Here is a 143,363-nt window from a genome sequence, read left to right on the forward strand (position 1 = left end):
AATATCTACTGTTGTATCCTAATATATGTTTAGATTTATTTACGATTGAAATACTTTTTGAGACTTTAGTTTGTATGTGTCTGATGTGTGGCTTCCAACTTAGTTTGTCATCGATAAAAACCCCTAAGAATTTGATTTCTGTAACATTTTCGATTAAGACATTATTTATTTCAATTGAGAGCTCTTTATTTGTGTTGTAGTTTCCAAAAAACATCACTTTGGTTTTATCTAGGTTCAAAGATCATCTGTTGTAATCCATCCATAATTTTATTTTGTTCAACTCTGTGTTCACCACCTTGATAAGTTCCCTATGATTATCATCAGCAAATAATATGAGTTTCATAAGCTTTGAAACATTGAATATGTCATTTATGTAAATATTGAATAGCAGCGGGCCCAGGATTGATCCCTGTGGGACACCACAACTTATCTCTTTGGTTTCTGATGTATATTCACAAATCTTGACAAATTATTTTCTTCCCGTTAAATAGCTTTTGACCCAAGTTAACGCTAGTCCTCTTATCCCAGACACTTCCAGTTTGTCAAGTAGGATGTCATGATTGAGAGTCAAATGCTTTTTTTGAGTCAATGTAAATTCCAGCTGCATATTTCTTTCTGTCCAGAGCGTTTGTGATTTCCTCCACAGCATCAATGATAGCCAATGAGGTGGATCTATTTTCTCTAAAACCAGATTGGTTTTCATTTATGTTTATCAATACGTGTAGCCACTTTATCATTGAATATTGTTGAGAACTGAGGGAGGAGAGAAACAGGTCCATAGTTTGTAAGTTGGTGTTTGTCTCCGCTCTTATAGATAGGAATCACTTTCATTATTTTCATTTGGTTTGGGACTCTCCCTGTTTGTAATGATAAGTTACATATGTATGTTAGAGGCTTAGAGATAATATTAATGACCTTTTTCACCACCGTCACATCTATATCCTCACAATCTTTTGAGTTTTTACTCTTGACTTTATTTACAATTGATCTCAGCTCATTTTCGTTCCCATGTGAAGGAGCGAGTTTGGGATTCTTGTGAGAAAAGGAGAAGCAGCCGGCAGAAATGACAACAATTTTAGAACAATTTGTGTTCTTTGACTGTTGGAGGCCTAAAGCCCCAACAAACTGAATTCATCATTTCTCAGGTTTTTAGGTGTAATTGGTTTGCAGATGCCAACGGAAGAGAACCGGTCGCCCTAATGAGGACGGGCTGGTGTGTTTCTGGCTGTGAGTCTATTTCGTTCCAGATGGAGGAGCTGTGTGAACACCACACAGGGCTGTGCTGCACTAGTCAGGCAGGAGGATGACTGAACCAGAAATGCTTTGATTACTTTATTCAGTCAGAAATGCCAAATTCTCGTGTGTTCAGTTCTGCATCACGTAGCCGACAACATAACTGATGAGACCAGAAGAAGCTTTGGAGCTGGAGGAGCAGATGAGCAGCAGCAGCCGCAGCCGCAGCCGCAGCAGCTGCAGCTGCCGCAGCAGCAGCAGCAGCAGCAGCTGCAGCCGCAGCAGCAGAAACAGCAGCAGCAGAAACAGCAGCAGCAGCAGCAGCAGCAGCTGCAGCAGAAACAGCAGCAGCAGCAGCAGGGATGGATGGGTTGTGTTAGCATGACTCTGAGGAAGAAGAGGGAAAATGCAGTGCTGTCTGCTGAGAGCGGGGATGACAAAGAAGGAGGGAGTGTTGGTCTGGAGAGCTGGAGGGAGGGTCAGCCTGAGGGGGCGCCACTCTGTGAACACAGCTGCAGTGATATCTTCATTCATTGATTTTCAAGAACACCACCAAGTGGCACAGAGTAGAGATAACAAGCCTGAAAGTTTCTGAGGGGGAAAGGCTGTCAAGGTGGAACAAATGTTCAAACTCTGCTTTTGGAAACAGTGGCATTGAAACGGGATCATTCTCTACGTTGTAAATTCATTGTTTCTTTTGAATTCTCTTTAAATTGAATTAAAATCCCAAAAAGCTGCAGCTCCGTGAGAAATAAAAAGAAAGAGGCAAATCTCAGAACTCACAAGAGAAAGGAGAAAAGCTGTAAGTGAGATATTTTACTGCACATTTATCTAAGAACTGTCCAACATCATGCATCAGTTCTTAGTTTAATATGCAGGTTTGAAAGGTTAACAATTCCTTTTTAGTCGGAACATTTTTACTATTGAAATGTAGACAGAATCTTAGATGTTTAAAACACAGCAGACATTCTGTGCAGTATAAGAAATAAAACTTCAGTTTACTTTACAGACGCGTGGATGTTAAAAATATTTTATCTACAAATGAACAGAAGACTGTAAAGATCTAAAGACATACAGTAAACGTTAAATTGGAGCTCTGACCAAAGCTAACGAGCTGTCAAAAGATCTACGGGAAAAGGTAACTGACCTACAACACAGGAAACGGAGAGAAGAAGAGCTCCAAGGAACGGAGAATGGCAGACAGCGGGGTTCAGACTTTGATCAAGAAGTGAGAAGGTCTCATGGCTTATGTTGAAACCAAACCACGGTCACAAACATTCCTGCCAGAAAAATCATCAGGGATGCAAAGAAAAACCACCAAGACCTTCAGCTGTGATCCGGGACTCTGAAAAACGGAGGTTTCCAGATGTTCAATAAGGCACAGGGAGAAACATGGCCTGCATGGTCGCGTCGCCAGAAGAAAGACTTTTTAGTGCAAATGCCACAAAATAGCTGGCTTACAATATGCAAAAACAGCACAGAGACACGCCCCCAAACTTCTGGACCAAAGTCCTTTGGACTCATGAGACCGTTTTTATAAACGCTCCATTTGGAGAGGAGTCAAGCAGGCCTCTGATGAAAAGAACACTGTTCCTACTGTGAAGCACGGAGGCGGAGGGCTGATGGTTTGGGGATGTTGGAGCTCCAAAGGAAACGTGGTCAGAATTGATGGTGAGATGAATGCAGCACGGAAAACTGCCTCTCTTCAGAACAGGGTCCTTTGGGGAAAAAAGCTTTTGTGTTTTCATTCGTATCCTCTCAAAATGACCAACAGGAGCTACGAAAACGTCTAAGACTAACCTGCTCTCTGAGCAGACGAAGAGGTTCTGATGATCCATCCATGCGTCCATCTTCAAAACCAACTGAATCCCATTCAGGGTCACAGGGTTGCTGGAGCCAACCCAGCTAGCTGAAGGAACGTCCTGACCAGGTGGGACACCAGTCTGTTGCAGGGTCACACACACACACACACACACACACACACACACACACACACACTCTGTCTCATCTTGGGGCAATCAGGAATCACCAATCAACCTTTGAAGCTTGAGGGAGGAAACAGAGTTCCAATGGAAAACCCAGACGTGCAAACTCCACATAGAAAGGTCCCAGCTGGGATTTGAACCACTGTGAGGTGAGAGCGCTAACCACTGTGCCACCGATGCAGCCCTGTTAGGAAGATCCGATATCAATAAGGACAACAGACAGACACATGAGCATCTTTTGATGTTGATGTCCTTCAGAAATTAAGGGAACACCTTAAACACTTCCAAAGCTGATGGATGTGGAAACTGGTCCCTGGTGGAGTGGATCTTCAGCCAATCACTTTCTGGAGTTCGGTTTATTGGTTTAAGATTTACGTAAAGCTTGTAGCTACAAAACAATTACCTTGAGGTGTTATTTGAAAGTGACGACACCTCCGAGTCTAATTATCTGACATTGGAATCAGTCACACCAGAGGAAACTCTCTCTGTTAGCTGCACTACTCTGTCCTCCCTGCAGGTGGAGCTGCCATGATTTAACCCTTTAACACCCGAGCGCTTGCTGGCGACAGCTAAACACGTTCTTTGACTCATTGGAACTCCGATCAACGATTCAGCTGATTCTGACGTGAAAAAAAACGGCTTTTCTCATTGAATCTGCACAAAGCCACTTTTCTGCTGATTCACACTGACTGCATAAACAGTGACTGCTAAAAAGTAAAGCTACTTCCCACCGCCTCAGAACACGCTGGAATAACGTCAGTTAAAGAATCCCTTAGTGGAAAGAAGGGAGCTAAAGATCTGGTGTCAAAGGGTTAAAAAAACAACAGTTTCACACTGAGATGGTCTGAAAATCCTCTGGATTGTTTGTTGACATGAGATTCAGCTCCAGAGGTGGGATTTGACCTAAAGGACTCCTGTCTTGTAGGACGCCCTGCTGCCCCAACACAGGTTCTGCTTTGGGCTCAACGTCCCTCATCATGAGAACATGATGTAGCAGCTTCAATCTACCTTTAGTCTTGAAAAGTATGGGCTTAATAAAGTAAAGCTGCTTCAGATTCACACAAACGTCGTTACCTCTGCTCATTTGAGTTTTTGAATCAGCCTCAAGAGGATGAGAAAATGTCCCCCCCCCCCAAAAAAAGGATCACTGATGAAGGTGAAGACATGAAGACAACAGGTAACGTGGTAACGTGTCCCGTGAAAGTCATGACTGCAAGGAAGCTGCCAATCAGACACGACCGTTTGGATGAAAGATTGACTTTTATTTAGGTTATAAATTTAAACAAATACTTTCTTGAACAGTTTAACCCGGTGATATACAATTTATTAAGCACAAAAATACAAGAATAACAACCAAATATGCAAAGAATGGACAAGAACTCTTTCTTTTGGTACACATTGTGCTCATAAAGCTAACTCATGGACTCTCCAGTTGTGGGGAAATCACAGGTTGGGACTCGGATCGTTTTCACAAAGCTGGAACCATGAATCATGGGTAAAGTCTGCATAACAACATGACACAGACTGTAGCAAACTGTCATGTCAGACGTCGGCGTGCGGTGAGGAGCACTCTGAAGACAAACGGCGGCTTTTTCCCTCCATCATGTGACGCGAGCTGCTTCAGAAAGGTGAGCGGGTCTGGAAGGCGGCTCACCAAACGGCCGTTAGTGTAGGAATTGGTCCAGGATGGAAGCAGAAAGACATTCAGCCCCTTTACATGAATCACAATGGCTGGCTTTGTGTTGGGTTTAAGGCAATAGAAGTGGATCCATGTCATTAGATTTAAGTCACTACTGTACCAAAGAGAAAGAACAGTCAACAGATGACTCTATGGCACTAGAACCTTCTTCAACACTTTCATCGTAAAGTCGCTTATTTTATAAATATCTTTCATTTTCTTGTAAAAATAAAGTTGATCTGGACTCCGAGGAGCAGGCCGGACTCAGTTCCTCCACAAGGTTCAGACTGAAGTCATCCATCAGTCTCCTGCTGGGAGTCACGTGATCTTTGGGGCAGAAAAAACACTTCCTGCTGAACCAAGTTTTCAACTGTCACCATTGTCCACTGGAAAAAGTTCGGAAGGTTTCTGAGTTGTTTTAGGGAACAGAACCATCACCGAACAGAGGAGTTGGGTCACATAAGTTCACATCTGAAACGGTTTCTGTCGAGAGTGAACCGGTTTACCGTGTTTGGAGTCTGTGCAAATTAATAATCTGAGCAGAGATTAGAAAACAATCAAATCCTAGAAAACGAACTTTTTTTCTGTCTTTAGCGGAACCGGGTCCAGAACTGAGCCGGTCTCTCTCAGAACCGGTTCCTCTCAGAAAGCCACTATCGCGCGCGTCCATGCTCCCAGGCTGGCCAGTGCCTGTTTGCTACAGATCTGCTCCAGGTCCGCCTGTCTGCTCAGCAGACCCGAAAACCCCGAACCAAAGATGGAGATCAGGTTGGAGATGTTGGCGGTGTCCGTGAATTCCGGGCTGGAGAAGCAGCAGTCCTCGCGTTTGGCGCGTTTGTGACAAAAGTCCGACACTTCCTCCACGTCGGATGTGGATGAACCGAACTCCACCTTGCGCTTCTTGGCCGGGGACTCTGCGCCCTGGCCCCCCTGGCCGCCCTGCAGCGCGTCGCAGCAGCAGTCCTGGTGGAGGAAGCCGTTCTCCACCGTGGTCACCACATGCGTGTCCAGGTCCAGCACCGTGGTTTTGCTGCAGTGGGCGCTGCTGCTGGCGGACACCGGCTCAAAGCAGGGCGACGCGGGGGGAGCCTCCATGCAGCAGCTCCGGTAGAAGCCCGGCTGCGGCTCCAGAGCGCACGGCGTCCGGCAGCGCGCCGCGGGCTGCGCGGACGCCGCGGGCTGCGCGCTCGCCTCCTCCTCCACGCAGCACGCGGCGCGCGGCTGCTCCTCTTCCTCCGCCTCCAGCGGGTTGAGCTGCTGGATCTCGCTGCACACCGTCAGGACCTCGTCGTACTGCTGCATCCGGTAGATCTCTGCGTACTTCTCCTTGATGAAGACCTGCCGCGCGTTCCGCAGCACGTAGGAGACCAGCAGGTTTTTGTGCAGCTTGATGCCCCCCCTCTGCGTCCTGGAGTTGTGGATCTTCATTAGAGAGATGGAGATCAGGCTTTGCGCGTCCACGGCGCACTCCATGGGGTTGATCATCGCTGCGTCTCCCCTCTGGGACACCGACTCCCTCCGTTGTGACGGTGTGGTTCCGGGAGAGCTCCGGTAGGACACATCGGCCGCGGCTCCGGGACTCTGGGAGCCAGCGATCGTTCCAGACGCCGTGAAACCCAACTTTTATATTCGGGCGCAGGGAGAACCCGCCCACCTCAGCCTCGACCAGTCAGCTGCCTCTGGGTGACTGAGTGACAGACACGCGCCCAACAAATATGCTCCTCCGGACCAATCAGCTTCAGGCGGTTCCTTTGAACTATTCAAATTCCACCCAGGCTGGAGAACAGGAGCGCCCTCAGTCCGACCGGCTTCCTGTAGTCGGAACCTCACAGCCTTCAGCGCCAGAGAGCGTTTCCATCTGAATCCTTCATGCTGGAGTTCAGAACCGCTGTGGACAAACGTTTGGTCAAATGTTCAAATCCCAAAGAAATGTTTTCATGGAGTAAAGATGGAGCGGCTCTGTAAACTTCTGGAAAAGTGGGCCTTGGTGGTCCATATGTGCTTTCTCCTCATGCCCACCAATGGGGGGGCAGATATTTTCCATCCACCAAACTGACCAGAGGACCCCAAAACGTCAGGTGTGTGCTGAAGGGCCCCCCCACATGAACTGCCCCTCAGGAAGGAGTTGGGCTGTGGGTTGGTCTGCTTCGCCACCTCCCTGTGACATCAGAACCAGATCCAGAAGGATCCAGCTTTTGTTCTGACACACTTTCTACAAAAACTGCCTCTTCTGCCCCAAGGAAAAAGTCTCTTAAAGTCTTAAAGGGTCACTGTTTAGAACACCCAGTAAACTGAACAAAAGCCCCCCCACACTGAAGAAGGAGGGGGCTGCAGATCCACCAAACGGCCACCGGTGGTGGCTGCACAGGCCTTCTGTCAGTCTGCTTCCTGGGGGGGGGCGGGGCCCACCCTTATGTGCTGAAGGTTTGGTAGATGGAGAAAAAGTCCGTTTTGATGGCGTTGGATTCAAACAGAGAGTCATGAAGCCAGAGCAACACCGTAAAGGTGGACATGACCTGCATCCTTTATGCTAAATGAGAACAGTAATCATAAATAACAGTTTAAAAAGCAGTTTTGCCCATAAATACCATGTTGGGACATGCTGTGTGGGAACAAACTGCACGGTTTCTCCTCAGTCACAGGACTGCAGCTGCTCTGCTTCTTCATGTCTGCGCAGACGCCTCCTTTGTGAATGCAGTAGCTCTGCTTGAACCTGTAGAGGCCAGTGCAGCACCAGCTTTTTGCCCCGAGTGTTCGGCGCTTCCCCATCCTCTCTTTGAGGTTGGATAGGCCTTCACAGCCTGCAGAGTGAAGCACAATCGTCATGCAGGATCGAGTCCCCGTAGAGCTGAAGCCTTCCAGGTTAGATGGAGGCCAGATGTGTGGCAGACATCTGCCTGAAATAATGCGGGTGGAAGAGCAGAACAGGAGGCTCAGAGGAGGAAGCTGTTGGTGAAAAGACTTCATCCAACGTTGTCTGCATTCCTGTGATAGCTCCAGACACATTAGCTTCTGCTAAATATGGGTTGGAGAACATGGCTGACGTTCAACAGAAAAGGACAAACTATCATTTTTAATACAAATTACCAGCAGATAAGGACGAAGCCTGAGTGCTGTGCAGCTGTGCAGCGTCCAGCCCGCTGTGCGTCACGATAACTCACTGAAAAGTCTAATAACAGAGCAACAAATGACCACCTATGGATTTCATTCCCACTTCATGTTGTTTGAGTTTAAATCAAAGTTTAAGAAATAAAAATCTACAAGGATCCAAATGGAGCCCATTCTTACCAACATTATTATTGTTACATTTTTAATTCATAACACTAACATTATGCCTTAAACGAGGAAATAGATGTAACATTTAAAGGGTCTAATCATGCAGAATCAACCTTTGGAGCTTTTAGGTGTTTTCTGATGTTCCTTCCTCACTAAAAACATCCTCAAAGTGATATTCTGATCTGTTTCTGAGTATTCCTCTAAAAACCTGCTCTCTGAGCATCAGCCCCTCCCAAAACCAACGGTTCCTCACATTGTGATGTCATAAAGTGAGGGACCACCCCTTCCAGGAAGAGTCTGCACTGCCAGCCCCGCCCCCAGGCTAACAGACACGCCCACTTTCTCAGTGGAGCTAGCGGTGATCGGCTAAACGCTTTCCTTCTTTTGTTCCCTTTCGGGGTCACAGGGCTGCTGGAGCCTATCCCGGCCACTTGCGGGCAAAGGCGGGGGGCATCCTGGACAGGTTACCAGTCTGTCACAGGACCACAATCATACCCACATACACACTCACACCCACACACACTCACACCCACACACACTCACACCCACACACACTCACACCCACACACACACCCACACACACTCACACATCCACAATCACACACCCACACCCACACTCACACACACTCACACAATCACACACCCACACTCACACACACTCACACATCCACAATCACACACCCACACCCACAATCACACACCCACATCCACAATCACACACCCACACCCACACACACACACACATCCACAATCACACACCCACACACACACACCCACACACACTCACACACATACACACACCCACACACACTCACACATCCACAGTCACACACCCACACACACTCACAATCACACATCCACACACACACACCCACACTCACCCACACACACACACCCACACACACACACCCTCACTCACACACCCTCACACACACACGCACACACACACACACACACACACACACACACTCACACACCATCACCCACACTCACACACACTCACACACCCACACTCACACACACACACACACACCATCACACATCCACACACACACACACTAACACACACATCCACACACTCACACATCCACAATCACACACCCACACTCACACACACTCACACATCCACAATCACACACCCACACTCACACACACACACAATCACACATCCACACACTAACACACACACACTCACACGCACACACACACAGACACACACACACACACACCCCCACACACCATCACGCACTCACTCCCACACACACTGTCCACATCAGTGCATTCCTAACATTTACACCACACCTCCTGTTAACATTGACGACCTTTTGTCCCTCATCCGTGTTCAATCCACCTGTCACTGCATGGCCAGGTATTCAGTCACTCTGATGGCCGCGGCCCGGCGCCGTGCACAGTTGGCACAGGTCATGGCGTTATTTAGCATTCATAAGCGGATCACAACAACCACAGAGGAAGAGGCTGAAGTCTTCCTCTCAGTCACACCTCTTCTTCACCAAAATGACCTTCATGCCTCACTGTCTCTGAGCAATTAGTGACTCAAATGTCAAAGTCCAACCCCCCCCTGCAGGTTAATGTGGAGTCTGTTCAGGTGACCTGTTAGTTTGTCGTATATGAGCTGAATGATCTCAGGGTGTTGGTGCCAACGGCTTTTCCCTCCATTTTAGCCACACTTCTGCCACTGTTTGAGCAGAAAGGAGGCCACACCCCCTGATTCTCATCTCGGTTTGCAGTGGTTCTTTAAAATAGTTTCTGGGTGGGGCTGTTCTTTCAGGAACCGTCGACCCTTCTTCCCCACCAGGCCCCCTGATCCTTGCTGTGAACGTGGCCTTTTTGCAGAGATGCTCTGTGTTTGGTACCACCGTTCCAGGCAGCACGGCGGTGGAAGGACAGACTTCCTACAGCTGAATTCACGGATGAAGAAAGTTTTTTTATTGAAGCTTTTCAAACTAAAGTGTCTGAATGAGGAGAGCTCATTTAGACGTTGGTGTAACATCTCCTTCTTCTGTTCCGTCTGTGCCTGATATTTCTCTCAGAAGCCACTGATTCCCCGCCATCACTGTGCACGCCTTCCCTCCCCACATTCTTGCATTAGACTGCGGTGTCTTTCTATTTTCAGTCTGTCCTCGTTGGATCTGCTCTCCCGGCAGTCCTCCCACCCTCGCCCATCTCCTCGCTCACGCTCTCCCCTCGTCTTTTCAGCCTCACAGCTCCATGCTTTCTGCCTCTCTTCAGTGTTTTCCCCTCATGATTTTCTTCTCTGTGCTCAGAGTGAGTGCAGCTCTGCACCACAGTGTCGGTCATCTTCTGGGCTCCTTTACATCGCGGTTCTTCACTGCAGACCAGACTTTCTCCTCATCTTGTTTCACTGCAGCAAACTAGCAAATCATTGCTGTGCTTCTTAGTACTACAGGTCTAATCGGTCTTTTGGTTTGTTTCCATCAAGCATCTTTGGGGGCTTAAATTCATTCAGTATGAGGCATCCATCCCTTCAGCAAACATAACGAACATGAAAATGAGAAGTGAAGTGGTTTATCTATGAAGCTTTGGATCGTTTTCTTCAAAACTGAGGATTTTGTCTTTCATCACCAGTGTTTTGTGAATCTTTCACACAGATCAGATTCAGTGAGGTTTTGTGTCCAAAACACAAGTGAGACCACATTACAGAGGTTTTATGTTCAGATGGAAGCATCGTATGAGTTTCTGTCACTGAGCTGCAAAAAAAAAATCAAAGAAAATCCAGTTTAGTTTAAGGGGGGGGGGGGTCAAACATCTGACCAAAAGAAATGATCAATATATTTCTTTGTTTCAATTCTTTCAGATAAGAAAACAGATGATTAAAAATGAGTAGAAAAGTAGAGATGCTGCAGCAAAGCTGTTCAGTGGGTCGTCATAGCAACCAAACTGACCATGTTGGGCTGATATCACTGGCAGGAGAGCTTCTCCCTTATGCTACACATCAACTTATCAAATCCACCAACCTTTTTTAGCTGATCTTCAGAAGGAACAACAAACCAAGTTTGTTTTTTTTCAATGAAGCGCCTAAAGGTACAGGTTAGTTACAGTTACAGTTACAGTTACAGTTACAGTTAGGTTTTATGGTGCTCGCATAACCACAATCAAGGCGTTTCAAGCTGTCAGTCACCTTCATTTCCAAAAGGATTTTGTTAGTGTTGTTGTTCGTTCCCTGGATGAGCCGGATTTCCAGACGCTGCAGGGACTGGAGTGTTTCTAAAACTGACAAGGACCTGAAGTCGTCCTGTGGGCGACGCTGTGCAGAGATCTGCTGCGTTCAATGCCAGCATTCAGAGATTTCAGAGCGTCGTCTGTCAGGCTGTGCTTACAACTAAGAAAAGACTATTCAAGCTCTTAGCTTCATTTCTCACTGGATGTGTGTGTGTGTAATTAATCATTTGTAAATCTCCAACAATACATTTTGTGTGTGCATAACTTTGTGTACTTGCAATTGTATATTCACATGTTCACTTGAAAATCAAAAACGTAAAATACAATTTACACATTTACACATGCACAACTTGAAATGACAGAAGCTTGATACTAACTACACATTCTGAATGACTCCTACACACAAGTCTTTAAATAGTGCACACAAATTGCCTGAGACACACACAGAACCACATTCACACACATATCAGAGTTACCAGTGCACGAGAGGCTTTGAGACTCTCAAAGGTCTCCAGATTTGTGCAGATGATGCGTTTAAATGCTTCTAGAGTGCTGGGTCATCAGAGTTTTCTGATTAGCCGCTTTGAACTAAGATTTTGAATAATATATAACTAAAAACTTCATATTTTTTCACTTTCTTAAACGGATATGCCCCGTGTAAAAGAGTGTAGAAAAACTGCAGAAAGACTGTTGGAAGACTGAAGAGACTGCAGAAAAACTATTAGAAAAACAGTAGAAAGGCTCTAAAAGACTATAGAAGGGCTGTAAAGGACTGCAGAAAGACTTTAAGATGTCTGTAGAAAGATTGTAGATCATCTGTACAAAGACTGCAGACTCCTAATCTCTCTCTGTGACGTCATTTCCAGGTGACCGTAATCCAGTGCCTGATCGTTGTTTGACTGTCTGCTCCTGTTTACTATTGGCCTGATTGCTGTTACCTAACTTAAGTGTTATCTGGTTTGATATTCACATTTAGGATCTTTAGTTAACTATTGAATACACTACTGTGTTAACTCCTTGTTGTCCATTTTATTCTTAGTTTGCAAAGTAAACCGCTTCTCCTTAGCCTAACACCGCTAGCCTTAGCCCAGCATTTAGCATGGCTTCTACCTCCTCCGCCTTCACCCCTCTTTCCTGCCCCATATGTTTAGTGAGGATCCTGCCTCCTTTAGTGAAGATAGCGGTAGGTGTGTTAAGTGTATGTGACAGACAGAGCTGTGGGTGGTGGTTTGTCCCTCATGGTGTTCCATAGTTTAACATTCATGGCCAGCACCTGTCTGTTGAGCTGTGATTGGCTCACAAGGCTGATAAATAACAGCAGTGGGAGTTCCATCTAGATGCTGGTTTCCTGGTTTGGCCTTGGTGGGTGAGCTTGACATGTGGACCGTTTTTACTAAAGCTTTTAAGCATTTGAGTTTGCAACATTTTAAATTCTATTTATATTAACAGGTGGTGGCATGAGTTCTGACCCTGGGGCATGAGAGGTAATATAAGGGTTTGTAAAACATGTGTTTGTCCCAGGGGAGAACTAACTTATTTTTCTTTTTCCAGCAGAGTTGCCACTGCTGTTTTGCTTAGTGTTTTTAGTCATTGTTTTTAATGTTTTAATCAAGCTTGACACCCTTGCTTTTATCCATTTTTAAACTGTTTTTGTGCTCATTTTTAGTATCTTGGTGTCTGGACCTGGCTGAAGGTGGCTGCCTCCTCCTTTTATCCTTATGGTAGCTGGTGGGTGCCATATTTAGTATTGTGTAAGGGGGACCCTGCTGTTTTCAGCCCATAAATTAGTGGTGACCTGCTCAGGTGCACCTCTTCTGTTTTGTATTTTCTTTTAATCACTGTTTGGGTTGTGGTGTGTTTTGTTTTTGTGTGCATTTGGGCCCTGAGCAGGTACTCCTGGTGAGAGTTGGATCAGAGATCTCCCTTGGTGGTGTTTGTGGCTACCCGCCAGTGCAGTGGGGCTGAGGCGATCCAGGAGGCAGCCGCCCTCATGCAGTGTTGGAGTGCGGTCCAACTGTCCGAGTCTATTTTAACTTTCTCTTTTATGGAATTTGTGTCAAGTTTTTAATAAATTGTATATTCTTAACCTTTATGAAATCCAGTCTCCATTTGGGGTGCACATGTAAGAGGGCGTTCGGTCACATGTAGTCTTGTGTTAGACTTGGAGGCCAGGCTGGAGCAGTTAGAAGCGCGGCTCCGCACAGTGGAAGCTAAGCTGGCTCGCCAGGTCGTTACTCGTAGCGCGGGCCGCGCTGCCAGGGCTAACTTAGCTAGCACCCCAGCGCCCTCCCAACAGCCGGGAAACACTCAGGGGTTTGCACCGGTTGGGAGGAAACATAGTGCTAAACGCAAAAACTTAGAGCACCCGAGACTCCACGTTAGTAATAGGTTCTCCCCCCTCGGCGACACACCCGCTGAACACTCAACTCTGGTTATCGGCTCTTCTGAAGTTAGAAACGTGGAGCTCCCAGCGGCTACTGTCAGGTGTTATCCGGGGGCCAGAGTTGGTGACATCGAGGGGAACCTTAGGATGTTAGCTCAGAGTAAGTCCAGGTTCCGTCGAGTCGTGATTCACGCAGGCGGTAATGATGCCCGACGGAGACAGTCAGAGGTGGTTAAGTTAAACGTAGCTTCGGTGTGTAAACTGGCTAAGACGATGTCCGACACTGTAATTTTCTCTGGTCCCCTGCCGAACTTAGTCAATGATGAAATGTACAGCCGCTTTTCATCATTTAACCGCTGGCTTTCTAGATGGTGCCCAGAAAACGGCGTTGATTTTGTGGATAACTGGAGCGCGTTTTGGGGGAAGCCCGGTCTCATGCGGAGAGACGGCGTCCATCCCACCCGGGACGGTGCCGCTCTTCTTTCTAGAAACATTTCTGCTAGCCTTAGTCTGTAAACCTGACAATCCAGAGACGAGACCCGGGCGCAGAGCAGCAGTGTAAAACGCTCCTCTGAGCCTCCCTTAGGGTTAGTGCCGGTGCAAAACCCATGCAGGGAAAGTCAAGCAGGTCCTAGCTTTAGCTTATGTGCTGAAAGACAAATGAAAGGAGCGCGTCATAGAAACCTTACAGTGACAGACAGCAGTTCTCACAAGCAGAATTATGATGTAATTAAATGCGGTTTATTAAACATTCGATCCATTTCCTCCAAGTCCCTCTTAGTCAATGAGTTGATCATTGATAACAACCTTAGTCTTTTAGCTTTAACAGAAACTTGGCTCCATCAGGATGACTATGTTAGATTGAATGAAGCAACCCCCCCCACTTGTGCTAACTATCAGAAATCCAGGATTTCAGGGAAAGGAGGTGGTTTGGCAGTAATATCACAGTCTAGCTTACTTCTCAGCCCTAAAGTTAAAAATGCTTATAATTCATTTGAAAGCATCATATTGTCTTTAAGTCACCCAAACAGGAAAACTCCAAAACCTGTTTTACTCATAATTATTTATCGCCCCCCCGGCCCATATTCAGAATTTTTTACTGAGTTTTCCGACTTCCTATCGACTATTGTCTTAGATTCTGATCAGACTATAATATTAGGGGATTTTAATATTCATGTTGATGACCCCAGTGGCTGCCTAGGAAAGGCTTTTGCAGCTTTATTAGATGATGTTGGTTTCACCCAAAGTGTGAATGAACCCACTCACTGTCATAAGCACACCCTGGATCTTGTTCTAACCCATGAGATAGAGATCAGCCAGCTGAGTGTCCTTCCTCTTAACCCCATCATTTCTGATCACTTTATGATTACCTTCCAGCTTACATTAGAACATCCTTCTGCACCAGTGAATAAGAAACAACTTAGAAGAACCTTAACTGACCGTTCTGTGTCTGAGTTTAAACACACAGTTCAGCCAGTACTTAGTGATATTCTGAGAAAATACTCTGAGTCCAGCTCCCATAGTATCAGTCCTAGTATAAATGACCACTTTGTTAATGATGCCTTACAAGCCCTCAGGAGTACACTCCATGTTGTTGCCCCCTTGAAACCTAAGTTTGTTAGACAAAACCGAGTAGCACCGTGGTTTAACGCTGAAACTCGTTCTCTTAAACAAGAAACTCGTAAGTTGGAAAGAGAATGGCGCCGCTCCGGTTCAGAGCAGTCTCTGAATACCTGGAAACATAGCCTTTTAAATTATAAAAAAGCCCTGCGTAGAGCTAGAAGCCAGGACTATTCAACCATAATATCAGAGAATGGAAACAATCCAAGATTTCTTTTTAGCACTATAGCTAAATTAACTCGCAGTCAGAGCTCAGTAGAACCACATGTTCCTGTTTCATGTTCCTGTTTCTCTCTTTCTAAAGAAACTTATCCCCTAATTAGTGATTTCATATTAACAATGATAAATACCTCTCTGGAAACGGGTTACGTGCCACAGTCTTTTAAATATGCAGTTGTTAAACCTCTTCTGAAAAAGCCCAGTTTGGATCCTAGCATCTTGGCCAACTATAGACCGATATCAAACCTGCCCTTTATTTCTAAAATCCTAGAAAGAGTTGTAGTTAAGCAGCTTTACTGCCACCTACAGGACAACAGCCACTTTGAAGACTTTCAGTCGGGGTTTAGACCTCACCACAGTACGGAAACTGCACTAGTTAGAGTCTCTAATGACTTGTTATTGGCCTCAGAAAAGGGACTACTTTCTATTCTGGTCCTGTTGGACCTCAGTGCTGCCTTTGACACTATCGACCACGGTATTTTACTCCATAGATTAGAGCAGGACATAGGGATCAGAGGATCTGCCCTCCAGTGGTTTAAATCCTATCTGTCCCATAGGTATCAGTTCATTAATGTAAATGGCCATTCCTCTCAGTGCACTCGAGTCAACTATGGAGTCCCACAGGGCTCAGTCTTAGGACCCATCCTGTTTATGCTTTATATGCTACCCCTAGGAAACATAATCAGGAAACACAGCATTAATTTCCATTGCTATGCCGACGATACGCAGTTGTATTTATCCATGAAGCCTGACCAGAATGACCAGATAGAGAAACTGAACGCCAGCATCAGAGACATCAAGACCTGGATGACAATTAATGACCTCCTCTTGAACCCAGAAAAAACTGAGGTCATTATACTAGGTCCTAAAAACCTCAGAGATGCTCTGTCTGCTCAGATAGTCTCCCTGGATGGTCTAAGTATAGCCCCCAATTCCACAGTTAGAAACCTTGGGGTTTTATTTGACCAGGATTTATCATTTAAGGCTCACATATCTCAGGCGTGCAGAACTGCCTTTTTTCAAATGTGGAATATTGCTAAGATCAGAAATATACTTTCTAAGAGTGATGCTGAAAAACTCATCCATGCATTTGTTACGTCGAGGCTGGTTGGAGGTAGAGCGTTTAGCCACCAAGCCCCTGTTTTATGGAATAAACTCCCAGCTCATGGAAGAGAGGCCGACTCAGTTTCTACATTCAAAGTTAGACTGAAAACATTCCTCTTTGGACAGGATTATTGTCAGACTAGCTTCCGTATTTTCGCGACCATGGGCACACTAGGTTATAGGGCGGAGTTTCAGTTATGGGTGATTTTTCTGTATTCAACACATACAAAAGGGGTTCATACCGGGTTTCAAGGCCTGGGCACGTTAAAACATACACACTAGCATGCATGTTTTACCGGTGTTTTAAAAAAGGCAGCAGGAGCAAAACTGAGTTGGCTGTGATTCATTTTTTTTATTTTTTCAGTCAATCAGCATCCAAAAAGCCATCAAAGTCCTCATTACTACATGTATTTGTAGAGTTAGATAAGCCTCTCACATACATTTTGACATCAGCATAATTGGACGCAACCAGTCACCCGGTGGTTAGCCTCAATGTCCACATATTCCTTCAAGCTGCAGTACCGTGATGGCCGTCATAATGCAGAACCTGATGCCGTCTCAAGATACTTTTACAGGGAAGAGCCAGAAGAGGCCTACCCCTGTAAGGAGCTGGAGCTGATACACCATCTGACAAAGCAGTTGAGCAAGTCTAAACTGCTGAAGAGATCTCCTCTGATCTGGTGGATGCCATCTGCTGCCGCTGCCTAGTGGGAACCAGTCTCTAGTCAGACCTTCCACACTCCAACATCACCCTGGTTGAGTCCATATCAGTTACTGCTCATGATATTCCAAACCATTTTGGCAAGAGGTCTATGTTGTTGTCAAGCATGCAGGGACTCTCCTTGTCTACCCAGTAAAACTTGAGACCAGGGTTGGACCAATCCACACTCTCCATAGGGACCTGTTCCTTCCCTGTGGTTTCCTTCCAGCAAGTCCAGTAAAACTGGACACTGCAGACGTTCCACTAGTAAAACACAAACATACTCTGATTCCATTACTCTCCTGGAGACCGAAGATGAGGAATCAGTCTTCTTAGGAAGTCCAATCCGGCTTCCAGCAAAGTTCAGAGTGGAAAGAATTGTCAGACCTCAGCAATAGCTCAGTGATGCTACTGGTCACGTCATTCCACCAAGTACACTGCAAATTTTGTCAATCTACCTAAGATTATTAAACTTAAAACTAGCTGTAAAATCTTATTGATCTTGATTTTAGATAAAAACAGCAGCACGTGTAAGATTATTAAACTTGTTTTAAGAAAAATATGCATTACCTGTCTTAATAAGTTTGTAAATCTAGAAACTAGTCATTTTACATGCAAAACAAGAAAAAAACACTGCACGCCTGATTTAAGGACAGGAAAACGTCCTAATTTAAGTTTATTAAACTTGTTTTAAGAAAAAAATATGCATTACCTTTCTTGATCAGTTTGTAAATTTAGAAATTAATCATTTTTCATGCAAAACAAGAAAAAATACTGCAGGCCTGATTTAAGCACAGGTTAAGGTCTTAATTTAAGTTCATTTTAGATGATACAACATTATCTGATATCCAAAAATGTATTTGAATACTGATGTTTAATAGCTCATCCAATATTAAAAGGATAAACAATGGATACATATTTTTTGTTTTTTACTGCAATATCATCATCAATATTATATTTAATCAAACTACTGATTTTGAAACGATGATAACCAAGCATGTTTTCAGCATTTATAAACGTAAGCAAGATTAGGTATAGCTATTTCATAAGCAAGAAGGTCTCTGTTAAAACAGTGTTTAATAAACCTGGCTTCAATACAATGTATTCTGTATTGTCAGCAATACATTGTTTACCACAAAATCTTTTGTGTAAATCCAAAAGTAAGTATTTTTTTATTTGCAAAAATGATAATTAGAGACCTTTCACATACATATTTGTTAATATTGAGAACAAGCCACTTCACTCTAACAGCATGGTTACCTGAATTAAATTTAAATTATAAACAGTACTTTGCAATCCACAGATGACGCAATCATAATTCCACTGCCCTTGGTTTGGGCAATACCATATCAAGATTTTGTGCAAAGATCTATTTTGAATCTAAAATTGTACAAATCAGACAATGATTATCTTCCTTAATCAAATAAATTCTTTTTCATATCAAACAAAGTTTAAGTAGAATAGTTGATCTTTTAAAATATGTATTTGTCATGTATTGTCGTAATTTTTCAGTGGAACATTCCGGCGGGCACAAGCGAGAATGGAAAAGTCCATTGTGACCAGAGGAAGGGGGATTAATATCTTCAGAAGACTTGCTTAAGCTAAACTGATAGAGCAAACACGTTATATGCTGTTTTATAACTTATGTATTTTCATAATGATGTGTAACACAAAAAATTAATTCTATTTATTGCATTTTTGGGATACCCTTTGAGAATTTTCAGATTGTGACCGACCCAGCGCCATCTTGTCACATTTGCGTCGTACATCTGATGAACCAGAACATGACGAGGACGAACAGGAAAAACTAGGAATATAATATTCGGTGGAAAAGATAAAAGGAGGTAAGCTATATTAAATTATATGACATAGAATAAATCACCATTACGCCCCATGCAGCTGGTAAAGATTATAAAGTGGGTTTAAACATCTTGAGAAGCAGGCTAACGGAGCAACTAGCTAGCTTGCGCTTGCATTATGTAAGCTACTTCGTCACTTTTTTGTAAGTATGCAGTGTATTTCATAAATATACTTTAAAATACAATTAATGATATTTTGGTTCTGTTTAAACGTGTCAAATTTAATTTTTATTTAGTTAAAATGTATTTCAGTGTTTAAGAAGTAAGTAGTAGTAAGCTAACTTGAGTTATTGCTAGCCCAATACTGCTCAACTGTAACTCACTTTTATGCTAGGCTTGCCAGATTGGGCAGTTTCCCACCCAAATCGGCCAGTTTGAAAGACTGTTTGTCATGTATGCTTGATGATCTTAATGTTTGAATGAAAACTTGCTGTTATTAAAAATTGTGATTTTAACATTTTTTAAGTTTGTGAGTTACTATTGTTGGCAGAAATTAAAATATAATTTGTGATCACTTCTAGTGAATAAGGATAGTATGCAAGTACAAACCAGGCATTATAAAACTGCAGGAAATGTACAAGAAGTAGAAGCCCAATGTAGCTGATGTATACCAGTTTTTTTATCTGGAGTTTCAGGTCATAAGAGAAGATACCAGAGCTTCATCCATCGTGGATGTTTATCCAGAGAATTGCATTGTAAGTATTATGTAAAAAGTATAAAGTAAAATTTTAAATGTCTATATATTTTTCACTACTTGGTTTGTCATTGCAGGTGCTTGGAGAAATGCATAGTCCTTGCTCCCCACAATGATGAATTCTTCGAGGAAGTCAAAATGAGATGGGAGGATTGCTGCGCCAGGGTCATTTTACGGAGTATGAAAGAAGGCAATAAAGCCACCAATCAACAGGGATAAAAGTAAGTTTGCCTTTTTGATACATGTAGTTAGATGCGTGAATGCTTCTTCTCAAAAAACACTTTGTTCTATGTGTTTCTTCTTCAGGAAGAACAATTCAATTTATTGTGTTTCAGTGGAAGCCAACTTTGCTCTGGTGAAGGCCCTTCCCATTCTCTTTCCCTCGGTGGCACCTCCATCAAAGAAACTGGGATGTGCTAGTGAAGCTTTACTGCATGTTCAGGAGGTAAATTTTTATTTTTGCCCTAAGCAGATACATAAAGAAATTACTACATTGGAGATACTAAAGTAAAAACGTTTTTTTCTGCTTTATAGTCAACAGAAGATCCAAACGTCTTCATCCAGAAGAGAGGCCTGTCAAGTCCAGTCTTGGTGTTCGATGGCTGTAGATGAATCGTTGATATTGGTTTGATGCCGGTGACGTTTGAAAAAGAAAAGCTTCACGAGGGTCTGATTTTCTAAATGCCATATTATTACACACTACATCTGACCTACACAAAATGCGTGGCCACCCTTCTGTCATTCAGACAGATCCTTCAGGATACAATTCACAAGCGGGACAGCACCACCACATGAAAGAGCATTAAAGTAAAGAATTTGTTGGAAGATGAACTGCTTTTGCAGTTCAATGTTTATGTCTGCTCTTTAGATGAGTATTCTAATTGTGTTGTTAAAGAAACTGTTGTATTCCTAGAAAATTTGGGTACATTTGTAACACAAATCTCAGTTTGTAAGTTAAATAAAAGAATCGAAAAGTGAATTTGTTTTCATTCTTTTTAGTATTGAAACAAGCAAAAATATCTTTTGCAACTGCTTGTTTCAAGATTTATTTTCTGAATTTTAGTGGGCAATACATTTTAATCAAGCTCCTATATCCTAGTTTCTAGTTTTTTGTCTTAAATTACTGCTTAAAATAAGTGTTTTTGCCTAATTTCAAGATTTAACCAATTTACTATGGCTTAGATATTTTTACTTAAATCAAGACATCTTGTTAAGTAAAATTTACTAGCTGCACTGGCAGATAATTTGACTTATTTCTAGTCAATTTCTACTAAAAACAAGTACTTTTTTCTAGAATTAAGATGGTGGTTTTTTGCAGTGTAACACTAAGTCTGATCCTCAGTTACCAACCACAGCTACTTCATCAGTGAATACACCAGGAAAGCACTTACCCGCTGTTGAACGACCTGTAATTTTATTTGAGGGAGAGTACAACTTTGGGCACACCGCGTTTTCAGTGGCAGCGTGTAGAAAACACATCAAATATAGTGAATCGATCCATAGTTCTCAGGGCAGCGGGGTTTCCAGAGCCCATCCTGGCTTCTGTTGGGCGAAGGCGGGCACACCCTAGACCAGGGGTCGGCAACCTTTTTTACTCAAAGAGCCATTTGGGACCACCCCTAATAAAAAAGAAAGCTCCCGGAGCCACAACCCGTTTTGACATCATTATATATATATATATTGTGCATGTATATATTATATCAAGTGTGCTCATTACGTCGATCGCGATCTAACGGTCGATCTTCAATGACATGAGTGTAGATCGCGGGCCAGAAAAGATTAAAAAAAAAAAAGTACTTCTTTAAAATCCACCAAAGTCCTCTCTGAAAAGTACAGGACTTGATTGACATGTAGATTGGCCAATCGGACATCGTCTGAAGCATACGTCGCTGCAAATGCACATTATGTTCTTTAAAGGATGATACCGCGGCCGCGTGTGGGAGGAGCTACTGGTTTTGGTCTGATCGCTGCTTGGAGCGATGTGTGCATCAATGCATGGAAGACACTGAGAATGTGGAGAGATCAGGTTTATTATTTTGAAGAGTTCTCCTTGGTAATCATGTTTCCATGTTTGAGTTCATAAAATCATCCCAGAGAAAGTCTCTGCTTCAACTCCTGCAGGGAAAGCTGCGTCTGAATCTGACGCCCGTGTTTGCATCTCTGACAGAGTTTGAAGCCAAAGCCCCTCCCCCACCTCTCCACCTGCTTTTCCTCTCTACCTGTTCACCTGTTCACATCCTCTGCAGCTGAGAGTTGGTTTCCCCCGCGCTCCTCAGTGTGTCCTACACAGAGAGCACAAAATACGATAGTCGGGGCGCTCCAGCGCCGCACAAGGATGAAAGAACCGGACGCAGGTTTTAGCGGGGATAGAGCGGGTTAAGCAAATGAATGGAAGAAGGCGGCCCGCTGAAGAAATATTTAATACTATACTCATTTTATTATTAGTCTGAACTATCTTTTATTTAGAAAAATCTTTTATTTTATCAGTCCAGTACGGAAAAAAACATAAAAAAAAGCTGTGTTGGGCGGTCTTTGGCTGGGTTTGGCGGTTTTCAGATGACTTTTGGGCTGGAAACCTGTGACTCTATCTGGCAACGCTGGCGCGAACTCTCAGTCTGTCATCAGCGAGTTGGTCTCTGCCCCGCGGCACGTCAAGTTCCCGGCAGAAGATCGGAGTGTTTATTGAAGCCGCCCCGTGCCTCTCCCTGCTGTCAGCTCTGCAGGTCTCGCCCGATAAATACGAGCTCATTACAAAGCTGTTTTTACGTGGCTCGCGCTTCGTACGGAGCTAGCGGCGCCTTTGAAATGCCATGAAAAATGAACAAACTAAAATAAAATTTCATTATTATAAAATACTCATTATTTTCCAAAGTCACAGGGAGCCACAACAGATGGATGAAAGAGCCACATGTGGCTCCGGAGCCATGGGTTGCCGACCCCTGGTCTAGACTGTCGCAGGGCCCCCGTGGCTGTAGCGATTTAGCTTGATATGCCGGCTACTGGGAGGCGAGCAGATATGAACTTTATGATATGTTTCTTATTTTCATTGAGGCAATATTTAAAAAAAGTCCCTTGATTTTATTCCTGTTTTAATTTTTACCCTCTCTGGTTCAATTCAAATCAATTCAATTCAGTTTTATTTGTAGCCCAAATTCACAACAACAGTCGTCTCGATGGGCTTCGTATCGGTAATTGAAAAAGTGAAACATAAAATCAAAAGGATCATGAATACATAGAATTCAATAGGAAAATACTAAAATGAACTAACAAATATATACTGCTATACTGGCATCACTGCCCTTAGACCCCCCTTAACGATAAGGAAAAACTCCTAAAAAAAACGGATTTCGGAAACAGCAAGCCTTCAACCTTGGTCAAAGAAAGAGATGGAAAGACCGCGAAAGTGGGCGTCCAGACGCAACTCTCGCTGTGGGAATGAAGCTCACCAAACCGGGAGAGTCTCTGAATGATCTCATGAACTTAGACATGGAGATTTGATTACAGATGATTTTGTGGAACTCTTAGTAATAAAGAAACCTGATCTCTCAGCATCATCCGTGTCCTCCATGCTCCTTCACAGACACTGCTCCATGTAGTGATCAGGCTAAAATATTAGCTGGTAGCTCCTCCCACATGCAGCCACGGCGTCAAGCTTATGAAAACATTTTTGGAAGGGGCAAACAGAATTCACCACACCGACGGAGAAACGGCCGACGTGAATTTGTTGCACAGATGGTGACAATGAGCTCCCATTCAGACAATCCTCCTTTAACAAAATGATCGGTCCTGCAGGGCTCCCCTTTATGGAACAGTACACCTAATAAAATAAGAGAAAGTACAAGTTTTGTCTTCTTTAAAAAAAACAATTGAGACAATGACGTTTGAATGTATGATCACACGTGACCAGGGTCATTTTATTACTTAACAGACACTCATTTGAAAGTTTTGGTTGTAGTTTCTTACATTTTGTATATTGTCTTTTACCTCTGTTTAATGTTTTTATCCTGTTTTATATTCTTCTTAATATTCTGTCGTTTCTTCTTCTTAAAATCGGTTTTGTTTCTTGAATAACGTCAACCTACCAGGAAACTGCAGGTGGAAATTAGCCCCTATATTTACAATTGATTTTAAATGTTCATTAAAATCCAGTGTCCCATTCTGAAACAAATAAAGAAAGTTACTTACATTTTTACAAAAGAGGTTGATAAAAACTTGTTATCTCATCAAAGTTCAGAAAAAGTCATTAGAAACTCACTGTTTAGCCTGGTTTTAAGAGGATTGCTATTTACTTTTACTTTAGTACTCTTTTACTTTAGTACTAGTATTCCTTGTACTTGAGTGATTTTTGTAAAGCAGTACTTTAGGTAGGTTTAACTTTATATACTGAATTTCACCTTGGAGATCAAACAAGACCTTCATCACAAATCCATCGTGTCTTTAGGTCTGAAAGACCACCCCCCCCCCCAAAAAAAAAAATGAGTGAGAAGTTCCGTTTGCTCAATTGTCTTCCCAATATCTGAAGTACTTTAGAACGGCAGTTTGAGTTTGCTGCTCTGTTTCATGAAGGTTTCATAACTTCTGATGTTTCCATTTCTCTTCAATGGACCATCAGTTGTTTGGAGGTTTTTACCAAGAATCATCTGCACAGAAGAGTAAAGAGGATCCATAGGTCATTTAAAGTTTGTGTGAAAAAAGACCATTTATCCTCTTTTTAGGTCTTCTGATCAATAATTCTCCACCAATCTGTAAGGCTGGACAGCATGTTGTGTTCGGTTTGGTGTGACATCGATGGTTTGTGTCAAAGAAAAAAAACCTTGAAGTTGAGCTTCAAATTAGGAAGGTCTCTACTAAAATGAAATGAATTGCTGGTAAAATTCTCCTTACATTTTAGGTTACCAGTAGAACGCATCCACTCTGGTTAGTTTGTGACTAATCTGTAGCGCCACCTACTGACCTATTTATGCACAACTCCACAAATAATGCAGCTCTTTACTGCATATCGTAAAGACCAGCACAACCACATTCCTCAAACCAGTTTTTTGTTACTTTCTACGTTTCTCTCTCTGATCACAGTCTCATCATTTTTTCTTAGATCCCAGTGTTTAGAAAATCTTCTGTTGCCAGCGCGAGCTCTGTTTAAAAAAATGAATTTTCCGCTGTCAGTAGAAAAAAAAATCTGTTTTTTTAACGTCTCGGTCTTTGCTGCTTTTCCTCCTCCTTCCTCAGCATTTGCTAGTCCTGCCTTCATTCCTTTCTACTCCCACCCTCCAATCGTCTCCCCCCTGGAGAATAGGGGTCATTGCACAAATGATTACTCAGACCCCAGTCGTCATGGCAATGCCTGCTGTGTAACTGCGGCAGGCATGCATCAGGCACAGCAAAGACGCCCGATTAGCAAGCTTAGTGAGCAAGCACTGCCTTTGTGTGGCTCTGTTTCGCCTACATTTGTCCCAAGTAGCATGTTTTTCTGGGTGTCTCCAGCTAACTGGGGATAAGGGGATGGGGGGGGGGGGGGTGCTATAAAAGAAAGACTGCACACATTCTGCTCACAGCCCTACAGCTTTGTCTCCTTCTCTTGCCTGCCTTTCAGTCCGGAATGAAGGCTGCTGTTCGTCTATTTCCTCCACAGGAATAGGCGATTTGGTGATTTTCTCTCCAAAAATGTTTGAAATTGCTTGTCTCCTCAAGAAGAACATAAATATAATGTAAATAATACATTTTTCTAAACATTTATAAACTGCTGTAAGTCCTCCTATGTTCTGGAAGATTGCTATTTTCTCTCTTTATTAGGAATTGTTGGTTATTCAAAGCCTCTTCCACTTCTCCCAGATCTCACCGTGTAAATGGATGCCTTTATTTAATTGTAAAGAATAAATGTAAATTTGTTGTTCTGCTATAAATCTGTGACAGTTTTCCTTGGATTATAGTCCATAACTTCCCAAAGTCTGTTTGTTCTCCAATGTTTACAGAAATAACTAGTCTTTAGGATTTTGGCTTATTGGAGTCAGCAGGTACTTCCTGTTTGGACCATGGGTAGGGGGGTGTATCATTCAGTCCACTTCTCAAACAACTGAGTTTTTCTGTTCTGTTCATAAGGTCTTGGAACTTCGTCTGTTTTTATTGAAATAAATGTGTCCCAAAGACTCACCACCTTCTTTTTTGTTATACTTTTCTTAAAGACTCACTCTATTGTCGAGGCATTTTTAACCCTTGTGCTGTCCTAGGCACTTTAACGTTGGGAGTTGGGTCATGTAGACCCACTAGACCAGGGGTGCTCACACTTTTTTGGCGTTTGAGCTACTTTTGAATCGACAGTGTCTTGAAGATTTACCAATATATATACATATATATCGCATGGTTAACTTGGCAATGTTTTTACGCCGGATGCCCTTCCTGATGCAACCCTCTCAATCCAACCGGGCTTGGGACCGGCACAGCAGCGGAGAAGGGAATAGGGAGCAGCCCGGATTTGAACCCTGGTTTCACGGACGGAAGGCGCCACAAACCGGCACGAGCTAAACCGGCTAAACCGGCCCCACGAGCTAAACCGGCTAAACCGGCCCCATATATATATATATATATATATATACTATATATACTATATATATATACTATATATATATATATTATATATACTATATATATATACTATATATATATATATATAGTATACCGGCTGGGTAGCTCGGTTGGTAAGGTGCAGGACTGTCATGCAGGAAACCCGGGTTCGATTCCCAGGGCAGAACGAACAACTAATGGTAATGTGGCAATTACCATAACAATGGAAATGGGGCAATTACCATAACAAAGACGGGCAATTACATCACCCAGTGAGGGTCCTTGGGCAAGACCCTTGACGTTAATGCCTACCTCACAACATGAGAGACAATAAACCACATGTCATGCCGGCTCAGACGTCGCCCGGCCAAACAAGGTCTGCGTCAGGTGTTGAGGAACCAGAGCACCCTGATGGAAAGTGGGCTACTGGAACAAGACGGAAATGGACTAGATGTGAGAACAAGATTCTGTTAGAATGCTACTACTCAAGTAATCCCACCCAGAGGGGTTACATGCAGAGAATGTGGAATGAATGGATGCTTCGAAACCCACAATCAAGGCTAACTGCCAAACAACTGGTAGCTCAGTGCTCTAACATCCACAAACGGCAACTCCTATCACAACTTGAGATTGAAGCGATACAATACAATGCCACGGGAGAGCCAGAACAACAGGTCAGAGAGGAGGTTATGCCACACTTCCACCCTGAGATTGGGTACACAGCCCCAACAACCACAATTACACTGAGCGAGGCAGCAACTGACCTGAAAGACAAGATCATGTCTACAATGAACACTAGGCTACCCCGACACCAACTACGACGGTTAAGTGACGTACCTGAAAGTCTACTGGAAACTGTGAATGAAGCATTGAGGGCAATTCCTACCACAAACATTACAGAAACCAATGAACTGGTTTACACTTCAGCAGCAGTGATCCTTGAGATGCTTGGCTACAAGAGCAACCATGGAAGAAAACAGTACCCACCATGGAAGCAACGGTTAGAGGCCAAAATCAAGGCAACTCGGAAGGATGTGAGTAAGCTGACAGAGGTTCAAAGAGGTACAATGAGAAAGCAAGTACCTAAGAGATACAGCCAGATGCCCATACCTGAAGCACTAGAAACTGCCAAACAAAGGCTCCTAGCCTTGAGCATCCGCCTAAAGAGGTACACAAGAGACAATGAAGCCAGACGAATAAACAGGCTCTTCGCAACTCAACCTGCAAAAGTGTACGCTCAGTGGCAGGGTCAAAACAGCCGAGCAGACCCACCAAGGCTAGAAACTGAACAGTACTGAAAAAGTATCTGGGAGAAAGAGACAGCATATAACAGCAATGTCCAGTGGCTGGTCTCTCTGAGAAAAGAACATAGAAACCTCCCTGAACAGAATCCAGTAACCATCACAGTGGCAGACATCCAAGAAAGAGTCTCAGGTATGAAGAACTGGACAGCACCGGGCCCTGACATGATACATGCCTACTGGCTGAAGAAACTCACTGCACTCCACGAGCGCCTGGCAGCACAAATGAACCAGCTGCTAAGAGATGGGACTCACCCCGAATGGCTAACGGAAGGGCGAACGATCCTGATCCAGAAGGATCCCTCAAAGGGTGCAGTCCCATCCAACTACCGGCCAATAACCTGTCTGTCCACAACATGGAAGCTCATGTCAGGCATCATTGCAACCAAGATAAATAGGCACATGGATCAATTCATGAGTAACACACAGAATGGCAACTCCTATCACAACTTGAGATTGAAGCGATACAATACAATGCCACGGGAGAGCCAGAACAACAGGTCAGAGAGGAGGTTATGCCACACTTCCACCCTGAGATTGGGTACACAGCCCCAACAACCACAATTACACTGAGCGAGGCAGCAACTGACCTGAAAGACAAGATCATGTCTACAATGAACACTAGGCTACCCCGACACCAACTACGACGGTTAAGTGACGTACCTGAAAGTCTACTGGAAACTGTGAATGAAGCATTGAGGGCAATTCCTACCACAAACATTACAGAAACCAATGAACTGGTTTACACTTCAGCAGCAGTGATCCTTGAGATGCTTGGCTACAAGAGCAACCATGGAAGAAAACAGTACCCACCATGGAAGCAACGGTTAGAGGCCAAAATCAAGGCAACTCGGAAGGATGTGAGTAAGCTGACAGAGGTTCAAAGAGGTACAATGAGAAAGCAAGTACCTAAGAGATACAGCCAGATGCCCATACCTGAAGCACTAGAAACTGCCAAACAAAGGCTCCTAGCCTTGAGCATCCGCCTAAAGAGGTACACAAGAGACAATGAAGCCAGACGAATAAACAGGCTCTTCGCAACTCAACCTGCAAAAGTGTACGCTCAGTGGCAGGGTCAAAACAGCCGAGCAGACCCACCAAGGCTAGAAACTGAACAGTACTGAAAAAGTATCTGGGAGAAAGAGACAGCATATAACAGCAATGTCCAGTGGCTGGTCTCTCTGAGAAAAGAACATAGAAACCTCCCTGAACAGAATCCAGTAACCATCACAGTGGCAGACATCCAAGAAAGAGTCTCAGGTATGAAGAACTGGACAGCACCGGGCCCTGACATGATACATGCCTACTGGCTGAAGAAACTCACTGCACTCCACGAGCGCCTGGCAGCACAAATGAACCAGCTGCTAAGAGATGGGACTCACCCCGAATGGCTAACGGAAGGGCGAACGATCCTGATCCAGAAGGATCCCTCAAAGGGTGCAGTCCCATCCAACTACCGGCCAATAACCTGTCTGTCCACAACATGGAAGCTCATGTCAGGCATCATTGCAACCAAGATAAATAGGCACATGGATCAATTCATGAGTAACACACAGAATGGCAACTCCTATCACAACTTGAGATTGAAGCGATACAATACAATGCCACGGGAGAGCCAGAACAACAGGTCAGAGAGGAGGTTATGCCACACTTCCACCCTGAGATTGGGTACACAGCCCCAACAACCACAATTACACTGAGCGAGGCAGCAACTGACCTGAAAGACAAGATCATGTCTACAATGAACACTAGGCTACCCCGACACCAACTACGACGGTTAAGTGACGTACCTGAAAGTCTACTGGAAACTGTGAATGAAGCATTGAGGGCAATTCCTACCACAAACATTACAGAAACCAATGAACTGGTTTACACTTCAGCAGCAGTGATCCTTGAGATGCTTGGCTACAAGAGCAACCATGGAAGAAAACAGTACCCACCATGGAAGCAACGGTTAGAGGCCAAAATCAAGGCAACTCGGAAGGATGTGAGTAAGCTGACAGAGGTTCAAAGAGGTACAATGAGAAAGCAAGTACCTAAGAGATACAGCCAGATGCCCATACCTGAAGCACTAGAAACTGCCAAACAAAGGCTCCTAGCCTTGAGCATCCGCCTAAAGAGGTACACAAGAGACAATGAAGCCAGACGAATAAACAGGCTCTTCGCAACTCAACCTGCAAAAGTGTACGCTCAGTGGCAGGGTCAAAACAGCCGAGCAGACCCACCAAGGCTAGAAACTGAACAGTACTGAAAAAGTATCTGGGAGAAAGAGACAGCATATAACAGCAATGTCCAGTGGCTGGTCTCTCTGAGAAAAGAACATAGAAACCTCCCTGAACAGAATCCAGTAACCATCACAGTGGCAGACATCCAAGAAAGAGTCTCAGGTATGAAGAACTGGACAGCACCGGGCCCTGACATGATACATGCCTACTGGCTGAAGAAACTCACTGCACTCCACGAGCGCCTGGCAGCACAAATGAACCAGCTGCTAAGAGATGGGACTCACCCCGAATGGCTAACGGAAGGGCGAACGATCCTGATCCAGAAGGATCCCTCAAAGGGTGCAGTCCCATCCAACTACCGGCCAATAACCTGTCTGTCCACAACATGGAAGCTCATGTCAGGCATCATTGCAACCAAGATAAATAGGCACATGGATCAATTCATGAGTAACACACAGAAGGGCATTGGTAGAGACTCCAGAGGAGCCAAACACCAACTCCTGGTCGACAGAACAGTCGCTCAAGACTGCAAGTCACGACACACCAACCTGTGCACAGCCTGGATTGATTACAAGAAGGCCTATGACTCAATGCCACACACATTGATCACTGAATGCTTGGAGCTGTACAACATCAACAGGACTCTAAGAGCCTTCATAGGAAACTCAATGAAGCTGTGGAAAACCACCCTTGAAGCCAATGGGAAGCCACTTGCACAAGTGTCCATCAAATGTGGGATATACCAAGGTGATGCTCTGTCCCCACTGCTGTTCTGCATAGGTCTCAACCTCCTCAGTCAAATAATCACCAAGACTGGCTATGGATACCGACTCAGAAATGGGGCCAACATCAGTCACCTCCTCTACATGGATGACATCAAGCTATATGCTAAGAGTGAGCGTGACATTGACTCCCTGATCCACACCACCAGGATCTACAGTACTGACATTGGGATGTCATTCGGGCTCGAGAAATGCAGCCGGATGGTGACAAAGAGAGGCAAGGTAGTCCACACAGGGGGGGTCTCACTCCCAGAAGGAACAATAGCAGACATCGAGGACAGTTACAAGTACCTTGGAATTCCACAGGCAAATGGCAACCTGGAGCAGGCAACAAGGAAAGCTGCAACAGCTAAATACCTCCAACGAGTAAGGCAAGTCCTGAGAAGCCAGCTCAATGGCAAAAATAAGACCCGGGCAATAAACAGCTACGCACTGCCAGTTATCAGATACCCTGCAGGAATAATAAGATGGCCAAAGGAAGAGATACAGACCACGGATGTTAAAACACGAAAGCTCCTCACCATGCATGGAGGGTTCCATCCCAAATCCAGCACCCTGAGACTGTATGCTAGCCGCAAGGAAGGAGGCCGAGGACTAGTGAGCGTAGAAGCCACTATCCAGGATGAAACATCCAAGATCCATGAATACATCAAGCTCAAGGCCCCAACTGACAGTGTGCTCAGTGAATGTCTCAGGCAATGGAGAGCAGAGGATACAGTGCTGGAGGACAGATCCTCATGGGAGGACAAACCCCTGCATGGGATGTACCACCGGACCATAACTGAAGTGGCTGATATCAAGAAGTCCTACCAATGGCTAGAAAGGGCTGGCCTACAGGACAGCACCGAAGCGCTCATCCTGGCAGCCCAGGAACAAGCCCTGAGCACCAGAGCAATAGAGGCTCAGATCTACCACACCAGACAAGACCCAAGGTGTAGGCTGTGCAAAGAAGCGCCTGAAACAATCCAGCACATAACTGCAGGGTGTAAGATGCTGGCAGGGAAAGCATACATGGAGCGCCACAATCAAGTGGCTGGAATAATATACAGGAACATGTGTGCAGAATATGAACTGGAAACCCCAAGGTCAAAATGGGAAACACCTCCGAAGGTGGTAGAGAATAAGAAGGCAAAGATCCTGTGGGACTTCCAGATCCAGACTGATAGGATGGTAATGGCGAACCAACCAGACATTGTAGTGGTGGATAAAGAACAGAGGAAAGCCGTTGTGGTGGATGTGGCAGTGCCAAGCGATGGGAACATCAGGAAGAAGGAACATGAGAAGCTGGAGAAATACCAGGGACTCAGAGAAGAACTGGAGAAAGCCTGGAAAGTGAAGGTGACAGTGGTGCCTGTGGTAATTGGAGCACTGGGGGCATTAACCCCCAAGCTGGAGGAGTGGCTACAACAGATACCTGGAAAGACCTCAGACCTCTCAGTCCAGAAAAGCGCAGTGCTAGGAACAGCTAAGATACTGCGCAGGACCCTCAAGCTCCCAGGCCTCTGGTAGAGGACCCGAGCTTGGAGGAGAAACCTCCCGCGGAGGGTGAGAGGGGCGTTTTATATATATATATATATATATATATATATATATATATATATATATATATATATATATATATATATATATATATATATATATCTCAGTAAATGTTTGTTAATTATGTTTATTAGTTACATGTTTATTTGAACATTGTTGTTTATGTACCAATGATTAAAAACTACACAATAAGATTACACTAAGATACTTCTGTATTACAGATGAGGCGTTTTATTACAAAGACAGAAAGCAGTAGTGCTAAAAAATCCCGGAAGAGGACATGAGTCCCGTTGTAAACAAACAGCTGCCACATACATTTATGCAGCAGCTCGGTAATATACGAGACGATCTTCCAAACGTGCTTTTATTAATGTTATCAATATTATGAAGTGCCTGTTCGCTCATCGTTTTATTTTTCAGTGCTTTTTTGTGGAAGAACGGAGCTTGAAGAAGCCAGGGCTAGGAGAGGCTAACGCGCGCTAACAACATTTAGCCTATATATGAACATAAAATTTACTCCATGCGGTAAATGCTACAATCTGCATCTTGGCTGCACGTAAATATGTGGGAATAACCTCAGCCTCTATTTTTTTGGGACACAACTGGAAACACAAATCCATGTGATTGTTTGAACAGTTTCTCAGCACTAAGAGGCATTTCTGCTCTAAGCTCACACACCGCCCCAATGCCATTGTGTGAGCCGGCTCTCCTGAAGCCGGCAGCCGCTAACCCAGAGCGGCGGGACGGATCACAGTCCATCCAAGTCTCCAACACATAACAAAACAACAAAACGCACACGTAACAAAGCATCCTCCCCTCCCCTCAAACACACATTAATAAATCCGGCTGCGCTGCTCAGACTCTGAGACACAGTTCACTCGGTCCACCAGCACCTGAACACGGACACAGAGCTCGGGTGCTGGGTCACGGGGCATGAAGCGCTCCTCTCTCTGGCATCCCCCTCATGAGGGGTGAAAGAGAGGCGAAGAGCCAGCGGGGAGAGAGCGGAGCCGCGCTTTGCACGGGGCGTCCGCAGAGCAGCTGGTCGGTCCCGTATGAGCTCCAAAGCTTTCTCTGGAGTGAAACACCGTCTATGCATGACGTAAACCAGAGCAGTAGTGACACACGATCGGAATGAACTGTTTACATGAACAACCATCGGATAAACAATCAGCATAACCACCTATCTGTGTATCTGTGTTTACATGCCGCATTTTCCTTCTGATTACTTTTGTCCGTGTAAACGCAGCTACTGAAAGAGGACATTTTTTGGAAAACTAAAATTAGAGCTGTGTTTCTATATATTTCTATGTATAGAACATACGCTGGGCGGGGCCACAAGCTCCCTCCTCCACTCCATTCCATCCACTTGCAGACAGATCCATGCACAGTGGGGCCAAAAAGTCTTCAGTCAGCCATCAATTGTGCAAGTTCTCCCACTTCTAAAGATGAGAGGCCCGTAATTTTCACCTTAATTTTCAACCTCAACTATAAAAGAAACAAAATGACAAAATCATTTTTAATTCTTAACCTGTCGTTTCAATGTTTTTATTTTTATTTTATTAGCGCTTGTTTTTGACTGTTTTTACTCCCGTGATATAAAGCGTCTATGTGTGTCATATAAAGCGCTATACAAATAAAATGTATTATTATTATTGAAAATTATGTGTATATGATGGTGGAAAATAAGTATTTGGTTATCAACAAACAAGCAGGACTTCTGTCTCTCACAGACCTGTAACTTCTTCTGTAGAGGATCCTCTGTCCTCCACTGGTTACCTGTATTAATGTCACATGATGGAATGGTTATCTATATAAAGACACTTGTCCACAAGCTCAAACAGTCACACTCCAAACTCCACTATGACCAAAGAGCTGTCTAAGGACACCAGAAACCAAATTGTTGACCTTCACCAGGCTGGAAGACTGAATCTGCAACAAGTAAGCAGCTTGGTGTGAAGAAATCACCTGTGAGACATAAAGACATTAAAGACCACTGATGATCTCCCTCCATCTGGGTCTCCCCCCAAGATCTTACCCTGTGGGGTCACAATGATCCCAAGAACGTGAGCAAACATCCCAGAACCCCACGGGGGACCTAGAGAATGACCTGCGGAGAAGTAACAAAGGCTACCATCAGTAACACACTACACCACCAGGGACTCAAACCCTGCAGGGCCAGACGTGTCCCCCTGCTAAAGCCAGTACATGTGCAGGCCCGTCTACAGTCTGCTAGAGAGCATTTGGAGGATCCAGAAGAGGATTGGGAGAATGCCCTATGGTCAGATGAAACCAAAATAGAACTTTTGGTAAGAACTCTACTGTTTGGAGGAGAAAGAATGCTGAGCTGCATCCAAAGAACACCAGACATACTGTGAAGCATGGGGGTGGAAGCATCATGCTGTGGGGGTATTTTCAGCAAACGGACCAGAACGACTGATCCGTGTAAAGGAAAGAATGAATGGGGCTGTGTATGGTCAGATTTTGAGTGACCACATTCTTCCATTAGCATTGAAGATGAAACATGGCTGGGTCTTTCAGCATGACAACGATCCCAAACACGTTGCCCGGGTAACAAAGAAGTGGCTTCATAAGAAGCATTTCAAGGTCCTGGAGTGGCCTAGCCAGTCTCCAGATCTCAACCTCATAGAAAATATTTGGAGGGAGTAAAAAGTCTGTGTTGTTGGGAGCCGGTTTAGCTCGTGCTGGTTTGCAGCGCCTTCCGTCCGTGAAACCAGGGTTCGAATCCGGGCTGCTCCCTGTTCCCTTCTCTACTTCTGTGCCGGTCCCAAGCGCGGTTGCTTTGAGAAGGTTGCGTCAGGAAGGGCATCCGGTGTAAAACATTGCCAAGTTTAACATGCGACTAGTTCGCTGTGGCGGAAAAGCCGAAAGAGAAAGAAGGAGAAAGTCTATGTTGTTCAGTGACAACCCAAAAACATCACTGATCTAGAGGAGATCTGCATGGAGGAATGGGCCAAAACATCACTGCTCTAGAGGAGATCTGCATGGAGGAATGGGCCAAAACATCATTGCTCTAGAGGAGATCTGCATGGAGGAATGGGCCAAAACATCACTGCTCTAGAGGAGATCTGCATGGAGGAATGGGCCAAAACATCATTGCTCTAGAGGAGATCTGCATAGAGGAATGGGCCAAAACATCACTGCTCTAGAGCAGATCTGCATGGAGGAATGGACCAAAATACCAGCAACAGTCTGTGAAAACATGGTGAAGATTTGCAGAAAACGTAAAACTGCTGTCATTGCCGACAAAGAGTATATAATAAAGTATTGAGTTAAACATTTGTTATTAACCAAATACTTATTTTCCACCATATTATTTCTAATTTTGTCTCTCATAGGTGAGGTTTGCCTATGATGAAAATTACAGGCCTCTCATGTTTTAAAGTGGGAGAACTTGCACAGTTGGTGACTGACTGAATACTTTTTTACCTCACTGTATGTCTTTGTTTTCCTCGTGGAATCTGGATCTAAACTATACGGCTGAATAGATCTGATATTGCTCGCCATTTTTGTTACACCGTTACTGTTAGCTTGGGGTTGTGAGGAGCTGTAAGATAGCAGGATAGATTTAAACAGATAACTGAGAGGAAGGGGGGTTTAGGGTTGCTCCGCTCCAACGGTACCGTCCACAACTCAAAGGCGAATTTCTGTTGAACTCCTGCCGCTCTTAAGAAACTACACTTACCGGCCACTTTATTAGGTACACCTGTCCAGCTGCTCGTTAACGCACATTTCTAATCAGCCAATCACACGACAGCAACTCAATACATGAATGTGGTTGTTGTTGCCAGACGGGCTGGTCTGAGGACTTCAGAAACTGCTGATCTACTGGGATTTTCACCCACAACCATCTCTTGGATTTACAATTCACACAGACTCACCAAAACTGGACCATAGAAGAAGGAAAAAATTGTCTGATCTGATGAGTCTCCATTTCTGCTGCCACATTCAGATGGTGGGCTCAGAATTTGGCCTCAAGAACATGAAAGCATGGATCCATCCTGCCTTGTACCAACGGTTCAGGCTGGTGGTGGTGGTGTCATGGTGTGGGGGATACTTTCTTTGAAAACTTTGGGGCCATTACGGGAGTTCTGAAAGCAAAAGGAGGCCCAACCTGGTAAGCAAGGTGGATCTAATGAAGTGTATGTCTGAGAAAAACATGTTTTTTGATTATGGGTAAAAATGGCATGATCACAAATAAAAGATAACTGGGAACCTATTTTAAAAGAGTTCAAAAGGTAATCAGAGTAGGCCTTTAAAGAGGTTTTTGAATGTGCCGGACAGTCCATATGTGTTTCTCAAATGTCTGACTTGATTTATGCATTTCCTTTATCTAAATCCAATATCTAAAAATACTTGTTAAGAAATGATTAAAGTTTCTTACTGAGATGCACAATGTAGTGAACTCTACCTATCAATCTGTTCTGCAGATAGATCTGGTTCATCTCAGTGTCACCCTCTCCTTGCCCAGTATGGTGAACTGCCAAGTGCATGCCTCTCAGCAAAATGCACCCAGTGGATGGAAAATCACCTGAACACATTGATGACTAATTATAATAGAGATAAATCTGTATCCATTTATGTGCAGCAAAAAAGAGGCTTAGCAGTTGGCGCCACATGACATTATACAATTGAAGTATATGGGAGAAAGAGACAGCACATAACAGCAATGCCCAGTGGCTGGTCTCTCTGAGAAAAGAACATAGAAACCTCCCTGAACAGAATCCAGTAACCATCACAGTGGCAGACAGCCAAGAAAGAGTCTCAGGTATGAAGAACTGGACAGCACCGGGCCCTGACATGATACATGCCTACTGGCTATAGAAGCTTATCGCACTCCACGAGCGCCTGGCAGCACAAATGAACCAGCTGCTAAGAGATGGGACTCACCCTAAATGGCTAACGGAAGGGCGAACTATCCTGATCCAGAAGGATCCCTCAAAGGGTGCAGTCCCATCCAACTACCGGCCAATAACCTGTCTCTACACAACATGGAAGCTCATGTCAGACATCATTGCAACCAAGATAAATAGGCACATGGATCAATTCATGAGTAACACACAGAAGGGCATTGGTAGAGACTCCAGAGGAGCCAAACACCAACTCCTGGTCGACAGAACAGTCGCTCAAGACTGTAAGTCACGACACACCAACCTGTGCACAGCCTGGATTGATTACAAGAAGGCCTATGACTCAATGCCACACACATTGATCACTGAATGCTTGGAGCTGTTCAACATCAACAGGACTCTAAGAGCCTTCATAGGAAACTCCATGAAGCTGTGGAAAACCACCCTTGAAGCCAATGGAAGCCACTTGCACAAGTGTCCATCAAATGTGGCATATACCAAGGTGACGCTCTGTCCCCACTGCTGTTCTGCATAGGTCTCAACCCCCTCAGCCAAATAATCAATAAGACTGGCTATGGATACCGACTCAGAAATGGGGCCAACATCAGTCACCTCCTATACATGGATGACATCAAGCTATATGCTAAGAGTGAGCGTGACATTGACTCCCTGATCCACACCACCAGGATCTACAGTACTGACACTGGGATGTCATTCGGGCTCCAGAAATGCAACCGGATGGTGACAAAGAGAGGCAAGGTAGTCCACACAGGAGGGGTCTCACTCCCAGAAGGAACAATAACAGACATTGAGGACAGTTACAAGTACCTTGGAATCCCACAGGCAAATGGCAACCTGGAGCAGGCAACAAGGAAAGCTGCAACAGCTAAATACCTCCAACGAGTAAGGCAAGTCCTGAGAAGCCAGCTCAATGGAAAGAATAAGACCCGGGCAATAAACAGCTACGCACTGCCAGTTATCAGATACCCTGCAGGAATAATAAGATGGCCAAAGGAAGAGATACAGACCACGGATGTTAAAACACGAAAGCTCCTTACCATTCATGGAGGGTTCCATCCCAAATCCAGCACCCTGAGACTGTATGCTAGCCGCAAGGAAGGACGTCGAGGACTACTGAGCGTAGAAGCCACTATCCAGGATGAAACATCCAAGATCCATGAATACATCAAGCTCAAGGCCCCAACTGACAGTGTGCTCAGTGAATGTCTCAGGCAAGGGAGAGCAGAGGATACAGTGCTGGAGGACAGATCCTCATGGGAGGACAAACCCCTGCATGGGATGTACCACCGGACCATAACTGAAGTGGCTGATATCAATAAGTCCTACCAATGGCTAGAAAGGGCTGGTCTACAGGACAGCACTGAAGCGCTCATCCTGGCAGCCCAGGAACAAGCCCTGAGCACCAGAGCGATAGAAGCTCAGATCTACCACACCAGACAAGACCCAAGGTGCAGATCTACCACACCAGACAAGACCCAAGGTGTAGATCTACCACACCAGACAAGACCCAAGGTGTAGGTCTATCAAGGTGCAGATCTACCACACCAGACAAGACCCAAAGTGTAGATCTACTACACCAGACAGGACCCACAGTGTAGATCAACCACACCATACAAGACCCAAGGTGTAGATCTATCACACCAGACAAGACCCAAGGTGTAGATCTATCACACCAGACAAGACCCAAGGTGTAGATCTACCACACCAGACAAGACCCAAGGTGTAGATCTACCACACCAGACGAAACCCAGGGTGTAGATCCACCACACCAGACAAGACCCAAGGTGTAGATTTATCACACCAGACAAGACCCAAGGTGAAGATCTATCACACCAGACAAGACCCAAGGTGTAGATCTACCACACCAGACAAGACTCAAGGTGTAGATCTACCACACCAGACAAGACCCAAGGTGTAGATCTATCACACCAGACAAGACCCAAGGTGTAAATTCTCCCACACCAGACAAGACCCAAGGTGTAGATCTCCCACACCAGACAAGACCCAAGGTGTAGATCTACCACACCAGACAAGACCCAAGGTGTAGATCTACCACACCAGACAAGACCCAAGGTGTAGATCTCCCACACCAGACAAGACCCAAGGTGTAGGCTATGTAAAGAGGTGCCCGAAACAATCCATTACATAACTGCAGGATGTAAGATGCTGGCAGGTAAAGCATACATGGAGCGCCACAATCAAGTGGCTGGAATAATATACAGGAACATGTGTGCAGAATATGAACTGGAAACCCCAAGGTCAAAATGGGAAACACCTCTGAAGGTGATAGAGAATGAGAGGGCAAAGATCCTGTGGGACTTCCAGATCCAGACTGATAGGATGGTAATGGCGAACCAACCAGACATTGTAGTGGTGGATAAAGAACAGAGGAAAGCCGTTGTGGTGGATGTGGCAGTGCCAAGCGATGGGAACATCAGGAAGAAGGAACATGAGAAAGTGGAGAAATACCAGGGACTCAGAGAAGAACTGGAGAAAGCCTGGAAAGTGAAGGTGACAGTGGTGCCTGTGGTAATTGGAGCACTGGGGGCATTAACCCCCAAGCTGGAGGAGTGGCTACAACAGATACCTGGAAAGACCTCAGACCTCTCAGTCCAGAAAAGAACAGGAACAGCTAAGATACTGCAGGACCCTCAAGCTCCCAGGCCTCTGGTAGAGGACCCCAGTTTGGAGGAGAAACCACCCGTGAGAGGGTGAGAGGGGCGTTTTTTATATGGCATAGTGATGTTGGTTTATTAGACACAATTCATTTGTAATTATCTCAAATCTTGATTAGATGCCTTAAACCATTTGTGTATCATTTTGGGATGACCATCTGATGAAGAAATAGAGTCTCCACTCACACTAACATGAAGGAGAAAAGAGGACCATAGATGATTATCTATGTTCCAACAAGTCTCCAATTGTTTGCCGTTCAACCTGTTTTGCTGTTTGGTTCAGTTTGGTGTCTCTTGGCCTGTGTGGTTCTGTCAGCTTTGTCCCTCTTTTCCACTTTTCTTTTCTTTTACATGAGAGAAGAAGAAAGAGAAAAAGCCAGATTACGGGGGACATCAGTGTGTGTGTGTGTGTTCGTGTGTGTGTCTGTGTTGGGGGGAGGGGTGTTGGGGGCTGGAGCCAGCAGTCTGGAAACAGCATGACAGAATTTGAATTATAGAGGCACCACAGCAAAGAGGAGCAAGCTGGGGAGGAAGGGATGATGGTGTGTGAGCGGGAATGGGGAATATGTGTGTGTGTGGGGGGGGGTGCAGGAGGAGGATAAAAAGAAAGACAGAGAAAGCAAGAGAATACACAGACTGTTCTAGAGGCTCTGTAGAAAAGCAGAAAAGTCATTTTCCATCTATCTGTCCGTCAGTCCGTCCGTCCGTCCATCCATCTATCCTTTTGGCAGTAAATCATGTTTTTGTAACCCGTTGACGTGTTTCTTGTTACTTTGTCTTAAAACATACAGATTCTTTTAAAGAGTTGTTTCAGTATTTGTATCACCATTTTTTTGTGTGTTTGTATTGAATGACTGTTTTATTTAAAATGTGTTTACATAATAACATGATCTAAAGATCAGTATTTAAATCCAACTTGTTTTTAATTACAGTTTTTCTCAGTCGCTTTAGTACAATTCTCAGATCAGAATGAAATTCCCAAAACTATTTGTTCAATCTTCACATCATGATGTCACTTGTGCACATCATATAAGCAGTTTCTCACTTCTTTGAACAAGTTGCAATTGCTTTGGTACATCCATGCAAATGATTATGTACAATTCTCTGCTCTTTGCTACATTATCAATTGTTTATGTCATGTTGATCAAAATGTATTCTATAGTTCACTGTGCAATAGTCTTCCTCCTCAAAACACCTAGTCATTAGTTCATCGTATAAGTCAGTAACTGCATAGTGGTTGACCAAGTTGTCACAATGTGACAAACATATTTGGCTGCATTGCAAGAGAGGATATTCGCTGTGATGTGGATGAGAATTTGTGGCCTAACATACAGGAACGACAAGAGGTGTAGGGAGACCACACCAATTCCTACTGCACTGCCTGGACTGTTGTACAGAATATTGTCCTATCTTTTTTTTCCCTTTGTGTTACTGTTTGCAGTGGGTTTTTTCTATGTTGGTGTGACATGGTCTGTCAACAAATTACAATATGAACAATGAAAGTGTAAATGTGAATCTTGTCCAGTCTCTTGCAATCAAACAAAAAAGGTTTAACTTCCATTTTACAATAATTGTCATCCAAACTTTAGCCATAGTTTCCATCAGAACCTCCCTCTAAAGTACACAGTTATATTGACAACATGACTAAGTCATTTGACTGTCTTGTTCATAGACAATGACACAAGGACTTGACATTCTGATGGCACTGACATGTTCAATGACATAAAGACTTAGTTTTGAGAGATGAACTAAAGATTTTGACCAAGTTACAGGCTTTTGCAAGAAATCCATAGTGTTTTGCTGTTTGTACAAATTGTTTTGAGAAATGCACACACGTATTTGCAAACTTCAATTCTGATCTGAGAATTGTACTAAAGCGACTGAGAAAAACTGTAACACCATTTGACGGCGCCTGTTCCCTCACCTTCAGATCATCTTGTATAATTGGGAACACTTCCTCCACAGGTCGTTGGAAGGCCTGATGTCCAAAGATCTTGGACTGCGATACGCTGATCAGGCCACAGGGGAGCAGCACAGCGGCATGCAGCAGGGTCATTGTGTTAACGTGGTCATTGCTGTGCAGCTTTCATGGAATATGACCACAACGTTATGAACAGGTGAGATGTTCAGAAGTGTGTTTTACGGCTACAGCCCCCACCCCAGAGTCCACAGTTTCTGCTTCTTCAACAGATGGTGTGTCAAAAGGGTTAAAGAGAGCCTCAAAATATTTCTCCCACCACCCAACAATATCATCAGTTGAAGTTAAACAGGTACAGAAAACATTGCAAGCGTAAATCTGTGACGAGTACACATATCCAACAACATCTTCAGGTAGATCAGGGAGGCCATTCCTTCCATCGCTCCCTTTCAGCTGCCAGACAGAGTCTCCCATCAACAGTGCCCCTCTTTAGTGCTCCTCCAAAAGACCTTGAGAAGGCTGGGTCCTCCAAACTGCTGTTCTGCATGTAGGCCCAGTCAGAGATCTGTTTCCCAGACAAAATTCTTTGGACAAAGAAGATCTGCAACAAAGTTCTGACGTGAAAATTGGACAGAGAAGTTTTACTTAAAGCCCAGCTTTCGGTGCTGCTTGACCTACTTATAAGAAGTTGAGATGACCGCCAAATTCCAAATACTTATGTAGTAATGGTCTTCCACCTTCATCAACAGTGATGATTCACACACACGAGTGAGGCCGTAGCTCTTGGGACGGACTGTAGAGCTGATCATACGCTGGCTGAGACCCTCAATTGCAGCAAAGCAAAGTAAGTGTGCAAAAAGACGAGAAACTCTGCAAATGCAAAGAAATGATTTCATCCATCTTCTTCCGTTTGATCCCTTTTGGGGTCACGGGGCTGCTGGGGCCTATCGCGGCCACTTGTGGGCAAAGGCAGGGGACACCCTGTACAGGTCACCTGTCTCACAGGCTAGAGTGTCTGCAATCACACACCCACACACTCACAACAAGTTAGATTAACCAATTAACCTATGAAGCATGTTTTTGGATGGGGGGAGGAAGCTGGAGAAAAAGCACACATGCACGGGGAGAACGCAATGCAAACTCCACACAGAGAGGGTTTAGGTCCCCCAGCCCGGACTTGAACCTCCTTGTTGTGAGGAAAGAGCGCTTACCACTCCACCACCGTGCCGCCCACAAAGAAATGCCACTAAATACCTGCCAGTATGGTCTGTGACATCCAAAGTTTACCAGCCAAATTAGACTTCCACTGGCCAAACATATTCTTTGGAAAGATCTTCTGTGTATTTCAATATAAAACAGTTGTTCCCTGTGTTTATTAACCCTTGTTCTATCCTAGGCACTTTACCATTGGGACTGGGTCATCTAGACCCACTAGACAGTGCTCTGAACCTTTTTTCTTCAATGATTTGTGATCTTCACTGGTGTCCATGGATTACATGAAATCTTTCCACCTTTATCCACCTTTGTCATGGTAGGGAGAACACCTCAATGGAAGGGGGGGGGGTCATCTAAGATAGCACAAGGGTTAAAGGATCGACTTTTTATCAAAGCCCTAATGTTTATTTCTACTTGAGGTTATTTATTCACAACTTGAACATTTTTTAAGAAATGATCTTTGTTCAAATCACAAATGTTTTTTCTAAGTTACAACAGGAAACTAAATATTAAAACTAGTGATAAACAGTGTTGGGAATCTTACTTTAAAAAAGTAAATAATTACATCGTAGATACCAGTTAAATCAGCCATCATGCTGTAATATCCAGCTCAGTGTAAGTACCGTAACCATTCGGCCTGCAATAACCGTTCGGGGTCCTTTGGACTGATGATAACGTCACACTACGGTGGCCCCACTTGGACAAACTACATAGCGTCCACATCTGCTCGGGCTCTACATATTTACATTTCACGTTTCCTTTTGTATTATAAAGTTCTTTTCCTTTGTAAGTTGTGTCTGACATTATTCTTTGTAATGTTTCAGGAGAGATTTTACCACAACCCACTTTGTAAAAAGATCTGTGGCTGTTAGAATGAACCTGCTGCTCCACAGAGAACCGTGTGTCTGAGCAGCTGCAGTCTCGTAGCTTCGTGTTTGCAGGCAGGGATGGTTCTTTGTTACAGTGTTCGGTCCGGAGAAGGGTTCAGACCGCAGTCCGCTCGGCTGCAATGCACTTAATAATAATCATAATAAAAGCACATTTAGAAGATACTCTTACTCTGTGTCGGAGCTCTGCTTGTTTACAACAGACTTCATAATATCTTCTCCTATGGTAGTATCATAATTTGTCCAGACTAATCACTATCTGACACGTCATCAGACCAACAAACAGCCAATCACATAATGGGACGTCAGCACTAGTCGAAGGACCCCGAACGGTTGTTGTAGGCTGAATGGTTGTGGTCCCTACTCTGGCTTGTTTGTTGATTTGTCACTGGAGCACACCCACCGGGGCTCGGTGCTTTGTGAGAATGAAAAGGTTTGGGTTTGATGCTTCTTTAGAGAAGAACGCTGCGTGCGCCTTTGTGCGTCCATATGCCAATCTGTGCGCCTGTGCCCACCAAAGCGAATTTCCAAAGAACGCCTGCCACTCTGCAGAAACTATGTCCTCAAAACGCAGCTTTTTTACTTTGGATGAAAAAAAAGGCATAATGCTATTAAAATACTACAGGGAATACTTTTACCACATATCAAAAGATGATTGGAGCGGGACTTAAACATTTCTGTTTCAAGTTTCACACAATATATTAGGTTCCCAATAGGTTCTTCCAAATTGTAAACTGACTTCTAGTGCGTCCGTCCTGGGGGAGGATCCCTCCTTCATGTGGACACCCCTGAGGTTTCTTCTTTTTTTCCAGAATCCGTATTTGTTTTAGGAGCTTTTCCTTACAGAGAGGGGGGTTCTAAGGGCAGAGATGCCCAGTGTAGTTTAGTCTGTTTAGTTCAGTTTAGAATTTTCCCATTGAATTTTATGTATTCATGATCCTTATGATTTTATGTTTACTTTACAATTACCAGTACGAAGCCCATAGAGGCGACTGCTGTTGTGATTTTGGGCTATACAAATAAAATGGAATTGAATGGAATTCCTTACAACAGCAACTGACATTGTATTTGTCACTTCGTCACAATGCTGCCTGTGTAACGATAACCCACGTCTTATTGCTGAAATGATGCGCATGATGTTTATTTTTAACAAACTTTCTTCAGAAGACCAGAAATTTCTTTCAATATGTATTAGATAAACATCCAGCAAACCAGAGATGGTAAATGGTAAAGTCCACAAAGGAGGGGTCTGACTACCCGAAGGAACAATAGCAGACATTGAGGACAGTTACAAGTACCTTGGAATTCCACAAGCAAATGGCAACAAGGAAAGCTGCAACAGCTAAATACCTCCAACGAGTAAGGCAAGTCCTGAGAAGCCAGCTCAATGGCAAGAACAAGACCCGGGCAACAAACAGCTACGCACTGCCAGTTATCAGATACCCTGCAGGAATAATAAGATGGCCAAAGGAAGAGATACAGACCACGGATGTTAAAACACGAAAGCTCCTCACCATGCATGGAGAGTTCCATCCCAAATCCAGCCCCCTGAGACTGTATGCTAGCTGCAAGGAAGGACGTCGAGGACTAGTGAGCGTAGAAGCCACTATCCAGGATAAAACATCCAAGATGCATGAGTACATCAAGCTCAAGGCCCCAACTGACAGTGTGCTCAGGGAATGTCTCAGGCAATGGAGAGCAGAGGATACAGTGCTGGAGGATAGTTGCCTGAAACAATCCAGCACATAACTGCAGGGTGTAAGATGCTGGCAGGTAAAGCATACATGGAGCGCCACAATCAAGTGGCTGGAATAATATACAGGAACATGTGTGCAGAATATGGACTAGAAACCCCAAGGTCAAAATGGGAAACACCTCTGAAGGTGGTAGAGAATGAGAGGGCAAAGATCCTGTGGGACTTCCAGATCCAGACTAGGATGGTAATGGCGAACCAACCAGACATTGTAGTGGTGGATAAAGAACAGAGGAAAGCCGTTGTGGTGGATGCGGCAGTGCCAAGCGATGGGAACATCAGGAAGAAGGAACATGAGAAGCTGGAGAAATACCAGGGACTCAGAGAAGAACTGGAGAAAGCCTGGAAAGTGAAGGTGACAGTGGTGCCTGTGGCAACTGGAGCACTCGGGGCAGTAACCCCCAAGCTGGAGGAGTGGCTGGAAAGATTTCCAGATACCTGGAAAGACCTCAGACCTCTCAGTCCAGAAAAGAACAGGAACAGTTAAGATACTGCAGGACCCTCAAGCTCCCAGGCCTCTGGTAGAGGACCCGAACTTGGAGGAGAAACCACCAGCGGAGGGTGAGAGCGGAGTGTTTGTTTCATATATATTTGTGTGTGTGGAGTTCAGTGTCTTGCCCAAGGACACTTCGACAAAAGGCGGGATCAAGACTGCCATGTTCCGAGCAGAGGTAGACCGCCGTACAGCTGCACCACAGCCCCCCACCCCACCCCACACACACAACATGCTGTTTTGCATCCTCTCTGAAAACGATCCTTTAGTTTATTCCCTTTGTTATGCCTGACAGACACAGGTAGGACTGAACAGTTCAGGTGTTTGTTTTCTGTTTGGCTTTTTCTCCATGTCTCCTCCTTCCCTCAGTCAGTCCTGACAGTGTAGCAAAACTCTCAGTATTTTGGGATTATTTATTGGTATACACAACAGCAGGAACAACCTGACACACAAATGTGCCTAACTGCCGTGTTTCCTCCACCTCGCCAACACCAAATCTGTTGCCTCACAGATGACTTCCACACACGCAGAGACAAGGTAAGGCAGGTGTGTATGTCTGAGACACATTCCAGAGAAGAAGGACAAAAGGGGAAAGAGAAGGAGAGACGGCATGCAATTCAATACCCCTGCACACTGAATATTCCCCCAGAGGGCTTTTTCCATTACCCCTGAACAAGGGAGTCTTTAAGCTGATGCAGCCCTGCATTTTCATCTGTTTCTTTTTTCCTTCTCTCTTCTCACTCCCTCTTTGCTTCTTTGCTGTTTTTTTTCCACAGACACATTGTGCAAATGTAACCTTTAGTGAGCCTAACCCCCTACCCCACACCCACTGCTCCCCCTCCCCAGGAAGTTTGCTAGCCACTTTGCTGCCAAGAAATATGGAAAAACTGGCAGACTGCCCGTTTCATCTGCAAACACAGTGAAAAGAGAGGGTGGAAGGAAGCAGCGGGGGGTGGAGGGGAGGGAGTGTGAGGAGGTGACACACAGGCGATGGGAAAGCTGCCGCTGCTGCTGTGCTTGCCACAAGGAAGAAAAGAGATTCAAAAACAGAGCAGAGAAAAAACAGGCTGCACAGAGATATGGATGAATTTTACTTGCATAAAATGGAGCCTCATTACTGAGGGAAGATAAATCATATGTAGACATTTTCCTGAGGGTACACATACATCCTACGATGGGCAAACGGAGCTGGGTCTCAGCATTAGCATGCATAGACACATAGCAATTAAGCAGCTCCCAGGGAATCAGCAGAAGGACAAGCAGGAAAATCCATTTATTATTTGATTTAGTAGATTTTTTGTACTAGACTTATACTGTATGAGCTACTTCAACCAAACAGTAAAATATTACTGTTTGGTTCATGTCTTCTACATCCTCTACCAGCAGCTACCTTCATGTCTTCTACATCCTCTACCAGCAGCTACCTTCATGTCTTCTACATCCTCTACCAGCAACTACCTTCATGTCTTCTACATCCTCTACAAGCAACTACCTTCATGTCTTCTACATCCTCTACCAGCAGCTACCTTCATGTCATCATCATCCTCTACAAGCAACTACCTTCATGTCTTCTACATCCTCTACAAGCAACTACCTTCATGTCTTCTACATCCTCTACCAGCAGCTACCTTCATGTCATCATCATCATCTACCAGCAGTTACCTTCATGTCTTCTTCATCCTCTACCAGCAGCTACCTTCATGTCTCCTACATCCTTTACCAGCAATTACCTTCATGTCTTCTACATCCTCTACCAGCAACTACCTTCATATCTCCTACATCCTCTACCAGCAGCTACCTTCATGTCTTCATCATCCTCTACCAGCAGCTACCTTCATGTCATCATCATCATCTACCAGCAGTTACCTTCATGTCTTCTACATCCTCTACCAGCAGCTACCTTCATGTCTTCTACATCCTCTACCAGCAGCTACCTTCATGCCTTCTACATCCTCTACCAGCAGCTATCATCATATCTCCTACATCCTCTACCATCAGCTACCTTCATGTCTTCTACATCCTCTACCAGCAACTACCTTCATATCTCCTACATCCTCTACCAGCAGCTACCTTCATGTCTTCATCATCCTCTACCAGCAGCTACCTTCATGTCATCATCATCATCTACCAGCAGCTACCTTCATGTCTTCTACATCCTCTACCAGCAGCTACCTTCATGTCTTCTACATCCTCTACCAGCAGCTATCATCATATCTCCTACATCCTCTACCATCAGCTACCTTCATGTCTTCTACATCCTCTACCAGCAATTACCTTCATGTCTTCTACATCCTCTACCAGCAACTACCTTCATATCTCCTACATCCTCTACCAGCAGCTACCTTCATGTCATCATCATCATCTACCAGCAGTTACCTTCATGTCTTCTACATCCTCTACCAGCAGCTACCTTCATGTCTTCTACATCCTCTACCAGCAGCTACCTTCATGTCTTCTACATCCTCTACCAGCAGCTATCATCATATCTCCTACATCCTCTACCATCAGCTACCTTCATGTCTTCTACATCCTCTACCAGCAGCTACCTTCATGTCTCTTACATCCTCTACCAGCAGCTACCTTCATGTCTTCATCATCCTCTACCAGCAGCTACCTTCATGTCTTCATCATCCTCTACCAGCAACTACCTTCATGTCTTCTACATCCTCTACACACAACTACCTTCATGTCTTCATCATCCTCTACCAGCAGCTACCTTCATGTCTTCTACATCCTCTACCAGCAACTACCTTCTTGTCTTCTACATCCTCTACCATCAGCTACCTTCTTGTCTTCTCCATCCTCTACCAGCAGCTACTTGCATGTCTTCATCATCCTCTACCAGCAGCTACCTTCATGTCTTCATCATCCTCTACCAGCAACTACCTTCATGTCTTCTACATCCTCTACCAGCAACTACCTTCATGTCTTCTACATCCTCTACCAGCAGCTACCTTCATGTCTTCATCATCCTCTACCAGCAACTACCTTCATGTCTTCTACATCCTCTACCAGCAGCTACCTTCATGTCTTCTACATCCTCTACCAGCAGCTACCTTCATGTCTTCTACATCCTCTACCAGCAACTACCTTCATGTCTTCTACATCCTCTACCAGCAGCTACCTTCATGTCATCATCATCCTCTACAAGCAACTACCTTCATGTCTTCTACATCCTCTACAAGCAACTACCTTCATGTCTTCTACATCCTCTACCAGCAGCTACCTTCATGTCATCATCATCATCTACCAGCAGTTACCTTCATGTCTTCTTCATCCTCTACCAGCAGCTACCTTCATGTCTCCTACATCCTTTACCAGCAATTACCTTCATGTCTTCTACATCCTCTACCAGCAACTACCTTCATATCTCCTACATCCTCTACCAGCAGCTACCTTCATGTCTTCATCATCCTCTACCAGCAGCTACCTTCATGTCATCATCATCATCTACCAGCAGTTACCTTCATGTCTTCTACATCCTCTACCAGCAGCTACCTTCATGTCTTCTACATCCTCTACCAGCAGCTACCTTCATGTCTTCTACATCCTCTACCAGCAGCTACCCTCTCCATCCTCTTCTACATCCTCTACCAGCAGCTATCATCATATCTCCTACATCCTCTACCATCAGCTACCTTCATGTCTTCTACATCCTCTACCAGCAGCTACCTTCATGTCTTCTACATCCTCTACCAGCAACTACCTTCATATCTCCTACATCCTCTACCAGCAGCTACCTTCATGTCTTCATCATCCTCTACCAGCAGCTACCTTCATGTCATTCATCATCATCTACCAGCAGTTACCTTCATGTCTTCTACATCCTCTACCAGCAGCTACCTTCATGTCTTCTACATCCTCTACCAGCAGCTACCTTCATGTCTTCTACATCCTCTACCAGCAGCTATCATCATATCTCCTACATCCTCTACCATCAGCTACCTTCATGTCTTCTACATCCTCTACCAGCAATTACCTTCATGTCTTCTACATCCTCTACCAGCAACTACCTTCATATCTCTACATCCTCTACCAGCAGCTACCTTCATGTCTTCATCATCCTCTACCAGCAGTTACCTTCATGTCTTCTTCTACATCCTCTACCAGCAGCTACCTTCATGTCTTCTACATCCTCTACCAGCAGCTACCTTCATGTCTTCTACATCCTCTACCAGCAGCTATCATCATATCTCCTACATCCTCTACCATCAGCTACCTTCATGTCTTCTACATCCTCTACCAGCAGCTACCTTCATGTCTTCTACATCCTCTACCAGCAACTACCTTCATATCTCTTACATCCTCTACCAGCAGCTACCTTCATGTCTTCATCATCCTCTACCAGCAGCTACCTTCATGTCTTCATCATCCTCTACCAGCAACTACCTTCATGTCTTCTACATCCTCTACAAACAACTACCTTCATGTCTTCATCATCCTCTACCAGCAGCTACCTTCATGTCTTCTACATCCTCTACCAGCAACTACCTTCTTGTCTTCTACATCCTCTACCAGCAGCTACCTTCATGTCTTCTCCATCCTCTACCAGCACTACCTTCATGTCTTCTCATCCTCTACAGCAGCTACCTTCATGTCTTCATCATCCTCTACCAGCAGCTACCTTCATGTCTTCATCATCCTATACCAGCAACTACCTTCATGTCTTCTACATCCTCTACAAGCAACTACCTTCATGTCTTCTACATCCTCTACCAGCAGCTACCTTCATGTCTTCATCATCCTCTACCAGCAACTACCTTCATGTCTTCTACATCCTCTACAAGCAACTACCTTCATGTCTTCTACATCCTCTACCAGCAGCTACCTTCATGTCTTCATCATCCTCTACCAGCAACTACCTTCATGTCTTCTACATCCTCTACCAGCAGCTACCTTCATGTCTTCATCATCCTCTACCAGCAACTACCTTCATGTCTTCTACATCCTATACCAGCAACTACCTTCATGTCTTCTACATCCTCTACAAGCAACTACCTTCATGTCTTCTACATCCTCTACCAGCTACTACCTTCATGTCTTCTACATCCTCTACCAGCAACTACCTTCTTGTCTTCTACATCCTCTACCATCAGCTACCTTCTTGTCTTCTCCATCCTCTACCAGCAGCTACTTGCATGTCTTCATCATCCTCTACCAGCAGCTACCTTCATGTCTTCATCATCCTCTACCAGCAACTACCTTCATGTCTTCTTCATCCTATACCAGCAACTACCTTCATGTCTTCTACATCCTCTACAAGCAACTACCTTCATGTCTTCTACATCCTCTACCAGCAGCTACCTTCATGTCTTCATCATCCTCTACCAGCAGCTACCTTCATGTCTTCATCATCCTCTACCAGCAGCTACCTTCATGTCATCATCATCATCTACCAGCAGCTACCTTCATGTCTTCTACATCCTATACCAGCAACTACCTTCATGTCTTCTACATCCTCTACAAGCAACTACCTTCATGTCTTCTACATCCTCTACCAGCTACTACCTTCATGTCTTCTACATCCTCTACCAGCAACTACCTTCTTGTCTTCTACATCCTCTACCATCAGCTACCTTCTTGTCTTCTCCATCCTCTACCAGCAGCTACTTGCATGTCTTCATCATCCTCTACCAGCAGCTACCTTCATGTCTTCATCATCCTCTACCAGCAACTACCTTCATGTCTTCTTCATCCTATACCAGCAACTACCTTCATGTCTTCTACATCCTCTACAAGCAACTACCTTCATGTCTTCTACATCCTCTACCAGCAGCTACCTTCATGTCTTCATCATCCTCTACCAGCAACTACCTTCATGTCTTTTACATCCTCTACCAGCAGCTACCTTCATGTCTTCATCATCCTCTACCAGCAACTACCTTCATGTCTTCTACATCCTCTACAAGCAACTACCTTCATGTCTTCATCATCCTCTACAAACAACTACCTTCATGTCTTCATCATCCTCTACCAGCAGCTACCTTCATGTCTTCTACATCCTCTACCAGTAGCTACCTTCATGTCTTCATCATCCTCTACCAGCAGCTACCTTCATGTCTTCTACATCCTCTACCAGCAACTACCTTCATGTCTTCTACATCCTCTACAAGCAACTACCTTCATGTCTTCTACATCCTCTACCAGCTACTACCTTCATGTCTTCTACATCCTCTACCAGCAACTACCTTCTTGTCTTCTACGTCCTCTACCATCAGCTACTTTCTTGTCTTCTACATCCTCTACCAGCAGCTACCTTCATGTCTTCATCATCCTCTACCAGCAGCTACCTTCATGTCATCATCATCATCTACCAGCAGTTACCTTCATGTCTTCTTCATCCTCTACCAGCAGTTACCTTCATGTCTTCTACATCCTCTACCAGCAACTACCTTCATATCTCCTACATCCTCTACCAGCAGCTACCTTCATGTCTTCATCATCCTCTACCAGCAATTACCTTCATGTCTTCTACATCCTCTACCAGCAACTACCTTCATATCTCCTACATCCTCTACCAGCAGCTACCTTCATGTCTTCATCATCCTCTACCAGCAGCTACCTTCATGTCATCATCATCATCTACCAGCAGTTACCTTCATGTCTTCTACATCCTCTACCAGCAGCTACATTCATGTCTTCATCATCCTCTACCAGCAGCTACCTTCATGTCATCATCATCATCTACCAGCAGTTACCTTCATGTCTTCTACATCCTCTACCAGCAGCTACCTTCATGTCTTCTACATCCTCTACCAGCAACTACCTTCATATCTTCATCATCCTCCAACAGCAGCTACTTTCATATCTCCTACATCCTCTACCAGCAGCTACCTTCATGTCTTCATCATCCTCTACCAGCAATTACCTTCATGTCTTCTACATCCTCTACCAGCAGCTACCTTCATGTCTTCATCATCCTCTACCAGCAACTACCTTCATATCTCCTACATCCTCTACCAGCAGCTACCTTCATGTCTTCTACATCCTCTACCAGCAGCTACCTTCATATCTCCTACATCCTCTACCAGCAGCTACCTTCATGTCTTCATCATCCTCTACCAGCAGCTACCTTCATGTCTTCATCATCCTCTACCAGCAACTACCTTCATATCTCCTACATCCTCTACCAGCAGCTACCTTCATGTCTTCATCATCCTCTACCAGCAGCTACCTTCATGTCTTCATCATCCTCTACCAGCAACTACCTTCATGTCTTCTACATCCTCTACCAGCAGCTACCTTCATGTCTTCATCATCCTCTACAAACAACTACCTTCATGTCTTCATCATCCTCTACCAGCAGCTACCTTCATGTCTTCATCATCCTCTACCAGCAACTACCTTCATGTCTTCTACATCCTCTACCAGCAGCTACCTTCATGTCTTCATCATCCTCTACAAACAACTACCTTCATGTCTTCATCATCCTCTACCAGCAGCTACTTTCATGTCTTCATCATCCTCTACAAGCAACTACCTTCATGTCTTCTACATCCTCTACCAGCAGCTACATTCATGTCTTCTACATCCTCTAGCAGCTACTTTCATGTCTTCCTTCTCTGCATCCAGAAACCTCCTCTCTGGTTTTCCTCTAGACCTCTGGCAGCTCCAGACTCAGCATAACCATAGCTTCACCGTCTCTCCTCTGGACATGTCCCAACCATCTCAGTCTAGCCTTTTCATCAGCTTTATTCCTCTGTAGTTCCAATAGCTCTGCACATCTCCTTTATTCCAAAAAGTGGACGCCATCCCACTTCTCCTCCATTCCTCAGACGTCTTCTCAACACCTAAGATCCTGTAGAACAAACCAGTCAGAAACCTCACTGCCATCTCTCCTATACACTTCCATTCCTCCACAGGTGTATCATCAGGACCAAGTGCCTTTCTGCTCTTCATCCTCTTCAATGCCCCCCTCCCCCCACTTCACCCTTCCTAATCTTTCTTACTTTCTGCTCCAGGGCAGTCATCTCCTCTGTTGTTTCTTAGCTCTCATTTTTTTATTCATTAACTCTTCAAAGTATTCTCTCCATCTTTTCACGACTCTGCTGACTCCTGTCAGTACATTACCATCCCAATCCTTAATCACCCTAACCAACTGCATCTCCTTCCCATCTCTCTGTCCCACTTCTTCTTTGCAAGCCTCTTACTCAATATACACTCCTGCACCTCCTCATGCCACCACCAAGGACACTCCTTCATGCGTCCCTGATCTCATCGGCTGTAGTTCTCCAGTCATCTGGGAGAACCTCCTGACTACCCAGAGTCTGTTTCAGCTGCTTCTTAGAAGTCCTGCAACATTCTTCCTCTTTCAGCTTCCACCAGTTTGTCCTCTTCTCTGCCTTTGCCCTTTCTTTCTTCATCTTCTTTATCAACAGAGTCATCCCTCACAGCGCCATCCTCTGCTGTCTGGAAACACTATCCCACCACTCCTTTGCAGTCTCTGATCTCCTGCAGATTACACCGTCTACACAAGATGTGGTCTACCTGTGCTTCTACTCTTATAGGTCATCCTATGTTCCTGTCTCCTCTCAAAGAACACTTTCACTAGAGCCATTTCCATCTTTGTTGCTAAACCAAACCATCTGTCCTTTTACGTTCCTCTCCCGGATAACAAACCTGGCCATCAGCTCTTCATCACCTCCTCATCACCACTTCATCACCTCCTCATCATCTCTGTTTCCTGCACCAACATGTCCATTAAAATCTGCGCCAATGACAACTCTCACTTGTAGAAATGCTCATCATGACTTTATCAAGGTTCAAACAGAACTTCTCCTTCTGCTCCAGAATCTGACAGTCATTTCACCGCCACAGCGCTTCTAACAAACTCCTCCTTTAAGTTAACTTTTCTCTTCCCAATGGTCAATGTCAGATCAAGAAGCACCAGGATTGTAGTGTGATCTGAGTTTGTTGACAGAAGACTATCATTAAATCTTCTGCATCATTGGTTTAGCATTGTATTGATCTTTAGATCCTGACTGAAAACCTCCAGATAATTAGACATTAAACAATCACTACAGTTGAGTACAAACGACCCAGAAAGGCGTAATAGAAGAATCTCAACAGAAATAAAAAAATAATCTAAAAATATAAAAGTTCAGTAAAATCTATGCCACGCTTTTCAGTGGCTGAATCCCTGCATGCTTAACAGAGGTCACACAGCTACAACGCCATTCTCCAATGTTAACAATCTTAAGAACATAAGGCAGGACGGACTTAGCTAAAAATCTGCAAGATCAAACTGAAGGTGAACCTGATATGACGAGTAATTTGGTTTAAAGGCTGCAGATTCAAAAACAGCTAAAGAGGAGATGGGGATAGTTGTGTCAACAAGGGAGGAGATCAGTAAAAAGTTGATAAAGACGACATCACCAATGTCTAAAATACCAACTTCACAGTCTAATCTCTGTCTTTACTGTAAACATAATATCACAGTTGACATGTATTTTAAACATTTGGTATATTTTAAACATTTAATGAGGGCCAATCATATTCCACTGCCAGACCACCTTTCTTTAACCTTTTCACACTCATTATATTAGATTCTAGGTGCTCCTGATTTGGGAACCTATCCCATGGGTGATGAATCTATTCTGTGCCTGACTTCAAAATATCCGTTAAAATTACATGATTATATTATTTTCTTTATGTTGCCGTAACTTGTTCATCACAGTTCTATGTGTTTTTTCTGTAATCTTTTCCTGCGGGCTGTAAATTTCCAAGTGGTGCTCTTCCTTTCTGTTGCCTAGCAACAGAGGGGGAAGAAATAGATGAGGTGATGAGTGAAGGTGAGCTCAAGGGAGATAGAAAGGGAGAGAAAGGGAAAAGATGGGAGGTGGGGGTGCAAGGGGGGGTTTATTTCTTTCTCTGCAAGCTTTCATAAATTGTTTGATTTCTTTCAGAACCTCTGTTTTGGAAATGAAAAGTCCACAAAAAATCTGCTGCTTTATGTGAATCAGTTACACAGATAGCGGTCTGCAGGAAACATCCATAGACTTTTCCTTTGACCTGTGGATTTTGTTAAGAATACAGGCCATGCAGGGACATAATACCTACATTCTATATTTTTTATTTTTTGTTTGTGTCTAAAAGTATGATTATAAACCCAAACATTAAATGGTCATGGAAACTTAATTAGAAAATAAAAATAAACTGGCTTTCTCCAGTTCTTCTCTGAGTCCCTGGTATTTCTCCAGCTTCTCATGTTCCTTCTTCCTGATGTTCCCATCCTTGGCACTGCCACATCCACCACAACGGCTTTCCTCTGTTCTTTATCCACCACTACAATGTCTGGTTGGTTCTCCATCACCATCCTATCAGTCTGGATCTGGAAGTCCCACAGGATCTTTGCCTTCTTATTCTCTACCACCTTCAGAGGTGTTTCCCATTTTGACCTTGGGGTTTCCAGTTCATATTCTGCACACATGTTCCTGTATATTATTCCAGCCACTTGATTGTGGCGCTCCATGTATGCTTTACCTGCCAGCATCTTACACCCTGCAGTTATGTGCTGGATTGTTTCAGGCGCCTCTTCGCACAGCCTACACCTTGGGTCTTGTCTGGTGTGATAGATCTACACCTTGGGTCTTGTCTGGTGTGGTAGATCTACACCTTGGGTCTTGTCTGGTGTGGTAGATCTACACCTTGGGTCTTGTCTGGTGTGGTAGATCTACACCGTGGGTCTTGTCTGGTGTGGTAGATCTACACCTTGGGTCTTGTCTGGTGTGGTAGATCTGAGCCTCTATGGCTCTGGTGCTCAGGGCCTGTTCCTGGGCTTCCAGGATGAGTGTTTCAGTGCTGTCCTGTAGGCCAGCCCTTTCTAGCCATTGGTAGGACTTCTTGATATCAGCCACTTCAGTTATGGTCCGGTGGTACATCCCATGCAGGGGTTTGTCCTCCCATGAGGATCTGTCCTCCAGCACTGTATCCTCTGCTCTCCATTGCCTGAGACATTCACTGAGCACACTGTCAGTTGGGGCCTTGAGCTTGATGTACTCATGCATCTTGGATGTTTCATCCTGGATAGTGCCTTCAACGCTTACTAGTCCTCCGCCTCCTTCCTTGCGGCTAGCATACAGTCTCAGGGTGCTGGATTTGGGATGGAACCCTCCATGCATGGTGAGGAGCTTTGGTGTTTTAACATCGGTGGTCTGTATCTCTTCCTTTGGCCATCTTATTATTCCTGCAGGGTATCTGATAACTGGCAGTGCGTAGCTGTTTGTTGCCCGGGTCTTATTTTTGCCTTTGAGCTGGCTTCTCAGGACTTGCCTTACTCGTTGGAGGTATTTAGCTGTTGCAGCTTTCCTTGTTGCCTGCTCCAGGTTGCCATTTGCCTGTGGAATTCCAAGGTACTTGTAACTGTCCTCAATGTCTGTTATTGTTCCTTCTGGGAGTGAGACCCCTCCTGTGTGGACTACCTTGCCTCTCTTTGTCACCATCCGGCTGCATTTCTAGAGCCCGAATGACATCCCAGTGTCAGTACTGTAGATCCTGGTGGTGTGGATCAGGGAGTCAATGTCTCGCTCTTAGCATATAGCTTGATGTCATCCATGTATAGGAGGTGACTGATGTTGGCCCCATTTCTGAGTCGGTATCCATAGCCAGTCTTGTTGATTATTTGGCTGAGGGGGTTCAGACCTATGCAGAACAGCAGTGGGGACAGAACATCACCTTGGTATATCCCACATTTGATGGACACTTGTGCAAGTGGCTTCCATTGGCTTCAAGGGTGGTTTTCCACGGCTTCATGGAGTTTCCTATGAAGGCTCTTAGAGTCCTGTTGATGTTGTACAGCTCCAAGCATTCAGTGATCAATGTGTGTGGCATTGAGTCATAGGCCTTCTTGTAATCAATCCAGGCTGTGCACAGGTTGGTGTGTCGTGACTTGCAGTCTTGGGCGACTGTTCTGTCGACCAGGAGTTGGTGTTTGGCTCCTTTGGAGTCTCTACCAATGCCCTTCTGTGTGTTACTCGTGAATTGATCCATGTGCCTATTTATCTTGGTTGCAATGATGCCTGACATGAGCTTCCATGTTGTGCAGAGACAGGTTATTGGCCGGTAGTTGGATGGGACTGCACCCTTTGAAGGATCCTTCTGGATCAGGATCGTTCGCCCTTCCGTTAGCCATTCGGGGTGAGTCCCATCTCTTAGCAGCTGGTTCATTTGTGTTGCCAAGCGTTCGTGGAGTGCGGTGAGTTTCTTTAGCCAGTAGGCATGTATCATGTGTACATATCATGTATCATATCTATCTATCTGTCTATCTATCTATCTATCTATCTATCTATCTATCTATCTATCTATCTATCTATCTATCTATCTATCTATCTATCTATCTATCTATCTATCTATCTATCTATCTATCTATCTATCTATCTATCTATCTATCTATCTATCTATCTATCTATCTTTGTCTTCCTTGTCCTTGAAGAGATAGAGATAGAGATGGCCAAAGGAAGAGATACAGACCATGAATGTTAAAACACCAAAGCTCCTCACCATGCACGGAGGGTTGCATCCCAAATCCAGCACCCTGAGACTGTATGCTAGCCGCAAGGAAGGATGTCGAGGACTAGTGAGCGTTGAAGCCACTATCCAGGATGAAACATCCAAGATGCATGAGTACATCAAGCTCAAGGCCCCAACTGACAGTGTGCTCAGTGAATGTCTCAGACAATGGAGAGCAGAGGATACAGTGCTGGAGGATAATTGCCTGAAACAATCCAGCACATAACTGCAGGGTGTAAGATGCTGGCAGGTAAAGCATACATGGAGCGCCACAATCAAGTGGCTGGAATAATATACAGGAACATGTGTGCAGAATATGAACTGGAAACCCCAAGGTCAAAATGGGAAACACCTCTGAAGGTGGTAGAGAATGAGAGGGCAAAGATCCTGTGGGACTTCCAGATCCTGACTGATAGGATGGTGACGGAGAACCAACCAGACATTGTAGTGGTGGATAAAGAACAGAGGAAAGCCGTTGTGGTGGATGTGGCAGTGCCAAGGATGGGAACATCAGGAAGAAGGAACATGAGAAACTGGAGAAATACCAGGGACTCAGAGAAGAACTGGAGAAAGCATGGAAAGTGAAGGTGACAGTGGTGCCTGTGGTAATTGGAGCACTCGGGGCAGTAACCCCCAAGCTGGAGGAGTGGCTACAACAGATACCTGGAAAGACCACAGACCTCTCAGTCCAGAAAAGAACAGGAACAGCTAAGATCCTGCAGGACCCTCAAGCTCCCAGGCCTCTGGTAGAGGACCCCAGCTTGGAGGAGAAACCACCAGCGGAAAGGTGAGAGGGGCAATTTTTTAAAATCAATCAATCAATCCATCAATAAATCAATCAATCAATAAATCAATCAATCTTCATTTATAAAGCACTTTTCATATAAAAGTATAACACAAAGCGCTTTACCTTAAAACAAAACAAAATAAATAATATAAAAACAAGCATCAAAATGAAAATAAACTAGCACAAAAATATAAATTTAAAAATAGGGCCCCCCTCCCCGTACCTATACACAACCCCCTAATTCTTCACACCTCCCACCCCCCTAACTGATGGGAAAAGACAATGAGAAACAGGCTGAGAATGAAAAAAAGATGTTGGAAACGCTAATAATTGGAACCTCCCTCTCTGTGAACAGCCGCATGACCAGCCAAATGTAGCATCACAGGCGGGGACCACTCCACCACAGCTAAGCAGTGATGCAGGTTCCCATCCAGAGCCGCAGTGGCTGAACGGCAGCCGACCCAGAGGAAGAGGGCCCAACTGAGGAAGCACCGGGATAAAAACGAGAATAAAAATGTAAACATGCTCATAAAAGCAATAAACAATAAAACATTGAAATAAGGTCAATTATAGTTAAAATAACACATTAAAAATCTAGTGTAAGTTCATTAAACATGATAAAATGGATAAATAAATAAAGATAGTAAAAAACTAGCTGAAAGCCAGGTTAAAAAGATGGGTCTTTAGCCTTTTCTTGTAAACTTCAATGCTCTCTGCGACTCTTATAATACACACTATAATACGAAAAGTCTTGGCTCCCCCATTCAAACGATCAGAATCAGGTGTCCTAGTCACCTGGTCACAGGTGTATACAATCAAACCCTCAGGCAGGCAGACTGTTTCTACAAACATTTGTAAAAGAATGGGACGCTCTCAGAAGCTCGGTGAATTCCAGAGAGGAAGTGTCATAGGACGCCACCTGTGCAACAAATCTAGTGGTGAAATGTCCTAAATGTTCCTCAGTCAGCTGTCAGCTCTATCAGAACAACATGGAAGAGTTTGGGAGCAACAGCAGCTCAGCCACCAAGTGGTCGACCACGTAACCTGATGGAGAGGGGTCATGGATGCTGAAGCACAAAGAGGTCACCAACTTTCTGCAGTCAGTTGCTGCAGAGCTCCAGACGTCATGTGACCTTCAGATTAGACCAAGTCCAGCACGCAGAGACCTTCATTGAATGGGTTTCTATGGCCGAGCAGCTGCATCCAAGACACACGTCACCAAATACAAAGGGTCAATGCAGTGGTGGAAAGCACGCTACAGTATGCTCGAGCATACTGTAGTGGAATGTTTCCACGGTCTGACACCGGATTCTGTGGAAAGCTACACCATTAAAGACGAGCTTTAGCTGGTATTTTTGGTGGAACTGAGAGACTTTATGAGCAGAATCAGAACAAGGAAGTGAAGACTTTAACCACTTCTGATTGGTCAGACTGATGATGTGTGATTAAGCCTCCAAGAATGATTGGCGGAGACAGTTAAAGGGGCGGGACTTGTCCGAAAACAGCTGTAGCTGTGGCTAAATCGCAGTACCGTCATTCTGATCAAAATGTCTTTAATTTAATTAAATAAACACAAAGAAAAAAGTATTTTATGATCTTTCATATTCCTAACTCCTCAGTGTTTTATCAGGGCTTGTTTGGATGAACACAGAGCTGAAGCTGATATCCTGGAGATGGAAAATGGAAGATCAGGTAATGAGGGCAATTTCCCACGGCACACCTGACCATCTCCCACGGCACACTAGTGTGCGGCGGTTGAAAAACACTGCTGTGAAATCACCATTCCACTTGAGTTCCTCTCATTTACACACAAATATTCTGTCTTTCTGCAGCTGATTTTCATTCTTCTCGTTACCAGAACAAACCTCCACCTCACTAGATGGTCCTCCACCTGTTCTCACTAAAGATCACAATGTCATCTGCAAACATGATGGTCCACAGAGATTCCTGTCCAACCCCATCTGTCAGTCTGTCCGTCACCACAGTAAACAAGAAGGAGCTCGCTTAGTGGCCTTCACTATCTCCTGCTCCATAATCTCCACCTCTCCTCTGTGTTCTCTAACATGTTCTCTGACAAAAAAGTTTTTGAAAGCAAAAGAAAAATTTCTGAAAGCAGAAAAGAAAAGTTGAATGCAAAAAAAAAAAGTTTTTGAAAGCAAATGTTTAATATTTTCATTTGCAACTTAGAAAGTTTTGTTTTCAACGTGGTGGGATAAATATCTCATCATAATCCTTCCATCGGTTTCTTTGGCTCACCTGCACAGATGCCCCTCTCCCTCCCTGTAATCCTGTCTGCTGTCTTCTCTCCTCTCAGTGTCCCACTTTGCTTAAACAACCTTTTTCTTTATTCCACCTCTAAGTAGGACAGGGATGTCTGGAAAGCAAGTGGGACACAAACCTCTGATATAATCACGTTGCAGCTTTTTTCTTGGCATCCAGAAGGAACAGCTGTTGGAGGATACCGTGTATTTAACAACCAAACAATGATGTTCTTTACACTTAACACATATCTGTCCTTGAAGTTCATCCAGCATATTATTCCACATTTACTTACCATTATTATTTTCTACCATTAACTGCAAATAATGTCATAATTCATACCAATCCAAAAGAAATCAAACTATCGATGGAATTATTATTTAAAACTTGTTTCTGTTTGAACTATTGAATCATTTGGCTGAATGTCAAACAGAATTCTCAAAGTAATCCATTCATTACACTACTGCTGTATTGCCTAGTCAACATTTACATCTTTTTTTAATTTGCAGAAGGGTATAAAAGTGATGGGGGCAAGAAAACGTCATTAGAAAGAATCTGTGAGTGAATCCTATGAGAGAAGAGCAGAGGTCTAGAGAAAAAGGGAGGGATCACAAAATGGGAAATTCTGCTCGGCCAGAATTGCAGAGGGAGAGAGAAGATAGAAGGATCAATATCTCATTTCAGTGCTGAGCACATTGATGCTTCTCCAATAGGACCTGAACAGAACACCAAACTCTAAATGCTTTGTCTTTGTCTGTCTCCCTTCCAAAGCCACACAAGTGAAAAAGAATGTTTCTATGTTCTCTTTTGCTTCAGTGGAAGTCTGTCAAATTTTACCCGATGCTTCCGCATTAATTTTCAATAGCTCTGTAAAGAGGTTTCATTTTTCCTCAAAATTACTTTTTATCATCAGCACAGCTCCAGAGAGCCCACTGTGGTGTGGTGTTCCAAGTCTGGAAAAATGCAGAGGGTTGTTAAACCAAAGTCAAATCAGTTGTTTCACTCACAAACAGAACCTTCCTGCTGGACCGGTCATAGAGCGGGTCAGCACAGCTGTGCTGGTGACCTACAGGGTGCTGATGGAAAATGGACCACTGTTGAGGAAAGAAGGAGACTCAAGAGGGGAAAAAGGATTGACTGGAGTGAAGAACTTAGGCCCAATCTGAACCCTTCCCCCTACCCCACGGCTTCTCCCACCCCTCCAATTGTTGGGGCGTCTGGAGGGGTAGGGTATGCCGAAATCGTTTTATTAAAGGTTAACCCTCACCCCATTCACCCGAATGGACTGGGATGCCGAGCCCTCCGCCGTGTCGCGCTGTGCCACAGAGGAGAAGCGCTTTTTTTTATGTGGGTGAGCTGTGATGCGCAGAAGTTTATCTTTAGATATAAGTTATGACTTTTTGTTTTAGCACGACTATTTTAAAGTTCTAAAACTGATGTTGTTATGTATTTTCCGAGCGCTTGCAGCTCTGCACTAATGCAGATGACCGGCGACTGTTGATGATGTCCTCCAAATTCGAAGACACTATTTTTCCAAAACTCTCCGTTTGGAGGGCTAAATGTAGGGAGAAGCCGTAGGAGAAGAATTGGTGGACATGGTAGAAAGAATGGAAGTGGATGTCTAGAGAAAGACTTCTACTGCACACTGACAGCAGGTTCAGGCTGTTTTATCATGGTCAGAATGAAGGAGACGTCCTGAAGGAGGACTTTGCTAAAAATGTTCTTCAGCTTCAGAGAGCCTGATAGGGTGACGATGCTTCTGAAGCTGGGAGTTGAAGGTGGGATGTAACGCTCATCTCTGCTCCTACACTTGGCTGTGGACCCCCCCTCTGGCTCGCCTCGCGCCCCCAGCCATCCCTCATCCCCATCTGGATGAAGCCCATCTGCTGGACTATTTAAACATGTAGTTGTAGAGTTAGACAAGTTAATTCTGGTAAATCGCCTGTCCGTCCTGGGGGAGGATCCCTCCTTCATGTGGACACCCCTGAGGTTCCTTCGCTTTTACCGGAATCTGTTTTTTTAGGAGTTTTTCCTTACAGAGAAGGGGGGTCTAAGGGCAGAGATGCCAGTATAGCTTAGTCTGTTTGTTAATTCAATTTGATATTTTCCTATTGAACTCTATGCATTCATGATCCTTTTGATTTTATGTTTACTTTACAATTACCGGTACTTAGCCCATTGAGACGACTGCTGTTGGGATTTTGGGCTAAACAAATAAAATGGAATTGAATTGATATTGAAGGTTGCCAGTGGATATGCCCCCCCCCCCCCCCAGGTAGGATGTGACTTTGAGAAGGACAGATGAATGAGGTGATTGAGGGTATCCCTATTACCAAAGGAAAACTGAGGTAAAGACATTTATCCAGAGAAGAGAGGAGCATAAAATGAAACCCCAGTGAGGAGGAAGGAGCACACATCACATCTGTGCAGATATTGTGGTCTGAAAGAGATCAGCAGCTGTAAAGTTGTTGCTAGGGTGAGTGTAGCTGCATGGAAGACGAAGGTGGGATGAGGATCACGCTGGTGGTGAGGAAGATGAAGAATGAAGATGAAGGGCAGAGCAGAGGACCAAGTGGTAAAAGTTGAAGTAAGAGTGCTGTGAGGCTTTTAGGGAGAAATTGAAACAGGCTTTGGACAATCAGGAGGTTCTTTCAGATGACTGGAGAGCTACAGCTAAAGTGATCAGGGAGACCGGGAGGAAGAGACTTGGTGTTTCATGTGAAATTCAATTCAATTGTATTTATATAGGCCAATATTACAACAATAGTCGTCTCACTGGGCTCCATAGTGGTAATTGTAAAGTAAACATAAAACCAAAAGCATCATAAAAACATCAGAATCAGAAATCCTTTATTGTCATCATTACACAAGAAGCATGTGACAACAAAAATCCTGGTGCTCTCCAGCTGTTTAGGCTGCTATATAAATAAAGTAATATACATATACATATATGTATGTGAGATAAAAGAGAAGAACTATAAAATAATTTGTGGAGCTATGGATATTTACATATATTCATACCTACATGCATGTATTGCACATAATGGTTATTGTAACAGTTGTTCCAGTTGTTTTTTTGTCAGGATGTTGATGCTCTGGGGAAGAAACAGTTCTTCAGTCTATGGTGAGTGTCTTGTGTGATCCGTTCTGCCGGCCTGACAGTGGCAGTTGGAACAGGTGAAGGTTGGGATGGTGGGGGTCCTTGATGATTTGACTGGCTCTGCTGTTGCAGCGAGAGCTGGCGATGTCCTTCAGGCTGGGCAGGGGGGAGCCGGTTGATCACCCTCTGTAGCGCTTTCCTGTCCACGTGGAGCATCCTGCATACCAGGCTGTGATGCAGGACGTCAGGATGCTCTCTATGGTGAAGGTCGCCAGCAGCTTCTTCTCCAGGTTGTTCCTCCTGAGTATTCTCAGGAAGTGGAGGCGCTGCTGGGCCTTCCCTACTGCTGCTGTGGTGTTTGCAGTCCAGGAGAGGTCCTCCGTGATCTGCACACCCAGGTAGCGGACAGAGCGGACCCTGTCCACGCTGACCCCATTTATATACAGTGGGGGCGGGTCCACTCTCCTCTTCCTGAAGTCCAGGATTATTTCTTTGGTCTTTGTGGTGTTCAGATGGAAGTTGTTTCCTGAACACCATTTTTCCTGCCTGCTGGCTTCATCCCTACAGTAAGTCTCATCTTCCCCTGACATGAGCCCGACCACAGCGGTGTCATCAGGAATTTGATGATGGAGTTGCACGGGTAGGTCTACGTGCAGTCTGATGTGTAAAGTGTGAAGAGGAGTGGGCTAGGTGCACATGCACATCAAATTCAATAGGAAAATTCTAAACTGAACTACCAAACAGTCCAAACGAAACTGGCATCCCTGCCCTTAGACCCTCCACCTCACCTCTGTAAGGACCACTCCTAAAAAAAAGAAGAAACCTCAGGGGTGTCCACATGAAGGAGGGATCCTCCCCCAGGACGGACAGACGATGGACCAGAACTCTTAGAAAAGAATTAGCTTATCTAACTCTACAACTACATGTTTATATAGTCCAGCAGATGATCTCCATCCAGATGGAGTGTGGGGACGGCTGGGGGGGGGGGCAGACAACCCAGAGGGGGGGGGGGGGGGTCCCACAGCCAGGTGTAGGAGCAGGAGCAGAGACGAGCCAATGAAGAAATGAAGAAATCAGATACTGAGACTTGATGATGGAATGACGTTCAAGAGGGTATGGTTGGATAAGAAAAGTGGGACATTGGGAAGACAGCAGACAGTAGATGCAGGAAGATGCAGCACAAGGTGAAGGTGGAAGGGCGTGCATGACAGGTTGGTCATAAAGGAGGGGGAGTTGGATCTATAGAGGTGAGACAGAGAAACATGGAAGGATAAGGCAAGAACAGAGATGCAAATGTGTTTACAGCTTCAACAAGTGTGATGGAAAGATGGAAGGACTAATGAAGAGAAAAATGTTGAAGAGGATAAAGAGTGGAGATGTAGAAGTGCTGCCACAAGTGGAGGATGTCAAGTATCTTGAACGGGGCGGCTGTGGTGCAGAGGTAGGGTGGTCGTCCTCTAATCAGAAGATTACAGGTTCGGTTCCTGCCTTCCCCATCCATGTGCCGAAGTGTCCTTGGGTAAGACACTGAACCCCACGTTTCCTCTGGTGGTTATCGGTTGGCACCAGTCTTCAGCAGTGTGTTCGTGGGTGAATGGGATTGGGACTGCAAAGTAGTTTGGGCCTTTAAGGAAGGTAATAAACCGCTACATAAGTATACGCCATTTATCTTGGGGTCTTGGTCACAATTGAGGGAAGATCGGAGCGTGAGATTGACAAGGGGATTGGTTTGGTGTCCGCTGTCCGGTGGTTGTTGTACCAGTCCATTCGGGTGAATGGGGAGCTGAGCCAGAAGGTGAAGCTCTCAATTTACAGGTCGATCTTTGTTCCAACACTTTTTGAGGTCACAAACTCTGGGTTATGACCAGAAGAACTAGATTACGGATGTAAGTTAGCTCTGCAAGGTGGCTGGACACTCCCTTAAAACTTGGTCACCAGGAATGAGCTTAGAGTGGAGCCTCTTCTCCAATTCCCATTGAGAGGAGACAGTTAAGATGAGTCTTGTGGGTCAGAGTTTCCTGGACGTCTCCCTGGGTCGGTGTTCATGTCACAGTGGTTAAACAGCCTGAGGAAGATCAGGACACGCTGGAGAGACGATGGATGGATGGTCTTGGAAGATCTTGGGATTCCCCATTAAAACTGCAGGAAGTGGCTGCTAAAGGAAGGTCTGGACATATTTGCTGAGACTGCTGCCTCTGTTGCTTGGTCACAGATAAGCAGGAGAAAGTGGACGGATAGGTGAATGGAGAATATTTCCCATAAAACTTTTTTCAGTATTATACAAAGGACTGAACTTACATTTAGATCATCTAAGTTTTCACTCCACATGTCATAAACTTCAACACAGAGATAAGCTGTTTTCAGCTCTTCCTGCCAGGCTGGGGGGCACCTCATCCCCACCTTGCCCCCTTCCCTCTGTGGACCACCCCTCACTGCTGTCTAATGATGCTGACAAACACAGAAAGCACCTTATACAAAGCTTTTAAAGGCTTGTGGGTCTACTAGGGGCAAAAACAAACTGGATAAATGAAAGATTTTGTTAAATATTGTATTGGTCATGTCAGAAACAATCAAAATAGATGCATTCATCATAGTGACACTGAGACATCTTCATGAAAACTCTGCTGATGTGACAGATGGTTGCAGATGCATGATGGGTACTAAAGCATAGCAAAGCCCTGCATCAGTGCAATGTCAAGCCTTTGGTCCCACACAGAACCCAAGCTAGTCGCCCCCAATGCTGCACTGCCCTCCAGTGGTCACTTTACAAAGCTGTCCTCAGTCCTGGAACGGCCGGCCGCTTCCTGTTCAGTTTTCAAAAGGTAAATGTTGTGGGGAAATAGTAACCTGATGTAAATACAATCTCCAGGACATAAAGAATAAATATATTTAATAGTTTTCCAAAAAGCTGAAAACAACCAAATGTTTTCCACAACCTCAGAGGATAATTCAATAACCACAGGAATTGGCTGAAACCAAATGCAGAGGATTGAGTCAGGAACTGCATCTGACATCAAACCCCACCAAACATGTGAATCACCTGCTGATTCGATTTAACGACCTGTGGAGCAGGTAAACGAGGGGAAACCTTCATTGTTGCAATATTGTTGCATTTATGATTAATTCAAAGGATCAGAATTTAAAATGAATGTAACCCTGAACGAACAGAGCAGGAACCGTAAAGAAAGCAGGCAATGATGACGTCAGTGTTACCCAAACAAAGTGAAGTTGTTGTAGAATTTATGATCAATGGATGCAAATCTGAGACCATACGAATGCTGATGAGGGCAATTCTCTAAGTTATGACATCATTCTTTTGTTATTTCATCTTTATCTTAACCTTTTAGAAAATAATAGGCTAAAGACTTTTTTAAATCTGAGATGATTGTTTTAAATAGCAGAATGATGTACAGTATTGGTGGGATTGTTGGTGTTCAGGAACAGAGTCTCCACATAGATGCTTCATAGCCCTGCAATGGGTCTCCTGACTAGAATGTGTCATTTCCTGCAGCTCACGAACAATTAGAACATTACCAAACATTACAAAACATGGAACTGAGTTGAACATTAGAAAATACTGTTTGACATCATAAATCTGACAAAATCTTTGAGTGATTACAACCAGAGGACACAAACGCAGAGGGAAACAACAAAAACCAAACCAAGTCAATAAGGATATTATCACCAAACTGAGCAGAGACATGTCTTCATTTATTTCTCTTTTATGGAGCAGGGACAGTGCACATGAGCAGATAATACAACAGTTTGAAGGTTGAAATAGAGAGTTTCTAAGCAGTTCATCAAAAATGACACGTCAACTGATGAATTCTGATACTGAAACAGTCCAACTGTGATCCAACAGTCTTTACATTGTTTGACACAGCCCTTAAAGTGCATCGGTGTTGGATTCAAGGCAAACTTGCAGTTCTTAAATGTGTAAAAGTTGGACCCTGTCTTAGGGTGGGGTCTGTGCATCTGTAGGGGACTCATAGCCCCCCGGGTGGATGCACCCGCTCTACATTTCAGCTTGATATGTTCCCTCGGTGGAGGTTCACCCCTGTGAAGGATTTTCTACATGCATGTTGTAAATGTAAAGTATTTCCTTTTTTCCACAGATGTCTAGAACAGCAGGGAAGCGGAGCAGCGATGGTCTGACCTCCATAGTCACCTGAACTCATTTCTGCGGATGTGACGTAATAATGGAGTTACACAGAAAATGTTTTGATAAAAAACTAACCGTAAAAATGTCCCATTAACCACGAAAAGCTCGTTTCCGGCGTGTCACACCACAGACCTCCACCAGGGGCGCTGTCGCCAGTTCTTCCCGCGGTGTCTAAATAAGGAAATGACGTCAGAGTGCACGGTTTTGGATGAGCTCCTGAAATGGAAGCGTGAGTCCCGGGGTGAGGGCAGCCGGCCTGGGGGAGACGACAGCGACCACGCCGCAAACGCTCGTGGAAGCGGACCGGGACGTGGACTGAAGGTCAGACTGGAGGGAGGTTCGGGCTTGACCCGGCTGACCCACATTATTCAGATGAAATGAATGACGGTTCTGCTGTCACTTCGGACGGTTCCAAAACCAACTTCTTCAAGTTCTTTCTGAGGCGGTAAACGCGTGATAGCGCGAGCGCGCCGAGGCTATTAACAGGGACCACGCGCACGCGCTCGTGTGTTCCACGTGCGAACCGGTGGATTCATGTTTTAATGCGATCAGACGGAGCTGCAGCCCAGAGAACCAACCGGAAGTGGTTTCAGTGCCGCATCCGAGAAGAGTGGAGGACGTTCAGTGAACAGAAATGAACGTGTGTGTGTGGGGGGGGGGGGGGGGGGGGGGTACTGCATGTGTAACTCACACAACACACAATACTTTGTGTACCTGCACGTGCGTGTTCGTATGTGCATTATATCATAACGTACAAACACAACATACAGTTTACACACACAACCAAACTAACCACCAGTTGTAATCGACTCCTACACGCACATCTTTAACGGGACACACTGATGGCCTGACACACACACACACACATTTACACACACGTGAAGGGGGGTTGTGAGACCCTCAAAGGTCTCCAGATCAGTTTTCTGACCGGTGGCTGTGAACTTGGTGAATAATATCTAAAAAACGCCACATTTTCCACGTTCTGGAACAGATGTGGCCTTTAACTCCGATGTGGAGGAGGAAACCGTAGACATGTTTGTTCCAAGCACTCATTCCTTTACCTGTTTTGAAGTTTTCCAGAACTCGCGGCTCCCTCTGATCCGGGTCCTTCTCCAGACCCGGAGAGACGCGAGCTTCACGCTGAAAACCTTAAAAAAGGATGAGTGTTAAAAACACTTTTCTTTTCTTCACAATCTATTGTGGGTCTATTTAGTCTCCAGAGGACGGTGACCCCAGAAAACTGGTCCTTTAGAGACAGCTGTGGATCAGCTGTGGTCATGTGACCTAAGGTCACATGACCTTAGGTCACATGACCTCCAGTCACAGCCGTCAGAGAATGACTCTGATCTGTGCAAAAGCTGCGTTTGTGAAATGGAAGAAGGAAAGTGAATCTGTCTGTCAGCATCTGGGAAATGCCCTACAGCAGTGTTTTTCAACCTTTTTTGAGCCACGGCACACTTTAACCCTGCCAAAAATCCTGCGGCACACCAGCATCCAAAGAAAAAAAAAGCAGAAATTCATGATCTTTATTGATCAAGCCCCCCCCCCCCCCCCCCCCACGCCCCCCGCAATCTAACGTGCATTTTTGTGATAGTTGTGGTGGAAAAAGCAGGAAGTTGGGCCTTTAGATAATTAAATAAATAAAATTTAATTGTATAATCTTTTATATTCCTCACTATTCAGTGTTTTATCAGGGCCTGTTTGGATGAACACAGAGCTGATTTCCTGGAGATGGGAAATGTTTTTAGATCAGTGAATGAGGACAATTTCCCACGGCGCACTTGACCATCTCTCACGGCACACTAGTGTGCCGCGGCACACTGGTTGAAAAACACTGATCTAGAGGATCAGCAAATGCTCCTGAATGTCTTCCTAATGCTTGTCCATGTCTTAGAGGTGCTTCTTTCAGGAATGTCGGGGTGTTTATTACTGAAGGATTCTTCCAGAACATGGATGGAGATTCTTTCCGGTCCACGTCTGTTGACTGTCCTGTGACCCACTTTGGGTTTCTTGGGTCGCTGCAGGATGGGGGACAAAGCAGAGGATGAAACCAGCTTCTACTCCAACGCTGAGGGCTACTGGAGGGACGTCCCCCCCACGGTGGACGGCATGCTGGGGGGCTACGGCAGCATCTCCAGCATTGACATCAACGGATCAAAGGCTTTCCTCAACAAATTCCTTGGTGTAAGATGTCAAAATAAGATGGTTTAGACGGTTGATTGGGGGCCCACTGACCCCCCCGTGGGGTAGATCTCAGTCCGGCCTCTGGTTGGAGCACTCACAGGTCAGTCAAAGGTCACATTTCAGTCCTGGACTTTCAAATTCCTGAACACCATTGGATTCCAAAGTGAAGGCTTTTCCAAACCTGTTTGGTTTGATGGAAAATGATTGACAGGTGACTTAACAGACCAAAAGGTTGAACTTTCAGCACCAAAGCGGTTTTTTGGCTGAAAATATCAATAACAATGGCTGGAAGGAAACATATGGCACCTCATTGGACCTGAACAGGAATTTGAATTGCATGATGATGTTTTAAAGCAACACTGAACAGGACGACTTCAGCGTTTAAACCTCCAGTTTTCCTTCTTCGTGATGAACCGGCGTTACAGCAGACATGCAGTCTGACATCCACAGCTCAGCATAGAAACATGACAGCAATCATCGCTGATCACACGTTTGATTTATTACTGACCTTTCTCAGAACCGGAGGTCACCGATCAAAAACACTGAAGCTGAAAAAACGACGTCCAGTTCAAAGTTTAGAAGAGACCGAAGGGTGGGCGGGGCCTGAAAAGGGGAGTTTTAATGTTGGACCATGTTCCAGAGGTGGGGGGGTTGGCTGAACCCTGCCCCACGGTGACCAGGTGCTTAAACCTAAACACTGAGCTTCATCTGTGATGGCAGTGCAGCCATGATGTGATGTGAACAAAAAAGTCTCAGTTTGGGTTCACTAGAGGTCACCTGAGGCCGGTAACTTCAAGACTTCAGGTCCACCATCTCACCCAGTCCTGCTTTACACTTTAGTTTTATCCATTGCTTTTGTTCTAATCCGGATCGGTCCAAAGAGGCCGGATGTTTGCTGGAACAGATCCAGGCGTCCGTGTCCGGCGATCTGCTGACATCAGCCACAAAAATGTGTTTAAATATAAGAAGTAGAGCTGAAAAGAGGATTAGTGTTTACGTTTGACCACTTCCTCTAGAAGCTCAGATGTTGGACGAGGTCCGCCTCTGCAAACTTCTGATTGGCCACACCCACCAGGAAACCAGCAACAGGGAGGGGGGGGGACTAACAGCAGGACAGCAGCCTAGAGATTTTCTCAAATTCAATCCTAATACGTTGTTAAACCGTTTCTAAATGAGATCTATTGGTCTTTGAACATTCCATCTGGATTGAGGTACAGCAGGTTTATGAGACTCGAAGGTAAAACCGACCAATCACAGCATCAACACACACGTGATGTCATCAATGTCCATCATTCCAGTCCAATGTGTGGACAGACTTTGAATAAAGTCATGTGACCATCCAGTGTCTAGAATGTTCTAAGAATGTTCCCTTTGGATTCTTTGGATGTGGAAAAACAACAGTGGTGAACTTTAGCAAACTAACATGTGAATGGATTTGACATTCATTCTAGTTTATATGTTGGTTTGGACACAGATTTCATTAACTTGATGATCTGGAAGAAATCCAAGAATCTGGAAAACTGTTCAGTAGCAGGAATTTCTGTCTGGAAGTTTGGATGAAGAGGATCTGGATCCACTTTAGGGCAGAGGATCGGATCCACTTTAGGACAGAGGATCTGGATCCACTCTAGGTCAGAGGATCTGGATCCACTCTAGGTCAGAGGATCTGGATCCACTTTAGGACAGAGGATCTGGATCCACTTTAGGACAGAGGATCTGGATCCACTTTAGGACAGAGGATCTGGATCCACTCTAGGTCAGAGGATCTGGATCCACTCTAGGTCAGAGGATCTGGATCCACTCTAGGTCAGAGGATCTGGATCCACTTTAGGTCAGAGGATCTGGATCCACTCTAGGTCAGAGGATCTGGATCCACTCTAGGTCAGAGGATCTGGATCCACTCTAGGTCAGAGGATCTGGATCCACTCTAGGTCAGAGGATCTGGATCCACTCTAGGTCAGAGGATCTGGATCCACTCTAGGTCAGAGGATCTGGATCCACTCTAGGTCAGAGGATCTGGATCCACTTTAGGACAGAGGATCTGGATCCACTTTAGGACAGAGGATCTGGATCCACTCTAGGTCAGAGGATCTGGATCCACTCTAGGTCAGAGGATCTGGATCCACTCTAGGTCAGAGGATCTGGATCCACTCTAGGTCAGAGGATCTGGATCCACTCTAGGTCAGAGGATCTGGATCCACTCTAGGTCAGAGGATCTGGATCCACTCTAGGTCAGAGGATCTGGATCCACTTTAGGGCAGAGGATCTGGATCCACTTTAGGGCAGAGGATCTGGATCCACTTTAGGACAGAGGATCTGGATCCACTTTAGGACAGAGGATCTGGATCCACTCTAGGTCAGAGGATCTGGATCCACTCTAGGTCAGAGGATCTGGATCCACTTTAGGACAGAGGATCTGGATCCACTTTAGGACAGAGGATCTGGATCCACTCTAGGTCAGAGGATCTGGATCCACTCTAGGTCAGAGGATCTGGATCCACTCTAGGTCAGAGGATCTGGATCCACTTTAGGACAGAGGATCTGGATCCACTTTAGGACAGAGGATCTGGATCCACTCTAGGTCAGAGGATCTGGATCCACTCTAGGTCAGAGGATCTGGATCCACTCTAGGTCAGAGGATCTGGATCCACTCTAGGTCAGAGGATCTGGATCCACTCTAGGTCAGAGGATCTGGATCCACTTTAGGTCAGAGGATCTGGATCCACTCTAGGTCAGAGGATCTGGATCCACTTTAGGGCAGAGGATCTGGATCCACTTTAGGACAGAGGATCTGGATCCACTTTAGGACAGAGGATCTGGATCCACTCTAGGTCAGAGGATCTGGATCCACTCTAGGTCAGAGGATCTGGATCCACTCTAGGTCAGAGGATCTGGATCCACTTTAGGTCAGAGGATCTGGATCCACTCTAGGTCAGAGGATCTGGATCCACTCTAGGTCAGAGGATCTGGATCCACTCTAGGTCAGAGGATCTGGATCCACTTTAGGACAGAGGATCCAGATCCAGTCGGATCGTTCTAAAGCAGGGGTGTCAGAAATGCTGCCTCATCTGCTGCTGATTACCTGGATCAGGTGTGTTTAGCCAATAAGGAGCTTCAATGGCGGTTGGTGAGAGAACATGCAGGACAGCGGCCTAAGAATGGAACCATTACAGTCCTACTGGCTCATCCATGTCCTCCTTTGTTCTCTGGTGGAGTCATGGTGGAACAGAGAGGGACCGTTCCCAAACGGTCCCCCCCCCCCCAGTTAGGATCCTGTCCAAAGTCTCTTGGTATTCTGAGACATTCCAGGCCCACCAGAGAACCTCCCACCATAGCATGTCTCTGTGTTCCCCATGAGGGGTCCTGCTCTCTGCTGGAACATTTGATCGTGTCCAGTCTTCTTTGGTCATTGAGGTGACATTGATTTAGATCAGGGGGGTCCAACTCATTTTCACTGGGGGCTACATCAGCATAGTGTCTGTCCTCAAAGGGCCAGATGTAACTTATACATGTAACTAAATGTAATAAAAATAAATGTAACTACTCCTTAATGAATATTATCTCATTATTTATTTATTATAACTTTTTAAAGTGACCATTACATAGAAACATATGTTTGCTTGTTACTTTAGCATAAATCCTTTTACATTTGATTCTGTCAGGTTAGCTTATATGGACAGAGTTTAAGTCCTAATGTTCAGTTGACAAATCCAATATTTCAATTCCAATTCCCCTTAGATATGAATAAATACACAGCAAATTGTATCTTTTATTTTAAGAAATTAAAAACTTTGATGCTCTCGCAGGCCACACAAAATGACATGGAGGGCCACATTTGGCCCCCGGGCCTTGAGTTTGACACATGTGCTTTAGAATGTCCAGCGGTCAGACAGACTTTGAAATGACTTGGTGCTCTGCAGGAGGGAGAGGGGAAGACCGGCTGCAGCTGTGCTCTGGACTGTGGAGCGGGAATCGGCAGGATCACCAAGCGGTTGTTGCTTCCTCTCTTCAGTACGGTGGACCTGGTGGACGTCACCCAGGAGTTCCTGGACAAAGCCAAGCACTATCTGGGCACGGAGGGCCGAAGAGTGGAGAACTATTTCTGCTGTGGCCTGCAGGACTTTGAACCCATGAGTGGACGCTATGACATCATCTGGATCCAGTGGGTTATTGGTAAGCAGCAGCCAGAACCTAGATTCTGACTTTCAGCAGAAATATCAGTCGATTGAAGCTTTTTTATTTTAACATTAAAGAAAAACGAACAAGCATTCTTGTTTTTACAGCCATGAACGTCACATCTAGATGCTGCTATGAAGAAAACAAACATGAATCCATTGTTCTAATCAAATGGGAACTATTAACAGATTCAGAACCTTTAGGCTACGTTCACACCGCAGGCTGAAACCACCCAATTCCCATTTTTTCACCCCTATGCGACCTGCATCTGATCTTTTCACGACAGTCTGAACGACACAGATCCCATCTTTTCAGGCCACTGGGGTATGTGGTCCTGAATCCGATACGTATCCCATCTTTTGAAATGCGACCTCCGTCTGACCGGCCAGGCCACATGAATCCGACCCGTACGTCATCGATACGCTACAAACGTCATCATTCTGCGTTGAAGTAGGCGGGAACCAGAACATGAACAACAACCCAAAACCCTGCTATCCTCCTTTTAAAATGAGAAGATTGTAATTATTCTGGCTCCTCTGTGAAAATAAATGTATTAAAGTTGACAACACTGTTGTTGACATCCATGTTAGCGTTAGCTACTTCCACAAACCAGTGACGTCGTTCACCGTTGAGGACTCTTCTGCACATGCGGGTCAACTCTGGGTCATTTCACACTGGAGATCACAAAAGTTCAAAATGTGAACGGCCTTGCAAAAACAAGCGGAATTTTTCAACAAATCAGAATTGAGCATTGAGCCCTGCAGTGTGAACGTAACCTTAGACTTGAATGGCTAGGCTTGAAATGAACATGCAGCCCCGTCAATGAATCTATAGTTTCCAGAAGTCAAACATAAAGACTAAACGTCCTGAAGTGGTGAGCCGTGGTTCTTCTTTTCTGGTTCTGCTCGTTTCTACAGGGATCCTCCACAGAAAGGATTTAGTTTTTTGATAAGATTGTTGGCTGAACCTTCTTCAGCCGGTCCTGCAGTACCGACCATCCAACGCTCTCTCCCCTCTTCATCAGGTCACCTGACCGACAGCCACCTGGTGCAGTTCCTGCGCCGCTGCCAGAAGGGCCTGAGACCCAACGGCCTGATCGTCATCAAAGACAACGTGTCCTTCGAGGGCGTGGTCCCAGACGAGGTGGACAGCAGTGTGTGCCGGGACTTGGAAATAGTCCGCAGTCTAGTTCACAGAGCCGGCCTTCAGATCGTCCACGAAGAGCAGCAAATGAACTTCCCCCAGGAGATCTACCAGGTGCACACCCTGGCTCTCAGATAGACGGAGACGGCTTTTCTCTGCCAACAACGTGCCTGATGAGCGCCTGCTGCAGCCGTACCAGGAAAAAAGCTGCAGGCGTCTCTACAGAACCTGAGGACACGACGTCCTGCAGTAGAACCATCGACACGTCCTGCTCTACTGTTGGGACTGACAGCCAAAGGATGCGTTCACAGACATTCAGGACACGTGCATGCTGGGAGTTGCAGGAATGACTCTGTGGACGCTCTTTCACACTTTGAATGTTCCTCCTCTGGTTCTTCTGGTAGAGCAGACCTCTTCCTGTCACTCCAGCTTTGTTACTCACATTAAAGCCAATAGAGGCTCAGCAGAGACTTTCAGTGGTTACCTTGGCAACACTTTTACAGACATATATTGAGTCAAAAACAGTTGTAACCGATCCGGTACGCGTGGTCAGCAGCATCGCTCACCGTTTCCATTCCTAATGCGTTTCTGCTAACATCAGTGTCAGACTCTACATCCGTGGAGGAAAAGGTTTGAAAAAACTCAGAAATAAAACGGTAAATACTGGATTATAGGTGAGTCAGGACCCCATTCCAACATGTGACATGAAAACCGGCGGACAGCAGCTCGTTTAGCGGCGTGACCGTACTCGACTTCCCGAGGTCTCAGACGTGTGACGGACGTCAGAATCCAGTTTAGTGGATCGTTTGTGCTCAGATGCATCAACAACCAGCAGATGTCGCTGTTTCCAACATGAGCCGAGACGCCACCCCAGGGTCAAAGATGGTCAGAGCTTCACGAAGCAGCAATTTGGCCGTCACTACCGGACCGTCCTGATGATCGTCTGCAAGGATCATTGGAAACAAGACGAACTGAAGTAAAACTCCACCCCTCTGCCCATTGTAACCCTTGTTCTATCCTAGGCACTTTAACATTGGGAGGTGGGTCATCTAGACCCACTAGACAGTGCTCTGAACCTTTTTTCTTCAATGATTTGTGATCTTCACTGGTGTCCATGGATTACATGAAATCTTTCCACCTTTGTCCACCTTTGTCATGGTAGGGGGAACACGTCAATGGAGGGGGGGGGGGGGGGGGGGGGATAGGATAGAACAAGGGTTACTAAAATCAATACTGGTTATTTATCCATTTTCAAATAGTGAGTAATGGTCCGGAGTCCAAGACAAAGAACTTTATTTTGTGTTTTTAGAGAAGTGAAGGGAAATGTCTTCAAATCAAGACCAAGTCTCGCTCTGCAGTCGGCTCGTCTTTTCCATGGCTGCTAGCATCTGCGCAGCCGCGTCTGCAGACACGCCTCCTTCCTGCTGGAACACCTCTTTCAGAGAGTCGCACACGCTGGCTGGCATCTGTTTGGCATTTCTGCAGACAGCAAAGGGTATTTAGGGGGGTTATGAGAGCGGGCGGGGCAGCCCTGGTCACTGCCATTGTCCAGCTGGCCCCAGTCCTGTACTGAGAACTAACAGAGGCTTTGACAGGTCTGGGGGGGGGGGGGGTCATCACTGCATCAGGAAAGGAAACAGGAAGCAGTGACCTAGAAGACCCGCCCATGCAGGGCGGCAGCCAATAGGAACACGGAAGAGAGCATCATGGCTGCTCTCGGGAGAACCATGTTCAGGATGAAAGTGGTAAGAAATCCCTGTTTTTTCCAGATCACTGATGTGTGGGCGTCGGCTCTGACATCCCATCTGGATTTGAACAGAGCTGTCTGACTTCCTGGTTGAATCTTTTCCCAAACGGAAAGCGAGCGGCTTTCATGCTGGAACTCACCCGGCGATGTAGAAGCAGGCTTTTCTCCTGGAGATCAGCTCCCACAGCAGCGCGGCGTTCTCCCTGACGCGGCGCTGGACGTACACCTTTTCCTCCTGAAAGCCGGTGAGAAGCGTCATGTCTGACCTCGGGCCTAGAATGTTCCGGTTGTGTCGGAAACCTCCTGCCACCCACCTGGTCTCGTGAGAAAGCCGTGAAGAGAGTCAGCCCTCCAGCTTCCACCATGAGCTCCCACTCAGACCGGAAGAGGAAGTCTTTGGACTCTGAACGGCAGCCGAAGAACAGGACGTTGGCTGGAGGACGGGGGGGTCAGATGGGGGGGGGGGGTCAGAGCGAGCGGCAGACCATCACAAACGCAGCGTGTCAGACGTCTCACCGGTTCTGCCCTCACAAAGACGCTCCTGCAGAGCCGCCCTGAACGGCGCCACCCCTGTTCCAGGCCCCACCATGATGACGGGGGTGTCTGCGTCTGCCGGGAAGGTCAAACTCCCCCCCTTCACCCACAGGGGGACGCACACCTCCCCTACAGGAGCGGGACGAGGGAGGAGGTGAGTGAAAGACTGAAGGACCAAACACAGTTCTTCTCATCCACAGACGAGGCTTCAGGTCACAAAACACCTTTTTCAGGGTCCAGAGAGGCCAACCAGGAGGAACACAGTCCTCGTCTTGGTTTCTGGAGCTTGGTTTGGAATCTCACCACAGCCACCAGGATCTGGAGCCTGTGAGGATGAGCCTGTGGAGACAGAACGGCTGCAGGGTCCTGGTGCCGGTCTCACGGGACGGGTCCAGAGTGGTTCCAGAACACTGACCTACCTTGAGTGAGGAGGCGATGGAGAAGGAGCGAGGCTGGATCTCTGGGAACAGATCCAGCAGGTAGTCCACTTTGAGTTCTGCCGTAGTTTGGGGGAAATCTGCCAAAACCTGCAGAAGAGAAAAGATGATTATTCACCGTCTGCCACAACCTCCCAGTTCTGGATCCGGTTTCTGAACCTTCTGCTGTGAAACGTCAGAACCTTCAAACAAATACCGACCCGATCAGAACCAAGTTTCCGTTTGAGGCTAATCTTTAGAATCAAATCCTTTATTTCTGTCAGTTGATGGAGGATCCTAACTCTGACTGAAGGACACAGAGATGACTTCTGCATGCTGATTGGATCTTTTGAGTCATGTGATCAATGAACTGAAAATGATCTGTCATGTCAGGACTTCAGGGTCAGAAGTGAAATAATTCATGAGGACAGAAGTCCCCCTCAGTTAAAGACAGAAAGTCCACAAAGCTCACTGAAATGTTCCAAAGTAACGATAAATTAAATAATCCAAATCAGCCATTACTATGGAGTTGTTGATTAACAGAAATATTTTAAAAAACAAACTAATGAAATAGGGCTGGACTAAAATGATGGGACCTCCATAAAAGACTGAACTACAGCTGTCTGTTCACGTTTGGATTCATGACTAAACCTGACAGACGGTCCCCGTCACATGAAAAGGTCGTAAAGAGCAACAGAGGTCAACATTCCAGCTCAACATGAAGATCAGGAAATGACCTCCAGTGCCGTTCGGCGGGGTCGGCTGCAGTAGGAGTTCAGCTCGTCCTGACCTGCTGCAGAGCTGAACTCAACCAGCTTGTCTCTCTCCAGCTCGTCTGTGGCGAACGTAGCCAGCAGCTCAAAGAACGAGCGCCGGGGCACGGCGGCGATGTCCAGGTAGCTCTCCACCAGGTGCTGCACGGAGCAGGGCCGAGGAAGTCTGGCTGGAACTGAGAAGAAAGCATCACGTGGTTAGTGTGCATTCACGGAGCGGCGTTTCAGCCTGCTTCCTGTTGGGACGCGGCGCCAGCGCAGCCCGAACGCATCACAGACGCACCGCGGACGCATCCTGAATGCACCGCGGACACTGCCTGAACGCACCGGCCTGAACGCACCGCGGACGCAGCCTGAACACGGCGCGAACGCACCGCGGACGCAGCCTGAACGCACCGCGGACGCAGCGCGGACGCAGCCTGAACGCACCGCGGACGCAGCCTGAACGCACCGCGGACGCAGCCTGAACGCACCGGCCTGAACGCATCCTGAACGCACCGCGGACGCAGCCTGAACGCACCGCGGACACTGCCTGAACGCACCGCGGACGCAGCCGGGACGCAGCCTGAACGCACCGCGGACGCAGCCTGAACGCACCGCGGACACTGCCTGAACGCACCGCGGACACTGCCTGAACGCACCGCGGACACTGCCTGAACGCAGCCCGAACGCAGCGCGGACGCAGCCCGAACGCACCAGCCTGAACGCACCACGGACGCAGCCTGAACGCACCACGGACGCTGCCTGAACGCACCAGCCTGAACGCAGCGCGGACGCAGCCTGAACGCACCGCGGACACTGACTGAACGCACCGCAGACGCAGCCTGAACGCACCGCAGACGCAGCCTGAACGCACCGCAGACGCAGCCTGAACGCACCAGCCTGAACGCATCCTGAACGCACCGCGGACGCAGCCTGAACGCACCGCGGACGCAGCGAGGACGCAGCCTGAACGCATCAGCCTGAACGCACCGCGGACACTGCCTGAACGCACCGCGGACACTGCCTGAACGCACCGCGGACACTGCCTGAACGCACCGCGGACACTGCCTGAACGCACCGCGGACACTGCCTGAACGCACCGCGGACACTGCCTGAACGCACCGCGGACACTGCCTGAACGCACCGCGGACACTGCCTGAACGCAGCCCGAACGCAGCGCGGACGCAGCCAGAACGCAGCGCGGACGCAGCCCGAACGCAGCGCGGACGCAGCCCGAACGCACCAGCCTGAACGCACCACGGACGCAGCCTGAACGCACCAGCCTGAACGCATCCTGAACGCACCGCGGACGCAGCCTGAACGCACCGCGGACGCAGCGAGGACGCAGCCTGAACGCATCAGCCTGAACGCACCGCGGACACTGCCTGAACGCACCGCGGACACTGCCTGAACGCACCGCGGACACTGCCTGAACGCACCGCGGACACTGCCTGAACGCACCGCGGACACTGCCTGAACGCACCGCGGACACTGCCTGAACGCAGCCCGAACGCAGCGCGGACGCAGCCCGAACGCACCAGCCTGAACGCACCACGGACGCAGCCTGAACGCAGCGCGGACGCAGCCTGAACGCAGCGCGGACGCAGCCTGAACGCACCGCGGACGCAGCCTGAACGCAGCGCGGACGCAGCCCGAATGCAGCGCGGACGCAGCCTGAACGCACCACGGACACTGCCCGAACGCAGCCTGAACGCACCACGGACACTGCCTGAACGCACCACGGACACTGCCTGAACGCACCACGGACACTGCCCGGAAGCACCACGGAAGCAGCCTGAACGCACCACGGACACTGCCTGAACGCACCGCGGACACTGCCTGAACGCACCAGCCTGAACGCACCGCGGACACTGCCTGAACGCACCAGCCTGAACGCACCGCGGACACTGCCTGAACGCACCGCGGACACTGCCTGAACGCACCAGCCTGAACGCACCGCGGACACTGCCTGAACGCACCAGCCTGAACGCACCACGGACACTGCCTGAACGCACCGCGGACACTGCCTGAACGCACCAGCCTGAACGCACCGCGGACACTGCCTGAACGCACCAGCCTGAACGCACCGCGGACACTGCCTGAACGCACCAGCCTGAACGCACCGCGGACACTGCCTGAACGCACCGCGGACGCTGCCTGAACGCACCAGCCTGAACGCACCACGGACACTGCCTGAACGCACCGCGGACACTGCCTGAACGCACCAGCCTGAACGCACCGCGGACGCAGCCCGAACGCACCAGCCTGAACGCACCGCGGACGCAGCCTGAACGCAGCGAGGACGCAGCCTGAACGCATCAGCCTGAACGCACCGCGGACACTGCCTGAACGCACCGCGGACACTGCCTGAACGCACCGCGGACACTGCCTGAACGCACCGCGGACACTGCCTGAACGCACCGCGGACACTGCCTGAACGCAGCCCGAACGCAGCGCGGACGCAGCCCGAACGCACCAGCCTGAACGCACCACGGACGCAGCCTGAACGCACCACGGACGCTGCCTGAACGCAGCCCGAACGCAGCGCGGACGCAGCCTGAACGCACCAGCCTGAACGCAGCGCGGACGCAGCCTGAACGCACCGCGGACGCAGCCTGAACGCAGCGCGGACGCAGCCCGAATGCAGCGCGGACGCAGCCTGAACGCACCACGGACACTGCCTGAACGCACCACGGACACTGCCCGGAAGCACCACGGAAGCAGCCTGAACGCACCACGGACACTGCCTGAACGCACCACGGACACTGCCCGGAAGCACCACGGAAGCAGCCTGAACGCACCACGGACACTGCCTGAACGCACCGCGGACACTGCCTGAACGCACCGCGGACACTGCCTGAACGCACCAGCCTGAACGCACCGCGGACACTGCCTGAACGCACCAGCCTGAACGCACCGCGGACACTGCCTGAACGCACCGCGGACGCTGCCTGAACGCACCAGCCTGAACGCACCACGGACACTGCCTGAACGCACCACGGACACTGCCCGGAAGCACCACGGAAGCAGCCTGAACGCACCACGGACACTGCCTGAACGCACCGCGGACACTGCCTGAACGCACCAGCCTGAACGCACCGCGGACACTGCCTGAACGCACCAGCCTGAACGCACCGCGGACACTGCCTGAACGCACCGCGGACGCTGCCTGAACGCACCAGCCTGAACGCACCACGGACACTGCCTGAACGCACCACGGACACTGCCCGGAAGCACCACGGAAGCAGCCTGAACGCACCACGGACACTGCCTGAACGCACCGCGGACACTGCCTGAACGCACCAGCCTGAACGCACCGCGGACACTGCCTGAACGCACCAGCCTGAACGCACCGCGGACACTGCCTGAACGCACCGCGGACGCTGCCTGAACGCACCAGCCTGAACGCACCACGGACACTGCCTGAACGCACCGCGGACACTGCCTGAACGCACCACGGACACTGCCTGAACGCACCACGGACACTGCCTGAACGCACCGCGGACACTGCCTGAACGCACCAGCCTGAACGCACCGCGGACACTGCCTGAACGCACCGCGGACGCAGCCCGAACGCACCAGCCTGAACGCACCACGGACGCAGACCGTTCCTGGACTCTACTACCCCGCTGGGGCAGTTTAAAGGGAAAGAAGACCGTGGGGGCAGGAGTCACTGGTTTAAATGGAGGGAAGAAGAGACTGAGGGGTGTCTGGGCCCGTCACAGGGTTCTGTTCGGCCCAGCCAGGAACACGGGGATACCTGGAGAGTTGCTGGTTGGTTCTAGAAGGAAAGTGGCGTCTGGATCCAACCCGAGCAGCAGACAGAACTGCTGCACGTCCTCCGCGGCGTTACGAGGACGCATCATCACCACGTCTCCAGCAGCAAACCTGTGGGGCAGAAACAGCCCAGACCGTTGGAGGCCAAGGTGAAGACGTTCCCATGGCAACCCAGAACACCGCTGACCTCATGCTGGAACCGGTGACGTCAAACTCAATGTGCCTCACGTCCTGGAAGTGGCTCGGCTCCGTCACTCTCCTGTTGAAAACCATCCGGGCACGAAAGGGACCCGCCTCCCCCTCAGAGACCCTTAGTCTCTCATCGCCGCTCTCTCTCTCGCCCACCAGGAAGTGGAATGTGAACGTGGGAGGAAGTCTGCACAGAGGACAGCATTAGGCGGCCACAGACCCAGACGTTTTCATCCGTGGATCTTACCGCTCATCCTCTCTTAACGGGGTCACACTGGTCAAGGACGGGTAAAGGGCCAGAACCGACCCCCAAAAGGACGCGAGCCAGGGGTCCACGACGGCGTCCGGCCTGATTCAAACAACACACACAGCCCCGCCCCCAGGGTCAACCACAGAACATGGACGGAGGATTGGGTCTGAGCGAGGAGCCTGGTGCAAGACCCCGCCCTCAAATGTGCCAAGATATGAGTGGGCCCCCCCCATAATTAGAAAGACACGCCCCTAACTAGAAAGACACGCCCCTAATGATGAACAGCACTGAGCCAGAATGAAACCAACAAAGGATGATGGTTTGTGTCAAGTTCCTGCTGTCTGTGTTTTCAGAACCCAGACCAGCAGAACCAAAGCCTCCGTGAGCTCCGCCCCTTTTCCCGTCCAGACGCTTACCCCACGTCGTGCTGATCATCGCCAAGCCCAACAGGCATCAGCATGTTGGCGCCGAGCTGCAGAAGACGCTTATGAAGCTTCTTTGCCACAAAGTTGAACCTGCAACACAGACGGAAACGCCGTCAACGCTCCGCCTCTTCCACAGAAACGGGTCGAACGCCTTCAGCGATGGGACCCACTTGGGATAGGAGGAATCCCCCAGACCCAGCACGGCACAGTCCAGCCGGCTCAGAGAGCCCCCGGGTAAAGACTTCCTGAAGAGAAACCTCCAGAAGTTCTGGGAAGAGAGATCCAAGCAGAGAAACCATCAGGGGTTCAAAGGTCGCCTCAGAACCACAGAATCTGTGTTCTAGATCAGTTCACAAAAGAGAGACTGAAGTGAAATGAATATTTGATATTTCTACACTTTCCCTTCAAACCAGCCTCACAGGTTCACTCCCAGGGGGTCTGGGGGTTCTGGGGGGTCTGAAATTGGGGTCAGATACCAAAGTGGTGCCGATGATCCTCATCAAAGTCGTGGACTGAAACAGAAACGGCTTCAGAACCGCCTCAGGATGGCAGAAAACCACATCCACTGAGGATCTGGGGGGTTCTGGGGGGGCGTGGACCTGGGGGAGCAGCTGGTTTTCCAGGAAGGAAAGGCCAAACTCTTCCTTCAGTCTCTCATTTGTGGATCCATTTCCTCTCTGAAAGCTGGCTTTGTTCTGTGACTGACAGCAGGAGACTCCGCCCTCTTACCTTCATGTTGTCCGGAGGCTCTCCCTGTCCGGCGGTGGAGCAGACAAACACCACCAGAGACTCTGCAATCAGGTCGGCCTGTTGGAGGAACAGAAACTGCAGAGGAATCCAGGCTAACGGAGGGAAGCAGAGCAGCAGGGATGGACCGGATCTGCTGAGCATCCAGTCCAAAACCAGTCTGTTTCTCTCCACATAAATCCAGACAGCCTCCCAAATTCAACTTAGTCATCCTCACCAACAGAACCTTCAGAACCCCAATCCCACACATCACAATCCTCTGAAAAAGTCCTGCTGGAACCGTGAGGCCCAACTGGACTGACGGTTCCAGCAACCGCAGCAAACTCACCACGGCGTAGCTGTCCAGAGCCATCACCCGGACCGGCAGCCGCCTCCTCTGCGCCTGCCGGCCGATCCTCTGGGCCGCATCCTGGGCCGTGCCGGTCTGGCTCCCGTACAGAACCAGCAGGGACGGGATGGACATGGTGCCTAGAGGGAAACGTAAAGAACAGACCAGAACCTGACAGAACTCCTCTGTCCGTGGGTCCTGCACGTGCACGGACCCACGTGCACGGACCCAAAAGTCCTCCTCAGATGAACTGAAAACAACTGATCCAACATTTCCAGCCATGAGCGGATTTCCTCTTAGAGCGACTCCGTAAAAATGTTCAGATTTTATTATTTACTCATAAATGTTTGTTCAGTTTAACGCTGAGCTTTAGGGCCCAAAGCGCCGGACACGCCCACACGGACACGCCCACACGGACGGACACGGACAGACACGCCCCCATACGCCATGGGGTTCAGCGTCTTGCCCAAAGACACACGGACAGGGCAGAACTCAACCTCGATCTTGTGATCAGTGGTCGACCGCTCCACCTCTGAGCCGCGGCTGCTGCCACAGTTTGAATCCCTCATAAACTGAAAGGCTTTTTCAGAACTAAACAGACTTTTGTTCAAATAAACGGACATTTCTTGAGTTGAATTGAAGAAAACTCAGAAAAATTCTTTCCTTCTACGAACGTGGATCCGATCCACGATGAGTTCTGAAAAAATCCACTTTGTGGACCGAACTTGGACGTGGTTCCGTCTTTCACCGTCTCACTAGAATCCCACAGAACCGGTCAGGTTCACTAAACGTCAGTCTGTGAAGAAGACGGAACCAGAACTTCTGCTGGTTTCTGCCAGAGTATTGGTCGGGTTCTGCTTCATCACTGAAGAGGAACTGGACCCACGTGGGTCTGAAGGCAGAACAGATCTGTAACAAACCTGGAGTTCAGTAACCAGGATGATTACACCATCTTACATCCCATAATGCATTGCAGACAGACTAGAGGCAGTTCTAGTGTCTAATTCTTCCTATCAAACACATTCCCGTGCAGCAGAACACTGCAGATGTAGTTCACATAGATCAGCACCACACACAGACAGGACTCCTTCATCTCGCGGCTGCGTTACAGACACAAACAGGAACGTCACGTGGTTATTTACGTATCTCTGACTGAAACTGCCCCGAACACCAGGTTGGACACCAAACTACTGACCTTCTACCGCTTCGGATCCCGAGTCCACATCCAGCTTCCGGCCTTTCTTCTTGGCGTTAATTGGCGGGAGTCTGGTTTCCAGTTCTGCTCACTACCGCCACCTACTGAAGTGGAGGTCCACCAGGATCCGCTTCAGACCACAGACGGTGAATCTGTCCATGCTGCAGTCAGACAGATGGGGGGCTTTCTAGGAGGGGTCCTCTGTCCTCCTGTCTGTCTTCCAGCCAATCACAGCTCAGCTTTTCCGGACCTCAACGCCCACCCTGAGCTCAACGTCAACAAAAGTGATGGTGGTGACCTTCTCCCCCAGACACAGACGGCCCCCGCCATCCGCCATGGAGGTGAAGGAGCACAGGAACCTGGGAGCCATCTTTGACCCTCTGAGGTTCTCCTCCAACGCCAAGGCCGTTCTAACAAGGTGCCTGAGAAGACCCAGAGGAAATGGTAAAAACAATCTCATGAAAGCAAATCAAATCAATCCCAGATGCATTAAACTGTTGCAGTGTCGCATTTAGTGCAGGTGGCTGTGGTACGGAGGTAAGCCGGTTGAAGTTGGACTGATAAATGGTTTAAACCTGTGGTTATAGGTTAGTGTCAGAGTTTGACAGCAGTGTGAATGTGTTGATGGCGTCAGCTGTTGGTCAGCGGTTGATCAGCTGTTGGTCAGCGGCTGATCAGCTGTTGATCAGCTGTTGGTCAGCGGCTGATCAGCTGTTGATCAGCTGTTGATCAGCGGCTGATCAGCTGTTGATCAGCTGTTGGTCAGCGGCTGATCAGCTGTTGATCAGCGGTTGATCAGCTGTTGGTCAGCGGTTGATCAGCTGTTGGTCAGCGGCTGATCAGCTGTTGGTCAGCGGTTGATCAGCGGTTGATCAGCTGTTGATCAGCTGTTGGTCAGCGGTTGATCAGCTGTTGGTCAGCGGCTGATCAGCTGTTGGTCAGCGGTTGATCAGCGGTTGATCAGCTGTTGATCAGCTGTTGGTCAGCTGTTGATCAGCTGTTGGTCAGCGGCTGATCAGCTGTTGGTCAGCTCATATCTTATCCTACATCCCATAATACACTGCACTAAAAGCTGTGCTGCTGTGTTTAGTGGTTCAGGTCTTGGTGGCTTCACCACATCGTAGAGTTCCCTTGTCTGGGACCATCAGAACATCGTCATGATTTTATGATCCATGTTTTCGACTAATAGAATAATAATAACACATGATGAGTTAGAGAGGATTCATCAGATCCTAACTGTATTTAATGACCCTTGAATGGTCAAAACTCACCGCTTTATTTGACATTTACAAACATGGAGGCAAATCGATGTCCTTCATGAAAAAGCAAAAGAGTTTTTCTAAACTGTTGAGAGAATAATAAAATACTTAATTATACATATTTGAAACAAAGAGAAGGTAAAAGTGTCCAAGAAAATGGAATATTTTTTTATCTTTCTGTCATTTGAAATGCAAATCCTTCTTCCTGCTATCTAATGTTCTACTTTGGTATTTAGGAACATTTGTTCACACAGGAATATCCTCATTGTTTCAACAGCTTTCTCTGTTTTCTAATCTGTCTTTGCAGACTTGATCAGCTACAGAAGGCGTCAGATGCCTTTACACAGGAAGTTGATCCAAAAGTGGATCGACCGACTATTGAAGAGTTCTCCGTTTCTGGAAACGTTTGCACTAAAACATTTTTGACCCTTGTGTTATCTTAGATGACCCCCCCCCCCCCCCTTCCATTGACGTGTTCTCCCTACCATGACAAAGGTGGATAAAGGTGGAAAGATTTCATGTAATCCATGGACACCAGTGAAGATCACAAATCATTGAAGAAAAAAGGTTCAGAGCACTGTCTAGTGGGTCTAGATGACCCACCTCCCAACGTTAAAGTGCCTAGGATAGAACAAGGGATACATCCCACAAACTGAATGAAAATAGAAATGTTTGATTCTCATTATTCCAGCCTCAGAGAAATATTTTCAAAGAGCATTTGTGTCGACATTAGTGAACAAATGCGTGGTGTGACGTAGACGACGTGTGCGACGCTACACAAGAATGTGATCACATGACCTAACGACCAGAGTAAACCGCTTCACTGTTCCTACAGAAAGCCGGTTTCCCACGTTGACGTTCGGTCTCTGCAGTTCAGCAGCGCCGCAGACGTCGACACTGAAGGAAGTCAGACAGTGCAGATGTGTTGGTGAGAGGAGGATGTGTCAAGTCCTTAAACTGGATCAGTTTGCTGAATCAAAGAGCTCTCAGCAAAGAAAACCTGTCTTTCGGACTCGGCCGGGACTTAGACCCCCCCCCCCCACACACACACACACACACATAGAGTCATGGTTTTAGTTTTTATGATGGTTAACCTTCCCAGCTGAAAACGGAGCAAAAAAAGGAAACTGTGTCAGTGTTTCAGATACAACATGCTGCAGTACAGACAGACCACAGACCCTCAGACCAAACGCTTTCAGCAGAACAGAAAGTGCAGAGGTAGAGCGGGCCACCACTGATTAGAAGATCACAGGTTTGATTCCCGCCCATGTGTCAGAGTGTCCTTGGGGAAGCCCCCAAACCGATTTGCTCCTGGTGGAAGGTTGGCGCCAGCGTTTAGCAGCGGAGCCGCCATCAGCGTGGGGGTGGGGGGTGAATGTGACTGTATAGCACTTTGGGGTTTCTAGGAAGGTAGTGAAGTACTTTACTACGCTTTTACTTCTCACCTAGCAGGCAGAAATCTTGCTCCTAGCAATGTAAAAAGAGAGTTATGGAGCTTTTTTAGCAAATCTACACGAACAGACTTTGTTTGAAATACCAGACAGACGTGAAAACAAAGTCAAAGGCACAAATCTTTGGTGGAGGTCCCCTCAGACAAGCCGCTCTTCAACCAGGAAATTACATCATTCACTTTGTGATCAATATACAATAACATTTAAAATACAAGATTTTTAAAATAATGTTCAAATACAAACAGTACAAGACGCAGATGTGGGGAAAAAACGTATAAAGAGAGGATTCCTCCTGGTAGTATCCTTATACGACAGCAGCTTTAAGGTCATGCATACAGGAGCCGTTGAGGGTCAAAGGGCAGCAGGAGCTGCTTTAGGTGTGGTAGAGGCGAATCCGCTGGGATATGTTGCTGCGGCACAGAGGACAGTTCTGCACAGCATCGCTGCAGACCTGACAGCAGCACACGTGACCGCACGGCAGGAAGATGACCTTAGACTGCAGAGAACAGACACAAAGCAGTGTGAGGCGCCTCAGACGCACAACCATGACAATAATCTGCACACTAAACCGCATTCCAGACTGACTCCTCTTGGGCGTTCAGTCCCTCTAAAAACACTATCAGCTGATGACATCATGGAGCAGATCAATACTTTGGTTTGGTTCTTGGTTTTTGTGGAAATCTGGCTTACCCCGGTCTCCATGCAGACCACGCACTCCGAACTCCCTGGGCCCTCCAACAGAGGTGGGCCAGAGGGGGTGACGGGGGTCCCTGGGCTGCACGGTGGGCTTGGGGTCTGCATGGCTGAGCTGCTTTGTGGGACAGGTGGGGATGGTGGGGGCGGAGCTGAGGGCCCCGCCTCGTTGCTGTCGTCCTTTCGGGCAGGCTTACCAGCTCCTGCAGGGGCAGCAGAAGGTCAGCCAGGAGGCAACATTTTAGAATGAAGTCAAACATCTTGAGTTCTGCTACTCTACATGTTATCGTGGAAGACCAAGAGAACTGAGAAGGGATTTGAACAAAAGCAAGGAAAGACAGGCTGTCCTGATCTAGATCCTGTTTCTCTACCACATAACACGCCAGCGGAGCCGTTTATGTCAGAGCGAGCAGACGGGGGTGAGGGACTAGTTAGATCTTCATCCTAACCTGCAGTTGAACAAGTGGATAAATACAGAGTTTAGGAACCAGCTTGGCTCGAATGACCTTTGCCCTTTTAGGGCCCAACAAGGTGAGCTATCATCCTTTGTCCTGCTGTCCAACAGATATACAGATTTTCAAACTATTTTACTGTAGTACAATACAAAGATAAGGCATTGGACTGGAGGAACAGTGGTTTGCACTCTCGCCTGATAGCAATGAAGCCATGGTTCAAATCCCAGCTGGAACCTTTCTGTCTAGACTGAGCATGTTCTCCCTGTGCATTCTCCAAGAACTGCAGGTTCTTCCACAGTCCAAACACATCTAAATTACCCCTAGGTATGGATAGATGGATGGATGGATGGATGGATGGATGGATGGATGGATGGATGGATGGATGGATGGATGGATGGATGTGTGGATGGATGGATGGATGTGTGGATGTGTGGATGGATGGATGGATGGATGGATGTGTGGATGGATGGATGGATGTGTGGATGGATGGATGGATGGATGGATGGATGGATAGATGGATGGATGGATGGATAGATGGATGGATGGATGGATGGATGTGTGGATGGATGGATGGATGGATGGATGTGTGGATGGATGGATGGATGGATGGATGTGTGGATGGATGGATGGATGTGTGGATGGATGGATGGATGGATAGATGGATGGATGGATGGATGGATGTGTGGATGGATGGATGGATGGATGGATGTGTGGATGGATGGATGGATGTGTGGATGGATGGATGGATGGATGGATGGATAGATGGATGGATGGATGGATGGATGGATGTGTGGATGGATGGATGGATGTGTGGATGGATGGATGGATGTGTGGATGGATGGATGGATGGATGGATGGATAGATGGATGGATGGATGTGTGGATGGATGGATGGATGGATGGATGAATGGATGTGTGGATGGATGGATGGATGGATGAATGGATGTGTGGATGGATGGATGGATGTGTGGATGGATGGATGGATGGATGAATGGATGTGTGGATGGATGGATGGATGGATGGATGGATGAGATGAATGGATGGATGGATGGATGCGTGGATGGATGGATGGATGGATGAATGGATGTGTGGATGGATGGATGTGTGGATGGATGGATGGATGTGTGGATGGATGGATGGATGTGTGGATGGATGGATGGATGGATGAATGGATGTGTGGATGGATGGATGGATGGATGTGTGGATGGATGGATGGATGGATGAATGGATGTGTGGATGGATGGATGGATGTGTGGATGGATGGATGGATGAATGGATGTGTGGATGGATGGATGGATGTGTGGATGGATGGATGGATGAATGGATGTGTGGATGGATGGATGGATGCGTGGATGGATGGATGTGTGGATGGATGGATGGATGGATGAATGGATGGATGGATGAATGGATGTGTGGATGGATGGATGGATGGATGGATGAGATGAATGGATGTGTGGATGGATGGATGGATGTGTGGATGGATGGATGGATGGATGAGATGAATGGATGGATGGATGGATGGATGGATGAATGGATGGATGGATGAATGGATGTGTGGATGGATGGATGGATGTGTGGATGGATGCGTGGATGGATGGATGTGTGGATGGATGGATGGATGTGTGGATGGATGGATGGATGTGTGGATGGATGGATGGATGGATGAGATGAATGGATGGATGGATGGATGGATGGATGAATGGATGGATGGATGAATGGATGTGTGGATGGATGGATGGATGTGTGGATGGATGCGTGGATGGATGGATGTGTGGATGGATGGATGGTTGGATGGATGGACTTGTTTTACTGCGGTTTGCTGATGCACACATGACAAACACGGCTGTCAAAAGTGATTCCAGGAAGACGTGACTGAATCTGGACATTCAGAGCCGTCGTCTGTCTCTGGTCTCTGGAGCGTTTGTCTCTACTGCAGACTGTCTTTGTGGGACGTCTTCCTTCTTTGTGCTTTATGCTTGTAGAACAGGAGAAGTCCCTGTGGATTCATGAATTTACCTGTGAGTGAAATCAAGCGTACCTGTAGGCTGGTGACCCAGAGCCCAGGTCAGAAGAGCTTTTTGAATTCCTGTTTCATTGATCCCCAACTACAAAACAAACATGTCAATCAAGCTTTCAGTTGATCAAAGTTTTTACTGAAGAAAATGTAGTTAATTCACGGTCCAGCTTTTTGTCTGAGTGTCAGTATTAACATGGAACCGGACTGATGGCTGTTTGTCAGAAATGTTCTGACACTGACCTTCTTCAGGTCAGAGGCCTTCATGTTCCTCAGCGCCTCAGCGGTCAGCCGGTGATGGGCCACAATAGGTAGATAGTGCTGAGCCGACAGTCTGCACAGCAAGTGGACCAACTCTCTCTCCACCCCTGCTTCCTGCACGGAAAGCTCGGGTTTAGAACCATCAACCGAGGTGGTCCCATTCTCCCAGCAGCTTCCACTGTACCTGCATGCGAAGGGACAGCGGCTTGGCATCCAGCAGCCTCTGGTACTGGATCATCCAATAGTTCTGCTGGTTGGACTCGGACTTCAGCTCCATCTCCACCTGGAGACCACAAATCAGTTCTCACATGAATACAAACAGGAAGTGGAGAACGGCAGACCAGGTGAATTTTCTTTTCATCTACTGATCTATTGTCAAGTCCTTCCCGCTGCTCTTTAATCGATGATGATAGCCGTTTAGCCAGAATCCAAAAACCTGTGTTGTTTTCAAGACATAGTTTCTGCAGAGCGGCAGGAGCTCATTAGAAACTCACCTCTGAGTTGTGGGCGGGACCATCGATTACATGCTGTTCAACTAGCTTACAGCCTCTCACACCCCAAGCTAACGTTAGCGGTGCTACAACAACAGCAGCAACATCAGATCCGTCCATCCGTCCAGTTCTGATCCAGATTCCAGCTCAGACCAGGAAAACAAAGACGGTCCTGGATCTGTTGGTCTGACAGTGGATGGTCAGAAAGGGGCGGAGCTTGGAGACCTAGGCCCCCAGCCTATTGTAGTTTGTACGTCACTACAAGATTTTTCCAACAGTATTTTCTTATCTGCTCCTGATTCACTTGAATAAAGAAATCCTCACAAATACAGTTTAATCTGAATTTTCCTTTTATATTTTTATATTACAAGAACATGTTAAAAACACTAAAACACCTTTTTTATCAGAGTGAGTCTTTAACTTTATCAAAAAACTTTTGATAACTGAGCCTTTGACTTAGGCTTTGCTAACCAAAGAACTTCTTTTTCAGGCGTCTGTTGTCACTTATTAATGGACCCCTGCAGCCAATCAGAGTCGAGTATTCCCGGACTGTGGTATAAAACCACAGAATGGAACTAAAACTGTTAATATTGTACTGATACTAAAATAAATAAGTGCTGAGAAACCTGACATCAAACAGTCCCTCATATTAGTTATTTGACAGCAAGCATTTGAAATGTCATTTCATTATCTGAATTCAGTAAAGCTTCTAGGAAAATGATGTTTTACTGTTTTAACATGAATCCAGGTCACTCAGGAGCAGAAAGAAAATTCCTTTTGAAAAATCTTGTAGTAGTTATGTATAAACTACAGTGGGCGGAGTCAAAGTCTCCCAGCTCCGCCCCTTTCTGATCATCCACCTGCAGACCAACAGATCCAGGACCGTCTCTGTTTTCCTGGTCTAAATCCAGCTGGAATCTGGATCAGAACCGGACGGATGGATGGACCTGATGCTGCTGCTTCTGTTCCACCCCTAACGTTAGGATGGGGGTGGGAGGGGCTGTAAGCTAGCAGAAACATGGAAACAGAAAGATGTCGGGAAGGGGGGTTGCTTCGTGGCAACGGTCCCGCCCAAAACTCAGAGGTGAATTTCTGCGGCTCTGTCCTGGAAAAGGACACAGGTTTTGGATTTTCCATCAGCATCATCATGAAAAGACGCTCTGAAAATAGATCAAAAGGTGACCGGAGAGGGACGTTTATGTAAATCCAGAGCAGCTTAGATTGGTTGATATTCAGCTTCATCAGAATCAGAAGTTGGAGTAAAGACTTCATCCTAATAGGTGGACTTTGGATTTCTTCTTCTTCTTTGTATCAATAATGTCCAGACTGTGTCCAAAGCCACCTAAGACAGCAGCTAAACCAAACGTCCCCCATCATCAAAGCCTCCATCCTCTGGGATCAGACAGCCTCCCCATCAAGCAGCCAGCCAGCCAGCCTCCTGCGTGGCCTTCATGTCTCTCCTGACAGAAGCAGAGCGGTTCTCACCAACACCTGCTGCAGCTCCTGCTCTCTCTGGCTCCTCTGCTTCATCAGCTGCTGCAGCAGGTCGCTGAGGGCGGCCCGCTCCTCCACCAGGACCTCCTGCACAGAGAAAGCCCTCATCAGAGCCTTCTGCTCAGACTCCACTGACAAAGACAAAGGGTTTCCATGGAGGATGACATGGAGGAAAGACCTGATTCTCAAGATTACAAGGCAAAAAAAGGAAATCAGGTGCATGTGGACGAGCAAACGAAGTCAGCAGCAACACCCACCTCCAAGTTCTCAGAGTCCAGAGTGCGTCTTTTAATCTCCAGTTTAGTCAGCTGCATTAATTCCCCTTCTATAAGCTTGATCTGGGAAAAGTGAGAGGGCAGAATGAAGCCGGCTCATGCTGGATGAGCGGATGAGATGGCTGCAGCCTCCTGACTCCACTGTTACGCTACAGGGATTTAGGAAGCTGCTCTATTAGCAAGAGCTGAGGAAAATTACAAAAATGAGCAAAAGTTGCCTTTGAATTTCCTTTCACCTTTAAGATAGTGGTGTTCAGGTGCAGGTGCTTTTAGAAGGGTCACCCTATGGGCACAAACCTGACTGCGGATGTATGAGTGGACGGCGTCCCTCTGCAGCTGCAGGGCCTGGAAAGCCGCCTTCTGCATCTCCTCCTGTGCAGACCACATGCAGTTGTCACTTGGGGTCTCGTTTCTCCACCATCAGTGCCATTGTCTGGACCCAGTACCTCCTGTAAGATCTCAGCAATGGCTTTAGATTTGTCCAAAACTTGGAGAGAGAGCATCTTGTCAAACTTCTTGTCCAAAGTCTCCAAACTGGAAAAGGATCTGTGTTTACTACACACCAGAGCTGCAGTGCTGTGATCTGCTGATACGTGTGAGTGAAGGTGCATGTTTGACCTTCTGCAGGCTTCAGACACCAGGCTCTGTCTGCGATGGTCACTTGCCTCCTGCAGGACGCTCATGGCACAGCTGTCCGACAGCATCTTCTGCATCGCAGCTGAGAACAGCAGAGAGAACAAAGGAACGGCATCACTCATTCACCTCATAAATCACTACATTCCCAAATTCTTTCCATGCTTTTATGTATAGCATGTCCTCTGGACCGTTACTTCCCTTCAGCCGTCGTTGATAAACGGCAGAATAAGAAACAGTAAAGACTTTCAAAAAGTCCAACAGATAATCATTTAGAGAGTCTCTATCATGCAGAATTATAATGTTCCTTCTTCACTTCAATCAACCCTAGAGTGGTATTTTGATGCCCTCACACATTTCTGAGGGTTGCTCTACAACCTGCTCTCTGAGGTATGAAGGGTTCAGCTGAATGAGCTCTCAGCTTCGTACCTGCAACCTCCCTCTCCCGCAGTGAACTGGCCTCCTGCTGTGTGATGGCCGTCAGCTGCTCCATGTAAATCCTGCAGAGAGGAGGTCAAAACCCTGCCGCTGCTACACGTATGCTGACAGACACACGCGTTACGAGGAAGACACAGTCAAAGGTTCTGTGCAGGATGAAGGTGTTCAACAACCATTCATTCATATCCACATGTGTGCTGGACGATCAGTCGTCACGCCCCATGCAGCCCCGGCCTGCATGCATGTCTGTGTGTGAAGAGTCCAGCCGCTCAGTCTGAACAAATGACTCCATCACCTTCATGGTTCAGGTGTGCAGAACAGAGAGAGCTGCACGTTTCACACGCTGGTCTTCAGTCGGGTCGTTTTCTCCAAACGTGGAGGATAAATTGGGACGTGGAGCACAGAACCCAGCAGACATACATGTACAGGATCGTCCCATGAAGGAGCATACGACTCATGACAGCATGTTTACAGCTAAATGTCTGCAGATGACACTTGATGTGAACTGACAATGAGCCGCTGTCTGCTGAATGTGCTGCCTGTCCTGAAGCATCTCATCCGCTCTCAGGGGTGTCATGGCGTCACTCACCGCTCTTCCTCCATGTCTTGGAGAAACTTTGCGTTAGTCTCCTGCCTGCACAGATCCAAGGAATCATCCAGTGAACGAGCAGCAGTAAAAACAGTCCCCAGCGCTGCGTCTCCTCCGCTGCTACCTGCTGTTGTCCATCAGCAGGGTGCCGATGCGACCGCTGATGGTGTCTTCCGCCTGCCGGACCTTCTCCAGCAGCACCAGCCTCTCCGCCTCCTGAGCCCTCTGCTGCTCGTTGAAGCCCAGTTCCTCCCGCTCCTGTTGCTGAGATTCAACCCAGTAGAACCAGGTTAGACTGAGCAGATAGAACGCTAGGACCCCCCCCCCCTGCACATTCACTCCACTCACAATCATTTACAGACAGATTTTCCTATTTGGTTCTTTTTTTTAACCTGTCCAACAGCTGGGCAGACAGATATGAGCTGAGGGCCTCTTGTGTTGGACATGTTTTACTTTAACAAGAGGGGTTATTAATCTTCAGACAAACCAAAGGTATGTCTGAATAAACCCCTTTTGTAATTGAGGCCAAACTTTATTCATTTAATCAAATTTGAAAATCTATTGTGTTGGACCGAACGGAAAAGGAAAAGAGAGAAGAAGATGGTCTGAATTTGATGAAAGCATCAAAGTTCCTCTTGATGTTACTAACGATGTTATTAACGAACGAGAAGAAGAGACATTTTCATCAGTTTGACATTTTTTCCCCTGAAGGTCCTAAAGATGGCCTCAAACACCAAACATGGACCGTCAATAGCGGTTATTCGGGAGCAATCATCCAGTCTCTGCTTCAGCTGGTCCCAGATGTGCTCTAGGAGGTTCGGGTCAGAGGTCATTGCTTGCCAGACCACATGAAGCCACGCCCACTTCCTGAAGTCCAGCTGTGACCATTGTGGCCCCACGTGTCTCACGTCTCAGCGTTTAATACCGTCCCACCAGACCTGCTGAAGCCCCTCAGCCTGGGTTTGCCAACACAGCCCCAACAGCCTCCAGGTGATGAGCTTAGGCCAATTCACATCTGCCCCACGACCCTCAACACAGGTATCCCACAGGGCTGTGTGCTAAGCCCCCTCTGTTCACATGGTTTACCCATGACTGCTCTGTCATGCATCCAATTACATGGTCAGTAGGTTTGCAGACGACACCACCGTAGTGGGTCTCAGGTCCAAAACCTGTTCCAGAAACCATCCTGTCCCGACCACTGACAAGACAAAGGAGGTCATGATGGGTTACAGCAGGAGGACTGAACATGCGTGTGGACATCCACATGTCCTCTGACCTTTCATGGGCAGTGAACGCCTCACACCTGGTGGGAAAGGCTCCTCTAGCAGACGGGACAGTCTCCTGAGAGCGCCTGGTGTCTCAGTCTGACAGTGTGGTACAGAACCTCCACAACAGAAGCGCCCCGGCCCGGGTGGCGAGGACGGCACAGGGGGGAGCGGGACGTCGACTACCGGATCTGGAGAAGGGCTCGGTGTTTGGCTAGAGACTGTTCCCACCCGGACAACGGCCCTTTTATCCCGTTACCATCAGGCAGTAGGTTCAGGAGCATCAGGTGTAAAAAAGCAGACTGAGGACCATCTTCCTCTCCAGAGCTGTTCAAGCCACAGCGCCTCCTGCAGGGCAGCGTCCAGCACCCACAGCCATGGACAAACCCCCAAACAATTCTCCCCAACCTTGTCCCTGTAGCATATTGTTAGGTGTTTGTTTTTCCTGAAGATCTTCAGAAAAATTCCATTGTGTCTGATACTGATAATACATATCTTGAATCTGAATCATGTGATGGAATCGGACTGACAGTAGGGAGAAGAAAAAAGCTGTTCCGGCCACAGTGAGAGTGTCTTTGTGTGTTTTAGGTCCTTAACACAGGTTGTCTTAGTTTGAGAGCTTTTTGCAGCTGTTAAGTTCTTAGACGATAGTTGACCTGACCCATCCTTAAAAAGGAAAGAAACACGGAGGCGAGCTCTACCTTCCGGACGGAGTTCAGGATGTTTTTCCTGTGAGAGTCGTTCATGAGGAGCAGCTGAGTGTGCTCCTGTTGCTTCTGCTGCAGGTGGCGCTCAAACGCCAGTTTTTCCTGCTGCTTCTTCTCCTAGAAGATCCAGAGAGAGAGAGGCAGGTGTTGGTAAACTGACAGCAAAGTGTACCTAGACGATCAGCAGCAGATCCATGCTGCAGACGTTCCTGCTGACCTCTAAAAGGTCACCTGTTAGGCCGTTTATGCAGCCGTTGTTGTTTCCAGACAGTTTAGAACGCTTGACAATAACTGTGCTACACAAACAACAAAGATTTAACCACAAACTTCACTGAGGAAACACCGAAAATGTTGAAAACCAGAAACAATGAGCACAACACTCTGGAAAAACACAGGTTTGAGGTCAGAGGTCAGAAAATAACGGGCAGATTGGTTAGAGCTGAGAGCCAAAAGACCCACAGATCAGGAGGAAAACGAGGAAGATGGTGATCAAAGTCTGCTCAACGCTCTGATGACCAATCAAACGGCTCGTCTCCATGGCGTCACTGAAGGGGGGTGCAACGGATCACAGTTCTGACCGCGTCACGGTTTCAGTCACGCTTCGGCTCATTCAAAAGGAAGACAACAAAATAAAAGCCTACAATTCTTTTTTTTAATCTTTGAGTACTTCAAAATATATATATGTATAAATAAATAAATACATTTCACATCCAAATATTTGTTCATTGAGGCCAATTTATGAAAACAAAACATTAATGAACTCAAAATGTTGCTATTTATAAAAAGAAATACTCAAAATGCTCAGATATACAAAATGCATTTCAACTCGTTGCATCTGGAAAAACTGATAAAAATAATATTACTATTTTCTATTCTCTCACTGTGTTCCCTGCTGCTGTTAAGCCCCTCCCAGTGATCTCTGAAGGATTTCATGGACACGTGCATTTTTGTACAGTTCCTCTGAATAAATGAACCTGCTCTCTCATCATCAGCGTCCTCCGTCAAGGAAAACCTTTTGGCAGAAGCTCCTCCCACACACGGCGGCAACTTTAGGTCAACACACTTTTGGACAAAGGTCAAGCAGCAACTTAGACGGTGTAGCTGACTTTGACGCGCTCAGCATGAACGAAACATTGATTGGAAGGAAGCGGACAGGGGTGACCCGTGGCTAGAGATCCTGTGGATGATGGATGGATCATGGATGGATGACAAATGGATGATAGATGGATGACGGATAGATGACAGATAGATGACGGATGGATGACAGATGGATCATGGATGGATGACGGATGGATGAAGGATGGATGACGGATGGATGACAGATGGATGATGGATAGATGACAGATGGATCGTGGATGGCTGGATGACGGATGGATCGTGGATGGCTGGATGACGGATGGATGACGGATAGATGATGGATGGATGATGGCTGGAGGACAGATAGATGACGGAGAGATGATGGATGGATCATGGATGGATCATGGATGGATGGATGATGGCTGGATGATGGCTGGAGGACAGATGGATGACGGAGAGATGATGGATGGATCATGGATGGATGACGGATGGATCATGGATGGATCATGGATGGATGGATGGATGGATCATGGATGGATGGATGGCAGATGGATCGTGGATGGCTGGATGACGGATGGATGATGGATGGATGACCGATGGATAATGGATGGATGACGGATGGATGGATGGATGATGGATGGATGATGGCAGGAGGACAGATGAATGACGGATGGATGAAGGATGGATGACGGATGGATGATGGCTGGATGAAGGATGGATGACAGATGGGTGATGGCTGGAGGACAGAGGGATGACGGATAGATGACGGATAGATGATGGATGGATAATGGATGGATGATGGATGGATGGATGATGGATGGATAATGGATGGATGATGGATGGATGGATGATGGATGGATGACGAATGGATGACGGATGGATCATGGATGGATGATGGATGGATGGCGGATGGATCATGGATGGATGACGGATGGATGATGGCAGGAGGACAGATGGATGACGGATGGATGAAGGATGGATGATGGATGGATAATGGATGGATGACCGATGGATGGATGACGGATGGATGACGGATGGATGACCGATGGATAATGGATGGATGATGGATGGATGATGGATGGATGACGGATGGATGAAGGATGGATGACAGATGGGTGATGGATAGATGGAAGGATGACGGATGGATCATGGATGGATGACCGATGGATGACGGATAGATGAGGGATGGGTGACAGATGAATCATGGATGGATGATGGATGGATGATGGCAGGAGGACAGATGGATGACGGATGGATGACGGATGGATGACAGATGGGTGACGGATGGATGGATGACGGATGGAGGACAGATGAATGACGGATAGATGACGGATAGATGATGGATGGATAATGGATGGATGGATGGATGGATGGATGATGGATGGATGATGGCTGGATCATGGATGGATGGATTATGGCTGGATGACGGATGGATCAATGATGGATGATGGATGGATGACGGATGGACCATGGATGGATGACGGATGGATCATGGATGGATGATGGATGGATGAAGGAATGATGACAGATGGATGACGGATAGATGATGGATGGATCATGGATGGATGAAGGATGGATGACGGATGGATCAATGATGGATGATGGATGGATGACGGATGGACCATGGATGGATGGCAGATGGATCATGGATGGATGATGGATGGATGACGGATGGACCATGGATGGATGGCAGATGGATCATGGATGGATGATGGATGGATGACGGATGGATCATGGATGGATGATGGATGGATGACGGATGGATGATGGCTGGATGAAGGTTGGATCATGGATGGATGACGGATGGATGAAGGATGGATGACAGATGGATGATGGCTGGAGGACAGATGGATGATGGATAGATGGAAGGATGACGGATGGATGAGGGATGGGTGACAGATGAATCATGGATGGATGGATGATGGCAGGAGGACAGATGGATGACGGATGGATGACGGATGGATGACAGATGGATGATGGCTGGAGGACAGATGGATGATGGATAGATGGAAGGATGACGGATGGATGAGGGATGGGTGACAGATGAATCATGGATGGATGACGGATGGATGACGGATGGATGACAGATGGGTGACGGATGGATGACGGATGGATGACAGATGAATCATGGATGGATGACGGATGGATGATCCATGACTCGTTGCACCCCTAGTGTTCAGTTTGCAGCTTAAATAAAGTGTTGAGTCATGCAGACAGAGGCAGTGCTGTTTTCCAGAGGACAGACATGAACTGAACATGAGAGCAGATCAAGGATGCAGACGAGTGAGGGTCGGAGGTCACTGACCTTTCTCTTCTCATATTCACTGAACTTGTTCTGCAGCAGAAAAAAGCAGAAGGTGAATCAGATTTCCAACAGTTAAACCCAAACATAATGTGCATTTAATAAGCAGGTCAAAGTGCACCGTTCTATTTTTGGTAACCCCCCGTTGGACATCTGAAGTGGTTTGGACCCCTGATCACATTAGAGGCCTTGTTTCTCCGTCACATTCCTTCAACTGCTCGTGGAGCTCTGACTGAATAAACCGGCAGAGCAGAAGCCCTTTAGCTACAGGGAGCTCCGATGAACGTCTGCACAGCATGGAGGATCTCAAACCCCCTTTAATGGCATGGTTTCTTCCACGAGTAAAGACGTGGACAAGACCAATTTAACACTCTATAGTTCTTCATCACAGCAAGCATTGGAGGAGGCAGGACAGAAGCGGCAACACTTTCTGGTGTTTTTTGGGGATCCATAAGTCTCTCAAGTCTTTTATTCAAAGTTCCAGGACAATCTGGAATTGTAGAATAATTGTAGAATATTTTCATGCAGACAAATCCATGAATAACCCAGACAGGGGTCCGGATAACAGTTACTGTTATGATGTCCGTTCTCCTGAATATGTCAAAATTCTGGTTGATGTGACACTTATGAACACGTGGGCTCTATTAATATCCCATCCAGAACCAAGTTCACCTGTTAGGAGCATCTAACACGTGATCATAGCCTTCTGGTCATAAATGACGTGTTCCTATGGGGCTTTCTTTTTTATTTTTTTTATTTTTTATTTTTTTAACTTGTCCTGTCCAACAGCTAAGCAGGCAGATGAGAGCTGAGGGCCTCTTGTGTTGGACATATTTACTTTAACAAGAGGGGTTATTCATCTTCAGACAAACCAAAGGTATGTCTGAATAAACCCCTTTTGGAATTGAGGCCAAACTTTATTAATTTCAATCATGTTTGAAAATCTTTGGTGTTGGACCGGACGGAAAAGGAAAGAGGGGAAGAAGAGGGAGGGATGTCGGGGGGGGGGATAGTGAGAGGGGGGGGTAAGACCATGAAGCAGCATAGAGCAGACAGGTTTACTGGTTGTTTATCATTACGGTACGGTTCAAATGTAGTACAAAAAGGGCGGGGCCTGTTCGCACACACTCATGTACATGTCAACATGTACACAAAACAGATAGTGTTCACGAACGCATACCTATGTCTTTAAACCAACTAGTGTGAAATCTTTCATTCATTCAATCATGCAAACTATTAGTGCAAAGGTGAGCTAACACCTGTGCTCAGGTGAGTGTTTATGTTCTTCTAAAATGGATGGTGGAATGTGAAAAGAAGGAGGAGGACCAAACCCCCGCCGCAGCAGCAGCGGCAGCCGGAATTCCCCCAACGCCACACGGGAACAGGCAGGGAACAACCGCCCCCCGGGCGACCAAGACCGCCACCCAGGCCAGGGCCAGCAGGAACGCCGCGAGGCCCACAGAGCCAGAGAGCAGGGAGGCGCGGAGGGAAAGAGAGCGCCGCCCCAGCCCAGCCAGGAAAGCAGCCCCCCCGCCGCGCCGGAAGAGCCCAACGCAGGGCCCCACCGGAGAAGGACGCCCACAGCCCCAGACGAGCACCCCACCACCACCCAGGAGTTCCGGGCATCCCCCCGCCCCAACCCCAGGTACGAGCCAGGACCCCCCAAGGGAGACCCACTCCGCACTCCAGGCAGCCACCCACCTGGCCCACGGTTGGTCCAGGGAGGAGCAAGGCAGGGGCCCGCCGACCCCGCCCAGGATGGGGGAACCCCGGGGAAAAAAGGGTGGCCCACAAGGGGTGTTATAAATATGGCCGACCAGGCTCGGCCATGTTGGAAGTTTGGCGGGGCCCAGCGCTCAGGGGCAACGACCAGGACCCACCCCCCAGGGACACGAACACCCCCGGCTCAGGTGTAATATGAACCCCCCCACCGTGCTGAGAGAGCACCGCCGGGCCCAGGGAGCCGGCACCCAGGGGACACGGCCGCCGTCGCCAAGGGGCCCGCACCCCCCACCAGGGAGGGGGTAGGGGACAGATGGACCCAGGTCCCACCTTCCTTGCAAAATGTGTGTGCGTGTATGTGTGTTTGAGAGGGTGTGTGTGTGCATGTGTGTGTGTTTATGTTGGAATGTATATATTGAAGGGGGAGGGGCGTGTGTACTAAGGGGGGTGCAGTTAAAATTGGCGAGTAGGGCACTAAGGGGACATCTCCTGATTACTCACAGTGATGTCCCCTCACCCTCCCCACCAAGGGGCCCTAAATGTCTAAGGTGCGGTTAAAATTGGCGGGTAGGGTGCCAGGAGGACATCTGCTGCTTGCTTGCAGTGATGTCCAAGCACCCCCTCTACCAAGGACCCTACATGTCTAAGGTGCAAATAAAACCGAAAGAGGGGGGGCCCACTCCATACGGCAACCATCCTATGGGGCTTTCTACCTGCCATAGTCATAGCAGCCTCCGAACCACAGACGTGTGGAACGGCTTTCCTTGTGCAGATCTGTCGACCACAACACCATCATCATAAAGAAAAGACTAAAGTGGGATACGAGTCCACAGCGTGATGAGTCTGCTGATCCTCTAGCTGTCAGATAAAAATCCAAGAGCATCAATTCTACCTTCAGGTCCCACTTTTCCTTTTCCTAGACTTTAAAATGAAAAGTCCCTACCCTCCTTTTTACCTGATTAGTCACCATGCTGTGGCCAAAGAAAACTGTCTTTTTACCGTCTTGGATCTTTAATTCTGTGCTCATTAATATACGTTCATGTTTGCCGTGTGCCGTACCTTCCAAGCTTCGTCCCCGTCATCCACACAGTCAGAGTTCTGTGTACTGCAGTCGGTCTCCAGCACCGGTAGGAGATACTGGGATGGCGGGCAGTACTCCTCTCCCAGTTCTAAGAATAACAGGAGAACAGTTAGCAGAAAGGCTGACAGTCACATCCGTCCTCAGCAGGGACAAATGTACCGACAGGACGCCACGTCCTGAAAGGGAACAAAGAGGCGCTGCCAGCGTTCAAACTAGACTAGCCTCTGTTCCAGACGCTTAAAGAGCATTAAGCACGTTTTGATTCAGAGAAGCCTCTCCATCAATGTTCCAAACTGTGTTTAGCTTTAGGATGACCCACGCCAGCAGAAACGTCTTATTTTAAAGGGACATGTCCCACAGAAATGACTGAACTATGGAGGCCGACTGGATGAGATGCATGAGTCCTTCAGTGGAGATCGAGCCAATAATTAATAAATGATGAGATAAATAATGAACTGAAAGTTATGAAGTCATTCACTCCCATTCCTCTGGATAAACCAAGAAGAACAAAGATATCCTCCCGATGTGGAAGAAAAGGACTTTAGACTGACTACAGTAATCAGTCAAATCAACTGAAAATCAACCAAAGAAAATCATAAACAGCTTCAGAAAGCAGATCACTAATAAACCTGATGAAGTCATGATGCAATGCCGCTCTAACACAGACAGAACTCATCTGTACCAGCAGCACCACTGGACTCATCCAAACATTGGGTTCAGAGCGTAGAACCACGGCCAACAACATACCGGCGCACAGAAAGCTCTGAATGCTCGTGGTTCCCTCTGTGCACACGCATGCTGGCGGGTAGGACATGGCGGCAGCATCCAGAGAGAAGATCTGTCCAGGCGCACAAACACACACACGTCAGTCAGTCATCTCTGGATTCTTCTGAGCGTTGGACAGCAGGTGAGCCCACCTCCAGAGTGCGGATGTATGCTAGCGCTCTGGGCAGCTCCGTGATGCAGTTGTCGCTCACATCCAGGGTCCGCAGGCTTCTCAGCGAGCCCATGGAGGACGGCAGCTCGCAGAGGCAGTTCCCTGTGAGGCGGCCGCACCAAAAAACCATCAGAACTCTATAAAGACCGCCCACTCGACACCTACTGTGGCATTCATACCCTTCAGGTTCAGCGTTTGCAGTAGGTGCAGATCTCCGATGGACTCTGGCAGAACCTTCAGCCGGTTCTTCTCAACGTTTAGAATCTGGAAACACGGATAGGATGGGATGAGTCGCCTGCATTCACGCCGTCTTCTGAGGGGCGGAGACTGGATTTACCTGCAGGGAGACCAATTTCCCGATGTCCTCAGGAAGAGTCGCTAGCTTGTTTTCATGAAGATCCAACACCTTTGAAACAAGATCGATGAAGCATGAATGCAAATGAGGAACGAGGATAGGAAAGCTGCAGACAGGAAACAGACGAATGAATGCCCGCCCAGCGCTCACTAGCTCCTCCCTCCTTTCTGGCCCTTTCATACAGGTGATGGAACTATGGGGGCGGATCCCTGATGCACCTGCAAGCCACAGCCTGCCGGTCCTCCGGCTAACCCTGCAGTCAGGGCTGTGACCAAACCTGCAGCGAGCTCGGTTCTCTCCTACCAGAACCAGAATCTGAAAGTTTCAGGCTCCTGTCTGCAGCCCAACAGGATACATGTGGGGGCAGGAAGGGGGCAAAAGAGAACAGCGGTGTGGAAAGTCAGAACACCCATTAAGTGATTATTAACGAGCTTTCCAAAAGGTTTGGCTAATGCCAGACGGCTAACGGCTAACATGTACGGCGGTGCAGCAGCATTTCACCTGAAAATAAGACTCCTGTTACTTTTGTCTAACATTGACAAAGCTGTTGGATGAGGGGGCAGCTGCTCCCCTTGCCCAGCTGTAGCCCCGCCCCTTTCCTTACGGTTGGAGCCCGTCGGCAGAAGAGCCTGACCCTCAGCGGGAAGTGTGGCGTTTCAGATAGGACGTTTTACAGCAGGAAACAAAGGTTACGAGCTTGAAACCAAAGAAGCAAACATTTGCTGAGGTTAGAATAAAGCTGCAGGTGTGTTTGTGAATAAAGCTGCAGGTGTGTTTGTGTGTTTGTGAATAAAGCTGCATGTGTGTTTGTGAATAAAGCTGCATGTGTGTTTGTGAATAAATCTGCATGTGTGTTTGTGAATAAATCTGCATGTGTGTTTGTGAATAAAGCTGCAGGTGTGTTTGTGAATAAAGCTGCAGGTGTGTTTGTGAATAAAGCTGCAGGTGTGTTTGTGAATAAAGCTCCAGGTGTGTTTGTGAATAAAGCTCCAGGTGTGTTTGTGAATAAAGCTCCAGGTGTGTTTGTGAATAAAGCTCCAGGTGTGTTTGTGAATAAACCTGCATGTGTGTTTGTGAATAAAGCTGCAGGTGTGTTTGTGAATAAAGCTCCAGGTGTGTTTGTGAATAAAGCTCCAGGTGTGTTTGTGAATAAAGCTGCATGTGTGTTTGTGAATAAAGCTGCAGGTGTGTTTGTGAATAAAGCTGCAGGTGTGTTTGTGAATAAAGCTCCAGGTGTGTTTGTGAATAAAGCTCCGGGTGTGTTTGTGAATAAAGCTCCAGGTGTGTTTGTGAATAAAGCTCCAGGTGTGTTTGTGAATAAATCTGCAGGTGTGTTTGTGAATAAAGCTCCAGGTGTGTTTGTGAATAAAGCTGCAGGTGTGTTTGTGAATAAAGCTGCAGGTGTGTTTGTGAATAAAGCTGCATGTGTGTTTGTGAATAAAGCTGCATGTGTGTTTGTGAATAAAGCTCCAGGTGTGTTTGTGAATAAAGCTGCAGGTGTGTTTGTGAATAAAGCTCCAGGTGTGTTTGTGAATAAAGCTCCAGGTGTGTTTGTGAATAAAGCTGCATGTGTGTTTGTGAATAAAGCTGCAGGTGTGTTTGTGAATAAAGCTGCAGGTGTGTTTGTGAATAAAGCTCCAGGTGTGTTTGTGAATAAAGCTCCAGGTGTGTTTGTGAATAAAGCTCCAGGTGTGTTTGTGAATAAAGCTCCAGGTGTGTTTGTGAATAAATCTGCAGGTGTATTTGTGAATAAAGCTCCAGGTGTGTTTGTGAATAAAGCTGCAGGTGTGTTTGTGAATAAAGCTGCAGGTGTGTTTGTGAATAAAGCTGCAGGTGTGTTTGTGAATAAAGCTGCAGGTGTGTTTGTGAATAAATCTGCAGGTGTGTTTGTGAATAAAGCTACAGGTGTGTTTGTGAATAAAGCTCCAGGTGTGTTTGTGAATAAAGCTCCAGGTGTGTTTGTGAATAAAGCTGCAGGTGTGTTTGTGAATAAAGCTCCAGGTGTGTTTGTGAATAAAGCTCCGGGTGTGTTTGTGAATAAAGCTCCGGGTGTGTTTGTGAATAAAGCTCCAGGTGTGTTTGTGAATAAAGCTCCAGGTGTGTTTGTGAATAAAGCTGCAGGTGTGTTTGTGAATAAAGCTGCAGGTGTGTTTGTGAATAAAGCTGCAGGTGTGTTTGTGAATAAAGCTGCAGGTGTGTTTGTGAATAAAGCTGCATGTGTGTTTGTGAATAAAGCTGCAGGTGTGTTTGTGAATAAAGCTCCAGGTGTGTTTGTGAATAAAGCTGCAGGTGTGTTTGTGAATAAAGCTCCAGGTGTGTTTGTGAATAAAGCTCCAGGTGTGTTTGTGAATAAAGCTGCATGTGTGTTTGTGAATAAAGCTGCAGGTGTGTTTGTGAATAAAGCTCCAGGTGTGTTTGTGAATAAAGCTCCAGGTGTGTTTGTGAATAAAGCTCCAGGTGTGTTTGTGAATAAAGCTCCAGGTGTGTTTGTGAATAAATCTGCAGGTGTATTTGTGAATAAAGCTCCAGGTGTGTTTGTGAATAAAGCTGCAGGTGTGTTTGTGAATAAAGCTGCAGGTGTGTTTGTGAATAAAGCTGCAGGTGTGTTTGTGAATAAAGCTGCAGGTGTGTTTGTGAATAAATCTGCAGGTGTGTTTGTGAATAAAGCTACAGGTGTGTTTGTGAATAAAGCTCCAGGTGTGTTTGTGAATAAAGCTCCAGGTGTGTTTGTGAATAAAGCTCCAGGTGTGTTTGTGAATAAAGCTCCAGGTGTGTTTGTGAATAAAGCTCCAGGTGTGTTTGTGAATAAAGCTGCAGGTGTGTTTGTGAATAAAGCTGCATGTGTGTTTGTGAATAAAGCTCCAGGTGTGTTTGTGAATAAAGCTGCAGGTGTGTTTGTGAATAAAGCTCCAGGTGTGTTTGTGAATAAAGCTCCAGGTGTGTTTGTGAATAAAGCTGCAGATGTGTTTGTGAATAAAGCTGCAGATGTGTTTGTGAATAAAGCTGCAGATGTGTTTGTGAATAAAGCTGCAGGTGTGTTTGTGAATAAAGCTGCAGGTGTGTTTGTGAATAAAGCTCCAGGTGTGTTTGTGAATAAAGCTCCAGGTGTGTTTGTGAATAAAGCTCCAGGTGTGTTTGTGAATAAAGCTGCAGGTGTGTTTGTGAATAAAGCTCCAGGTGTGTTTGTGAATAAATCTGCAGGTGTGTTTGTGAATAAAGCTGCAGGTGTGTTTGTGAATAAAGCTGCATGTGTGTTTGTGAATAAAGCTCCAGGTGTGTTTGTGAATAAAGCTGCATGTGTGTTTGTGAATAAAGCTGCAGGTGTGTTTGTGAATAAAGCTCCAGGTGTGTTTGTGAATAAAGCTCCAGGTGTGTTTGTGAATAAAGCTCCAGATGTGTTTGTGAATAAAGCTGCATGTGTGTTTGTGAATAAAGCTCCAGGTGTGTTTGTGAATAAAGCTGCATGTGTGTTTGTGAATAAAGCTGCAGGTGTGTTTGTGAATAAAGCTGCAGGTGTGTTTGTGAATAAAGCTGCAGGTGTGTTTGTGAATAAAGCTGCAGGTGTGTTTGTGAATAAAGTTGCAGATGTGTTTGTGAATAAAGCTCCAGGTGTGTTTGTGAATAAAGCTGCAGGTGTGTTTGTGAATAAAGCTGCAGGTGTGTTTGTGAATAAAGCTGCAGGTGTGTTTGTGAATAAAGCTCCAGGTATGTTTGTGAATAAAGCTGCAGGTGTGTTTGTGAATAAAGCTCCAGGTGTGTTTGTGAATAAAGCTCCAGGTGTGTTCGTGAATAAAGCTGCAGGTGTGTTTGTGAATAAAGCTCCAGGTGTGTTTGTGAATAAAGCTCCAGGTGTGTTCGTGAATAAAGCTCCAGGTGTGTTCGTGAATAAAGCTGCAGGGGGGTATTCCAGGGGTCTGTTTCAGAAAGGAGGTTAAGTGTAAACTCTGAGTGCGTTAACCCTGAAATCAGGGAAACCCTGGGTTTTCCGTTTCAGAATGGGAGGTTTGTTAAACCAGAGAAAGCAGAGTAAGTCAAACCCGTTTCTGAAAGAGAGGTAACTTATACTCGGAGTCAGTGTCCATGGTTACTTATGCTGTGAACCTAACCTGGTCGGGAGCAGGTTTTATTCCCTAAACTCAAGGTTTCTGCCGGTCCCCTCCCCTTTTTAAAGACGAAGCGGTATTTTTCGCTTTAACCTTCATTGCCCACATTTCCGTCACACAGAGACGGTCTAAGTGACAAGAATGGCTTGTTCTTTTTTGGAGGACCCAGTAGACGAGGAGGCTGCATTAATTCATAGAGAATTACATTTACCTCGTACGAGGATTTTGAGAAGACTCAATATTTTGTCATTGCTCCATACGTTTTTGTTTGAGCGTTACCGTTTTTCGTTGCAGTCAATTACATATACAATGAAAACAACATTAGGTCTTGCTATGTAGATGTTTCATATGTCAAATATTGTCAACAAAGCCTACATCCATGACATGCTCACATTTGACCTGATTGAATTATGTTTTTATACTTCATTTTTAGCTGCTGCCATGTTCTTTTAATTCCTGCAGGATTGCAACTACATGAAAATGAAATCAGGGACATTGAATTAGATTAATGTATCAATTAATTTTTGGAAACACAATTTGCTAGCACTGCTTACTTTCTTAATCCCGTATAAACCTATACCACTTGATCAATACAAGGGTAGTGTTGCAGCGTGTGTGTGCTGAGCGGGGTGCGAGTGCAGGTGCAGAGGTGTGTGCGTGGGATATATTGTGTGTTCGGAGGACGGAGCACTTCGTTAAATAAAGAGAAGGTGTCATTCCCAGAATAACTGTTTTGGAGTCATTCTTTATCCGCTCTGGAGGTTGAGGGTTTCCAACGGGAAGTGAACCCCGAAGGAGAATTCCCTTCGGCCCTGAAGGAAATCTCCCCTGCGCTTCTGACCACGGTCGGTCGGAAAGACGAGAGAAAAGAAAGGAGAAGTCTTCGCGCAGCGAAAGGTTCAACAGTAGACATAAGCTCACTTTTAAAAACACAATTGCATGTATTAATATTAAAATGACCAACGTTTGCAAAAGGGGAAGGTTAACAAAAAAGTCCTCTAAACATTACCGACGTCAAATGCATTTTCCCCCAGATTGGTTCTGTACACTATGCAGCATTTCATGCATTTACACCAGGAAGAACACTTCAAAAGTACACCTAAATATCGCCATTTTTTTATTTCACTCCTAACGCTATTTAAAAAGTTATTACAGTCAATATTTTATAACAATGATTTAAATGCAAACTTAGGCATTAACTTGAGCAGCTATGTTTTCCACGCTAACTGTCTCTGTTTTGCAGATGCAGAGGTGCTGCTTTTCTTCTGGAATATGTGCTCATATTCACTGTAACTCTGCAGCAGCACGTCAAGTTCAGCTGGAGACAAATACGCAGACCTCTTTTTTTCACGGTTGCCATGGTGACTTGTGATATCTGTGCTCCATTGATAATGGCTTCTTACAGTCACGGTGCGCACGCTAAACTCCGAATCAATCCACTCAGAGTTGTTTGACCTGACTCGGATCAGCTTCTCTGAAACAGAAAACTCAGAGTTGTTAATCTCCCGATTGACCAACTCAGAGTTCAAGTTCAACCTCAGAGTTGGTTGAACCTCCTTTCTGAAACAGGCCCCAGGAAGCATGTTTAAACTCCCCTGACTTTAAGCCTGAACTCTGGCTGAAATCCGCCTGAACTCGCTTACTCTGGGTATGTCGGTTCCAGAAGACCGGATATGAGTTAGCATAATTACGCTCGACTTGGTAACCCTGGGTTAATGCTCGTGCACGGGAGGTACATAAAGACATTCTCAATAGATCGCCGATTTCCGGACTAACCATGAAAACGCGTGGAGAACCAAAGAGAGCCCAATACTTTAGTGAGACGGAGTCTGAGATTTTAATGACGGCGTATGAAGATTATACGTCCATCAAAAAAGTAACACAGCTGCATCATCAGAAGAAAGAGTTTCTGCTTGTAGTAGAAGAACAGACAAAGTAAACACACAAGTTTCTGATCTTATTTCCATTTTCCTTGTGACGCATATATATATATATATATATATATATATATATATATATATATATATATATATATATATATATATATATATATATATATATATATATATATTATCCGTCCTATCTGAAACTTATCCAATTTTGCCACCTTAAATTAAATACTTCTATTGGTAACAAATAATTGAGTTAAATTTAATCAACCTAATTTCTTTTTTTTTTTTTTTTTTTAACTTGTCCTGTCCAACAGCTGGGCAGACAGATGAGAGCTGAGGGCCTCTTGTGTTGGACATATTTTACTTTAACAAGAGGGGTTATTAATCTTCAGACAAACCAAAGGTATGACTGAATAAACCCCTTTTGTAATTGAGGCCAAACTTTATTAATTTCAATCATGTCTGAAAATCTTTGGTGTTGGACCGGACGGAAAAGGAAAGAAGGGAAGAAGAGAGAGGGACGTTAGAGAGAGGGGGGGTAGGGGGTGATAATAGGAGGGGGAAGGGGGATAAGACCATGAAGCAGCATACAGCAACAAGTTTACTGGTTGTTAATCATTATGGTAAGGTTCAAATGCAGTACAAAAAGGGCGGGGGCCGTCCACACACACACTCAAATGTTATAAACACACCTGCTAGCTGCAAAAATGTCCACCTGTCGACATGTACACAAAACAGATAGTGTTCACAAACGCATACATATGCCTTAAAACCAACTAGTGTGAAATATTTCAGTCATTCAGTCATGCAAGCTATTAGTGCAAAGGTGAGCTAACACCTGTGCTCAGGTGAGTGTTTATGTTCTTCTAAAATGGATGGTGGAACGTGAAAAGAAGGAGGGAGAGTGCCCAGCCATCCCCACCCCAAGACCCCCACCGCAGCAGCAGCGGCAGCCGGAATCCCCCCAACGCCACACGGGAACCGGCAAGGAACAACCGCCGCCCGGGCGACCAAGCCCGCCACCCAGGCCAGGGCCAGCAGGGCCGCCGCAAGGCCCCCAGAGCCAGAGGCCAGGGAAGCACGGAGGGAAAGAGAGCGCCGCCCCAGCCCAACCAGGAGAGCAGCCCCCCCGCCGCGCCGGGAGAACCCAACGCAGAGCCCCACCGGAGAAGGACGCCCACAGCCCCAAACGAGCACCCCACCACCACCCAGGAGTTCCGGGCATCCCCCCGCCCCAACCCCAGGTACGAGCCAGGACCCCCCAAGGGAGACCCGCTCCGCACTCCAGGCAGCCATCCGCCCGGCCCACGGTTGGTCCAGGGAGGAGCGAGGCAGGGGGCCCGCCGCCCCCGCCCAGGAGGGGGGAACCCCGGGGAAAAAAAGAGGGCCCACAAGGAGTGTTATAAATATGGCCCGACCAGGCTCGGCCACAGTTGGAAATTTGGCGGGGCCCAGCACTCAGGAGCAAGGACCAGAACCCACCCCCCAGGGACCAGACACCCCAGGGACCAGACACCCCCGGCTCAGATGTAATGTGAACTCCCCCACCGCGCGGAGAGAGCACCGCCGGGCCCAGGAAGCCGGCACCCCGGGGACACGGCCGCAAAGTTGCAAAGGGGCCCGCACCCCCCACCAGGGAAGAGGCAGGGGACAGACGGACCCAGGTCCCACCTTCCTTGCAAAATGTGTGTGCGTGTATGTGTGTTTGAGAGGGTGTGTGTGTGCATGTGTGTGTGTTTATGTTTGGATGTATATATTGAGGGGGGAGGGGTGTGTGTACTAAGGGGGGTGCAGTTAAAATTGGCGGGTAGGGCACTAAGGGGACATCTCCTGATTACTCACAGTGACGTCCCCTCACCCTCCCCACCAAGGGGCCCTAAATGTCTAAGGTGCGGTTAAAATTGGCGGGTAGGGTGCTAGGAGGACATCCGCTGCTTGCTGGCAGTGATGTCCAAGCACCCCCCCTACCAAGGGCCCTACATGTCTAAGGTGCAAATACAACCGAAAGAGGGGGGGCCCACTCCATACGGCAACCATAGGAGGTGGGCCACTGCCTAGTAAACCCCCCCCAAGGCTTATCGCAGGCTAAGCCCCCCACCCCCTCACCCTATTATGAGGTTATATGAGGAAGGGGGTAAGTTGGGGACAGCTGATAGACTGTCCCCCGGTGGTCAAACAGCTGTCCCCCGCCCCCCCCCCAACAAGGGGGCCAGGCCCACCCAGCCCAGGGGCCCCACCCCCGGAGGTGCCGACACCCCAGGCCCAGCACCACCACCCCCCCCACACAGAGAGAGAGGAGGCAGAAAGCGCCGGCCCCCCCCGGAGCAAGCCCAGGCCCCCACCCGATCCCAGCCCCAGGCGTAGATGGGAAGCCCATCCAGCGCCGCTGCCCCCCCCCCCGAGCAGCGCCCCCCGCCAACCCCCCCCAGCACAGGCAAAGGGACCACCCCCCAAGCCAAGCCAGACCACCACCCCACCCCCCCATCACGCACCCCCACACTCAAGCCCAAAGGACCACGCAGCGCCCCAGCCCGCCCCACCCAGGCGCCGGACCCGACCCCCCGACCAACGGAGCCCCCACCACCCCCGCCAGGCACCGGAGGCCCCGACCCCCAACCCGGCCCACGGCAGAAGGGCAAGGAGCAGCGACGACCAGGCCCCCCCCACCCCCTAAGTCACGGAGTTAGCTATGGGAGACCAGAGAGACCGAATTCTTTCAAAGTTACTTGAACTTTGGGCTGACATTTTTTCCAAGCTGATATGATCAAGCAGCAGATTTCTGTGTTGACTTATATTTATATTTTTTTTGCTTTTCCAATTTATTAAAATAGTTTTTTTAGCAATGCAAAGAGTTATGAAAATGATAGAGCCTAATCCTCCTTCTACATCGATGGCACTCATGTCACCAAGCACACAAAGTGACGGTGAGGCAGTGATTGAAACCTTAAGCCAGACTGATAGATCGGCACATACCTGCTGCCAGAGAGCCTGGACAGGCGTGCAGAACCATAGTGCATGCATGTAGCTGTCGGGTAGATTACTGTCACAGTGCTGACAAATGTCTGAGTTACTGAGACCCAATCAACCTAATTTCTTACGTCTATAAAACTCAATAATTGTTTATACAACTCAAATTTATGTATTTATCAAACTTAATGTCATATTACTCCAATTCAATTAATATTTTTTCCATCTTAATTAATTATATTTTTTGATCTCTCTTATGTCTAAGTATGAGCCGGCAGATATGCTCATTTTTACAACAATAAAAAGGACGAGGAAAAAATGCACATTGCGCTCAAATTCATTAAAGAATTCTCCATCTTTGTCATTACACCAATGATCGGTAGGGGTGCTATATAAACTCATCATCCTCTCCTTCGCTCTCACTCATGGTGCAGAGACTTAAGCACAGTAGGACAAAATAACTCAGCAAAACACAGTAAAACAGCTAAACAACTAAATACATTTTGTCAAAAACCCACACTTAAACCCAAATCCGTCCAGACTGGCAAAGGGAATGGTATCCCACAATCCCTTGCGGGCCGATCTAACAGCAGCACCAAAGTTACACCAACTTAATTGAATTAATTTGAATGAAAGTAAAATAACTGTCTGATAACTACGTGTTATTTTTAAACTGACTTAACAAAAAAATAATTTATCTTAACTGAAGCAAATAACTAAGTTAGATCAAAGTAAAAAAGTTGACTTTTCCAACATCCATATGTGGTTTTATCATCCTCTCATGGTGGAAAAAGTATTATCTGAGCTTCTTCATCCACTAAATCATCTTCAAATGGACACGCCATGCTGCTTCACCTCTCTGAAAACAAACTAACTTTCAACTAAACCTGCTCCCGACCAGGTTATGTTCAGAGCATGAGTTGCTATGGCAACTTGACATACCCTGAAACATACCTCCATTTCTGGAACTGAAAGCTGAGGTTATCAACTTCCTTAGCCTCAAACTTACCGTGGGAGCTAGCAGAACCTGCTTTCTGGAATACCCCCCAGGTGTGTTTGTGAATAAATCTGCAGGTGTGTTTGTGAGCGAGGCCAGGCTGTAAATGGAATAAAGACAACCTTTTCCTAAAACCCACTGATGATAAGAAGACCACAGAAACGCGGCTGGACGGCGGTTGGTTGAGCGTTCTAGTATCCCTCACTGAGAGTCTCTCCCTCAGGTTAACATAAGGGGGGGGGGGCAACCTCCCATTAATTGAATGCAGGGCCACTCACCCCTGGTCCCTAACCCCCTCTACGCCATACGTCGCCCGTTTACAACCAATCATTCAAATAATCACTGTGGAAGGAAGAAACCCGTCCATAGAGATGGATCAATTCAGGCATGAAGGGTTGTTCCTGCTCTGCAGCTCCTCCTGCAGGACAGACTGAACACAGAGGAGTCCGGGTTGGACGCCGTGCTGCAGGAAGCTGGTGTTTTACCTTCAAAGTGCTCAGAGTGCTGATGTCACATCCTTTGGGCAGCAGGTATTTCAGGTCATTGCTGTGAAGGATTAGAACCTGAGAAGAAAACAGAAGGTTTGCTGTTGGAGCTGGTAGAAACACGACAGTATTTCCACTTCCTCCTGATACGTTTCCGGATTCAAACATGAAACCACAGCTTTGTTCTTCCTCATGACGGTGGGAGACGTTCCTCCCTCCTCCTTCCTCTCTCATTTCCCAGGTTAGAGACACATTCATGGTTCAGACCTGAAATTCTGCTCCATCAGAATCCATCCATGGCTTCACCAAACTCTGTCAGCTGTAGGTTTGGGAAGTCGGATTTGGCTAAACCGGCAGAAGATGTTTCATCCTGTTCCACTCAGAATCCAACATGGATGCTTCCCTTTGTTATCTAGGAGAGGATAACGGTCCTGACACCAACTGAAGCCTTTAGGTGTGTTTGTGTGGCTCAGCATGCAGTAAGAACGGAGGGAAAAGTTAATGTCAGACCTAAAACCGGCTCCGTTAGGTTTCTGCTGGACATTTCAAGACTAGAAAGGGTTTTTGAGGACCGGAGGAGGAGAGAGCACCGAGAACGAATATTAGAGGAAAAAATGATTAGATTGTAACATTCTGGGTCAAAAGCAAAATACAGCTGCAGAAAAAGCACTTAAGTAAACGTGTTCAGTCTCTAGACTACTCTTTTTGTAACAGATGGAAAAGTCTTTAAATGTTTGTGACGTGTTAAAGTTTGGTCAGAGCAACAATCAGAGCTGCTTTAAATGATCACAACTGAAATGTCTCTTTAGTTTTTATTGAACAAACTTTTGTTTTTTCTAAAAACCACAACATTTTTCATTTTCTTAACCAATTTAGGCTTAAAATCCCAAATGTTTTCAAATATCAATATTACCAAAAAAGTGTTTCCATAAATAAAAGAAATTAGCCTTGAATTTGTCAGAGATTAGCAGCTAACATTTGATTGAGTATTGATTATAATTGAGTGTGGCCAGGATAGGCTCCAGCAGCCCCGGGACCCTGAAAGGGAACAAACGGCAGAAGAAGAAGAATGAATGAATGATTATAATTGATTATTGCTCTGATATAACCCTCAAAGGCTTCCTGACACTCCTCATTCCCACCATGCTTCCCGTCACGCGTCGCTGCAGAGAATCGGCTTCACGGATCCAGCAGGTGCTGTGACCTCTGACCTGAAACAAACGAAGCCTTCGGCTTCAGGTCGGACAAAACTACCTGCTGACCAGGGCAGTAAAGTCACAAAGACGGCGGCGCTGACACCAACACGTCTGCTGCAGAGCCGGAACGGAGAAAAAACGGTGTTGAACAAACGGGAGGGAAGGCCGTTTGACCTCAGTGGAACAAAGATCCTCTATTGACAGACAGCTCACTCCTCCCTCGTGAACACAAACGGAAACTCTATGAACTACATTCATGGAGCCAGGGTGAGGGCGGGGCGGGGGCGGGGCACACCTGGACAGGTCGCCAGTCTGCCACAAGCAACAATGACACACACTTTAGAGAAACCAGTGAACCTATAATCCTGCTTCTGGAGAGCCACACGTGCACGGGGAGCAGGTCCCCACTGGGATTCGAACACGGACCTCACTGTGAGGCGACAATGCTAACCACTGCACCACTGTGCCGCCCTTAATAATAAAATCTGATACAGAATAACAACTGAACACATTCTGTTTGGTGATTTTAAAGTCATGAACATTTGATATTTCTTGAGTTAAAACCCAAAACGTTCTTTGAGTTTCCAGTAATTATTCTGACCAAAGCCTGCAGTGGAGTCTTTGCAATATTTGCAGCATAACTGAAGAATAACGTCACTGATTTCTGCAAACTCTGACCACGACAGTGGAACGGTTCTGTTCTGGGAAACTCACCTTTTTCTGGAAAAGCTTGCATATAGAGAAGGCACTGGATGGGACCTGGGACAGAACAAACCAAACAGAAGCATGTTTTTCTCTGTTTCATTCTCCGGCTCCTCTTTCCATAACTACTGAGTATAATATTTAGAGGGAATCGAGAAATTATGTGACGAAAATCGATGAAAACAAAGGAAAACAATTCCAAATGAACATTCAGAGCTGTTCAAAATGACAAAGAAACGGAGAAAAAAGATCCTTTTCTTCCAATAAGTCGATCCGTACACGATTGCATTCTTATAATAATAATAATAATATCTCAATAATAATAACAGTAAAAATGTATTTAGCTATATTTATCAAGTACATTTTGAAGTCTCATCTTTGATCTATTTTCTTCCCTGTCGTCTTTGAATTATGATGATGCCGTTTTTTGCCAAAATGTAAAAACCTGTGTTGTTTTCTAGGACCTAGTTTCTGCAGAGCGGCAGGGTTTTAGAAGAATTTCACCTGGTTTAGATCCATCCTACTCACAGTCAGGAAACATCATTTGGGTTTGTTGGATTCAAAGGTAATTCGGTCAAATCAACCGTTTAGTTCATGAATGCTTTGGTTATTTTGGGACACAGTTGGCTGACGACAAATAAAAATCATCTCACTTCCTTCTAATGTACAAATTGAACATAAGGGGCCCCAGAACTGAACCCTGAGGTTCTCCCAGCGTCTAAACGGCTGCCTGTGGCCTCAGAGGAAGCAGAGATGCTGTCCATCCATCCAGCCTGATAGGCAGCAGGAATGATGTGGACTGACTGTGGCGTTTACTGCCCTGCTGCACGTTCAACACACTGGATTGGTAAAAGTCTGACTCTGCCGTTAGAAATGGAAACTGGTTCATTTTCACCTGGAAACCAAACGACTTTAGAGTTTTCAGATGATTTCCTCTGACATTCTCACCTCTGAAAGTTCACAACAGGAAATGTCCAGGATGTCATCAGCTCCCGGTTCTTTAGACTGCAGACGAACACAGCAGAGTTACCGATCTGCTCCACAGTACTTCTCTCACACCAGCACCTGTAGTAAAACTACCTACAGGTAGTAAAACTACGTACAGGTACCAAGTAAGTGTAGCTACTGCCAGCACAGAGGCTGGCCGCCCGCTCAGCAGCAGGGCTTTTAGTGGGACAGTTACCCGGCACAGCTGATACTCCAGCCTCTTCTGAGAGTCCTCGCTGGGCTTCCTCTTCCTGAAGAACAGAGGCATCCTGAGACCGGCTGTGGATCAGCGTCCCTGCTTCCCTCTACCAGACGAGTGCTGGCACCCGGAAAACGCCGCCTGTCAGCGAAAAGAACATCCAACCTGTTAGACCCCAGAGGATCCTGGAAAGAGTGGCGGTAAAGTACAGGTCACCACATCCTGGTTCAATGGATCCTTGATTCTGCAGCCTCTGGCAGCCAAAAAGCAGGTAAAAACTAGTTATGTGTCGGAGTAACCGGGTTTCCCTGACAGAGATGGACACATTGAGAGCAGTTCTCAGCTCTAAACTCAATGTTTTAACTGTATCCATGATTTCAACAATTCAGCAGAAGGCTCTGAGGGTTTGACGGACAGGAAACTGTGCTGGCAGAGGTTACGTCGGGATCTGGAGGCTTTTTGGCTCTCATGGCTTTCCATACCTGCTCACCTTCCCTCCTGACTCCACTGATTGAACATTCGGTGCAGCTGGATCCTGGAGTTTCTATGCTCTGCCAGTTCCTTGTCGTCTCTACCCTTGAGCAAGGTCCATTAGGTAGACGGTTCTGCCTGCTGGTGTTGATCCCTGTTCTGATGTCTAGATGGGTAGTCCTTCTCTTTCAAATAAAAAGTCTTGTGGTTTAATCTGTATCGTTTGGTGGGACGCGTATCAGGATACCTAACTTATCTCCAGACTCTTGCGGCTTCACACCCCTATTCTTCAGTGGTTGTTTTACCCTATAGCTTTATTTACCCCTAGTCTGAGTGACCGCAGCTCAGGTACCGTGCTCAGCTCAGCGCATGCGCAGTGTCATCTGCTGGTGGATGCAGCGGCCGTGAAGGGTGTGGGTGACTAAGGCTGGGACTTCCAGGAAGATGCGTAAACACCATCCATGCTGCAGGAAAACAGTCACTCCACCGACCAAAACTCACGTCTAACGACACTATTGCGAACATTTGCTGTTATGTAGCGTATCACCCATTTAATGAGCTATAAGCAGCAGATACGGTGCTGTCACACATGTGAGTTGTTGTACAGATGTGTGTTGTTATGTGTTGTACAGATGTGTGTTGTTCTCACCGCCGGTTTCCCTGGACTGCCGGAGACTGAAGGTGAAGTTCCTGTTCCAGCTTAACGACACCGTCCGTTCCTCGGTGTTCCGGTGCGTCGTCACAGATTAACGGGACCTTCGGAAATGTCCTTCTCCTGTTCAAAACGGACACTTGGAGTGAAATGCAGTTTACTTTTCATCTATGGTGTTTGTGTCGAGTCAGGCTGTAAGCCTGCGTCCGCACGAAGATGTTATTGAATCCAGAACAAATGCTACGTTCACTTGCCCTCGAAAACAGGATTGAGGTTCACAACACACTGGCCTGCTATACTAAATTAACTACATGACCACAGCTTGAAAGGTCAGTTAATACATATCACCGTTAAAACCATAGAGTGAACATTTTAACGAATCAATGTTTATGGTAAATTCGGCGGTGGAAACCTCCAACGGCATTTGAACGCCTGTCCTTGAACGCCGCACGATTGCACGTCATATTTCTTCTTTCTCAAACGCATTGCCAGTCTAAAAAGCGCAACACTGCCCTCTAGCGTTCAGGATGTGCATTGTTGGCGCTGTAATGACGTCAGCGTATGGCGGTAAAAGTTGGCATTGAAACATAAAATATTTGGAAACACATTTGAAACCACAAATTACATTTAATAAAATTAATACACCTTTCAAGTCAAACGTGTTCTGCATTTTTAGTCGATTTTCTCTTTGATCAAGTGTGTGTTGTGTTATTGCAGAGGTTTTCCAGACATTTCTTGCACTCAGCACGCGTCCACTCCGATTACATAATGCACCGGCGTCTTGATGGCTGCACAGTGATGAGTGTTGTCACCCCATGGCGCCAGCTCTGACCTTTCTGTGTGGAGTTGCATGTTCTATCGTGCATGCGTGGGTTTTCTCTGGGCACTCCAGCTGCGCTCCATAACATTGCTGTATATGCGTGTGTGTGGCCCTGCAAAGGACTGCAGACGTGTTTAGCGTGTTTACCGCCTTCACCCATTGGCTGTGTGAGAGCTGGACCCAGTGAGTGAGACTGCATCCATACGTCTTACTTCCTGCTCCAACCAAATGAAGTCAAGTCAGTCACCTTTTTTTCACGTTACGGACGTCACCATGTTGGAGCCAGACAACATCTGTGACTGCTCCAAATCGGTCTATAACAACCACTTTCCCAATCAAGAGTGAGCTTGTTGAAAGGCCACACCCCTTCCACTAAAAGCGGGCTTTGGAGAATCTGTCAATAAAATGTAATCAATGTTTGAGGTCGGGGCCAGCTGGCACCACATGCTTTTATTGAGGCATCTGATTGGTTGGTTTATAACTTGAATACTACAGAAAAATATATTAATAAAAAAAGGGTATGGAGTTAGATAGTAATAGCTGTTTATTTCTCATTAAAGAAGGTTAACCAAGATGGCGCCTAGGATGGTCGGCGTGGTGCTAGTGTGGATGGGCAGATGTACTTCGGTGGTGAAGAAAGCTAAGCTGCCGGCCCAGATGATGGTTCAGTTCTACACGGCCATCATAGAATCCATCCTCACCTCCTCCATCACAGTGTGGTACGCTGGAGCCACAACCAGGGACATAAACAGACTGCAGCGTAGTGTGCCCTCAGCTGAGAAGGTGATTGGCTGCAGTCTTTCATCTGTCCAGGACCCTTACGTCTCCAGAACCCGGGGACGTGCAAACCCGTAACCTCCAGGAGCAATAAGGTGCTCAGTGTCTTGCCCAAGGACACTTCGACACATGGCTGGGCAAGGTGAGGGCTGAACCGGCACCCTGCAATTATTGGTTGGCCGCTCTTCCTCTGGGCCACATGGACATGTGTCACTCCATGAATAAAAATGAATTCGAGTTTGACCTGATTTTCTTTGATTGGATAAAATTATTGATTAAACGACAAAAAAGGCTTTGGCACAAGAAGAAGTGTTGAGATCTAAGCCTATTCAGAATTATTCCATTTTCAAATCTTTTTTCCTCAAACTGTAAACATTTCTAAAGAATCTTTATAGTTCTCTAGACCAGTGTTTTTCAACCAGTGTGCCGTGTGCCGCGGCACACTAGTGTGCCGTGGGAGATGGTCAAGTGTGCCGTGGAAAATTGCCCTCATTCACTGATCTGAAAACATTTCCCATCTCCAGGAAACCAGCTCTTTGTCCATCCAAACAGGTCCTGAGAAAACACTGAGTAGTTAGGAATATGAAAGATCATAAAATACTTTTTTCTTTGTGTTTATTTGATTCTATTAAAGACATTTTGATAAGAATGACGGTAACGCGATTTACCCGCAGCTATAACTGTTTTCTGAAAAGTCCCGCAGCTTTTATTGTCTCCACCAATCATTCTTGAAGGCTTAATCACATGTCATCAGTCTGACCAATCAGAAGTGGTTAAAGTCTTCACTTCCTTGTTCCGATTCTGCTCATAAAGTCTCTCAGTTCCAACAAAAATACCAGCTAAAGCTCGTCTTTAGCGGTGTAGCTTTCCACAGAATCCGGTATCAGACCGTGGAACAAGAGAACAAAACCATGAAGCTCAGAGAAGAGAGTCTGTCTGTCGTTTTCTCGCTGTATTCACACTACATCTACAAGTACAGAGAAGGTCAGAAGGAGCTGCATTGTGTGTTCGTAGATTTAGAGAAGGCGTATGACAGGGTGCCGAGGGAGGAGCTGTGGTACTGTATGAGGTCGTCTGGAGTGGCAGAGAAGTATGTCAGAGTAGTTCAGGACATGTATGAGAGAAGTATGACGGTGGTGAGATGTGCTGTAGGTCAGACAGAGGAGTTCAAGGTGGAGGTGGGACTACACCAAGGATCAGCTTTGAGTCCCTTTTTGTTTGCTATGCTGATGGACAGGCTGACAGACGAGGTAAGACAGGAATCTCCCTGGACAATGATGTTTGCGGATGACATCGTAATTTGCAGTGAGAGTAGAGAGCAGGTGGAGGAACAGCTAGAGAGGTGGAGGTTTGCTCTGGAAAGAAGAGGCATGAAGGTCAGTCGTAGTAAGACAGAATACATGTGTCTGAACGAGAGGGATCAAGGTAGAAGCGTTAGGTTACAGGGGGCTGAGGTGAAGAAGGTGCAGGAGTTTAAGTACTTGGGGTCAACAGTTCAGTGTGATGGGGAGTGTGGAAAAGAGGTGAAGAGGCGAGTGCAGGCAGGTTGGAGCGGTTGGAGGAAAGTGTCAGGAGTGTTGTGTGACAGAAGAGTGCCAGCAAGACTCAAAGGAAAGGTGTACAAGACAGTGGTGAGACCAGCTCTGCTCTATGGGTTAGAGACGGTAGCAGTGAGACAGAGACAAGAGGCTGAGATGGAGGTAGCGGAGATGAAGATGTTGAGGTTCTCCTTAGGAGTGACCAGGTTAGACAGGATAAGGAACGAGTACATCAGAGGGACGGCTCATGTTGCCTGTGTTAGCGACAAAGTTAGAGAAGCCAGACTGAGATGGTTTGGACATGTTCAGAGGAGGGATAGTGGATATATTGGTAGAAGGATGTTGGAGATGGAGCTGCCTGGCAGGAGGGCAAGAGGACGGCCAAAGAGGAGATACATGGATGTCTTAACAGAGGACATGAAGTTGGCTAATGTTAGGGTAGAAGATGTCCATGATAGAGTGAGGTGGAAAAGGATGATTCGCTGTGGCGACCACTGATGGGAAAAGCCGAAAGAGAAAGAAGATTCACACTACATCTCCCATGATGCATTGGCTTAAAGGGACAGCGCCTCAGCGTACAATGAGTCGTCCTTGTTACACGGATTGAAACCACAACGAACATACAGTTTGTATGTAACTTAACTTTTATTACATCTTTTAGAAAAAACATCTGCAACTTCCTGCTTTTTCTGCCACAATTATCACAAAAATGCACGTCAGATTTCCGGGGGGGGGGGGGGGGGGGGGGCAAAACAGACTGAGTTTCTGCTTTTTTGTTTTGTTTTGGGATGCTGGTGTGCCGCGGGATTTTTGTCAAGGTTAAAGTGTGCCGTGGCTCCAAAAAGGTTGAAAAACACTGCTCTAGACCACGTGAAGTAGTGCTTTCTATTTTCTGTAGCTGTTTGGTTTTCACGTTTGCTGCTTTTGTCCATTTTTTGAGTTTTGAAGGATGTAAACCGTTGTTGAATATGTTGCTGGATCGTTGGTGTTATCCTTTTTTTTTTATTTTATTTTTTTTTAACACTTGTCCCGTCCAACAGAATTATGGTATTCATGCATATGCCTTTAGTTTGTTTTATTTTTGATAAAACAATGTATGGCGGATGTCTCAACCATTCAGAAAGCAACAAGAAATTACATTTGCGCTGAACAATTTCCCATTTCCACGTCGATTATTACCGACATGAATGAATGAATGAAAACTTTATTAATCCCAACAAGGAGAAACTCAGTTCCAGTACATCTCGATGAAGAAGGTCAGACAAACAACAACACAGGATACACACACACATCTCGAGAGGTTACTGAGGTCAATGCAGCCGAGCGCCTTAGATGACCTGCGCCGGCGCACCTTTGTATAGCATGCAGATGGACCACGAAGAGGGCCGGGGTTGGGTTTGGTGACAAAAAAAGTCGTATCCCTACACTGCGTACAATGTGTTGATACAAGAAAAAAACTACACCGTTTAAACACAAATAGCACATATTCAGACAAAGACACAGTACATGAGGCTCAGGAGGGTACGGTGGTGGACGGAAGTGGGGGGGTCCCCCATGAGTCTGTCCATCAGGTGCAGCTCCGTGAGCCAGGCACATCTTCCGGGCAGCTCACAGAGGAGGGAGTTGCAGTTATCAACCCTCAAGAACAGCTGCTGTAGTCCACTCTGTAGAAGCGGCTTTGTTTTGGTGGAGCCAAGGACATCTGTAGCTTGTCAGATGCATTAAATGGATGGAAATAAAATGCCCCATCAGAATGCGTAATGACGCACAATGGCTGATCTTGCGCTCTTAAAAGATGTGGCAAATGGAAGAATTCGGAGTGAACGCATTTTTAGACAGCAAGAAGACTTGCTGGCAAACGAGGACGAGTGGCTTATGAGCCGGTTCTGACTTCCTCCAGCCGTCCTGTTGGACCTCTGTGGGCTTTTGGGCCCGGCGTTACAGAAGAGCACTCGGAGGAACCACGCGTGTCACCCGGTGCATCTGGCGCTCCGGTGCCGCCCCCCCCGTGGCAGACACGCTCTGGCGATGCAGCGCCAGACGTTTTCTTTGCCTCGACTTTGATGTCCGACCATTTCTTTTTTATTTCGGCCACGGTCCGAGGTTGTGAGGCTACAGCATTTACAGCGTCTGCCACCGTCTGCCGCTCACGTGTCTTTTTGGCATTAGTAATGCCCACACTGTGCCCTCCAAGCAACATTTTTCTCCTCTTTTCCACCTCGCCAACGATAACTTCAACTTCACATTGAGTGAAGTTACGTTTTTTTGATTTCCTCTCTGTGTTTGCCATGATTTTGCAATCAATGAATATTAATTTGTGGGCGTTTCACGGACTATATATGGGCAACTATGGGCGTGTCATGAAGCCGCAAAAGCTGCGCTGCATTTAGAATTGGTTGTGATTTATTAAGGGAAAGATGCGTAGGATGTGTGTGCGCACGGTTTTATAAATCCAAATATTTCTGTGCGTACGCACGTCCTATGTTTCATCCGTACGCCACTTCTGACGCAAATCCTACGCAAAGTTTTATTAATGAGGCCCCAGGCCCCACCCCCAAGCGCCGGCCCTGGAAGAGCTCTGGTCAGGCCTCGACGGGACCGAAGCAGCCAACCGGGCAACTGCCGATTGCCTCAGCAGAGACCCCGACCCGTCAACCCCCCAAAGGTCCCGTACCAATAGTGCCCCCCCCCCCAGAAAGCCCTCCCACAGGACAGGGCCGACAAGCCCCCACCCAACCCCACCCCATACCCCGCAGCCGCAGCGGATGACACCCAGAGCGACCGGGGGTCCCAAGAGGGTTGTCCGTCCCGTCCCAGAGCCAGGGAATGGTTGATCGCAGCCCCAGGTGTAGATGGGCAGCCCATCCAGCCCCGCAGGGCCTCCCCCCCCCCCCGAGCAGGGCCCCCCGCTAACCCCCCCCAGCACAAGCAAAGTGACCACCCCCCCAAGCCAAGCAAGACCACCCCCACCACCACCACCACGCACCCCCACACTCAAGCCCAGAAGACCAAGCAGCGCCCCAGCCCGCCCCACCCAGGCACTGGACCCGACCCCCCGACCAACGGAGCCCCCATCGCCCCCCACCGGGCACCGGAGGCCCCGACCCCCACCCCGAACCACGGCAGTAAGGCAAGGGGCAGCGACGACCAGGCAGTGGCGCCTCCAGAAATTTTTCATGGGGGTGGCCAGTGGGGGGCCACATTAAATCTTGGGGTGGCACACAAAAACCATGAGCTATATTTTTAAAATTCATTCTACCAAACGTAGTAAAACAACCTTTAGAAAACCAATAGAAAGATAAATGCCTACTGATATTTTGTAGAACATGAACTTATAGTAGATACTACTAGTATAATAACTAATAGATACTAGTAGATACCATTAGTAGAAACTACTACTGATATATATTTTTTGTTTATATTTAATGCTTTGGTGTGTCTGCTTAGGGTGTTCGGCTCTTGACTGAGAGATATCTATAATGAACAAAAAATGAAATCTGTTGTTCTGAAATAATAATAAAAATATCCTTCTAATTATTAATTATATCTGTTGACATTTCTATTCAGACTTATAATCATGAAACATTTTTATTATTAGGGTAACATAATTCTAACTTCACCAGTTGGTCCAGGAACAGGTGGAGCCCCTTATGCTGAGTTCTGCCTTGCTTCTCTGACCAATGATGCTGACTGTCCCTCCTCTGATGCCGTCTCATCTTTGTCTTCCTCATTCTCTTCTGTCATTCATGCTGCTCTGTCTCATCTTCTTCCTCCTCACTACTCCTCTGTTGCTCCCCTACCATCTCTTTCACTCCTTCTGCTGCACTTTTATTCTTAAAATAAGAATATATGTTGAATTTGTCTTCATTCTCTGAAAATGGACAGACACAAGCATCAACTAATGACTATAGGTAACTCTGTGGAAACAAAAACACATCAAAATGTTGCGGTAACACAACAACCAGTGCTTAAATAGTGCCATGAAAATGAGTGGCTTGTGACAGGGACAATCTTTTTTTACTTATTAATAAAAAGTAATGACACATCCACCGCCGCTGATGATGTGGCGTATTTGCACCAAGTATTTGCACACTGGGTTTACATGTTTTGCAGACCGCATGTTTTTTACACCTTTGCAGCTGTATTTATTTAATATTTAATATGTATTTCTTTATTTAATAAGAATCTAATTTTTGATAATAATTTTTCATAATAATTTTCTGTGATATTTTTAATTATTTAATATAAATGTCATTTGTGATGTCCTTTATTGATGTTATATTATACAGATTATTTCTGAATGTCGTGTTGCTGCCACAGATAAATGAAATTTCCCCATTGTGGGATTAATAAAGTCATCTATCTATCTATCTATCTATCTATCTATCTATCTATCTATCTATCTATCTATCTATCTATCTATCTATCTATCTATCTATCTATCTATCTATCTATCTATCTATCTATCTATCTATCTATCTATCTATCTATCTATCTATCTATCTATCTATCTATCTATCTATCTATCTATCTATCTATCTATCTATCTATACAGATCTAAAGTACAGTAAACAGATTGTTAAAGACCCACGGAAAATATTTAACAGGAAAAGAAACGTAGCATTTTGGGATGTGTGATTGTGTGTGCGTGCGTGCGCTCTCGCGCGCACGCGTGTGTGTGCGTGCTGAAACCGGTGCTCGCGCGATGCAGGAAGAGAGGGGGGATAGCGCGTGTGAGGGTGTGGAGCGCATACACGCGCGGTCAGTCGCCCGTTTTGGACTTAAGGAAAAAGTAATAAAGAAAGTTCATCTTTAGTGACTGAGACTGGTTCTTTTGTCTGACCGGCCCAGAGGATCTGAGGGTTCGAACGCGTCTTATTCATTCTGCATCCAGCGGCTCCTCTTGTCTGCGCACTCAAAGGCAGCAGGGAGGGGAGGGGGTGAGGGCCGGTTTAGGTGATCAGAGCGACTTGCCGCTTGCTGGCTGTGCATTTGGGATGAAACGCACAACTGATGCTACCACAGCTTATAGTGGCTAATGGGGTGGCCACTGGGGTGGCCAGGTGTCGGAGAGGGGTGGCCATGGCCACCCCTGGCCACCCCCTGGTGGCGCCACTGCGACCAGGCCCCCCACCCCTTAAGTCATGGAGTTAGCTATGGGAGACCAGAGAGACTGAATTCTTTCAAAGTTACTTGAACTTTGGGCTGACATTTTTTCCAAGCAATTCTTCTATGTCGATGGCACTCATGACACCACACATGTCAGCACACATAGTGATGGTGAAGCCGTGATTGAAACCTTAAGCAAGACTGATAGATCGGCACATACCTGCTGCCAGAGAGCCTCGACAGGTGTGCAGAACCACAGTTATGTAACTGTCAGGTAGATTAAAGGGCGACAGTGGCTCAGCTTTCAGACGGTTGAGCGGGTCGTCCAATGATCGAAGGGTCGGCGGTTCGATCCCTGCTCCCACTAGCCAAAATGTCGTTGTGTCCTTGGGCAAGACACTTCAACCTCCCTGCCTCCAGTGAGGCTCCACTGGTGTGTGAATGTGCATGAATGATCACGGTGATGGTCAGAGGGGCCGTGTGAACGTGTGAACAGTCAGATAACCTTTGGTTCTTGGCAGCAGCAGTATCCAGAGGTCAGTCATGTCTAACAACAGAACAGCCTACAGACTCAAATATGGACACAGACCAGTAGAATAAATGCCATAAAAAGATCAGATTAAACCCCAAATTAACAGTTAAACCACAGACACATCAAAGAAAGATGGGCAGTGATCATTTTACTCCAATTTTAGTCTTTATTCTTGCTTAAACCTAATTGTGTTTTGATACTGTTGTTGTCCTTTTATGGTACTCTAATGTTTAGATCATAGGATTATTTTTCAAGGAAATACTTGTGTTTCAACTATGCTGTATGTCCCTGCGCTGTTTTTAAATCATTCCTTCCCTTGTTCAGGATTCTTTGTGTTTGCCATTTACCAGGATTTAACGATGAAACGATTTCTGTTCCTACGATCCAACCAGATCCATCAGTCTGAGACAGAATCGAACCAAATTGACCTAAACCATTAAAAAATCTTTTCAAAATGAGATAAACCGATCTTGGAAAATAACATTTGGATTGAGGTACAGTAGGTTTTTTCACTCTAAGGCAAAAACGACCAATTGCATCAGCGGACAACACACATGTGATGTCATTAAAACGGATCAGTCCGTCATTCCAGTCCAATGTGTGGACAGACTTTGAATTTAGCAGTCATGTGACCATCCAGTGTGCTAGAATGTTCTAAGAATGCTCCCTTTGGATTCTTTGGATGGGGAACTGGTCTGTTGCGTAGGACTAGATATTATTATCCCTCAGAAAACACCAAGACACCAATGAGACACTGTGGCAGGCAAATGAATGGTGAAATCTTTTGGGTTAACAAGTAGGAGCCCTCCTCCTTCTTCAGTCTTTCACTGATAGGCCCACAACACCTCCAGAGGCAGTAAATCCCAGCGTCCCAGGTTCACCCCCATCAGCCACCAGACATTTGGAGGCCAAGGTCCTTCCTCTTGATCCACAGCCACTGACTCCCCTTCTGAGCTGGCCGGGAGAGGTTTTTACTTGCCTGCCTTTGAGCCTTCCCTCACACTCTCATCTCCTTGAGTAGCCTGGGTGTTGCGGTGGCTACAAACCCCCTGCAGCCTACTTCCACTGGGCGTAACTTCACACTCCAGCCTTGCTCTTTGGCTACTGCAGGGAGTTCGGTATACCTCAGCATCTTCTGTTCATAGGCCTCCTCTACTGCCCCCTCCCAGGGTACCGTGAGCTCTATGATGCATGCGAGCTTGACCACACAAGGTCTGGTTGCAGGTTGGTGGATACAATCTCTGGTGGAAAGCAGAGATATTTTGTTTGTCCAGCTCCGCAAGTATTTTCCAGTCCTGTGCTCTATCCAGCTGTCCAATGTCAGCTGTACTGGTGGAGTTGAAGCAGACTTGGCCTCTGTGGCCTTCCTCCACTGTTTCTTCAGCTGCAGCCTCTCCTTCACTAGCCGGTCTATTTCTTTTTGCCTTCTGGATTTGGTGTGGATTGTTGGAGTAGATCGTTTTCCCTCGACCACTCCGAACCGTCCCAATCGATATGTGAAGATGAGCTTCTCTCCAATTTCTTTATGGTGGTGCCTCTGATCCCTTCAAGGATATTGCAAAGATCGCTGCTGACCTCCTTGTTGCAGCACTTCGGCCTCCTGACTAGTGGCCTTTGCCCCAAGATCTTCTTCTCAATTGAGGGGTGCGACGTGTTGCTTTCTGGTTGTTCTCCTGTGCCTTGTTCTTCCTCCTCAGGGACAAGTGTGTTGATGTCCTGCAGACTGTGGTATGTGTCCTGCTGCTGAACTTCCGTTGACTGATTCAGCCTGTTCTCAAGAAGCAGTTATCGATGTGACTCCCCTGCTGTCCCCTCATTAGGCTCTTTTTCCTGCCCTGGTGTATCTGTAGTGGTAACTTTTGTCCAACCACATACACCCTTCTGGTGCTTGGTCCTGGTATAACTATCAGAGCCTCAGGTGTGCTAATCATTGATCTTTTAGTCTGTTCCACTACTATGTTCGTTATCTGGATGGCAGCCAGTGAACCTTCTTGGGCTGAACTTTAGCAAACTAACCTGTGAATGGATTTGACATTCATTCTAGTTTACTTGTTTGTTTGGACACAGATTTCATTAACTTGATGATCTGGAAGAAATCCAAGAATCTGGAAAACTGTTCAGTAGCAGGAATTTCTGTCTGAGTCTCACTGCTGGAAGTTTGGATGAAGATGATCTGGATCCACTTTAGGACAGAGGATCGGATCCAGTCGGATAATTTAAAGGGAATCACAAATCGAATCAAAATGTTGAATGGTTCCCTTTAATTTACTCTGTAAGATACGATACAGAAAGGATAAATTCATACTGTCTGATCTTAAGTTACTGAAGATGTTCCCCCAAGTGGAAAACGAAACCTTCTGCAGTAGCTGATGACGTCATCAGACCGCTTTCAGGTGCAGCTGTTCCAGTTACAGTGACGTTTTCTCACCTGCTTTCAGTTCTGACCACAGAACAGCACCCATCCATCATGCCGGCTTAGGACAGGAGCCACGCCCTCCTCATGGCGTCACAGAGGGAGGGGCTTACAGCGGTTTAAGAGCAAGCGAGCGGAGCCGTGACTCTCCTCTGTCCGTGTCTTCAGTGCCGTTGTGGTGGCTGAGCTCCTGGAAGGACCGTTAACGAGCCCTCGGTCAAGCGCCGCCGGTGGTTCCCGCGTCCGCAGCGGGAAACCCTCGTAAATGGGAAAAGACCGGATCCGGAGCGTCACGGCTTCCGGCGTTCGGCCCCTCAGCGGAAGCTGCTGGCGGAGACCGTAGAGCCGAAAGTTTGCAACATCTTCCTGCAACATCTGGCCTCCGACCGGGACCGGCCAGAGAGCGGATCCCGGTGCCGGTTCTGCAGACACCGATCCTAACGGTGAGTCCTGGTCCCGGTTCTGCTGCTGCAGTCCTGCAGCTAAAGGTCCGGGTTCTGGTCCGGGTTCTGGTCCCACTACAGCCTTTGAGTTTTTATTTAAGACATGTTAAGAAACAAACCTGATTTCCAAATGAAAACAGACATAAATCAGGATAAATCAGCCAAAACAATCCTTCAATCCTGAAATGAGTTCAGCCCCGTTTTTCCTTCATGATCATCATAGATTCTTTAGAAAAGTGCAGTCAAAGTGTTGAACATAGAAGTGTTTCTGCAGACATGTTCTCGCTCTAACATGTTCTTTACACATAAATGTTGGAGCTTTTCCCCTAAACCTCTTTACATCCACTAGTAATGACTACTTTATCCATTTGGTTGAATTTCCTTTATCCAGTTCTGTCCCCACATAGACATCTATGTTTAGAGGTCGTGTGGAAAATTTCCTCAGCTTTTTGCCTCAGACACAAAAGAAAGTTCTGTTCTGGACTCGGACATATTTCTGCCTTGATGAATCCTCAGAAGCACACGTACTGTACACATTTGAATATTTCTGTCCATTATGACGACTGAGACACCTGTATGGAGGTCCAACGTGTCAGGAATGTATGTTTGTAGATTGAAGTGTAGCACAGTTGTGTTTACGTAAAACGACTTTATGTGGATGGAAAAAGAATGGATTACAGTTTTACTTTGACATGATGATGGATGGATGGATGGATGGATGGAAAAAACAATAAATAACACATCAAAATTCTTATCCTTTAACTAAAACAATTAGATCAGTTTGTTGTTACTTATGGACCACTAAAAAAACATACTCAATATGTGTTGAAATGGTTGAAAGTAAAGACAATGATCCTAAATATGAAGCAGACGTCCACAGTCTCCTCAGTGACCAGCAGACGTCCAGGTTTCACGGTTTCTGGCGTCTCCAACTGGTTTATGGCGGTTGAGGCTGGTGAGAGGAGGAGGTGCTGATTGGTTGATCAGAGCAAAGTCTGAGGTTTTCATGTGCATGTGCGCTGGCATGTGTGTGTGCGCTGGCATGTGTGTGCATGTGCGCTGGCATGTGTGTGTGCGCTGGCATGTGTGTGCATGTGCACTGGCATGTGTGTGTGCGCTGGCATGTGTGTGTGCGCTGGCATGTGTGTGTGCGCTGGCATGCGTGTGCATGTGTTGGCATGTGTGCTGGCATGCGTGTGCATGTGTGCTGGCATCTGTGTGCATGTGTGCTGGCATGCGTGTGCATGTGTGCTGGCATGCGTGTGTATGTGTGCTGGCATGCGTGTGCATGTGTGCTGGCATCTGTGTGCATGTGTGCTGGCATGCGTGTGCATGTGTGCTGGCATGCGTGTGTATGTGTGCTGGCATGCGTGCGCATGTGTGCTGGCATGCGTGCGCATGTGTGCTGGCATGCGTGCGCATGTGTGCTGGCATGCGTGTGCATGTGTTGGCATGTGTGCTGGCATGCGTGTGCATGTGTGCTGGCATGTGCATGTGTGTGAGGGCTTGTCTGACAGAAACATGTTTGCATTTGTGAAGCTGTTTTAGCGTGTGGACACACTAGTTCAGCAAAAGCCCAACCGTCATGAATTGCAGCTCAAAGGAGACAAGCTTTGGTTCCAGAACCCGTCTCCGTGTTCTCCTGCATGTTAGCCGGCGGTGCTGCTTTGTGTCTGCAGAAGAGCAAACACGCGTTCACATACATGACTGCTCACGGGGTTTGGTCACATGACGTCGACCATGCTGATGAAAACAACCGTCCAGGTTTAAGCAGAGACGTCAGCGTTTGATATGAAAAGCACTTTTAGTGGAGCAGTAATTCACCTGTTCTGTAGTTTGATGCTGGATGTAAAGATTAATGTGACGACAAATATGGGGTCACTAAAGTTAGAACGTGGTTCCAGTCTTCATGATGAGCCTAGAGGACTGCCTGTGGCATGCTGCACACGCTGCACACGTGAAGCTCGTCCAACAAGAGTGGTTCTTCCTCACGGCTCATGTAAACTCACTGCATCCTCGTCGTCACAGTCTGTCGGTTTGGATACAAACCTTTGGAGGCGTCTGACAGCGTCAGACCCCCACCTGAACGTCTGACAGCGTCAGACCCCCACCTGAACGTCTGACAGCTGACCATGTTTTCCACCGTCAAGAGCGCGGTCTGGACCCTCGCCATGTGGATGTTTGTGCTTTGAACGTAGCCGTGGGCCTCCTGGCGTGCCGCTCTTGAGGCTGATTCGATCCAGGTGTCTCCTCCTGAAATGGGGGGGGGGGGGTTCTGCTACAGCCAGAGCCGGTCGTAAAGCAAACACGGTTCTGCTGGAACCAGACGCTCAGGAGGACTAATTGTTCTGCAATGTAATCCAGTGTGATACCAGTTCATGTTTCTGACGTGAACGATGAAGCACAGAGGTCTTCCTCTTTTCCTTAACCCTTGTGCTATCTTAGAAAAAAGAGAGGTGGGAGGGGGGAGTGAGGGGCTACAAGTGCAGAGTTGCTAATTTTAGTAGGTTATGACTTTAAGCTTCATAGCATTTATGCCAGATCTGCAGACAGACAAATATTACATCCAAAGGTGAAATTCTGACACAAAGATAACACATCTGTCCATCAATAACTGTGGGTTAGGAGGGGGGATGCAGCAGACAGGGAGCAGTGTGCCAGTATGGACGTGCACGTGAGGGTGGAGATACGTGCACGCTGTTGAAGTGAACCTTGTGATCGTCGGGGGAACCAGATCCTCCCCAGCCCGACCAGAAGACCTGACCCCCGGACCAGGAGCACCCCCGGCGACAGGACCCACGCAGCCCGAGCGGGGGGGACCGCCCACCCAGTCAGGTGCAGAGGATGCCCCCCCCCCCCCCCCCCCCCCCCCCCATGTGGCACCTGCAGCACTGGGAGGCATAGGCGAGCCCGGCGTCAGGACCCTGCTGAGACTGAAGCAGCGTTGCTCTCAGCTCCTCGCCATCGTGGTGCTTGTAGTCATGAGTTCAGACTGACAGCAGGACCGTGTTTGCTGGAGGGCGTGTGGGTGTTGGTCAGCGTTTTATCAGAAACAGGGTTGACTTTGGAGCCAGGAAGCGGTTTTCTCCTAAAGATGCTCCTCAGTCCGGACAGCCTTGAGTGACCGAGCGGATAAAACGAGTCAAATACTGCAGTGTTTTTCAACCAGTGTGCCGCGGCACACTAGTGCGCCGTGGAGAAATTGCCCTCATTCACTGATCTTAAAACATTTCCCATCTCCAGGAAATCAACTCTGTGTTCATCCAAACAGGCCCTGATAAAACACTGAGTAGTTAGGAATATAAAATATCTTAAAATTACTTTTTCTTTGTGTTTATTTGATTCTATTAAAGACATTTTGATAAGAATCACGGTACCGCGATTTAGCTGCAGCTAAAACTGTCTAAGGAAAAGTCCCGCCCCTCTAACTGTCTCCGCCAATCATTCTTGAAGGCTTAATCACATGTCATCAGTCTGACCAATCAGAAGTGGTTAAAGTATTCACTTCCTTGTTCTTAATTCTGCTGATAAAGTCGCTCAGTTCTAACAAAAATACCATCTAGAGCTCGTCTTTAGCTGGTGGTTCATCTCTTAGAAAAAAACAGCCGCAACTTCCTGCTTTTTCTGCCACAATTATCACAAAAATCCACGTGAGATTGCGCGCGGGGGGGGGGGTGTCGATCAATACAGACTGAATTTCTGCTTTTTCTTTTTTTGGATGCTGGTGTGCCGCGGGATTTTTGTCAGGGTTAAAGTGTGCCGTGGCTAAAAAAAGGTTGAAAAACACTGAAATACTGGACGTTCAAATGAAACGCGGCTGTATATGCTTCTTTGCTGATGACGACTTCTTTCTATGTCTCTGCCCCCATCAGGCTGCAATGGTGAACAGCAGAGTGGAGGCGCCAACGGTGACGGTGATGGGTGGCGGGGGCGCCGCGGGAAGGTCGTGTGGCGGATGCGGGGGGCGGATCCTGGACCGGTTCCTGCTCTTCTCCATGGAGCGGTACTGGCACACGCGCTGCCTGAAGTGCTCCTGCTGCCACGCCCCGCTGGGCGAGTTCAGCAGCACCTGCTACAGTAAAGGTGGAATGATCCTCTGCAAGAACGACTACATCAGGTGAGCTGTGGCCCCCAGAGCGGCCGCTCCTCTTCTTCCGACTCCCACTCCCGTCCAGTGGGCGGATGGCTGACCGTCCCTCATGATGTAGGATGTGGACAGGAGAGAGAGAGTCACGCTTAAGACCGCAGAGTCTTGTTTTGCTCTAAACATTTGAAATGGACCTGATTGGGTCAGAACCGGCTGTTTTGGTTTTTGTTGAATAAAACACCAGAATTAGCATCCAGTTCCGTAAATAGAAACGATCCAAAGTACAACTGGGATTATTTGAGCACCTTTTGGTCTCCCACATAAAGCAGACACTATCTAGAGGGACAGTTCCAGGTGAAGGATGAAAACCACAGCAGGAAACGGGATTTGAGTTCCTCACACTTCTATTGTAGTAGGTTTAGGGGATGTCATCTGGACTTGCTTTTAAAGTTAGAAGCTGGAACCAACCTGGATGAATGAGAGTCTTCATAGACATTCCTCACACGTCTGTAAAGCAAACGTGACTGAGATGTAAAGAGGAACTGGATTCTCATTAGAATCTCAGGATTCAGAGAACATACAGTACAGACCATTCAAATGAATGTCTGGTCTGTACTGTATAAAGTTCAAGTCCAAGTCCCATTATCATCTAGGTGAGTGACATCTGCATTTGACCCCTCCCCTGGGGGAGTGGAGATCTGCAGCGGCGCTCGGGAACCATTTGGTGGTTTAACCCCCCAATCCAACCCCTTAATGCTGAGTGTCAAGCAGGGAGGCACTGGGTCCCATTTTGGAGCCATTGGTATGACCTGGGTCCATGGGTTTGAACTCACGACCGTCCAGTCACAGGGCGGACACTCTACCACAGGGCCACTGAGCTGGTCTATTATATATATTGAATTACTCATTGGGGGTCAGAACTGATAATGTCACAGGTTTCCATTGGAGGAAGTCAGCAGCTGAGGAGATCTTTGAGCTGTAGGAACCAGGACTTGAAAAGGGGTTCAGGGAGGTTCTTCAGAGGAGAGGGGGCTCTGTGGGGCCCTCCTCCTGGTTCTGGGGGTATCTTCATTCTAAACCACACTGGGGGGTGCTCTGGAAGACAAACACTGTCTCCAAAGTATTTCAAGTCCGTGAAATGAGAAGTGGTTCAGGAAATCCTAGAAATCCTGTCGTGGCAGAACCCTGAGGAACACGGAGGATGCTGGTGGATCCTAAAAGGGGGGGGGGTCCCAGATTCAAGCAACTTCTTTGCTTGCAGGCTGTTTGGACACAGTGGAGCCTGCTGTGCTTGTGGACAGTCCATACCTGCCAGTGAAATGGTGATGCGAGCACAAGGCAACGTTTATCACCTGAAGGTGAGAGCCGCTGGACCATCGGACCTTGAGTCCAGCTCGGTGGGAAATAACGTGATTGGTTTGTGTCTTCTGGCAGTGTTTCACCTGTGCCACCTGCAGGAACCGCCTGGTCCCTGGAGATCGCTTTCATTACATCAACGGAACCATCTTCTGTGAACACGACCGGCCGGGGGGGGGCCTGCACGCCGGACACCCCAGCAGCATCATGTCTGATCAGAAGGTGAAGCAGCTGGACTTACTGAGCCTCCACCTGGTCGGGTTTCACACACCTGATCCGACCCTCTTCTGATCCATAGTCAAAGCATTCCCATCCTGATGATGATGATGGTGTAAAAATCTGAAAAGCTGTCGTTTTCTACAACATAGTGTCTGCAGAGCGGCAGGCGTTCATCAGACATTCGCCTCTCATAAACTGTAGAGTAACACGAGGATGATTGATGGAAGAAAACCTCTGTGTTTGTTGAAGTTCTGGTGCTGGTTCCAGCTGGATTCAGTTCAGACAGCAAAGTGCAAAGCTGAACCATTTCCTGTCTGTCTTCAACTTCCACCGCAAAAATTCCCGTTTGCTCCTTTTTCTAAATCACTTTCAATAACTTGTGCTGCAGCAAAGAAAAGGGTCAGAGACCAGAACCAGAACCCAACACCACGTGACTGTCTGCAGGACGGGTTTGACCCAAATGAAGGAAATACAGGAAAACCTGTACTGGTTAGCGAAACTGGTTAGTGGGGGGGGGGGGACTTATGGGAAATCAGTATTTCTGGTTCCAGCTAAAAAAGACGAGAAGGAACGACTGAATAAAGATGAGAACTAATGTGAAACAGAAAACAGCAACAGTCTGAAGAGAAGCTGAAAGGGTTAACCGTTAAACCAGTAACGTTAGCCCATTGGCCCTAAACCTGTTAACCGTTAAACCAGTAGCCTTAGCCCATTGGCCCTAAACATGTTAACCGTTAAACCAGTAACGTTAGCCCATTGGCCCTAAACCTGTTAACCTTAAACCAGTAGCCTTAGCCCATTGGCCCTAAACATGTTAACCGTTAAACCAGTAACGTTAGCCCATTGGCCCTAAACCTGTTAACCTTAAACCAGTAACCTTAGCCCATTGGCCCTAAACCTGTTAACCGTTAAACCAGTAACGTTAGCCCATTGGCCCTAAACCTGTTAACCTTAAACCAGTAGCCTTAGCCCATTGGCCCTAAACCTGTTAACCGTTAAACCAGTAACGTTAGCCCATTGGCCCTAAACCTGTTAACCTTAAACCAGTAACCTTAGCCCATTGGCCCTAAACCTGTTAACCGTTAAACCAGTAACGTTAGCCCATTGGCCCTAAACCTGTTAACCTTAAACCAGTAGCCTTAGCCCATTGGCCCTAAACCTGTTAACCGTTAAACCAGTAACGTTAGCCCATTGGCCCTAAACCTGTTAACCGTTAAACCAGTAGCCTTAGCCCATTGGCCCTAAACCTGTTAACCGTTAAACCAGTAACGTTAGCCCATTGGCCCTAAACCTGTTAACCTTAAACCAGTAGCCTTAGCCCATTGGCCCTAAACATGTTAACCGTTAAACCAGTAACGTTAGCCCATTGGCCCTAAACCTGTTAACCTTAAACCAGTAACCTTAGCCCATTGGCCCTAAACCTGTTAACCGTTAAACCAGTAACGTTAGCCCATTGGCCCTAAACCTGTTAACCTTAAACCAGTAGCCTTAGCCCATTGGCCCTAAACCTGTTAACCGTTAAACCAGTAACGTTAGCCCATTGGCCCTAAACCTGTTAACCTTAAACCAGTAGCCTTAGCCCATTGGCCCTAAACATGTTAACCGTTAAACCAGTAACGTTAGCCCATTGGCCCTAAACCTGTTAACCTTAAACCAGTAACCTTAGCCCATTGGCCCTAAACCTGTTAACCGTTAAACCAGTAACGTTAGCCCATTGGCCCTAAACCTGTTAACCTTAAACCAGTAGCCTTAGCCCATTGGCCCTAAACCTGTTAACCGTTAAACCAGTAACGTTAGCCCATTGGCCCTAAACCTGTTAACCTTAAACCAGTAACCTTAGCCCATTGGCCTTAACCTGTTAACCGTTAAACCAGTAACCTTAACCCATTGGCCCTAAACCTGTTAACCTTAAACCAGTAACCTTAACCCATTGGCCCTAAACCTGTTAACCTTAAACCAGTAACCTTAACCCATTGGCCCTAAACCTGTTAACCTTAAACCAGTAACCTTAACCCATTGGCCCTAAACCTGTTAACCTGAAACCAGTAACCTTAACCCGGTAATCCTAAACCTGTTAACCTTAAACCAGTAGCCTAAACCCGGTAACCCTAAACCTGTTAACCTTAAACCAGTAACCTTAACCCGGTAATCCTAAACCTGTTAACCTTAAACCAGTAGCCTTAACCCGGTAACCCTAAACCTGTTAACCTTAAACCAGTAGCCTTAACCCGGTAACCCTAAACCTGTTAACCTTAAACCAGTAACCTTAACCCGGTAACCCTAAACCTGTTAACCTTAAACCAGTAACCTTAACCCGGTAACCCTAAACCTGTTAACCTTAAACCAGTAGCCTTAACCCGGTAACCCTAAACCTGTTAACCCTAAACCAGTAGCCTTAACCCGGTAATCTTAACCCGGTAACCCTAACCCAGTCTCAACACCAAAGGTCCAGCGTTAGAAAGCTCGACTACATGGGAGCAGAGGAAGCAGAAGGCAGATCTAGACGTGTGATTTCATGGAACACGGTGTCAACTTCATCCATGAAGCTCTGTTACATACGTGTGGCCTCTTTTCCAGCCCGCCTTGCTGTCACATCTGGATCCATGAACAAAGGAACATTTGCTTCCTCCCCTGTTAACTTCTGACCCTCTTGGGTCCGTCAGTCCTCTGTGGTCCTGGTTTCTATGGAGACGGGTTCGCGGCTGTGATGTGGTTTTACCGTCTGCTCTCTGCCAGCATTCCAGTTCCGTCCCTGAGGATGAATCGGTCCGGCAGTACTGCAGGTACTCATTCAGCCTTTCCCGCTTCTTCCAGGTGTGCTGAGGAAACGGGGCCCGGAGAACCAAGTTGTGCCTCTCTTCTCCACCTGCATCAGTTTCTCCCTCTTTCTACCCCCCCCTTAAAGAGCAGCTCTGACTGCAGCTGCAGAGACTCACATGGACGTTCAGAAGCTGTTGATGGATCACTGTTGGCTCTGGACCTGAAGACCACATGAGGTCAGGACACGGAGGAATCATCTGTCATTTTTACACGACTTCCTCTAGACGGTGAAGAGGAGGAAGCAGAGAAGATGACACCAGCTGGACGTTGAAGTGAACCTGCTCTGAAAGAGGGTTTGCATGGATCCATTTGGTCCTGGTTCTAGTCCTCTGAGGGTTTAGCTGAACAGAACCTCAACCGGATGGGACAGGATAAGCGTCAGCTGCCTCATGATGCAGCACATTTTCCCATGAAGCCTCTGCTTTTGTGGCAGAAGCCTCCTTATTGCTCCACATCTCAGATGACTTCTCCTTTTTTGAGGATTTGATTTCTCATGTTGAAGTGAATAAACCTGCATTGATCTCATGTTGTCATGGTAACCGTGAGTTTCTTCTCTCGTGTCCGTCTCATTCCCAACAGTCCTTCTGCTTTCTCTGAGAAATGAAGACGGTCCCTCAGACTGTGGATTGTGACGCAGGGGCCCCTCGCTGTGTCACGGTTCACCTCCCTGATGTTTTTAACTGTTTCTGTGTCCTGATTGGCTGTTAACCTTGTCGATCAATCTCCTCTTTGCCGTGTCTCTACAGAATGCATTCAGTCTGACCAATGTAGAGTTTCCACTCTAAAATCCTGGACTCATTTTTCTACGAAGGTTTGAACTTTGAGATAGAAAACAGTAAAATGTTCACGTGTGTTGGAGAAAAGGGGAGAAAGTTTGTCATTTTATAGCCTAAAACGACTAGAATCCTACTTTGTGGATATTATTAATCAAAGGTATTTGGAAGGCAACCCCACAATAAACCTTAAACGCTAAAGAAGGTCCGCTTTAGGCGAGGGGCCGCTTTAGGCGAGAGGCCGCTTTAGGCGAGGGGCCGCTTTAGGCGAGGGGCCGCTATAGGGGAGGGGCCGCTTTAGGCGAGGGGCCGCTATAGGCGAGGGGCCGCTATAGGCGAGGGGCCGCTTTAGGCGAGGGGCCGCTATAGACGAGGGGCCGCTATAGACGAGGGGCCGCTACAGGCGAGGGGCCGCTATAGGCGAGGGCCCGCTATAGGCGAGGGCCCGCTACAGGCGAGGGCCCGCTACAGGCGAGGGGCCACTATAAACGAGGGGCCACTATAGACGAGGGGCCACTATAGACGAGGGGCCACTATAGACGAGGGGCCGCTACAAACGAGGGGCCGCTACAAACGAGGGGCCGCTTTAGGCGAGGGGCCGCTTTAGGCGAGGGGCCGCTTTAGGCGAGGGGCCGCTATAGGCGAGGGGCCGCTACAGGCGAGGGGCCGCTATAAACGAGGGGCCGCTTTAGACGAGGGGCCGCTATAGGCGAGGGGCCGCTTTAGACGAGGGGCCACTATAAACGAGGGGCCGCTTTAAACGAGGGGCCGCTTTAGACGAGGGGCCGCTATAGGCGAGGGGCCACTTTAGACGAGGGGCCGCTTTAGACGAGGGGCCGCTACAGGCGAGGGGCCGCTTTAGACGAGGGGCCGCTTTAGACGAGGGGCCGCTATAAACGAGGGGCCGCTATAAACGAGGGGCCGCTATAAACGAGGGGCCGCTTTAGACGAGGGGCCGCTACAGGCGAGGGGCCGCTACAGGCGAGGGGCCGCTACAGGCGAGGGGCCGCTACAGGCGAGGGGCCGCTTTAGACGAGGGGCCACTATAGACGAGGGGCCACTATAGACGAGGGGCCGCTATAAACGAGGGGCCGCTTTAGACGAGGGGCCGCTATAAACGAGGGGCCGCTATAAACGAGGGGCCGCTACAAACGAGGGGCCGCTACAAACGAGGGGCCGCTTTAGGCGAGGGGCCGCTTTAGGCGAGGGGCCGCTATAGGCGAGGGGCCGCTACAGGCGAGGGGCCGCTTTAGACGAGGGGCCACTATAGACGAGGGGCCGCTATAAACGAGGGGCCGCTTTAGGCGAGGGGCCGCTACAGGCGAGGGGCCGCTACAAACGAGGGGCCGCTTTAGACGAGGGGCCGCTATAAACGAGGGGCCGCTATAAACGAGGGGCCGCTTTAGACGAGGGGCCGCTATAAACGAGGGGCCGCTATAAACGAGGGGCCGCTTTA

At 46.9% G+C, this 143,363-nt stretch overlaps 5 protein-coding genes and 2 long non-coding RNA genes across 13 annotated transcripts; 4 read left to right on the forward strand and 3 right to left on the reverse strand.

Moving 5' to 3' along the window:
- Nucleotides 1-4,459: 4,459 nt before the first annotated feature.
- Nucleotides 4,460-7,708, reverse strand: ier5l (immediate early response 5 like). The gene has a single exon (XM_023960916.1). It carries the CDS (start codon nucleotides 6,379-6,381, stop codon nucleotides 5,539-5,541), a length of 843 nt encoding a protein of 280 aa, XP_023816684.1. The 5' UTR covers nucleotides 6,382-7,708; the 3' UTR covers nucleotides 4,460-5,538.
- A 4,418-nt stretch (nucleotides 7,709-12,126) lies between these two features.
- Nucleotides 12,127-13,470, forward strand: LOC105357650. Its single transcript, XR_002874371.1, has 3 exons — nucleotides 12,127-12,857; nucleotides 13,040-13,101; nucleotides 13,264-13,470. It is a non-coding gene; the product is annotated as an uncharacterized LOC105357650 (long non-coding RNA).
- Nucleotides 13,471-18,993: 5,523 nt separating this feature from the next.
- Nucleotides 18,994-20,931, forward strand: LOC105358366. Of its 4 annotated transcripts, none has more exons than XR_002874378.1 (5): nucleotides 18,994-19,243; nucleotides 19,873-19,953; nucleotides 20,030-20,173; nucleotides 20,288-20,397; nucleotides 20,487-20,931. It is a non-coding gene; the product is annotated as an uncharacterized LOC105358366 (long non-coding RNA). The 4 variants fall into 4 exon arrangements; XR_002874377.1 differs by having other exon boundaries at nucleotides 18,997-19,243; nucleotides 19,888-19,953; XR_002874376.1 differs by having other exon boundaries at nucleotides 18,998-19,243; nucleotides 19,894-19,953.
- A 21,188-nt stretch (nucleotides 20,932-42,119) lies between these two features.
- On the forward strand, nucleotides 42,120-76,978 carry ntmt1 (N-terminal Xaa-Pro-Lys N-methyltransferase 1). Its single transcript, XM_023960817.1, has 7 exons — nucleotides 42,120-42,194; nucleotides 42,592-42,686; nucleotides 68,959-69,036; nucleotides 69,136-69,326; nucleotides 71,030-71,189; nucleotides 75,110-75,362; nucleotides 76,390-76,978. The coding sequence occupies exons 5-7, from the start codon at nucleotides 71,031-71,033 to the stop codon at nucleotides 76,644-76,646; spliced, it is 669 nt and encodes a 222-aa protein (XP_023816585.1). The 5' UTR covers nucleotides 42,120-42,194; nucleotides 42,592-42,686; nucleotides 68,959-69,036; nucleotides 69,136-69,326; nucleotide 71,030; the 3' UTR covers nucleotides 76,647-76,978.
- Nucleotides 76,979-77,784: 806 nt separating this feature from the next.
- Nucleotides 77,785-86,999, reverse strand: ndor1 (NADPH dependent diflavin oxidoreductase 1). 2 transcript variants are annotated; one of them, XM_023960798.1, is made up of 15 exons: nucleotides 86,872-86,999; nucleotides 85,677-85,816; nucleotides 85,331-85,408; nucleotides 84,772-84,869; nucleotides 84,593-84,691; nucleotides 84,174-84,275; nucleotides 83,925-84,113; nucleotides 83,721-83,848; nucleotides 79,943-80,154; nucleotides 79,209-79,316; nucleotides 79,014-79,128; nucleotides 78,772-78,918; nucleotides 78,570-78,688; nucleotides 78,396-78,490; nucleotides 77,785-77,987 (listed from the first exon to the last, which is right to left on the reverse strand). In XM_023960798.1, the coding sequence occupies exons 2-15, from the start codon at nucleotides 85,809-85,811 to the stop codon at nucleotides 77,843-77,845; spliced, it is 1,770 nt and encodes a 589-aa protein (XP_023816566.1). In that variant the 5' UTR covers nucleotides 85,812-85,816; nucleotides 86,872-86,999; the 3' UTR covers nucleotides 77,785-77,842. The 2 variants fall into 2 exon arrangements, with proteins under 2 accessions (XP_023816566.1, XP_023816565.1); XM_023960797.1 differs by lacking the exon at nucleotides 86,872-86,999 and having other exon boundaries at nucleotides 85,677-86,865.
- Nucleotides 87,000-89,195: 2,196 nt separating this feature from the next.
- lrsam1 (leucine rich repeat and sterile alpha motif containing 1) lies at nucleotides 89,196-121,428 on the reverse strand. 2 transcript variants are annotated; one of them, XM_023960676.1, is made up of 25 exons: nucleotides 121,018-121,426; nucleotides 119,895-120,038; nucleotides 119,660-119,716; nucleotides 118,724-118,768; nucleotides 116,814-116,891; nucleotides 106,352-106,420; nucleotides 106,194-106,278; nucleotides 105,995-106,116; nucleotides 105,825-105,915; nucleotides 105,056-105,165; nucleotides 102,278-102,307; nucleotides 98,890-99,012; nucleotides 97,048-97,187; nucleotides 96,924-96,968; nucleotides 96,326-96,396; nucleotides 95,882-95,981; nucleotides 95,710-95,797; nucleotides 95,561-95,635; nucleotides 95,246-95,326; nucleotides 94,980-95,075; nucleotides 93,188-93,286; nucleotides 92,986-93,117; nucleotides 92,767-92,833; nucleotides 90,272-90,477; nucleotides 89,196-90,077 (listed from the first exon to the last, which is right to left on the reverse strand). In XM_023960676.1, exons 2-25 carry the CDS (start codon nucleotides 119,964-119,966, stop codon nucleotides 89,955-89,957), a joined length of 2,205 nt encoding a protein of 734 aa, XP_023816444.1. In that variant the 5' UTR covers nucleotides 119,967-120,038; nucleotides 121,018-121,426; the 3' UTR covers nucleotides 89,196-89,954. The 2 variants fall into 2 exon arrangements, with proteins under 2 accessions (XP_023816444.1, XP_023816445.1); XM_023960677.1 differs by lacking the exon at nucleotides 102,278-102,307 and having other exon boundaries at nucleotides 121,018-121,428.
- Nucleotides 121,429-132,324: 10,896 nt separating this feature from the next.
- LOC101169513 (LIM domain transcription factor LMO4.1) lies at nucleotides 132,325-141,659 on the forward strand. 2 transcript variants are annotated; one of them, XM_023960933.1, is made up of 6 exons: nucleotides 132,325-132,652; nucleotides 135,278-135,487; nucleotides 136,525-136,769; nucleotides 138,001-138,097; nucleotides 138,174-138,317; nucleotides 141,129-141,659. In XM_023960933.1, the coding sequence occupies exons 3-6, from the start codon at nucleotides 136,531-136,533 to the stop codon at nucleotides 141,135-141,137; spliced, it is 489 nt and encodes a 162-aa protein (XP_023816701.1). In that variant the 5' UTR covers nucleotides 132,325-132,652; nucleotides 135,278-135,487; nucleotides 136,525-136,530; the 3' UTR covers nucleotides 141,138-141,659. The 2 variants fall into 2 exon arrangements, with proteins under 2 accessions (XP_023816701.1, XP_004085130.1); XM_004085082.4 differs by lacking the exon at nucleotides 135,278-135,487 and having other exon boundaries at nucleotides 132,329-132,652.
- The last annotated feature ends 1,704 nt before the right edge of the window (nucleotides 141,660-143,363 follow it).

This window comes from Oryzias latipes, chromosome 12 (assembly GCF_002234675.1).
Source record: "Oryzias latipes chromosome 12, ASM223467v1".
Classification (NCBI taxonomy): domain Eukaryota; kingdom Metazoa; phylum Chordata; class Actinopteri; order Beloniformes; family Adrianichthyidae; genus Oryzias; species Oryzias latipes.

Bases quoted from the DNA above. Each gene is read 5' to 3' on its own strand.
- ier5l (XM_023960916.1), bottom strand. From the start codon at position 6,381: ATGATCAACCCCATGGAGTGCGCCGTGGACGCGCAAAGCCTGATCTCC.
- ndor1 (XM_023960797.1), bottom strand. From the start codon at position 85,958: ATGGCTGGAAATGTTGGATCAGTTGTTTTCAGTTCATCTGAGGAGGAC. The intron at 84,692-84,771 runs GTGGGTCCCATC...TCTGTGTTGCAG, and splicing joins GGGGATTCCTCCTATCCCAA to GTTCAACTTTGTGGCAAAGA. The intron at 83,849-83,924 runs GTCAGCGGTGTT...TCTGCCCCACAG, and splicing joins GTCACCGGTTCCAGCATGAG to GTTTGCTGCTGGAGACGTGG.
- LOC101169513 (XM_023960933.1), top strand. From the start codon at position 136,531: ATGGTGAACAGCAGAGTGGAGGCGCCAACGGTGACGGTGATGGGTGGC. The intron at 136,770-138,000 runs GTGAGCTGTGGC...CTTTGCTTGCAG, and splicing joins TGCAAGAACGACTACATCAG to GCTGTTTGGACACAGTGGAG. The intron at 138,098-138,173 runs GTGAGAGCCGCT...GTCTTCTGGCAG, and splicing joins GCAACGTTTATCACCTGAAG to TGTTTCACCTGTGCCACCTG.
- ntmt1 (XM_023960817.1), top strand. From the start codon at position 71,031: ATGGGGGACAAAGCAGAGGATGAAACCAGCTTCTACTCCAACGCTGAG. The intron at 71,190-75,109 runs GTAAGATGTCAA...GGTGCTCTGCAG, and splicing joins TCCTCAACAAATTCCTTGGT to GAGGGAGAGGGGAAGACCGG. The intron at 75,363-76,389 runs GTAAGCAGCAGC...CCTCTTCATCAG, and splicing joins CTGGATCCAGTGGGTTATTG to GTCACCTGACCGACAGCCAC.
- lrsam1 (XM_023960676.1), bottom strand. From the start codon at position 119,966: ATGCCTCTGTTCTTCAGGAAGAGGAAGCCCAGCGAGGACTCTCAGAAG. The intron at 119,717-119,894 runs GTAACTGTCCCA...GTTCGTCTGCAG, and splicing joins TGGAGTATCAGCTGTGCCGG to TCTAAAGAACCGGGAGCTGA. The intron at 92,834-92,985 runs GTCAGTGTCAGA...TTTGTTTTGTAG, and splicing joins AGGCCTCTGACCTGAAGAAG to TTGGGGATCAATGAAACAGG.